Source organism: Neoarius graeffei, chromosome 18, assembly GCF_027579695.1.
Source record: "Neoarius graeffei isolate fNeoGra1 chromosome 18, fNeoGra1.pri, whole genome shotgun sequence".
In the NCBI taxonomy this organism is placed as follows: Eukaryota; Metazoa; Chordata; class Actinopteri; order Siluriformes; family Ariidae; genus Neoarius; species Neoarius graeffei.
Window position 1 is genome coordinate 55,587,815 of NC_083586.1, and position 118,914 is coordinate 55,706,728.

The 118,914-nt window shown below is 41.2% G+C and overlaps 2 protein-coding genes and 3 non-coding genes across 9 annotated transcripts in view; 1 reads left to right on the forward strand and 4 right to left on the reverse strand.

The window, feature by feature from the left end:
* Window positions 1-24,603, reverse strand: part of tpt1 (tumor protein, translationally-controlled 1) — a 25,223-nt gene extending 620 nt beyond the window's left edge. Inside the window, exons 1-5 of one of the 2 annotated variants that reach the window (XM_060899027.1) lie at window positions 24,493-24,603; window positions 23,695-23,768; window positions 14,744-14,931; window positions 8,544-8,649; window positions 8,240-8,356 (exon numbers count right to left, since the gene is read on the reverse strand). In XM_060899027.1, coding sequence (XP_060755010.1) covers window positions 8,240-8,356; window positions 8,544-8,649; window positions 14,744-14,931; window positions 23,695-23,768; window positions 24,493-24,520 — 513 coding nt within the window. In that variant the 5' untranslated portion in view covers window positions 24,521-24,603. Of the gene's footprint in view, window positions 1-8,239; window positions 8,357-8,543; window positions 8,650-14,743; window positions 14,932-23,677; window positions 23,769-24,492 lie in introns of those variants that run through there. The other variant, XM_060899028.1, reaches the window with a different exon arrangement.
* On the reverse strand, window positions 313-444 carry LOC132866887 (small nucleolar RNA SNORA31). The gene has a single exon (XR_009650651.1). It is a non-coding gene; the product is annotated as a small nucleolar RNA SNORA31 (small nucleolar RNA).
* LOC132866884 (small nucleolar RNA SNORD58) lies at window positions 8,429-8,499 on the reverse strand. The gene has a single exon (XR_009650648.1). It is a non-coding gene; the product is annotated as a small nucleolar RNA SNORD58 (small nucleolar RNA).
* On the reverse strand, window positions 8,737-8,869 carry LOC132866888 (small nucleolar RNA SNORA31). The gene has a single exon (XR_009650652.1). It is a non-coding gene; the product is annotated as a small nucleolar RNA SNORA31 (small nucleolar RNA).
* A 13,501-nt stretch (window positions 24,604-38,104) lies between the features above and the next one.
* zgc:172122 (uncharacterized protein LOC571844 homolog) lies at window positions 38,105-103,453 on the forward strand. 4 transcript variants are annotated; one of them, XM_060899030.1, is made up of 9 exons: window positions 38,105-38,292; window positions 38,722-38,790; window positions 60,576-60,712; window positions 62,567-62,633; window positions 64,609-64,929; window positions 66,804-67,133; window positions 73,874-74,155; window positions 78,110-78,215; window positions 102,725-103,453. In XM_060899030.1, the coding sequence occupies exons 3-8, from the start codon at window positions 60,668-60,670 to the stop codon at window positions 78,196-78,198; spliced, it is 1,134 nt and encodes a 377-aa protein (XP_060755013.1). In that variant the 5' UTR covers window positions 38,105-38,292; window positions 38,722-38,790; window positions 60,576-60,667; the 3' UTR covers window positions 78,199-78,215; window positions 102,725-103,453. The 4 variants fall into 4 exon arrangements, with proteins under 4 accessions (XP_060755013.1, XP_060755014.1, XP_060755012.1 ...); XM_060899031.1 differs by lacking the exon at window positions 38,722-38,790 and adding an exon at window positions 41,919-42,130; XM_060899029.1 differs by lacking the exon at window positions 38,722-38,790.
* The last annotated feature ends 15,461 nt before the right edge of the window (window positions 103,454-118,914 follow it).

The window sequence follows — 118,914 nt, forward strand, 5'->3', positions numbered from 1 at the left end:
CCACTCCCCTTTATGAATATTAATGCATGCATCAAGATCGGACCAAGGGTTCAACACCCTGCTCAAGGGCACTTCAGCCATTCCTGCTGGTTCAGGGAATCGAACCAGCGACCTTTTGGTCCCAAAGCTGCTTCTCTAACCACAACCCCGTCTAAAACTGCTAAGTCTGGCCTATATGCTTGACTTCGTACTAGCTTCCTTGGCGCATCTCTCTCTTACATTGTTTAATTTGCGCAAGCGTGACGCTCATCCCCGTCTCCACGACCTCAACGATTCAGATTAAACATCTGCACCACCAGACTAACACGGGCAGCCTGTTCTCCTCTCTTCAATCTGCTTCTGCCACTTCATAGGCAGCTAGAAAGCACGAGGAGGATTACTGTCGCATCTCAGTGCAAACCCAGATGCCACGGATAACGGCAACAGGTCTATCAGTAGATGCCAGTAATTAGGCTCCGCCCATTTTCTCTCTTCGAGAGAGAGAACCTTTTCACCCCAACTTCCTTCATTATCCAGTGCTATATAAAAGCCAGACCCCAAACAAAAACCTGGGCTTCCATTCATCATATATTTAAGACGTCACAGATAAGACGACAGAGTCCACTATATCAAGTTTCTAGATATTGTGGGTCACATTTATCAAGTTCTGCTGCAGGAAACCAACCCTGACTCTTTACACTGACCTCACCGGACCTTTGGCCCAGCTGAACTAAAAATCTCACATTTCTTAGTACCAAAAGGCACATACATACATTAAAAAACAACACGTACCAACTTTCAAGACCATACAGTGTTCTCCATGGGTGCTTTTAAAGTGGCGCACCACCACATTATAATGCGCCGTTTACACATACCCGGGTATTTTTAAAAACGCATATTTTCTAAACTCCGTTTTCCAAAATAACTTCGTGCACACAGCTGCGTTTTTTTTTTTAAATTACGTTTATATTGATCCGGTCACAGGTAGCTTGGATGTTTAGGCTGAACCTCCCTTTTCTATTAATGTAATCTGTGGAATTGACAGATGGCTGCTTTATCTCCACATGCGTGCCATCCACAGCCCCTAGGCATTGAGGGAGACCATGCATTTCCTTAAACTTGGCGACGAGGTGCTGTACAGATTCCTCCGATGTGGGCAACTTTATGTACATGGGGCCAATATGGATGGTAACTGCTCAACATACTTCTCTCACTATGATGGACACTGTTGAGCGAGCAAGGCCGAACGCATTAGCTGTCTTGCGCAGTCTACCCTCGTCAGCCAGGTAATAGAGTGTGCAGGCAACTTTTTTGACGACATCGACAGAAGCGCGCATGTGAGTACACTCACCCTGTATGTACGGACGTACCAACTCTGCGAGTGACGATCGCGACATTCTGAAATTTTCCTGCCATTCCTCCGGGACAACAACGCCATTCTCGAAATTCTCCCACCAGATAGCAGTCCGTCCAGGTCGAACCCAAAATCGCCGACGGTGGTACGGTCGGGCTCTTTTGGTCACCAGAAGCTCCGTAATTGCAGCCCTCCGAGCCCTAATGCGTCTCTGCTGGTCAATGAGCTTTATTCTCAAAAGCAAACAGGCGAATATAGCTCTTAATAACAGAAATGCTGCTACTCTGAGTGTTTCCATGCTTGTCATATGTACAATGGTCGCTCTTTTGTGGCGCGAAGATTGCCTAAAACTCCGTTTTGGTCTCTTTACACACAAACGCAAAACGGAGTTTTCAAAAAATCTCCACTTTTGCCGGGGTTTTTAGAAAGAATCGTTTTCAGAGGGAAAAAAAACTCCGTTTGTGTATAAACGAAAGGCACAAACGAAGGCAAAGGTCTGCGTTTTTAAAAATACCCAGGCATGTGTAAACGGTGCCTAATTCTGGCCCCTTCATCCTTTTGCCCCCCCACCACCACTACCACCGGGGCTCCGCCCCTGGACCCCATTGGGGGCCTAGGTGGCTCCCAAACCCAAACCACCTTTTATTTTTGAAAAGTGGAGAACCCTGCCATAGCACTCAGCTTTCAAGTTCTGCTCCGGAAACAAAACCTACCCCAAGACTAACCCGAGAGTCTGAAATTGTTTCCATGGAAACATGAAAACTTGGTTTCTCAAATTTCTTAGGATGAAAAGACACATCTACATCACCTTGTTAACATGTATACCAAGTTTCAAATCTGTATCATGAATAGTTTTGGATCTATGCTCCAGAAACGAACATTGCTCTTAGAAACTAAGCAAAAATCTATTTACAAACTGTAAATATTTGAAAAAATAAATAAAAATAAAAAAAACAGCCAGTTCACATGTTGCTTGATATGTATTCAAAGTTTCATGAAGATATCTTCAGTAGTTTTAAAGATATGGCCCGGAAACGAAAACGTGACTGGACGGACAGACCCCGTTTCGATATCCCTTGCTAAACTTCGTCTGGGCGAGGAATAAAAATAGGCTTGTAGTACTTGAGTCCGACTTGCGCCCTAATTTTAAAGACTCAAGGACTGATGACTCGGACTCGTGCGTTAAGTCGGACTCAAATTGGAGACGAGGACTCGGATTTTTCTTTATTTTTTGGAACACGCCAGAATATATCTTACGGCAAATTATTTACATCTACATTAGTTTTTATACCAGTTTCATGCAAGAGAACGCACAGTCACATGTTCATACGTCATGTTCAGGAACAAACGAACGTTAATGGCGCTAAAATGCCTGGAGGGAACGCCCCTAGGATTGTCCGCTTTGCTTATACAGACTTCTCACCAGCACATTTCCCCCCACTGCACGTGTTCCATATGCAGACGAACTATCGAGGAGACGACGGTGACGACCTCGAACTTCAATCGTCATTTGATAAGACTCCACCCAGAGAAGGAAGTGATGCTCTGTTGATAGCAGGGCTTGCTGACTGATGAACTAGCTAGTGTTAACCCTCACGTTATTTGCCCTGTCGATAGTGGGCGGGGCTTGTGTCAGACTCGACTCGAAATTTTCTTTAAAAAGACTTGGACTTGAACACTGGGGACTCGAGGTTTAGTGACCCGACTACAACACTGGATCAAAATAAAGGAGTTCATTTTGATTTATAGCTAGCTTACTACTAAACTCGAATAATAAAACTTCCACAGTGGTGTTTAACCATCTTCAGGCTCACAAAAACACTGAAGGCTTTAAGCTCCACCTACTCGTGTGCCATTTTTGGAAGAAGTTTCTTTAATAAACCACACTACTGAGGAAGGATAGACCCTTTCGCAGTAAACGTCATTCATACGTAAGAGGAAATTGCACGCGCAGCCTGGACCCAAAAAAGACTCAGCGACGGTAGAGACGAGAAGAAATATTTGGAAGAAATGCCTAGTTGTTGTGTTGTCGGGTGTCAGAATCGTAGCAGCGATGGGGTTAAAATGTACAGAATTCCGGCAGGATCTCACCCATTCCAAAAAAAAAAAAAAATCGCCGACATCTATGACTACAAGCCATCAAACGTGTAGACTGGGATGAAAGCGCCATCAAAAATGCGCGGGTTTGCAGCGCCCACTTCATCACAGGTAAGATCAGGCTATTTATTAAATCTTTCTTTTTTATTCTTTCTAGTCTTCGTTTACTGATGTAGCAAAATACTTTGGTAACGTTTGTCTGATTAGCTGGGTCATAGTTACACAATGTAATGAATATTGTTAGCATGTTAACTTAGCTTTGCATGTAATTTAGTTTGTAGGAGAGGTCTCGCTTGACTCAAGCAGTCCAGATTTTGTGCCATCATTATTTGTGTATGCCGAAAATCACAATTTTAAAGCAAGGATGGAAAGGTAAAATTGTGTGCCCTCACTCTAAATGCCAACTTACGTTGACTGCTCTAACCTAGCTCCCGCCCCGTTCAGTTTCATTTCTGCTCTCTGCCTCTCGCTTTTTACGCAGCTCTGATTTCTCTTAGCTGCACTCTTTACACTATCATTCCTTTCACGCCATTACCTCCTGCAAATTGCTGTTTAGTGTTGGTATTTGCTGTTGTAGCTAAAGCCACATTGCCATCACATCACTGGCATAATTTGATTAAAACAAAATGAATATGAATGTCCCATTGTTAATCAAGTTGTAGTCTCGCTGTAACCAGAATGTTGATGGCGGGCTACTTTTGTAAATAGTAGTGCTGTCAAGCGATTAAAATATTTAATCGCGATTAATGTCGCAACTGTCATAGTTAACTCGCGATTAATCGCAATTTAATCGCACATTTTTGTCACATGAAAAACCATTGTAATTCTCTTATCAGCATAAAAAAAGTGAATGGGCTTGCTTTGTGCCAATGTTTTTTTTTATTGCAAAGCATAACGTCTTGACACAGCCACTGCAAAGTGAAACCTAAGCCGAGCACCGGGGCTAGCAAAAGAACCAGGAGTGAAGTGATCTACTGCTTGAGTTAGTCTACAACTCTAATCAGAGAGACAGGTTACACAGTGACGGTAGGCTTGACATGCTTGATTATAATATAAAGTACACTATTATATTAAGTTTAAGTTGTTCGTTGATAAATATTGTATTGAATCTGATCTTTACTGTTTCAGCTCACTTAACACATTTTGTACTTTTACACTTTCTGCCTGTTGATGCGTCGCGCTGTCCAATCAGAGGCGGCCAAATTTGCATATTACAGGAAGGATTTCTGGGATAGCATTGAGTTTACAGTTCAGAGGGATCTGGCTTCTTTAGACGCTGTCTTCTTAAAACTGAATAAATATTTAAAAAGAGCCAAATGAGCCAGTCTTTTGAACGGCTCTTTTCAAAGAACGGATCACAAAGATGCGGATCTCATCAAAGAGCCATAAATCCCATCCCATCTCTACTAGCGCGCCCTGCCCGCGCTGGTTCTTTGGGGGGAGGGCAGAGGACTCTGGCTGTGCGGGGCGTGGCATTACAGTCTAGCTGCTATCGGTTTTCTAAGCAAAGTCTCTGTTCCAAGTTCCTGGCAGTTTCAAAAGCTTATGAAAACCTACATCATGTCACAGAGCGTTAATCTCGCGATAAAAAAATTATTGCCGTTAAAATTGAGTCAAGTTAACGCGTTAATAACGCGACATTTTTGACAGCACTAGTAAACAGGGTTTTTTTTTTAGTTTGACATTTTTTGTAAATAGCATGACTGCCTTCAGGTATCAGAGGAAAACTTACTAACATCGTCCGTCCACTCTTTAATTAAATACGGATCCGGTAGGCGATGTCCACTTGTTAGAGTTAACTTATTTATGTAGCATTCTCGATCTTATAACAATTGTTTTGCATAATCTGACAGCTCATAATGCCGGTCTATGGGCAGCGCCATTGTTTCTGAGTCCAGGCTTCGCGCGCATCCTAGCAACGGTCGGTTTGTTTACAAACATGCGAAGGGGTCTATTTGAAGTCCCATTTACTTTTCGACGAGGCTCTGAAAATCAGATTTCATTGTTCAGAACCAAAAAAAACCTCTCCAGGGTCTCTGCACATTTCTGACCAGCAAAAATAATACTTTTTAAGACCATTTTAAGACCACTGAGTATAAAAAAATAAGACCACTACCGCGGAACAAATACGTACAGTAAAAAAAAAAAAGCACACTCTAGGTTAAGTTCAAAGCATTTTTTTTTAAATAAATAAGTGCATCTTCTGCAGAACCCACAGTATTTCTGCCTTCAGCGTAGCGGTTGGGGCGAATGCCGCGAAAGCACTTGTGCTGGGACCCGGAGACGCTAAAGCTGGCGTTGCACTTTTTGTGACCGTAGAGGCGAACATTGGCATGGGGACTGTCGTTGCCCGACTAGCAGCATAGCGCATATGCTTTTCCCCTTTCGAGTGAGCGTCAAGGGCTTTACAGCCCATTGTTGTTAACTTGATGTCTTTCCGACATACCTTACATCTCGCTTCATATTCTGAAGTTGCTGTTGTTAGCCAACTTTTGTATTTTGGCTCCTCAAGCCACTTGTTACTAAACTTACACTTCCCCATCTCCGCTCATGTTCAAGTTCAACCACTTCTTCCTCGTCTGCTCTACTCTCAATGGTTCTACTACATGGATAAAAGAACACACTGCCCCCTGTGGCGTGGTTCCTGCGCTATTAGAACTAGTGCTAGACACACAACGGCTCTTGTGCTACTTGTTCAGCATCTTGATAACAAACGACGCTGGTTGAATAAATAACGTTAGCGCGGAAAAAAAATCCAGACATATGTTGTTGTTTTTTTCATTTACCGTAGGCTACCCGGATGAAATTTAATACCTCCCATGTGAAATTTAATACCATAGCTCAAAAAATAGCGAAATATAATGCTTTTTAAGACCTTAAAAAACACATATTAAAAATAAGACTTTTTAAGGATCCGCGGAGACCCTGCTCTCAAACGATCTGTACGTGAGCATTCGTACCCCAATTTAGATCCGGAACAATTTCTCAAAACGTCAATAATTTGAGAAGGTTTTGAAAAAAAAGGCATAACCATTCGCTTCAACTCTCTCACGAAGGCTAGATTTTCCTCAGTTCACCTTTAGTGTCTTCCCTTAAAGTGAATGTAATGCCTTATATTGTAAGACTTTAAAATGAATTAATAAAGCAGGGGGTTAAATAATAAGTTATTTATTTTATCAAACACAAAACTAATCAATAAATCGCGGCGGCCGGATCACGGAAAAAGGCAGCCTTGCCCCAGGGCTGATCTCGCATGATGTCGCGCGTGTTATCTGGGTCATTCCTGTTCATCTGACTCGGTGCTTGTTTACTCGCGGAAATTGAATATTGTTGATAGAATCTTACAAAAATAATGACGTACAAGCGCCGTGTTGTATATGGATTTGAACATCCAAACACAACAGGACATTCAGTTCACGAATTTCCGAGAAATGACACTAATCTAAAGCGACAGCGGGTGAGGTTTGTGCAAACAAAGCAGGCAGATCTCGATTTCCTACTACTAATAATAAATCTGATTCATCAAGCGTTCACCACCAGAACGACCACATGGGAATTACTGGAGCAAAAAGAAACCCATTTATTTAATAAATATTATTTGATCTGACATTTGGACAGTTTGTCGATTCCCCTATGATCGCCCACTTCGTATTTTCTTTCAATAATTACACTGAATAATAGGGCTGGGTTTAAAAAAAAATAAATCAATCAATTTAATCGATTTTGGATCGATTTCATTTAAATTTCGCACTATCGATTCACAGGGCATGAGATCGAGTTGTTTTTTTTTTTTCCACAACACAATCTCGTGTGTTGTGTGATTTTCCTCCCTCAGCCGTCTCGTGCGTGATGACGCAGCTGCGCAGTCGTACGTCGTGACGTTCAAGCACGCACACAAAATGGCTGAGGCCAGAGCCATGGCTGAGGCAGGGAAAACACTGCTCGGCGAGCCGTCTCAAATGAAATCTGACGTGTGGAATCATTTCAAATTTAAAACGACGAAGAGCTTGATAAAACCAAGGTAGTTTGCAAGATATGCCAAGCAGAGCTCAGTTACATGTGAACTGTCAAATTTACAAAATAAAGACGTGTATTTTGCAACATACTGTATGGAGATGTTTTCATTATTTAAGAGCAGATTGAATCGAATCGAGATCAATCAATTTAAAACCCTAAGAATCGAAATCGAATCGATCTAGGAAATTGACTGAAACCCAGCCCTACTGAATAAGTGTACGCTTTAAAGATATTTATGCATTTATTGAGGTACATGTAAATATTTTGCAGCAGCCAGCTTAGAATAAAAATCCACAAACTAATCCGCGTTTCCGATTCTCTCTGGCTGGTGGTGCGCTATCGGCGGTGAGCGGGACTGTCGTGAACTGGCATCCGTTTCTCGTCTTGGGGGCTCGAAAAGAATCATTTACTCGGGAATATCCTCGAGAATCATCTGCTCCTTCATCTGACATACAAGAACCCCAATCACTATCAGAATTCTCTCCAAAACGTGATTTCATATCGAGACTGATCTAACCACTGCTGCGCACGGGAACGAAATCGATACCCGGATTGTTACACGCGTGACGTCACGCACCCCTTCGGGATCTTCCGCTTCAGTATCGGCAGATTCCGTGAAAATCTGTTGATTTTTCCATTCGTTTATAGTCTTTTGGATCAGCTATGGCTCAAAAACACATGATCAATCGACAACTGCTTTGTACAAGAAGTGTGGTTTAAAAGCATTGCATCTGAGTGCTCCTAAAAAAGCGTGAACCCTAAACATGTTCTCTTTATCTGTTACACACTTACGCATTTCTCAATCTCGAGCCCGTCTTTGAAGAAGAGCATGTACGGCGTCAATCCGTCCTCGCGGAAGTCGAGCAGACCGACCATGCCGTCCACGTTCATGGATTCACCTGTGAAAAACTGCATCGAGGAAGAGTTCAGTTAGTCAGAGGGAGAATTATAAAAGCAGCACTGTGACTTTCAGCGTTTAACCGTACTCAGGATATGATGTATTTTCACTGGTCGTGACCTCCAAAGGTGTCCTAAGTTCATCATCACTGTACGTTCATCATTAGAACATGTGCGCGTGTTCACACGCGATATTTACCTGGAAGTTCTTGATGTTGCCTAGAATTTTCTTGACCTCAGCTTGAACGTTAACCATGAAAGGCTGTACCCGCTCAGGAGACCTTTCCTCCAGTTTGGCCCTCAGCCTGGAACAGACAACAAGCACAGACTCAACGTATGGCGATACACACCGCTTCAGCTACAAGGGATTATATTTAGTACTCGCAAGGAAGTCATGTTGTCCCCAATTCAATCTCCTAAGTCACAGTCAGGACATGAAGAAAGCGCAGGGACGGTTTATTTAGCATCTATAAATTAAAGCCCACTCACTCACAAGAGGAGCAACTGAGCCGTCAACAGATGCGTGCAAAATAAATAAAAAGATTTTATATATAATCAACAGCAAGGACTGGCTAATGTGGAAAAAGAAACCAAGACTAAAGCCAAGTTACAGCGTTTTGTTTTTCAGGATGAATCTGTTGACACGCAAATACAGTCCATGACTATAAACAAGACTCCTTTGCTCATGACTAAAAACTCAATTTAAAGTATATTTTCCACTTTGACCTCAAGCCGTGTACTCTGAACGGATGCAGAAAATCTGAAGTAGCTGACAAAAAGTGGTAGGTGGGTCTTAGGGTGCATCAGTTGCCCCCTAAAAATGAAAAGATCCTCCGATCATGATGCATTTTTGTTTTTATGTTCCTTTTGGTAAGAAAAAAAAAAAAAAAAAAAAACACACTGGGTGAAATATTTTTGACAAAATTCAAAAGTTTAATGGTGGCACCAGGAGCTCAAAGTTATAGAAAAAGCTACTATTTTATGACTTATGACAAAATTTCGATCACTTTTCACAAAACATTATGGCACCTTATAGACCCCTTTCACATGACGTCACCGCGCCGCGAGATTTTGTTAGGCGCCATATTGGAAGACCAAGTACATGCACTCACAATATAAAACAAAGTACGAGCGAGAGTAAAGTGACACGATGGATGATAATTCGGGTTATGTGAGTACATTACCAGCTGCAGAAAGGGCACGGTATGTGGAGAAACTGGCTGTGATTGATGGGTTTGACCCATATGATAAGACTCGGGGCAAGGGAGAATGGAAACATAAGGAGGACCGGACACCAATTCTGCCGTCTGTTTGCTACCCAGACATTGTAAACTATTTGTTGTTTACACCCAGTGCCTACACTCAGTGTTCAAACTATGCCGATATTTTCAGGGGGTCCCTTTTTTTCCCTTGGGGCGCTTGTGCTTGTCTCGGAGCGCGGATCTCCAAACACATGAGAAGCCTTGCGCTGGTCTCGGAGCGCGGATCTCCAAACACATGAGAAGCCTTGCGCTTGTCTCGGAGCGCGGATCTCCAAACACATGAGAAGCCTACCTTACGCACATATCACGCGGACTCCACACCTCCACACACGCATCGCGTCTGAAGTCATAACTCATCAGGGGAAATCGTGTCCGCATTGGCATGTTCAAAAAAAACAATCTCGCGTCAACAATGATACCACACGCAAGAAAAAAAAAAAGTCAGGCTACTCAACAACCAACCTGGCAGCCGCGAGCAAGCCCCAAACCATCCTAAATTATTATTATTAAAAATTGTAGAAGTCTGGGAGGCTTGCTCCTCATACAGTTATCAACTTGGGGCCAGTTTAGCATGTTTTAAATCTGAATTTCTTGCGTTTGCTTACCTCAAAGTGTCCGCAGATCATGCACAGACTTATCCATTATATCCACAGTTTTTTGCCAAGTCTCACACAGGTTTCTTTCAAGTCTACTGTTGGGCCAATAAATCATAAATAAAACAGCTCATCAGCTCAGAGACTATATAAATCTCTTGAACACTGAAAGGCAAGGGTTTTTTTTCCCCCCTGGGAACAAGTAGCCGGTGTAGGGGGGGGAAAAAAAAAAAAAAAAAAAAAAAGTCGATCGCTGGCGCTTCTGGACATCGGAGATAAGACGTCAGTTTTGAAATTCAATTCATGAATAAAATGCGCCTGCACAGGCACACAAACCTGTCAGGTCATCTTTAAATGATACACTTCCTGCTTTCACGGTTATTCAGAAACCAGCAAGAGTCAATAAAATCGTTTAGTATGAATACAGAGGCGATTATAGAAAATCGCACATGCTGATGGTCCGAATTTCTCGACCAATTTCTTGATAATCGCCGCAAGCATCTCAGCAAAATGGCAGCCAATTGCTGCGTCATCATAAGTGAGGAATAATTACAAATTACGAAGAAAAAAAAAAAAAACCCGCTGTTCCTAAAAGCACTAAAAATGCTACGAGGTTCAGTTGAAAATCATTCAAAGGTAAGGCAGGATTGCAATTTAGTTCAGATTTTAAAAACAGTATTTGTGACTCGGCGTAGATAAGTGACAAATCTGCACCATGCCTTTATCACATTTGCGTGCCACTTTTGAAGTATGAAAAATTGTTTTTTTTTTAAAAAACAATCACCTGTGTATTTATGCCAACAATTATCCACTTCAGATTCTGAATATCGGTAAATAATAACCTAGACTTCACTTCGGTCATTATTCACTTCACCTGCGGCGAATAAACACTTTGAAACCTCATTTCTTAATAAGCTGCCTTAAAAAAAGTTGCAGAAAAAAAAAAAATCGCCAAATGCCGTGTTCTGGTCTGTTCAATTCCTTTAAAGTGCACATCACGGGTAAATTCAGGAGCAAGATCAGTGTAATTCTCCTATTTTATATTAAACTTGTCAAATATCTGTAACATTCTGCATTCTCTGCAATTTTTTTACCTTGCGCAATACCAGAAAAATTCAGTTGAAATCGAGCCATTTGAGGCGAATTGGTCCGCCTCTGAAAAAACTTGGCGTTTGGATTTCCCGGCAAACGCTGATTTTCGTGACGTCGTGTGCGGGACGCCTCCCTCTGAATCCTACGCCAGCGCTGGTTTGTTTATGAGAAAACGACCTGGTGGTTTTCTGCAAATTTCTTCAACGTTATCGCGTAATTATTAAAATGGTTAACAGATGTATCGTAGGAGGGTGTAGCAACACCAATCTTGATGGGATTAGTACTCATCGTTTCCCAAAAGACCGGACAATGAGAGAGAAATGGGAGCGCTTGGTCTACACAGGCTGTGCACTGAAACCGTGCAAAGCTCTCGCAGCCTGCTGGCGCTTCCGCAGGTGACGTCACGAATCTGGCTCCAGACTCCCTTGGGATTTTTCCAGATGCGTTTTGTTATTTTTTTCTGCTGTAGACAGATGGCCTTGTGCAAAATCACCCTTCTGGATGAGTGTGTAAAGGGACATACTTTCATATAAAAAACAAAAAAAACAAAATTGGTCCAGAATACGCACTTTAACCCTCTGGGGTCGAGAGCTTCGCCAGTGAAGCTCAACAAGTTCAGAATGAGTAGGTCATACATTTAGATAAATACATTCGCGAGTTTTTAATCATACAAGCTTAATAAACATTAACAGAAACTTTATACTTTACACTTTCCTTTGCCAAATAACAGTTTTTAAATTACCCAAATTAGATGAAACAAAACTTGTCACCTTACTCAGGTCACACCAGAGTCGGAGCGCCCACTTACGCATTCATGAAAGACTATTCACAAGGCAACGGAATGGTAATCGCTTTCCGTTTCGATTGGTTTCTCTTTCGCGGTGGGAACGCCCACCGTAAACAGGATAAAATTCGTCAGCCGCAGTTTAGACTATTTGGAGGTAAAACTTGTTGCGAGATGGCACGCTGATTTTACGCGCTTCGGATGATTCGGGACAGTGATTCAATTCAATCTTGAATTGCAACACTGATGAGTGGTGCCTTTTTTTTAATTAACTTCTAGTTCTGATTAGCAGATCGGTCCATGTGTGCGCTGTAGTCCATACGCAGGAAAAATGACAGTAATTTTTCCAGAGTTAAAAGTATTTCTCAAAAATAGAAAATTTCGCTCTATTTTGAGTTTAGAGAGTAAAATTAGAGTAACCGTTACCCCTTTTCCACCAAATCAGTTCCAGTGCTGGTGCTGGTTCACAACTCGTTCAACTTGCGAGCCAGCTGAGAACCAGTTTGCTTTTCCATAGCTCGCGGTGCTAAGGGAAGCCACGTCATTACGTCGCTGTATGTGTCAGTTACGTCGCTACGTTTGCATAAACCTTGGCGCGAATATCGAAGCAAAACATGGAAGAAGCAGCAGCAGCAACAACAAATGACTTCGCGTTTGTACAGCTGCTGCTTCTCGTCGCTTAAAAATGGCGATCTTTCGCGGTCTTGTTATTGTTGTTGGTCTTAACAACTCCGCCCCCCCGCTGACGTAAGCGGTTCTTTCCTCTGGCCCAGCAGAGAGTTGGTGCTCGCCTGGAACCGGTTTTTCTGGCCCCAGACCCAGTTCTTTGTCAGTGGAAACAGAAAACCCAGTTCCAAACTAAGCACTGGCCCCGAACCAGCCCTGGAACTGCTTTGGTGGAAAAGGGGCATGTGTAACAGTCAGTTGTGGCTCTGAACTGAGAAATAGTACAAGAGTTCATTTCAAGACACACCGAATAGTCAAATACCAGACAAATGAAGCTGTTGTAGAAAGCAGTGTGTCAAAATCATTCGAGTGCCAGAATATACCCTCAAACCCCAGAGGGTTAAGCCTGAAGAAAGGGTGTGGTTGCGTCAGTTATCTGCTACAAAATTTATAAAGCCACAATGGAAAAACATTGTCACACCACTTCCAGATACAGGGTTTCTGCAGGCTTGAACAAGTTCAATTTAAGACTTTTTAAGACCTTTTTAAGACCATAACAGGTTAAAGACTTATCTCATCTCATCTCATTATCTCTAGCCGCTTTATCCTTCTACAGGGTCGCAGGCAAGCTGGAGCCTATCCCAGCTGACTACGGGCGAAAGGCGGGGTACACCCTGGACAAGTCGCCAGGTCATCACAGGGCTGACACATAGACAACCATTCACACTCACATTCACACCTACGGTCAATTTAGAGTCACCAGTTAACCTAACCTGCATGTCTTTGGACTGTGGGGGAAACCGGAGCACCCGGAGGAAACCCACGCGGACACGGGGAGAACATGCAAACTCCACACAGAAAGGCCCTCGCCGACCCCGGGGCTCGAACCCAGGACCTTCTTGCTGTGAGGCGACAGCGCTAACCACTACACCACCGTGCCGCCGTTAAAGACTTATGCCGCACAAAAAAATAAAGAAAATTGGGAGAGCCTGAATTACTTTCAAAATAACAATGTATTATCATTCACCAATGAATGCATTACATCCCTAGGGTGCGCTCTTGCATTAATGAGGAACTAAGTTGCAGTGGAGCCAAAGACATCCCGCAAATCACTTGAGGATGAGGCGTTCGATTCCGTACGGTTTGCGTGTTGTAACGTTACAGTTTGCACGGAGTTAGCTGATACACCGTCTCGAGATGTGCTTGGACCTGACAACGGTGAACAAAATTGAGTGATGGCATGCGATTGTTGCAGACTTTTATGGGCAGCCTGGTGCTTCTCCGCTTTCGCGTGCGATTCCGGTGCCTTTACACCCAGGGTGCCGAGTTTGAGTGTTCTTTTGCGCGATGTGCAGTACGCCTCAAACGGATTGTTTGGTACGCGTTTTAACCAGTCTACGAAATCATTGCGTTCAAGCCAGCAGTCGTTAAACTTGCATTTGCCCATTTTGCTACAAACCGTGACGATCTCCCTTGCTTCTTTTAGGCTCTACTGTCCAAATGCAGCCGTACCATGCCCTGTGCATCACCATGCCAACCGGACTAGATGCCGGATTCCACTGTGTCTCGTTTGTAGTTTGCAACGTAGCCTACTGACACCAAGTAGGCCGAGCCTATATGACTAATTATGAATATCACCAACGCACTTAACAAAAAAAAAGCGAATGGGGTAAATGGACGTAAGGATTTAAGACTTCACAAAATTACATTTAAGACCTACAATGCAAAATATGCTCGTATTTTAGACTTTTTAAGGCCTTAAATTAGGATTATCAAATTTTAGACTTTTTAAGACTCCGCGGAAACCCTGAGATAACACAGAACAATAATAAATTATACATGGTTAACTTTAGTGGAACAAATTCACAACTTCGGATTAAAATTTCCATTCTCGCTCCTTCCAAAGCATTTCTTCCGGTTTCGACTCTAATCACCGCGCTTGCTCTGAGCAAAGCATGCTGCTGTGTAAAACGCTGCTCATGGAGGTGTATAGAACACTCACGTCTTCATGTAGTCCTTGATGTAGACTGCATAAGACTTCTTGTCATAGCTGGTTTCCTGGAGCTTGTGGTTGAGGACGATGTCCACGCCGCTGACTGTTGTCGAGTCGCAGGTCTCGGCCTGGACCTCTGAGGACGCGTTGCCGCCGATCAGCGAATCCTCGATGTTGCCCTCTGATCTGGTGACCATCTACAGACACAAACATGATGCATCGGTGAAAACATTTCCGCTGTAAGGCTCAGGAATTAGTATTACTCCATGCCAAGCTGGTCCTAACAGGAAACGGAACGACAACGACGCGCCACCTCTTCCTCGGTTCGTTAAGACGCATGTCGGAGTGTGTCCATCAGCTAATTACTTCGTGTTGAAGTTTGTGTAGAGATCCAAAACAGATACGCACTGACCACTTTATCAGGAACACCCATAAACTACAAGCCGTTCCCTTGACAGCAGTACGATGTACTGTATAAAAATCATGCAGATACGAATCAAGAGCTTCAGTTAAATGTTCACACATCAGAATGGGAAAAACTGATCTCAAAGTGTGACTCTGCAGAAACTGCTGATCTCCTGGGGTTCTCTCACACACACAACAAATCGGCTCAAGTTTACACAGACAGAATGGTGCAAAAAACAAAAATTGAATGAGTGACGGACAGTTCTGTGGGTGGAAACAAACACCTTTGTTGAGAGGTCAGAAGAAAATGGACAGATTCGTGGTTCGAGCTGCCAGGAGGATACAGCAACTCATAACCACTCTTTACAACCATAGTGAGCAGAAAAGCATCTCAGAATGCAGCAGATTGGGTTCCATGAACCAGGGATGCAAACGGCGCGCCTTTTGGCGAATGCCGCCTTTTTCACGGCTGAATCATGCAGATCCGATTTTTTTTAGGGGGCGTTGGAGTATCTGAATAATTTCATCAAAGTAAATTCTGTATTAAAATTACTAAATAAGCAAATGCCATTAAAGTCCATGAAACACAGGAAGTATGAGAAGAACACAGTAAATCAGAAAGCTGCGCACGTTTGCGCGGAAGCTGTGCAGCTTTCTGATTTACTGTTTTCTTTTCATACTGTATTAAAAGTAATTTTAATACAGAATTTACTTTGATGAAATTATTCAGACGCTCCAACGCCCCCCTAAAAACAAACAAACAAACAAAAAAAACGGATCTGCACAATTCAGCCGTGAAAAAGGCGGCATCCGCCAAAAGGCGCGCTGTTTGCATCCCTGATGAACAGCCAAGAACAGGAATCTTATGCTGTGTTCACACTTATACCGGTACGATAGTGCTATAACTGTATCGATACAAAGTATACCGGTACAGTTTAGTGCATCTGTCCACACTAGCGAGAAATGTTTGCAGTTTTCTTTCACGGAAGTTGAAATGCACGTGCGCGAAATGTTTCCGTGGTTACCGAGTAACTTCCTTTCGAGAATATGGCGGATGAAACAATGCGTGTGTGCTTTTTGTTGTCAATGTACAGTCTGTATTTCTGGTGCTCATTTATTCAGTCGAATCGTATAAAACGTGCGAGGCAGTTGAGAAAGAAACAAAGAAAACGAATCTCCCTTTCTCCCCCCTCACTTTCTCCCTCTTCCCTTCCCCTCACTTTCTCCCCCTTTCCCTCCCTTTTCCCCCTCTTCCCCCCCCTCCCTTTCTCCATGTAGCTCCACGGTCGTTTCGTTTTCGCATGCGCATTACATTTGTCGATACAGAACCGCTTCATCTGTCCACACTACAGCGAAGCGCTACAGTACCGATACTGTACCGGTACGAAACCCATACATTTGTGGGTTTCGTACCGGTACAGTTATACCGCTACAGTACCGGTACAGTTGCTAGTGTGAACAGGTGTTGCGGTACGAAAGTAGTATCGTATCGGTACAAAATCCCTAGTGTGGACAGGGTATTAGAAACAAGAGCAAGTTCCTATTAAAGTGGCCGGCAAGTGTATACAAACAAGCAAAACACGACAACAACCTCAAGCATTAATACCGTTTAACACGCTTTGTTGCCTGGTTCGAGGCACATTTTTCAGAAAAACGTGTACCATTTACACTTAAAGCCAATTTGTCACCAAACTAAACAGACAATTCATAAACGATTTAACTGCTTTTATGTTTTACTTTGCGTAAAAACGCAAATCAATTATAATAAGAATATTATTTAACAATTTAAACTTCACACTGACACTTTCACTAGGCAAGGTTTACTCAGTCTTGCTGTGTGATGTATAATACGGGTAGCTAAATTAAGACTGTAATAATACCCTGCCTGAAGTGAAGGCAAGCGTGACAATGTTCCAACATGCCCTCTCGAGTCACGTCAGCAGAACTTGATACCAAAATGGGTTTTTTCCCTCCAAAAGCAAGACAAGTAAGAAGCGTACGAGCATCGCTGAACTTGTTTCTAATACAAAAACTTAATACAAGGACAACATTAGCAAAAAAAAAAAAAACACCAGACCCTGTGTCCGAAATCACTCACTCGTTCACTACTCCCCATATAGGGAATTACTATATACAGGACTACATAGTGAGCTCACTGATAAAATATTGGGGGCAGAACACACTTTCAGACACCAATCCATCACACCGTTATGTCATTACTGTCGCACAATTAAAACGTGCCAGATCAGTCGGCTGGTGGGTTTTCAAAGTAATAAATCCATGTGTGTATTTTTGGGATAGATCCATATTAAATGTGGGAAATGCGCTCAGTATAATCAGTACAGACTACTTTGTGTCTGCTGCATCTTTCAGTTCTTTTAAATCAAGGCTGAGTACTTTCTTCTTTGCCGCTGCCTTTTATTAAATCAAATTTGAGGCTTTTGATTTCTTTCAGCGTGACTGCAATGCATGATGGGAATTATTGCTTTGGTTAGTGACTATAGGTTGTACGCTATTTTTCATAAGTCTCAAATTTGATTTAATAAAAGGCTGCACCAAAGAAGAAAGTATTTAATTTTGATTTAAAAAAAACCTGAAAGATGCAGGTACTTTGTATTTATTAATGTGGGAAATACGCTCAATATAACATGGATTTATCACAAAAATACATGCACGTATTTATTTTGAAAACCCACCAGCTGACTATTTTATCAATAAGCTCATTACATAGTCCTCTATATAGCAATTCCCTATATAGGGAGTAGTGAATAAGTGAGCGATTTCGGACACAGGGTCTGTAATTCTCTCTGTCTGGGACTGTTCCTCTTTCTCAACCATCATATCTGATTTAAAAGACTTATTTATTTTCCATGAATACTTCTTTTCCTTGTCTATTTAGTTCAGATCTTGGCTCTGTGAAAGGCGCTATATAAATTAAACTTATTATTAATTTTGATGAACACATCACCACACCGAATTCTCACAGTATTCCCAAGCGGTCATTTTCTCTCAAACTCCTTTAAGCACAAACAAAATCAACATTCTGAAGGGTTTCGATTACTTAAATTATTTTAAATTACAAAAGGCAACCTTGATGAGGTGAAACCAGATTCAACGCGAAAGACTCCAGGCAGGATGGAGGTGGTTGACAAAAGAAGGATAGGTCACGGACTACGCCGGATTACGGGGGAAAAAAAAAAATAAAAAATACGGAGCAGTTACGGATTTTAATACGGATGCTGGTAATTCACGGATTGGTCTTGAACGTTTCAGGATGTTCCAGATTTCATCTGGATGATGCATCACAGATAAAACAAATTAACAAGTCTGAAACAATTAAACGTTTGGACTGTTAAAGTTCATTATAACACATAGGACCAAATTACTCAATTCTGATTGGTCAATCAAGGAGGGCTTTTTTTCCCCTTAACACGAGGCCGCATTTCTGAAATTCTATTGGCTAGTTAGATTAGATAGAACTTTATTGATCCCTTTGGGCGGGTTCCTTCAGGAAAATAAAAATTCCAATAGCATCATTACAGGATAAACAGAGAATAGAAATGGAGAAAAACTTCTAGATAAATTAAAATTAGGTATCTGCGTATACAAATATAAAAAAGAACAAGATATGGGGAAGAGGAAAAAAAAGTCGCTGCTTTGGTTATGGTTACAAAAATTAGCAAATGTCAACAAAATTGCTTTTGTAAAGAAGTTCCAATAAAATTTTGTAAACCACTTTCAGGGCAGTACAGTGGTGTAGTGGTTAGCGCTGTCGCCTCACAGCAAGAAGGTCCGGGTTCGAGCCCCGTGGCCAGCGAGGGTCTTTCTGTGCGGAGTTTGCATGTTGTCCGCGTGGGTTTCCTCCGGGTGCTCCGGTTTCCCCCACAGTCCAAAGACATGCAGGTTAGGTTAACTGGTGACTCTAAATTGACCGTAGGTGTGAATGTGAATGGTTGTCTGTGTCTATGTGTCAGCCCTGTGATGACCTGGCGACTTGTCCAGGGTGTACCCCGCCTTTCACCTGTAGTCAGCTGGGATAGGCTCCAGCTTGCCTGCGACCCTGTAGAACAGGATAAAGCGGCTACAGATAATGAGATGAGAAACCACTTTCAAAATCCTCGTGTCACGATGAAAGATGCTTTAGAAACTGATTCAAACGTGCAAGATAGTCTTGCGCCCTGATTGGTTCAGAAAACGTGCAAACTCGAACGGCTTCCGAAGTATGAATTCGGCCCTATATATTAAACAAGTAATCGTACAGTCGTTGTAAAATTAAGGATCAATTTCACTCTTGAAATTTTCAAAACTTTGAAATCACTCATGAAACTAATCCTAAAATTTTACTCGGCCCCATACAATTACCTATACTAATTAAAATCTCTTACCTGCATTTATAGGTTTAATTTGCTATTGATATTTCACAGAAAAATATCACACACACACGAATTAAAAAAAAAAAAGGTACTTTGTATTTTTTTCAGGGATGAGAGTGGGTGCTGATGGAAAAAGCAGAAATCTGTAATAAGGGGGGTCCGGGAGGAGACACCCCCAGGAAATTTTTCTTCAAAATGAGACCTTACACACCCTCTTTCCTGCAATCTGAGCTGTAGTTGACTAAAACACCTGATGCCTATTTTAATACTTATTGAAATAAGCACACTATTATATAGAACAATATGTATCAAAATCAATGTGTATTGCATTAATTCAAAATAGTATCTACGTTTAATGGGGACTGGTTATTACTCATTGTCAACATCACTTGTTTTTCTAAAAAATGTTAATTAAAATTCAGTTATTTACAGTTCCATTAACAATTCAAATTTTCATATATTGAATATATTGAATTAAATAAAAACATTCATATCTTATAGAAACTGACCTTTTCCCAATGTCCACATTACTTGTATATTTCTTCACAATGTCTATTTAAACTTTAAAGTTATACAGTTATCAACACTGTCAGCTATAATTCAAATCATCATATATTCAATGTACTGAATCAAACAAATGCATATTTTATGGGGACTGTCTTTATCTTATTGTCCACATCACTTGTATGTTTCCTTCAAAAGGAAAATGTCTGTCTACAGTTTCTACAGTTAAAAGTTATTTACAGTTCCGAGTTATTTTTAAAACAGATTTTCATTTAATCATTTAGACTTCAGCTTCTTGGCCAAAGCCAAAAGCTCATCAGTCCTCGCTTTTTTCCTTTTTCTTTCATTAGCCAGCTCCTCCTGTGTTTTTACATGCTCTAACCTGGCTCTCTTCTGCTCTCTCTCACACTCCTCTCTTGCTTTGCTAAACTTGTTTTTGTACCAGCATCAATTTCACGTACCTTCGCTTCATCTCGCTTGTCAATAGTATTCGTCATCTTGAGAAAACACGCTGATTAAAGGAAAGTATTTTTGATATGCAGCTCACGAACATGCGCAAGTTTTGATAAAAGAAAGCGGATGTGGGGGTCTTTGTAAAAACTGCTTTGATTGGCTATTATGGTCTCGACATCGATGTTTTGACCAATAACAATGTACACTACCGTTCAAAAGTTTGGGGTCACTTTGAAATGTCCTTATTTTTGAAAGAAAAGCACTGTTCTTTTCAATGAAGATCACTTTAAACTAATCAGAAATCCACTCTATACATTGCTAATGTGGTAAATGACTATTCTAGCTGCAAATGTCTGGTTTTTGGTGCAATATCTCCATAGGTGTATAGAGGCCCATTTCCAGCAACTCTCACTCCAGTGTTCTAATGGTACAATGTGTTTGCTCATTGCCTCAGAAGGCTAATGGAGGATTAGAAAACCCTTGTACAATCATGTTAGCACAGCTGAAAACAGTTGAGCTCTTTAGAGAAGCTATAAAACTGACCTTCCTTTGAGCAGATTGAGGTGGTGTTTACATTAGACCATATCCGCCTCGTTTTCGTCGCGGATGCACTGTCCGTGCACATTAAAACGCCGGGAAACGACTCCACAGGTGGAACAACTTGAATCCGCCAGGGCCCACGTATTCAACCCAGTTCGTATCTGATCCGGTGCTGTGTAAACATTGAGGAACGAGGAAACGCAGTGCTGAGCTCTAGCTGACGTTGTCATTGGACAACGTCACTGTGACATCCACCTTCCTGATTCGCTGGTGTTGGGATCTCACACACAGCGGCTCAGTCCCAAATCACTGCTCGTGCGCTTCAGTCGCGCGCTCTGTGAGCTGCGCAGGGCCGGAGTGCGCACTCGCTCACAGGCGCGCCAGAGGGCACTCGCTGTTCAGGGCGGAGTGATTTGGAGCGCAGGAGGAAGCGCTGAGCCGCACTGAGACACATTTCAACTTATTTACCTCCTTCAGGCGCTTAAACTCAGTGAGAACATGAACATCACAGCCAGGTGTGTTTATCTGCTGGAGAAGGTGTTCGCTTGCCATCCTTCCACTTGCAAGTGGTGAGTGACTTGCGCATGCCCGATATGCACTGGGATCATGTGACGTGCCATCTAATTACTCATGTGATTAGCGTATCCGTGTATTGGCGTTGCTGTGTGCATGCGAATCGTGTATTGGCGTTGCTGTGTGTACGCGAATCTTTTTAAAAACGTTAATCTGATGATCCGCTGATACGGTCTAATGTAAACACTAGGGATGTAACGATACACCCAACTCACGATTCGAATCGCGATTTTTGACCCACGATTCGATACGCCCACGATTTTTTAAAAGTGTTTTTTTTAAAGTAGTAAATTTGACTTATTAACATTTACTTACTTACATTAACTATTTAATAACAAATAATTCAGACCACTGCAGAGAATGAGTAATATGTATGCAAAAATGAACAAATGTATATCCAAAGATTGTTTTATTTCTCAAAATAATACTGTTGAGCCGGAAGCTCTGTTTTTTTTGGTTCTGAAAGTCATTTTTCCAAATCGTGTAAATCCGTTAAGATTTTTTTTTTGGGGGGGGGGGGGGGGCTCTCTCACTGTCTCACTCTCATAGGGCCAATGATTTTCTGTGATCGCGGAAAACAGATGGAAATTACGGAATTTTTATGGTGAAACATTGCTCGCGTGTCAAAATGTAACTGCCGCAGAAGGCTTCCGCCCAAGCAGACATGCCTTCAGTGTTGCCAGATATTCCTAACGTTTTCCACCCCAAAATGTGTTCAAAACCAGCCAAAAAGCACCTAAACCTGCCCAATCTGGCAACACTGCATGCCTTTCCGGTCAAGTGATTGTGATTGGCTTGTGGCACACCTAGCCAGCCAATGAGCTGCTTGTTTACAGATTCGCTCCCCACGTCGCAACCAGAACGGCGACCGCTTAAAAGAAATGAATGCTCTGCCAGTGGCGAGTGTGGACGTTGCGTGACTCGCAGAAGATTGTCGCAGGTCGGCGAAAAAACGACTTACTAATAGATGTAAAAAAAATAAAAGTAATTTAAGTAAGTTTAAAATGTAATTTCAATAAAAAGTAAAGTATTCATAAATTGAAGTTTGGAAGCGCCTCTGTTTTTGGGCTGAGGAGAAGTTTGAAAGGGTGTACCACGATTCTGCCTTCTTGTATCACGATACGGATCATGGCTCTGCGTATCGCGATTTCGATACGCATATTGTTACAGCCCTAGTAAACACCACCTGAGTTTCTGGAGCATCACATTTGTGGGGTCGATTAAATGCTCAAAATGGCCAGAAAAATGTCTTGACTATATTTTCTATTCATTTTACAACTTCATCTCATCTCATTATCTCTAGCCGCTTTATCCTGTTCTACAGGGTCACAGGCAAGCTGGAGCCTATCCCAGCTGACTACGGGCGAAAGGCGGGGTACACCCTGGACAAGTCGCCAGGTCATCACAGGGCTGACACATAGACACACAACCATTCACACTCACATTCACACCTACGCTCAATTTAGAGTCACCAGTTAACCTAACCTGCATGTCTTTGGACTGTGGGGGAAACCGGAGCACCTGGAGGAAATCCACGCGGACACGGGGAGAACATGCAAACTCCACACAGAAAGGCCCTCGCCGGCCCCAGGGCTCGAACCCAGGACCTTCTTGCTGTGAGGCGACAGCGCTAACCACTACACCACCGTGCCGCCCATTTTACAACTTATGGTGGTAAATGAAAGTGTTACTTTTCATGGAAAACACAAAATTGTCTGGGTGACCCCAAACTTTTGAACGGCGACTTACAAATAACGTGTAAACATCGTTGGAGTTAATAAAGTTTGAACAGCATGAAGGAACATACCCCAACCCCCCAAAATTAATAATAAAAAAAAATTTCTCAACGGATTTGGCATAATATAAAAAGGTCGCTTTTTACTCAGAAAAAGCGGAAAACTCTCATCCCTGTTTTTTTCCGTGAATGTCCGTGTTTCGTAGACGGTGCAGGACGAGCAGACACTTGGATCGAGAATCAGTTCCACATATGACTCACTGTGTGATGAGTCAAACCACCGAGTCACTCCTTTAAACCAGATATACAGAATTTCTAAATGGAGAGGGATTAATATTAAAAAATTAAATTTACACAAACCATTCAGGATTGGTTACCTTTCCCTCGACTTCGATCATTATTCCGTTTTCAGACTCTTTGATTTTGTAGATGTCCGAGAACATCTCATCTCCTGAAAGAGTAGAGAGAAGAAGGAAAAAAAAAAAAAGAAGTTACTACATAATCAAGAATAAATTAAAAAATAAAAATAAATCAAGTTTAAGCCCTAAATCCTGTCTCCTGTCCTGTTTTGCCAGATCCATTTCATTCCCCACCTCAGCTGATCCTCATCTGATCCTGGATGAAGTGAAATGGATCTGAGGCCTGAAGCCAAAACTCACCAACTACAATTAAAAAAAAAGACTAATAACTAAAATAAAAAACTCTGGACTTAAAAAGACGAAGCAGGTCACACTGGGTGAACTTTTCAGAGATAATTTACCTCAGAGCTTGGGGTTTATTTAAATTAAAGCGCGCCGGTGTGAAGAAAAAAAAAATCTGGCTAATCAGAATGCCGGCATTTTAGCATAACAGCTAGCATGCTAATCAGTTTATTAGCTTGTTGGTTAATTCGTTTATATCTTGGCAGCTTATTTAAATTTACTATAAATCCTTCTCTAAACGCTTAGAGTCAGCAGTGTGAGAAAATTAAAAAAAAAAAGTCATTAACAGAATGTGTGTAAACACTCGAGCTCCTGGGTGGACAAGCTAGCAAGGCTAACTATGCTAGTTATGCTAGCAAGGCCTCAGGCTCAACCGAGATAGACAGAGAATTAAAAAAAATGTCTTAAACACTGAAAATATCTGCAGAATCAGAGTGAAGGAGGCGCCCAGGCCGTGTTACGGAGCATTCTCACCGGAGATGATGTCCTTGTAGATGATCATTTTGTCAGATTGTGTCGGTGTTCGAGGAGGCGCTGGATGTCAGTGCAGCCGGACGGACACGCTCAGCTGAAAAGGCCGAACAGCGGAAACTCTCAGCCGAATACTACTGCAGAGAGCGCGGTGACGTCACCCACTCCGCCCCTCCCCGACACACACACGTGAACATGAGTCACCACCGCCCTCTGGCGGATAAACCGAACATCACCTGAGAATCCGAATCAGAAACCGAGTCAAAACCGAGTTCATTGCTAAGTACATTCTCACAGACAAAGAATTTGCTTTGGTGATTGGTGCTTCAACAGTCAGCAAGAACGTCCAGGTTCGAGCCCCGTGGCCGGCGAGGGCCTTTCTGTGCGGAGTTTGCATGTTCTCCCCATGTCCGCGTGGGTTTCCTCCGGGTGCTCTGGTTTCCCCCACCAGTGGTGTGCACAGATAGACACGAGGTGGTGCTCAAGCACCTGCCCCTCTGTCCAAAAAAGTGCCCTTTTGAATTTTTTTTTTTTTACAGTTTACTGAGGCGGGGCGGCACGGTGGTGTAGTGGTTAGCGCTGTCGCCTCACAGCAAGAAGGTCTGGGTTCGAGCCCCAGGGCCGGCGAGGGCCTTTCTGTGCGGAGTTTGCATGTTCTCCCCATGTCCGCGTGGGTGTGCTCCGGTTTCCCCCACCAGTGGCGTGCACAGATAGACACGAGGTGGTGCCCTCTGTCCAAAAAAGTGCCCTTTTGAATTTTTTTTTTACAGTTTACTGAGGCAGGGTAGCACGGTGGTGTAGTGGTTAGCGCTGTCGCCTCACAGCAAGAAGGTCCGGGTTCGAGCCCCGGGGCCGGCGAGGGCCTTTCTGTGTGGAGTTTGCATGTTCTCCCTGTGTCCGCGTGGGTTTCCTCCAGGTGCTCCGGTTTCCCCCACAGTCCAAAGACATGTAGGTTAGGTTAACTGGTGACTCTAAATTGAGCGTAGGTGTGAATGTGAGTGTGAATGGTTGTCTGTGTCTATGTGTCAGCCCTGTGATGACCTGGCGACTTGTCCAGGGTGTACCCCGCCTTTCGCCCGTAGTCAGCTGGGATAGGCTCCAGCTCGCCTGCGACCCTGTAGAAGGATAAAGCGGCTAGAGATAATGAGATGAGATGAGATGAGATGAGTTTACTGAGGCCAATATCGACATGATCTTTTAGAAAAGCCACGGCATTAAAAGCGTGTGTGAAAATAATGTCCCGCTGTGTGCCCCCTCCGCACACACACCGGACCTCTGTCTCTCTTGCTCTGTCACGTGAACAAGCGTGCAGTGCATTCAATGTGAAGTTGCAGCAGCATAGCGTCCTGGAAGCCACGGCCTTGTCGTAGCGCAGACAACACATCGGGCAGTCAGTCAGCTCTTCCCCTGCCCCACCAGCCAGGTAACACATGAATCGAGTGAAAATGTATTGTTTGCCCTCTAAGCCCAAGCTGTAATTATTTTGTCGTGAAGTAGCCCGTCGCATACAGAAACAACTGCACATAAGTATTATATTTTTTGCTAGACCATTTTCAGATTTAGGAAAACAAAAATTTCTTTTTCTATTTTGCTCAACTAGAGATTCCTGGCAAAGTCAAAAAGCCTTGATGTAATAAATTAACATTAAGTGGTTGTTTTACACCTTTAAAAACTAAAACGGGTCAGTGGCGACCCGAACACAAGAGGAGGGTTAAATCTCAGACTTTTATAATAAGGTGTTCCACATGCGCAAAAAAGTGCCCTTTTTCCCCCCAGAGCACTTGCCCCCCAAAATGTCTGTGCACGCCACTGTCCCCCACAGTCCAAAGACATGCAGGTTAGGTTAACTGGTGACTCTAAATTGACCATAGGTGTGAATGTGAGTGTGAATGGTTGTCTGTACCCCGCCTTTCGCCCGTAGTCAGCTGGGATAGGCTCCAGCTTGCCTGAGACCCTGTAGAACAGGATAAAGCGGCTAGAGATAATGAGATGAGATGATAGCTATATATACACTACCGTTCAAAAGTTTGGGGTCACCCAGACAATTTTGTGTTTTCCATGAAAAGTCACACTTTTATTTGCCACCATAAGTTGTAAAACGAATAGAAAATATAGTCGAGACATTTTTCGGGCCATTTTGAGCATTTAATCGACCCCACAAATGTGATGCTCCAGAAACTCAATCTGCTCAAAGGAAGGTCAGTTTTATAGCTTCTCTAAAGAGCTCAACTGTTTTCAGCTGTGCTAACATGATTGTACAAGGGTTTTCTAATCATCCATTAGCCTTCTGAGGCAATGAGCAAACACATTGTACCATTAGAACACTGGAGTGAGAGTTGCTGGAAATGGGCCTCTATACACCTATGGAGATATTGCACCAAAAACCAGACATTTGCAGCTAGAATAGTCATTTACCACATTAGCAATGTATAGAGTGGATTTCTGATTAGTTTAAAGTGATCTTCATTGAAAAGAACAGTGCTTTTCTTTCAAAAATAAGGACATTTCAAAGTGACCTCAAACTTTTGAACGGTACTGTAACTAAAAGACACTTCGTGTCTTAAAGTAATGACTGACTGTTATTTCTCTTTACTTAGTTGAGTGGTTCTTGACATAATATGGATTACTACAGTTATCGAACAGGGCTATTTATTGTATTTTTATTATTTACTCTTTATTGGTTGATGTTGTCAAATGCATTAAGAAGGCAAGAAATTCCATTTTTGACAAGACACTCCTGTTAATTGAGAAGCATTCCAGGTGACTACCTCATGAAGCTGGTTCAGATAATGCCAGTAGTGTGCAAAGCTGTTATCAAGGTAAATAGTGACGACTTTGAGGAATCTAAAAGATGAAACGTTGTTTTTTTAACACTTTTTTTGTTTACCATATAATTCCATATGTTCCAGATGTTATTTCATAGTTTTGATGAGTTCAGTATTGTTCTACAATGTAGGAAAAAAAAGTAAAAAAAAAAAACAAAAAACATCGCATTTGAAGGTGTTTCCAAACTTTTGACTGGTACTGTATATAGTGGTGCTTGAAAGTTTGTGCACCCTTTAGAATTTTCTCAATTTCTGCATAAAGAGAACCCAGTTAAACAAATGAGACAAAAAATATTATACTTGGTCATTTATTTACTGAGGAAAACGATCTAATATTACATATCTGTGAGTGGCAAAAGTATGTGAACCACTAGGATTAGCAGGTAATTTGAAGTCGGGTGTTTTCAATCAATGGGATGACAATCAGGTGTGAGTGGGCACCCTGTTTTATTTAAAGAACAGGGATCTATCAAAGTCTGATCTTCACAACACATGTTTGTGGAAGTGTATCGTGGCACGAACCAAGGAGATTTATGAGGACCTCAGAAAAAGCGTTGTTGATGCTCATCAGGCTGGAAAAGTTTACAAAACCATCTCTAAAGAGTTTGGACTCCATCAATTCACAGTCAGACAGATTGTGTACAAATGGAGGAAATTCAAGACCACTGTTACCCTCCCCAGGAGTGGTTGACCAACAAAGATCACTCCAAGAGCAAGGAGTGTGATAGTCGGCGAGGTCACAAAGGACCCCAGGGTAACTTCTAAGCAACTGAAGGCCTCTCTCACATTGGCTAATGTTAATGTTCATGAGTCCACCATCAGGAGAACACTGAACAACAATGGTGTGCATGGCAGGGTTGCAAGGAGAAAGCCACTGCTCTCCAAAAAGAACATTGCTGCTCATCTGCAGTTTGCTAAAGATCACGTGGACAAGCCAGAAGGCTGTTGGAAAAGTATTTTGTGGACAGATGAGACCAAAATAGAACTTTTTGGTTTAAATGAGAAGCATTATGTTTGGAGAAAGGAAAGCACTGCATTCCAGCATACGAACCTTATCCCATCTGTGAAACATAGTGGTGGTAGTATCATGGTTTGGGCCTGTTTTGCTGCATCTGGGCCAGGACGGCTTGCCATCAGTGATGGAATAATGAATTCTGAATTATACCAGCGAATTCTAAAGAAAAATGTCAGGACATCTGTCCATGAACTGAATCTCAAGAGAAGGTGGGTCATGCAGCAAGACGACGACCCTAAGCACACAAGTCGTTCTACCAAAGAATGGTTAAAGAAGAATAAAGTTAATGTTTTGGAATGGCCAAGTCAAAGTCCTGACCTTAATCCAATCGAAATGTTGTGGAAGGACGTGAAGCGAGCAGTTAATGTGAGGAAACCCACCAACATCCCAGAGTTGAAGCTGTTCTGTACGAAGGAACGGGCTAAAATTCCTCCAAGCCGGTGTGCAGGACTGATCAACAATTACCGGAAACGTTTAGTTGCAGTTATTGCTGCACAAGGGGGTCACACCAGATACTGAAAGCAATGGTTCACATACTTTTGCCACTCACAGATATGTAACATTAGATCATTTTCCTCAATAAATAAATGGCCAAGTATAATATTTTTGTCTCATTTGTTTAACTGGGTTCTCTTTATCTACTTTTAGGACTTGTGTGAAAATCTGATGATGTTTTAGGTCATATTTATGCAGAAATATCTATCTATCTATCTATCTATCTATCTATCTATCTATCTATCTATCTATCTATCTATCTATCTATCTATCTATCTATAGGGTGGCACGGTGGTGTAGTGGTTAGTCAAGTCAAGTTTATTTGTATAGCGCTTTTATCAATAGACATTGTCCCAAAGCAGCTTTACAGAATTTGGCATGAGCTAATTTTATCCCTAATCTATCCCCAATGAACAAGCCTGTGGCAACAGTGGCAAGGAAAAACTCCCTCAGACAACATGAGGAAGAAACCTCGAGAGGAACCAGACTCAAAAGAGAACCCATCCTCGTTTGGGCAACAAAAGACAACATGGCTATAACATTAACAGTTTTAACATGAAGTCAGTTTCGTTGATGTTATAAACTCTTCATTGATGGAAACTTGAGTGCAAAACTGTTCATGACAACTGCAGTCCTAAAGTTAGCAAGTCAACTGTAGTCCTCAGCCATAAAAGCATTACTGTACGCACTGTTGTCTCACAGCAAGAAGGTCCGGGTTTGAGCCCCATGGCCGGCGAGGGCCTTTCTGTGCGGAGTTTGCATGTTCTCCCCGTGTCTGCGTGGGTTTCCTCCGGGTGCTCCGGTTTCCCCCACAGTCCAAAGACATGCAGGTTAGGTTAACTGGTGACTCTAAATTGACCGTAGGTGTGAATGTGAGTGTGAATGGTTGTCTGTGTCTATGTGTCAGTCCTGCGATGACCTGGCGACTTGTCCAGGGTGTACCCCACCTTTCGCCCGTAGTCAGCTGGGATAGGCTCCAGCTTGCCTGCGACCCTGTAGAAGGATAAAGCGGCTACAGATAACGGATGAATGGATGCATGGGTTGTTTTGAAGTCCAAGCTGTACAGTATGAGCAGTAAAACTTCACAGAATAAAGATGTATGTATGACATAACATGACCATGAAATGTCCAAAATGGGTGTCTCCCATAACCCGGTATGGAAAGTATGAACCGGAACGGGATGGTACATTACAATAATGTTACGTTTTCTAAATATTCAGGGGTTTCATACTTAACATCTTGTACTCACACATATCACTGTCATGTATTCTTTGATTATCCAGTTTTATTATATCCCATCACACTATCTCATCTCATCTCATTATCTCTAGCCGCTTTATCCTTCTACAGGGTCGCAGGCAAGCTGGAGCCTATCCCAGCTGACTACGGGCGAAAGGCGGGGTACACCCTGGACAAGTCGCCAGGTAATCACAGGGCTGACACATAGACACAGACAACCATTCACACTCACATTCACACCTACGGTCAATTTAGAGTCACCAGTTAACTTAACCTGCATGTCTTTGGACTGTGGGGGAAACCGGAGCACCCGGAGGAAACCCACGCGGACACGGGGAGAACATGCAAACTCCACACAGAAAGGCCCTCGCCGGCCCCGGGGCTCGAACCCAGGACCTTCTTGCTGTGAGGCGACAGCGCTAACCACTACACCACCGTGCCGCCCCCCATCACACTATATTAATGTTATATTCACGATATTTTCAATCGAAATTGATCTAAAAGCCCGGAACTCCAATTACAGAATATACCTCGGCATGATGTCACAAAGAAATCCCGTGTGGCAGAACGAGCAGCATCTCGAGTAAAATGTGGTTTCACACTGATTGTCATTAAACAGAAGCACAGATCAAAAAAGATAAGAACTTGAAATGTATACAATGTCAGTTGAAGAAACGAAAAGGTAGCGGTCGGGGAAGAGGCAAGAAATTGTAAAATGGATGAATAAATAATAGTTAAGTTATATGTTTTGACAATCAAACAACTAAACAATATATTTTGTCTTTCTTCTAACTTTATTTATCATGTGTGACGGGACGGGCTCATCTATAAAGGCGGGATGACTAATGTGAGTACTGATTCATAAAATGGTGGCCGTGATGGATGTCTCTGTGAAACTGGAACAAAAAAGGTAAGATTATACATTATGTAAATAAATGTCACAAAAATAGTATTGCAGAACGGAACACTTGTTATACATAGGACGGAACAGCATCTAAAAATCCGGAAGGCAAATATAAGAAAATACGTGACACCACATTAAAATACGTGACGGTACTGTTCCATCCCGTTCTGTTCCGTACCGGGTTATGGGAGACGCGTCCAAAATGGTAGTTCAGAGACGACGTGCATTAATGTCACATCACTCTCACTTCACATTCATTTCAGTATCGTTTAGTATGATCCAAATTCAAAATGAGACCATGAATGACAGCGTAGCTCACTCAGGCCCCATCTAGTCCAGAAGGAACGATCTAAAGTGGGCCACCTTGCGCAGTTCTACGCTCAGCCAGTCCAGCATAAATATTTGAGAGTAGAAGTGCACAAAGTGGCCCACTTTAGATCATTCCTTCTGGACTAGACGGGGTCTGAGTGGGTAGAAGTTCTATGCACCCTAGGTACCCCTACCTTCATGCCAGAAAGAATCAAAATCAGTGAAGAATTGAGGGAGAAGAAATGATTTATGTGGAAACTGCTCATTAGGGATCGATTAATTACTCCATATCTTCATTATTAACTGCAATTATGCAAATTTGTATAGAAGCTACAGTATATGCACCCCAGGCAGACCTACCTTCCTGCCCAAAAGAATAAAAATCAGTGAAGAATTGAGAGATAAGAAGCGATTTTTGTGAAATGTGGACGACAGACAGCACATGATGGCATAAACTCATTACCTGTTGGCCGAATGAGCTAATAATAACAAATTCAGATTTTTCTATTCATATTTATATTTATCTCAGGCTTCCAAATGAGACAATATGATTTTCATTCTTAAGGCAAAAAGTCAATATTTGACAATAGCGCTGAAACTGCTCCGGTTCGATACGATTCATTAGGCAACAATTCAATATTCAATGATTCGATCTTGAAACCTTGAAATAAGGAAATGATTCGATATTTGACAATACCACTGAATCTGCTCCGGTTCAATATGATTCATATGGCAACGATTAGATATTTGACGATACCGCTGAATTTGCTATGATTCAATACATTTCATAAGCAACGATTCGACGATACCACCGAATCTGCAGTAGTTCGATACGATTCATAAGGCAATGATTCAATATTTGACGATACCACTGAATCTGCTACAGTTTGATATGATTCATAAGGCAACGATTCAATATTTGACGACACTGCTGAATCTGCTATAGTTCGATATGATTCATTAGGCAACAATTCAATCTTCAATGATTCAATCTTGAAACCTTGAAATAAGGAAATGATTTGATATTTGACAATACCGCTGAATCTGCTCTGGTTCAATATGATTCATATGGCAACGATTAGATATTTGACGATACCGCTGAATTTGCTATGATTCAATACGTTTCATAAGCAACGATTCGATATTTGACGATACCACTGAATCTGCTACGATTCGATATGATTCATAAGGCAACGATTCAATATTTGACAACACCGCTGAATCTGCTATGGTTCCATACAAATCATAAGGCAACGATTCCATATTTGACAATATCGCTGAATTTGCTATGATTCAATACGATTCATAAGACAATGATTTAATATTTGACAGTACCACCGAATCTGCAGTAGTTCGATATGATTCATAAGGCAATGATTCAATATTCGACGATACCACCGAATCTGCAGTAGTTCGATATGATTCATAAGGCAACGGTTCAATATTCGACGATACCGCTGAATCTGCTACAGTTCGATATGATTCATAAGGCAATGATTAGATATTTGACGATACTGCTGAATTTGCTATGATTCAATACGATTCATAAGGCAATGATTTGATATTTGACGATACCACCGAATCTGCAGTAGTTCGATATGATTCATAAGGCAACGGTTCAATACTCGACGATACCACTGAATCTGCTACAGTTCGATACGATTCATAAGGCAATGATTCAATATTCGACGATACCGCCGAATCTGTTACAGTTCCATATGATTCATAAGGCAACGATTTGATACTGCCGAATCCGCTACGATTTGAGAGAGTTTGGTTCAGCAGCCTGTGACCAAAATGTGACCAGCTTTATTCACAATCTCAATTCACAAATGATGAGGTAGAGAAAGACTATTATAAAAACAGAGTTATGGGCAAATCATTTCACGAGCCTCTTAAATAATTTTCACTTCCGTTTAAAAATATGGGTTGTTATTTACACACCAGTTATTTGTAGTGTTTTTTGTTATGGATAATAATCAATTTATAATCCATTTATGATCTTTGCTTGGGTTACTGTCTGTGCAGACTTTCATAAGGTTTCCTCTGGGTTCTCCGGTTTCCTCCCATTGTCCAAAAAAACCCATGAGTAGGTGGATTAGCTGTGTTTAATTCTCCCTAGCTGTGAATAAATGAGTGTGTGAGTGCATATGTGAACGCTGCTCTGGAATGGACTGGGGCCTCACTCGGGGAAACTTCTCCCTCTTTGTGCCCAGTGTTCCCACGATCGGTTCTGGATCCACCGTGACCCTGATTATGATACAGTGGTTCCTGAAGCTGAATGAAAGAGTGAATGAATGATTCTAACTGTGTATAAACTCTGTGAAGTCTCTAAGTCCTGAAGATTCTCCCCTGGTGGAAAATCAGAAAGCCCTGACACTTCCATGAATATGACTACAACAACATGTTTTGGTTTACTTCTGTTTACTCTGTTTATTATTAGATGCGCATTATTTTGGAAAATCCATCATATAAGTCACTAATGTGAATTCAGATATATTTATCATCGTTCCAACTTAAAGCGAGACGGCCTTTCGATTTCATAAAATCAGTGAAATTTAGTTCCCTCTGAAATTTGGTCGTTGTGATATATGCTTATTTCTGTAATATCTGACAAAATATCAGGCCATTCTGTTCTGTGTCTGGGAAGTTATTTAATTTGAGGGGATTAAAGCAAATAATGTGCATGAAATCGCTCACGTCCTCCATTTTTCTCTCCTGCTTCAAATTTGTATCCCACAATGCCTTGTGCAAATGGGGAAAGCCCACCATGTGATGCATGACGTAGTATCTTTTATTGCATAATGGTGAAGCAGGAAAAAATGGCGGAGAATTTAGGGCCACCTGGAGATAAATTCATTCATTGTTCTTTTTTAAAAAGCTTAATAAAATTGGAAGTCTGTGATTCAAATTCAGTAGCTTTCGGTCCACTAAACAAAAATAATTTGGTGTCAGGAAAATTCTTTTTATGACCTACATTTGAAAAATCTGAAAGGCAGTCTAGCTTTAATGACCAAGAAGACCTTAAATTCTAACAACCAGAAGTAGAGCTGAACTGAAGATTGAACTGGCAGAACAAGTCAAGTTTATTTTTATAGCACTTTTAACAATAGACATTGTCGCAAAGTCGATTTACAGAAATTTAAAGACTTTAAACATGAGCTAATTTTATCCCTAATCTATCCCCAATGAGCAAGCCTGTGGCGACGGTGGCAAGGAAAAACTCCCTCAGACGACATGAGGAAGAAACCTCGAGAGGAACCCATCCTCATTTGGGTGATAGCAGACAACATGATTATAAATAACTTGCTTCTATAACAGTGTCCTATAAAGTCACAGTGCAAAGTACAACTGTGTAACCAGGAAATTCATTATAGTTTTAACAAGAAGACAGTTTCGTTGATGTTATAAACTCTTCATTGATGGAAACTTGAGTGCAAAACTGTTCATGACAACTGCAGTCCTAAAGTTAGCAAGTCAACTGTAGTCCTCAGCCATAAAAGCATTACTGTAAGTGTCCAGAGCGTCCTCCAGGTGTGACTTTCAACTGTCCATATGGGGCCGTCCTCCACAGGAGCGATGCAATGAGACTCCAGCCAGATGTAGGGCATCAGGATGGATCAGGCAGGTCTGAGGAGCAGAAGAGGTCAGGATCTCAGTCTCAGGATCGACATGTAACTCAACATGCCTGCTTAACACACACACACACACACACACACACACACTTTATTACCTCGGCTGGGATGGAGTCCACCAGGGGGCGAGGTATTGTTTTCGGTGGGGTTTCTTAGTTTCTTTGTCTTTTTTGTAAATGATATTACGGGAAAACGGCTGGACCAATCTTCATGAAACTTTGAGGATAGATGGGCATTGGTCTCAAATAGAACCTCCAACATTTTGAGGGTCGCCCGGTCAAGATCAAGGTTTTTGTGGCTACTGCCTCATATACAGTGTCATTGTGCTTTAAGAATGTAAGAGTGTAACAATCGTGCAGTACGGTGAGTTCTGATTGGCTGACAGCAGTAAGCAGTACAGTGTGTTCTGATTGGCTGAGAGCAGCAGAGAATCAGAACCATGTTTATTGGTCAAGTATGTTCACACACAAGGTAAAAATCAAAGTCAAGGTCACCAGAAAGGTCAAAATCACTTTTTCGTGATATCTTCCTTCATATAAGTACTACTGGGCAAGGTTTGTTTTGCCTGACAACACTTGTTCACTTTATTTTGGTGCAGAAATCACTAATTGATTGATTGATTTGTTTGTTTGTTTATGGTCATATTTAGTTTCTAAACCAATGCTTTTTTTTTCAGTGTGATATCCCAATGTACCTGAATTCACCTTGGTAGAATTGATACATTGATATAAGTTTTCAATTTATTAGTTACTTAGTTAGTTCATCCGTCCATCAGTCAGTCAGTCAGTCAGTCAGTCAGTCAGTCAGTCAGTCCATCAGTCAGTCAGTCAGTCAGTCAGTCAGTCAGTCAGTCAGTCAGTCAGTTAGTTCGTCCGTCCGTCCATCAGTCAGTCAGTTAGTTAGTTAGTTCGTCCGTCCATCAGTCAGTCAGTCAGTCAGTCAGTCAGTTAGTCCATCAGTCAGTTAGTAGTCAGTTAGTTAGTTAGTTCATCCATCCATCCATCAGTCAGTTAGTAGTCAGTCAGTTAGTTAGTTAGTCCGTCCATCAGTCAGTCAGTCAGTCAGTTAGTTAGTCCGTCCATCAGTCAGTTAGTAGTCAGTTAGTTAGTTCATCCGTCCATCAGTCAGTTAGTAGTCAGTCAGTTAGTTAGTCCGTCCATCAGTCAGTTAGTAGTCAGTCAGTCAGTTAGTTAGTCCGTCCATCAGTCAGTTAGTAGTCAGTCAGATAGTTAGTCAGTCCATCAGTCAGTTAGTAGTCAGTCAGATAGCTAGTTAGTCAGTCAGTCAGTCAGTCTGTCCATCCGTCTGTCCATCAGTCAGTTAGTAGTCAGTCAGTCAGTCCGTCCATCCGTCTGTCCATCAGTCAGTTAGTTAGTTAGTTAGTCCGTCCATCAGTCAGTTAGTCAGTTAGTTAGTTTGTCCGTCCATCAGTCAGTTAGTAGTCAGTTAGTTAGTTCATCCGTCCATCAGTCAGTTAGTAGTCAGTCAGTCAGTTAGTTCATCCATCCATCAGTCAGTCAGTTAGTTAGATAGTTCGTCTGTCCATCAGTCAGTCAGTCAGTCAGTCAGTCAGTCAGTCAGTTAGTCCGTCCATCAGTCAGTCAGTCAGTCAGTCAGTTAGTCAATCAGTCAGTTAGTAGTCAGTTAGTTAGTTCATCCATTAGTCAGTTAGTAGTCAGTCAGATAGTTAGTCAGTTCATCAGTCAGTTAGTAGTCAGTCAGATAGCTAGTTAGTCAGTCAGTCAGTCTGTCCATCCGTCTGTCCATCAGTCAGTTAGTAGTCAGTCAGATAGTCAGTCAGTCAGTCAGTCAGTCAGTCAGTCAGTCAGTCCATCCATCCGTCTGTCCATCAGTCAGTTAGTCAGTTAGTTAGTCCGTCCATCAGTCAGTTAGTTAGTTAGTTTGTCCGTCCATCAGTCAGTTAGTAGTCAGTTAGTTAGTTAATTCATCCGTCCATCAGTCAGTTAGTCATCAGCCAGTCAGTTAGTTCGTCCATCCATCAGTCAGTTAGTAGTCAGTCAGATAGTTAGTCAGTCCATCAGTCAGTTAGTAGTCAGTCAGATAGCTAGTTAGTCAGTCAGTCAGTCTGTCCTTCCGTCTGTCCATCAGTCAGTTAGTAGTCAGTCAGATAGTTAGTTAGTCAGTCAGTCAGTCCGTCCATCTGTCTGTCCATCAGTCAGTTAGTTAGTTAGTCCGTCCATCAGTCAGTTAGTTTGTCCATCCATCAGTCAGTTAGTAGTCAGTTAGTTAGTTCATCCGTCCATCAGTCAGTTAGTAGTCAGTCAGTCAGTTAGTTCGTCCATCCATCAGTCAGTTAGTAGTCAGTCAGATAGTTAGTTAGTCAGTCCATCAGTCAGTTAGTAGTCAGTCAGATAGTTAGTTAGTCAGTCCATCAGTCAGTCAGTCAGTTAGTCCGTCCATCAGTCAGTTAGTAGTCAGTCAGTCAGTCAGTCAGTCAGTCAGTCAGTCAGTCAGTTAGTTAGTTCATCCGTCCATCAGTCAGTTAGTAGTCAGTCAGATAGTTAGTTAGTCAATCCATCAGTCAGTTAGTAGTCAGTGAGATAGTTAGTCAGTCCATCAGTCAGTCAGTCAGTCAGTCAGTCAGTTAGTCCGTCCATCAGTCAGTTAGTAGTCAGTCAGATAGTTAGTTAGTCAGTCAGTCCATCCATCTGTCTGTCCATCAGTCAGTTAGTTACTTAGTTAGTTAGTTCGTCCATCAGTCAGTTAGTAGTCAGTCAGATAGTTAGTTAGTCAGTCAGTCAGTCCATCCGTCTGTCCATCAGTCAGTTAGTTAGTTAGTTAGTCCATCCATCAGTCAGTTAGTTATGTGCATGTATTGAGACACTAGGTATAATGAGGATGAAAGACCTTTTCTGTCTGATCGGGAAACACTCACCTCCCTCAGAAGGACAACCAAAGAGTCATCTTGGTTTGTTTGTTTGTTTTCCTTTCACCCAAGCAGGTAAAACCAAATACAATACTATAATACATGATCTCAATGGTTTATTATAAGCTTCTTTGAATTTTTTTCCTCTTGGAGCCTCAGTTAATTACACACAGAGTTATTTTCTTAGGCAGCGTGTGCGCGCTTATACAGGGACGTGCGCGCGTGCAGAGAGGGTGTGTGCGCGTTCACGCAGGAGTTATGGGGCAGGAAGGAAGATAATGGGAGGTGGGGAGTTGGGCACAGCTCCGGCTCACAGAGGCAGTGTTGAGTGTTGAGTGTTTAGTAGTCCTGTCATGACTGAGGGCTCTGCACTTTTATTCCTGAAAGCAGCCATGTAGCTGTGTGTGTGTGTGTGTGTGTGTGTGTATGTGTGTGTGTGGTGGGTCTCTATTCACGACCTTTACGTCTTGCAAGATGAATCCTGCACTTAAAGGTGAGTAATATATATATATATATATATATATATATATATATATATATATATATATATATATATAATTTAAGAATCTTTACTAAATTCAGAAAACAATAAGAACACATTTATTTATTTATTTATTTATTTAGCATCACCATAAAATCAGGATATGGAAAACATCAGATTTTTTTTTCTACTTAAATTTTCCTTTTTTAAAAAAATATAAATACAGGACACACAGTATTGTCCATAATAATTGTGTACACTGTGTATTTGATCCAGCTTACACATTCATGCCATGAGAAAAGCTCTAACACTCAGTCCTGCTGTAAACAGTCGACCTGCTGAAGTGAAATAGTTCTGTGTATATTCATATTCATATCCATACTGTATCGCTGTTTTTATTGATTAATCATCTGACCTTGCATTTGTTTCTGGATTCAAAAGAAAGAAAAAACAGGTATCCTGTCATCCTGACTACTTCAGACTGAAGAAAGCGGTGATTCAAATGATGAAGTAATTCAAATTAAATGACCTGAAATTTAATGTAAAGCTTATGAAAGGAATATACTCGAGAAATCACATCATGCCACAGACAAGAACAGGCTTTAAAGCTTCTTTAAAGGTCTTATGTGACAGGAACTCTTTCTGATGGCAAACGAAGAGCCAATAAGAGCTTTGTTTGATATGACTGTGTATTATTTGGGGCCATTTAGATCTGAGGAAGTTTATTCCACCACATCAGCAAAGAACCAGGATACTGAATCAGCGTTTGTTTTTGGTTTAACATTATGAGCATGTTAAGACCTCAGAAGGACACTACAGTCACTAGATAAAGGTAGGAGTCGGTGTAATTTTAAATATCTGTTGCAGAGATCTTTGAACCCTGAAAACACAAGAACAAGTAGATTCTGGAGTCAGAAAGAGTCATATTCCTCAAATCTGCAGAATCAATAGTTGCTAATGTGATCAGAGGAGCTAGGATCATCTAGGATTACATCAAGGCTCTTAGTTGAGTGTGTATATGTTAGACTGTGAGCATAATCAGGGATAGAGTTAAGATTTTTCGTTCTGGATCCAGGAACCCACATGACTGGCCAAATTGGGGTCCCTGGCATCTTTATGGGTCCCAAATACTTTATATAGTTTTGTATATAACAGTCAGAGGAAATGTACACGGGTCCGTCTCAGAAACTGCTCTCTCATTTGGGACATTATGATCAAAAAATTAATTTTCTAATTTTACTATTTTTTTTGCATTTACCTAACACTCAATGTGCCTTTTGTCATGTTTAATAAGAATAAAGATAGCATCTTGCTTTATCTGGCCTCCACTGTGGAAATTTTTTTTGATTACAATCAGGGCTTTGAACCGGTTCAAGGAACGAAAACGAAAACCGGGAACTTTTTCTATTTCACATGGAACAGAAACGAAACCAGAAACTTCATTATTTTTTATGTTCCGGAACAGAAACGCTTATTAAAAATAATGGTAACCGGTTAATACCGGTTTTTATTTCGTTCCTCAAAGTTTCCGTAGCCTACAAGTAAAAAAGCCATTCTCCTCCTGCGCAAGTTTCTATGACCCGCTGGGGTTCACTTCCTGTGTGACGTTCGCTGACTGAATGGAGAGAGCGGGAAGGTGGACTACTATCACGTCTCCACGTGATAATAAGTGAGTAAGTGCATTACTGAGTGTCTGAGCAAAGAAGAGCCTGAACGTTGCAACTTTACTTTAATTCTTTGTTACTGTGATCCTCGTAGATTTTGTCTGCGGGATGATTTTTGGTGATCCTCGTAGATTTTGTCTGCGGGACGATTTTATTTGGTGATCCTCGTAGATTGTGTCTGCGGGACGATTTTTGGTGATCCTCGTGGAAGAGCCACGGGAAGAATGCGCTTTATGAGTTAAACCCATAATAATAATTAATCTCGAGGCTGATTAACTTTATTTCATTTTATTATTTTATTTCTACTGTTTAATTCTTATTATTTTTCTTCCCCAATTATTTTATGTAATTTTATTTTCTATTGTTTACTGTTCTGCTTTTACTTCTGTAAAGCACATTGAACTGCCACTGTGTATGAAATGTGCTATATAAATAAACTTGCCTTGCCTTGCCTCCCTATTGGCTGTTTGTAAAAATGTATCAGTTGTTGCCCTTCCCACGGGAATCATCGCGGACTCGAGAGACGAGACCTGACGAGTTAGTTCGTTGGTAGCAGAACAAAATGTCTGGACACAAATCGGGTTTTCAGAAAAGGAAAGAAAATAAACGGAGGGTTGAAAATACAAAAAAGGAGGCAGAAAATGCAAAACGAGTTTTAAGGTAGGACAAATGGTTACTTTTTAAGGCAGCCCGCCGTGGCTGCAGGCTTTCAGTTGTGTCATTGAATGGTTACTTTTCTGAGGCAGCCCGCCGTGGCTGCCTGCAGGCTTATTTATTATAGCCCATTTAGTTAAAATAGTTGATATAAAATGTTTATAGTTATAGTTATGTGATGGTTGTCCTGATTTAGACTGGTGTTTTTTTTTGGGGGGGGGGGTTGCGCGATGTTGCACCCGGGTCCAGATTAGGGCAGAACCGGCCCTGGCTACGTTTCAGGTGTAGTTTGTTTTATGTATGTATGTACTTGCATAGATGTGTACTTGGTCTTCCAATATGGCGCCTAACAAAATCTCGCGGCACGGTGACATCATGCGGTAGCCCTCTATAGGGCCTGACTAGCCTTTGGTAACACACTAAACGAATTCTCTTTCATTTTTGGCACTTTTTCTGTTTGTGTAGATGGGAAGACATACTGAGAATCCAAATCGCCAACATTTGAAATAATAATAATTGTTTTGAATTATTTCTTGTCTTATTTAATGAAGGTTGTAATAGAATTAGCCTACATTTGGCTTAAGCTGGATGAGACAGAGACATAACTTTATAGCCATTTGTTAAACAGCTGACAGGGAACGTAATTAACCGTTCCGGGAACGAAATTTTTTTGTTCTAACCGGTTCGGGAACGCCTATTTAATGGTGGAACCCAAAACCGGAAACGTTAAAATTCCGTTTCTGTTCGGAACGAACCAATAGGAAAAAAATTCTGGTTCAAAGCCCTGATTACAATTCAAATGCTTTTGTAAAATTGATTTCCATATAAAATAACTCCATCATGAAGAATTAAAGCCCCTCCTTCACAGATGAGTGAAAATATTGAATAAATTTCCTCTTTTTGATTGCTTGGCTTAAAAATGCCAAGTTATGATGACTGAATTGATTATTCACTTAAATATGAATAATATGATACAGTTTGGGTATTTGATATGGCGAAATAGGACACAATGGAAAAATCAAGAACACACCAGAAAGATGAGAATAACGGCGGTGATAAAAGAACAGCGACTGTACCGGCTGAAGGTTGCGCGGGTCTCTGCTGCGGCGCGCGAGCAACGGGACATCACTACCGCACCGGACGGAGCATGTGGCCGTAGATTCTATCAAAAGTTCGATCTAAATTGACCATGGTTGCAAAATATTGGCCAAAAATACACAAACACTACAAAATATGAAAGTAAGATGAAAAAAAAAACATTCTATTGCCTTATACTGCAAGATTAAAACAAAATAAAACTGTCAAAACTCACCTTTTCAGTGATGGAAAAGGAAATCTTTTGGTGGAGACGGTGGGGACCTCGACTGGCTATCGTAGCCTGCAGGGAATCGGCCGTCAGACGTTCTGTCGCATGTCCCAGACCCGGTGAAATGTAACTGAATTGTCTTGGCCAGGCCTAAGGGTCCCATCTGCATCTCATCATTGCTGAGGAGTGTGCTCCCATCACCCAATCAAGCATCCAGCCAGAGCAGGTCATGATATATTTTTTACCATATTAACATGCCATTGTGCGTCATGCCTGATGTAAAGACTCTCGTCTCTGCGAGCCTACCACACAGATCTAATACTTGTCATTTTTAGGGCATACCTAACAACGTGTTTTCTTTCTCTCCCCCCCCATCTGTCCCTCTGAGTTACATGTTGATCCTGGGATTGAGATGCTGGCCTTTTCTGCCCCTCGGACCTGCTTGATCCATCCTGGTGCCCTGTGTCTGGTCGGAGTTTTATCGCCCCACTCCTGTGAAGGACGGCCCCATGAGGACAGTTGAGGGTTATACCTGTTAAAACTGTTAATATTATAGTCAGGCTGTCTGTTGTTGCCCAAATGAGGATGGGTTCCCTTTTGAGTCTGGTTCCTCTCGAGGTTTCTTCCTCATGTCGTCTGAGGGAGTTTTTCCTTGCCACCGTCGCCACAGGCTTGCTCATTGGGGATAGATTAGGGATAAAATTAGCTCATGTTTTAAGTCGTTCAAATTCTGTAAAGCTGCTTTGCGACAATGTTTATTGTTAAAAGCGCTGTACAAATAAACTTGATTTGATTTGATTTGACTTGATAACGTCCGAACAGATCACCCGCGTAACAGAAAGACCGCAAATGGAAGCACGATCAACTTCTAACTGTTGGAGTGGAAAATTCCATTCTACACATGCAAATTGTTAATGTGTGTCCTTCCCCGCACACAAATAACACGCTACGGTAAAAAATAGACCACAACTCATTTTATAGCTCAGAAATTCATAGAAGACCAGCTACCATCGTAACATATTCTGTAAGAAATATATTCTATATCTAACTTTCAGCTTTCGTTTTAAAAAACAACATTGCAGATTTATAACTAAATTTTTATGTGGCGCAGTGATTTTAAGTTCCTACTTTTGGTGAGGTAGTGACCTCGACCCTGAGGCTTTCCGTTTAGATCAAAACACGATCGTATTGGTTTCGGGTCTGCGGAAAATGGAGTTATAACGGTGATCAAATATTTTGCATGATGTTTTATTACAGTTATGATTATTCTGTGAGCGCACCAATCCTTAGGTGTATAAAGTGACAGCTTAAAATACAATTAGTGATAACTGTAGACTTTTCAGTGGACTGCAACCTTTTTAAGGGAAAGCGATGCAGTCAACCATTTATCATGTCCCAGATCAAGCCGCCATTTTTCCACAAATTTGCAGAATTTTTGCCAAATTCTGAAGAGTATTCACATCAAATATTTAGTTTTATCTGTATTATTTCTTTCATTATTTTATTTCAAATTAAAACCAACATCACCATTCAAAACCGTATAGTTTATTGACTGTGAGTATATTTAGTGGGGGACCCCTACAGTACCCAGTTTCTGAGACAGACCCATATCAATACGGTCGCAGTGTTTCTTTTTTTTTTTTCTGACAATCTAGGGAGTTAAAGTGTTTTCGGTCATTCTTTGTGAATGGTTAACCTTTGGCGACCATGATGCTGTGACCTTTTCGCTTTTCCTTTGTTTGTTAAACAACATAATCTAACAGATTTGCCAAGGCAATCGGGAAAAATTCTTCAAGTCGGAGCATTGCATCCCAGGAAGCATTAAAATTCTGAACATGCATTTTTTTTGTGCATAAAAATACATGATTTCTGCGTTAACGTGATCCCTGATAGTTTGAGTAAAAAAATTAAAACACAGATATTTAAACACGGTAAATACATCTTTCTTTGTCAGGTAGCTCTGTGAGATAGAGTAGGAAAGTGGAAATTAATCTAATAATGCAATAAGTGCTAACATGATATGCAAACTGGGTTGATTTCTGATTTTTGTTCTAAATTGTTTTAACTGATGCCATGCCTTCAGTGTACGACTTCTGCATTTGACAGGTTTGCATCAGTTTCCATGTCTTATTACTAGAATAAATTAATTTCATACCATTTCATATCTTTACTATGTATTCCTTATTTCTAAGAATATAATGATAATAATAATGATTCTAAACTTCAAGAGAGAAAAATATCCAGCTAAGCTAATCACCATTAATGACAAAAAGATAGAAAATGTGAAGGATTTCACCTACAGTGGATATAAAACGTCTACACACCCCGTTAAAATGATAGGTTTTTCTGATGTATGAGACCACGATAAATAATTTCAAAAATTTCCCTGCCTTTAATGTGACCTATAACCTGTACAATTCAATTGAAAAACAAACAAATCTGTTCAGGGGAAAGACGTAAAAAATGTACAATAAGCTGGTTGCATAAGTGTGCACACCCTTAAACTAATACTTTGTTGAAGCACCTTTTGATTTCATTACAGCATTCAGTCTTTTTGGGTTCACACCTGCCATCAATTAAAATGACTCTGATTAACCCCAAATAAAGTTCAGACATTTACTCAGTTGCTCCTCCAGCAAAAGCCAGGGTTCACAGAGAGCTTACAAAGCACCAAAGGGATCTCATTGTTGAAAGGTATCAGTCAGGAGAAGGGGACAAAAACATTTCCATGGCATTAGATATACCATGGAGCACAGTGAAGACCGTCATCAAGAAGTGGAGAAAATATGGGACAACAGTGACATTACCGAGAACTGGACGTCCCTCCAAAATTGATGAAAAGACAAGACGAAAACTGGTCAGGGAGGCTGCCAAGAGGCCTACAGCAACACTGAAGGAGCTGCAGGAATTTCTGGCAAGTACTGGTTGTGTACTACATGTGACAACAATCTCCTGTATTCTCCATATGTCTGGACTATGAGGTAAGGTCAAAGAAAAGCATCCAGGCCTGGCTACATTTTGCAAAAAAATGCATCAACTCTCCCAAAGGCATGTGGGAAAATGTGTCATGGTCTGATGAAACCAAGGTTGAACTTTTTGGACACAATTCCAAAAGGTACGTTTGGCGCAAAAACAACACTGCGCATCACCAAAAGAACACCATACCCACGGTGAAGCATGGTGGTGGCAGCATCATGTTTTGGGGTTGTTTTTCTTCAGCTGGAACAGGGGCTTTAGTCAAGGTGGAGGGAATTATGAACAGTTCTAAATACCAGCCAATTTTGGCTCAAAACCTTCAGGTATCTGCTAGAAAGATGAAGATGAAGAGGAATTTCATCTTTCAGCACGACAATGACCCCAAAAAAGTTTTGGAACGGCCCAGCCAGAGCCCAGACCTAAAGCCAATTGAAAATCTGTGGGGTGACCTGAAGAGGGCTGTACACAAGAGACGCCCTCACAATCTGACAGATTTGGAGCACTTTTTCAAGGAAGAGTGGGCAAATATTGCCAAGTCTAGATGTGGCAGGCTGACGGACTCTGACCCAAAAAGACTGAATGCTGTAATTAAATCAAAAGGTGCCTCAACAAAGCATTAGTTTAAGGGTGTGCACATTTACGCAACCAGCTTATTGTACGTTTTTTTTTTTTAATTTTTTATGTTTTCCCCCTAACAGATTTGTTTGTTTTTCAATTAAATTGGACAGGTTGTATGTCACATTAAAGGTGGGAAAAGTTTTGAAATTATTTATCGTGGTCTCATTTTTTTACATCAGAAAAACCTATCATTTTAATGGGGTGTGTACACTTTTTATATCCACTGTACTTAGGTGGTGTTGTAACTTATTCTTAACCTGGAACATCAGATTAGGAGATTGAGAGAAGAATTGGGCTAGCGCACAGCAAATTTGCCAAAATGAAGAAGCTGCTCTGCGATTACCATCTTAAATGAAATATCAGGATGAAGTTCTTCTACACCTACGTCAGAAGCCGGCTATGTTACTGCTGTGAGTCATGGACTCTTACACAAAGACAGTATGAAGGACTTGAGTCAGTATACACTCAGTTTCTTAGATGTATGATCCGGGGTGGAATGTCGAGAAAGTCATCACGCAAAGAAACAGAGGAAGCAAGAAAGAGATGGAAAGCTAATAACGAGGAGAGTGGTGCTGGCATCAACTGGGCATGGAAGTTCAACACGGAGAAGATTTTGACAATATGTCAAGCAGAGAAAATATCTGAGTAGATCAAGAAAAGAAGCCCTGTGATGACCTGGCGACTTGTCCAGGGTGTACCCCACCTTTCGCCCGTAGTCAGCTGGGATAGGCTCCAGCTTGCCTGCGACCCTGTAGAACAGGATAAAGCGGCTAGAGATAATGAGATGAGATGAGATCAAGAAAAGAAATGTCAACTGGGTTGCTCATGTGCCGAGGGCATCCGATGAAATATGAACAAAACGTCTGATGTTTGTGGATGAAAGGTATACAAAGACCGGATACCATCACAAAACGGTTCTGGAAACTGTAATCAAAATCCAAGAAGATTTGGAGAAAAACGATAGAAACATATTTCAAAGAAAGCTTATCTAAAAGGAAGAGAGATGGTCAAACTAACTTAGGCTACATCCACACAACAACGGCAACGAGATTTTTTTTTTTAGCGGGTAAAAAAAATATCCCGTCCACATGGGCAACGGATCAGTAAAATATTAGGTACATATGGCAACGCAACGCTTGCTGAAAACGATGCAATACACATGCCACACCTCTACGTGCGCTGTAAGACGGTCCCATCGGAGACACCAGAACAATAGAAGAAGTAGGACGCATGCGCATAAACCCCTTCTTCTACCCGGCGTGATGACTTGTTCTAGTCATGTGGTTGTGACGTCATCGTAAACAAATCCGTTCTACTCATCCAGACGACTTCGCAACGGCGCCGTTGCCAGATTTTTCCACTCTGGAAACCGTTCTCAAAAAATATCGTTTTGGGGCACCCAAAACGCCGGTGCCGTGTGGACGCCAGGCCGAAATGATAAAAAATTTTATCGGATTCACCTGAATCCGTTGCCGTGTGGACAGGGCCTTAGAACAAGTTAGTGCCTTAAGTTCCGAAAGGAATAATAGGTTAAGAACTATGTATGGATAAATGTTATTTGAGCAAAAATGTGTTAAAAATATATATGTGAGTGAGAGGTGAGAAAGAAAACTACTTTATGGAGAGCAAGCTGGGAGCAGAACCTGAGACATTGGGCTTCAATACTACCACTACTTCTACAGTGTCTTGCAAAAGTATTCATCCCCCTTGGTGTTTGTTCTGTTTTGTCGCATTACAAGCTGCCATTAAAATGGATTTTTGGAGGGTTAGCACCATTTGATTTACACAACATGCCGACCACTTTAAAGGTACACATTGCTGTTTTATTGTGACACAAACAATAATTAAGAAGAAAAAACAGAAATCTGGAGTGTGCATAGGTATTCACCCCCCAAAGTCAATACTTTGTAGAGCCACCTTTTGCTCCAATTAAAGCTGCAAGTCTCTTGGGGTATGTCTCTATTAGCTTAGCACATCTAGCCACTGGGATTTTTGCCCATTCCTCAAGGCAAAACTGCTCCAACTCCTTCAAGTTAGATGGGTTGCGTTGGTGTCCAGCAATCTTCAAGTTATGCCACAGATTCTCAATTGGATTGAGGGCTGGGCTTTGACTAAGCCATTCCAAGACATTTAAATAATATTTCCCTTTAAATCACTCCAGTGTAGCTTTAGCAGTATGTTTAGGGTCATTGTCCTGTTGGAACGTGAACCTTCGTCCCAGTTTCAAACCTCTGGCCGACTCAAACAGGTTTTCCTCCAGAATTGCCCTGTATTTAGTGCCATCCATCTTTCCTTCAGTCCTGACCATCTTTCCTGTCCCTGCAGATGAAAAATATCCCCACAGCATGATGCTGCCACCACCATGCTTCACTGTAGGAATGGTGTTCTCAGGGTATTGGGTTTGCACCACACATGGCATTTCCCCTGATGGCCAAAAAGTTCAATTTTAGTCTCATTTGACCAGAGAATCTTCTTCCATGTGTTTGGGGAGTCTGCCACATGTTGTTGGGCAAACTCCAAACCTGTTTTCTTTAAGCAATTAATTTTTTCTGGCCACTTTTCCATAAAGCCCCACTCTGTGGAGTGTACAGCTTAAAGTGGTCCTATGGACAGATACTCCCATCTCCGCTGTGGATCTTTGCAGCTTCTTCAGTGTTATCTTTGTTGCATCTCTGATTAATGCCCTCCTTGCCCGATCTGTGAGTTTTGGTGGGCGGGGCCTTCTCTTGTCAGGTTTGTAGTGGTGCCATATTCTTTCCATTTTGCTATAATGGATTTAATGGCGCTCTGTGGGATATTCAAAGTTTGGGATATTTGTTTATAACCCAACCCTGATCTATACTTCTCCACAACTTTGTCTCTGACCTGTTTGGAGGCTCCTTGGTTTTCATGTTGCTTGCTTAGTCGTGTTGCAGAGTCAGGGTCCTTCCAGAACAGGTTGACCTCATGTGACAGATCATGTGACACTTTGATTGCACACAGGTGGATGAATACTTTTGCAAGACACTGTAGTTCTACTACTAATAATCATAATGTTACTAATTTTAGGTAAGATTTTTATGCTAACTGTCACTAGCATTTTGAAGTTTTTGCTGAAATCCTCGCTTCATGAAGGAAAACAGTAATCCAAAAGGCTGCTATGCTCTTAACTGTGACTTTAATAGCACAAAAAAAACCCAATTCCTGCCTTTATTGTTTGTCACAATTTGTTGGATTCTTATTTGGCTGTGGCAAAAAGAAACGAAGCCAGCTATTTCATTTCCAAACAGGCTGAACCTATAAACCACACAGTTCAGTTTCTCAAAGGATGCTTCCCGGTCAGTTCCCAAACCACATGGGCTACCACTGTACTAAACCGCAGGTCAGAACAGCATTCACACTGATTGCTGTGGTTACATTCAAGCTGGGTATTATTTTGACACGGGCCACTATTTTGTGCGATACTGTAGTACGCTGCCCTTTAGTTGAGGTGTGTAAAGGGAGTGGGGCTGCTATAACCACAACCTCGCCACTGTGAGTGAACTTCCTGGCAGCGTGGGTGCTTGAGGTTAAACACCAGACTCTTTTAATAGCACAGCAGGGGCAGGGCTCAGCATAAAATAGAGCAAAATGTATTTTAATCTCTAATGTTTACAGTGGCCTTGCAGGTAAGGTTGGTTTGTTACAGCTGCAGGAGTGAGGCATTCCATTCCCGAGCTAAATCAATATATGTACAATGGGGCAAAAAAGTATTTAGTCAGTCACCAATTGTGCAAGTTCTCCCACTTAAAAAGATGAGAGAGGCCTGTAATTTTCATCATAGGTACACTTCAACTATGAGAGACAAAATGAGAAAAAAAAATCCAGAAAATCACACTGTCTGATTTTTAAAGAATTTATTTGCAAATTATGGTGGAAAATAAGTATTTGGTCAATAACAAAAGTTCATCTCAATACTTTGTTATATACCCTTTGTTGGCAGTGACAGAGGTCAAATGTTTTCTGTAAGTCTTCACAAGGTTTTCACACACTGTTGCTGGTATTTTGGCCCATTCCTCCATGCAGATCTCCTCTAGAGCAGTGATGTTTTGGGGCTGTCGCTGGGCAACACGGACTTTCAACTCCCTCCAAAGATTTTCTATGGGGTTGAGATCTGGAGACTGGCTAGGCCACTCCAGGACCTTGAAATGCTTCTTACGAAGCCACTCCTTCGTGCCTGGGTGGTGTGTTTGGGACCATTGTCATGCTGAAAGACCCAGCCACGTTTCATCTTCAATGCCCTTGCTGATGGAAGGAGGTTTTCACTCAAAATCTCACGATACATGGCCCCATTCATTCTTTCCTTTACATGGATCAGTCGTCCTGGTCCCTTTGCAGAAAAACAGCCCCAAAGCATGATGTTTCCACCCCCATGCTTCACAGTAGGTATGGTGTTCTTTGGATGCAACTCAGCATTCTTTCTCCTCCAAACACGACAAGTTGAGTTTTTACCAAAAAGTTCTATTTTGGTTTCATCTGACCATATGACATTCTCCCAATCCTCTTCTGGATCATCCAAATGCTCTCTAGCAAACTTCAGATGGGCCTGGACATGTACTGGCTTAAGCAGGGGGACACGTCTGGCACTGCAGGATTTGAGTCCCTGGCGGCGTAGTGTGTTACTGATGGTAGCCTTTGTTACTTTGGTCCCAGCTCTCTGCAGGTCATTCACTAGGTCCCCCCATGTGGTTCTGGGATTTTTGCTCACCGTTCTTGTGATCATTTTGACCCCACGGGGTGAGATCTTGCGTGGAGCCCCAGATCGAGGGAGATTATCAGTGGTCTTGTATGTCTTCCATTTTCTAATAATTGCTCCCACATTTGATTTCTTCACACCAAGCTGCTTACCTATTGCAGATTCAGTCTTCCCAGCCTGGTGCAGGTCTACAATTTTGTTTCTGGTGTCCTTTGACAGCTCTTTGGTCTTGGCCATAGTGGAGTTTGGAGTGGGACTGTTTGAGGTTGTGGACAGGTGTCTTTTATACTGATAACAAGTTCAAGCAGGTGCCATTAATACAGGTAACGAGTGGAGGACAGAGGAGCCTCTTAAAGAAGAAGTTACAGGTCTGTGAGAGCCAGAAATCTTGCTTGTTTGTAGGTGACCAAATACTTATTTTACTGAGGAATTTACCAATTAATTCATTAAAAATCCTACAATGTGATTTCCTGGATTCTTTCCCCCATTCTGTCTCTCATAGTTGAAGTGTACCTATGATGAAAATTACAGGCCTCTCTCATCTTTTTAAGTGGGAGAACTTGCACAATTGGTGGCTGACTAAATACTTTTTTGCCCCACTGTATATTCTCAATTTAGCAGGCCCACTTAGCATTAAAAACAACCACTGACACAAAAGAAATTGTCCAGATATTCCCCCTTGATTGATTGATTGATTGATTGATTGATTGATTGATTGATTGATTGATTGATTTTATTTTGAATTGATAGACAATAAAATCCAAAGGATGACACGCTAAAGTGAAAAACACTTATTACCAACATGGTCGTTGATGTTAAGACATAAAACATAAAAACAATAAAACACAAAACTTAACACAGACAAGTCCAAGAACATTACTAAAACAAAATGGGACAAATCATATAAAATAATCAATTGCCCTACGCTACAAAGAGAAAAATCTCACCAAATTGATTATGAATCGGTTACTCTATTCTATAAAAAAGTCTTAACCTGATTTCTAAAAGGCCCTCTGATATTTAAGATTTTAATGGAAAGTGGTAAACTATTCCATAACATGATACCAGTGTAGAAAAAAGTGCGTGTGGCTGCATTATTGACTCAGGGCACTTTAGAAGAGCGGACACTGGCCCCAGTGTTATGATTATGCTGTGTATAATCCATTGTTATATGAGAGCATAAATATTTGGGAGCATACCCATTCGTGACATTATACATATGATTTAACTTAACTGCTCCACTCTGAGATACAACCCCGATTCCAAAAAAGTTGGGACAAAGTACAAATTGTAAATAACAACGGAATGCAATAATTTACAAATCTCAAAAACTGATATTGTATTCACAATAGAACATAGACAACATATCAAATGTCGAAAGTGAGACATTTTGAAATTTCATGCCAAATATTGGCTCATTTGAAATTTCATGACAGCAACACATCTCAAAAAAGTTGGGACAGGGGCAATAAGAGGCTGGAAAAGTTAAAGGTACAAAAAAGGAACAGCTGGAGGACCAAATTGCAACTCATTAGGTCAACTGGCAATAGGTCATTAACATGACTGGGTATAAAAAGAGCATCTTGGAGTGGCAGCGGCTCTCAGACGTAAAGATGGGAAGAGGATCACCAATCCACCTAATTCTGCGCCGACAAATAGTGAAGCAATATCAGAAAGGAGTTCGACAGTGTAAAATTTTAAAGGGTTTGAACATATCATCATCTACAGTGCATAATATCATCAAAAGATTCAGAGAATCTGGAAGAATCTCCGTGCGTAAGGGTCAAGGCCGGAAAACCATACTGGGTGCCCGTGATCTCCGGGCCCTTAGACGGCACTGTATCATATACAGGCATGCTTCTGTATTGGAAATCACAAAATGGGCTCAGGAATATTTCCAGAGAACATTATCTGTGAACACAATTCACCGTGCCATCCGCCGTTGCCAGCTAAAACTCTATAGTTCAAAGAAGAAGCCGCATCTAAACATGATCCAGAAGCACAGATGTCTTCTCTGGGCCAAGGCTCATTTAAATTGGACTGTGGCAAAGTGGAAAACTGTTCTGTGGTCAGACGAATCAAAATTTGAACTTCTTTATGGAAATCAGGGACGCCGTGTCATTCGGACTAAAGAAGAGAAGGACGACCCAAGTTATTAGCGCTCAGTTCAGAAGCCTGCATTTCTGATGGTATGGGGTTGCATTAGTGTGTGTGGCATGGGCAGCTTACACATCTGGAAAGACACCATCAATGCTGAAAGGTATATCCAGGTTCTAGAGCAACATACGCTCCCATCCAGACGACGTCTCTTTCAGGGAAGACCTTGCATTTTCCAACATGACAATGCCAAACCACATACTGCATCAATTACAGCATCATGGCTGCGTAGAAGAAGGGTCCGGGTACTGAACTGGCCAGCCTGCAGTCCAGATCTTTCACCCATAGAAAACATTTGGCGCATCATAAAACGGAAGATACGACAAAAAAGACCTAAGACAGTTGAACATCTAGAATCCTACATTAGACAAGAATGGGTTAACATTCCTATCCCTAAACTTGAGCAACTTGTCTCCTCAGTCCCCAGACGTTTACAGACTGTTGTAAAGAGAAAAGGGGATGTCTCACAGTGGTAAACATGGCCTTGTCCCAACTTTTTTGAGATGTGGTGTTGTCATGAAATTTAAAACCACCTAATTTTTCTCTTTAAATGATACATTTTCTCAGTTTAAACATTTATGTCATCTATGTTCTATTCTGAATAAAATATGGAATTTTGAAACTTCCACATCATTGCATTCCGTTTTTATTTACAATTTGTACTTTGTCCCAACTTTTTTGGAATCGGGGTTGTATACTGGCAGCAGTCCTACCTTTTTAAATACCTTTTAATACCGGATAACATTATTTTGCATCACTTGCAGTTTGTTTTTAAGTTTAGCTGACAATCCACAATACCAAGCAGAACATGCAAAACGAAGTATACTTCAAGTTCATTTTATTAAGTATCCTTAAGTAAAGTTAAAGTATATTTCCTTAAGTATACTTTTGTGTACCGAGTATACTGATATCAATGTACTTACAGTATACTTGTAAGTAAACTAATCTAATTTGACTAAATTGGCCCACTTTTAGTTTATAAAAAGTATACTTTAAGTCTAAGAGAAGTAAACTTTGAGTATACAACTAGTATTTTTTTTATTTTGTACTGCAAGTATACCACAAGTAAACTTATATACTAGTAGTTTACTAGTTCTATACTTGTAGTCTACTCTTTAGTTTACAAAACCATACTTCATAGTGTACTGGAAATATACTATGAGTTTTCTTGTTTTATATTTCTAGTCCACTTTTTAGTTTACTACAAGTATACTTTGTAGTATACTGGAAATATACTATTGGTTTACTCGTTACACACTTCTCGTCCACTTTCTGCCACTGGTATATGATTTTACTGATGAAATTTGACTTGTTTTTTGATGAAATTGTAAAAATTCAGATGAATTTTGGTGATGGTGTATAATGACAGCCAGTATGATTCAAGTCTGTCACAATGTTCTCACCTTTCTTTTCAAATTTGTTGGCAAATAAAATTAGAGAAATGTTTATCTGTCTCTTTGTGGGTTAATAACACTATGTACATAAAAGATAAGTTTAAGTTCCAACACTGTTTACTCTTAAGTTATTCCACTCCAGAGCCGACCGCAAACTTATGGTACATGTAGGTTTAAAAGATGGGATTTAAAACATCCCTTACAAAAAAGAAGTTTATTGAAGTGTGCTTCTAATATACTTCTTTTAAACTAAAAAGTAAGAGAGTATGCTTTCAGTTTACTTTTTGTTTACTTATCAGAGATATACTTAATAAAGTTATACATAAGTATACTTGGCTTATATTGAAAAGTATTTCGAAAAGTCTAAGTATATTAAGCTTATACTTAAACTTTTGATCAAGATATAAAGTATTAAAATATTTCTGCCTTATGTTTAAATGTACTCGCCCTGTAGTTGTGCTTATCCTTTTGATAGTAGCCTATAAAATACTTCTTTTTCACACATATTGGCTTCTTTGTGATATATGGCAGCATGTTTTAAATCCCATCTTTTAAACTTACATGTACCATAAGTTTGTGGTCGGCTCAAAACACTTAAGTTGTCTCCTGGTAGTGTGCATGAGGTAAGGGTTAGGGCTAGAAAACTAATAGTATACCTAGAAGGGTAATTGCAGTATACTTCAAAACTAAAACGTGGACTAGATGTATATAACCAGTAACTAATAGTATATTTCCAATATGCTATAAAATATACTTTTATAAACTAAAAAGTGGACTAGAAGTGTGTAACGAGTAAACTAATAGTAAATTTCCAGTACACTATGAAGTACGCTTTTGTAAACTAAAGAGTGGACTACAAGTATAGAACTAGTAAACTACTAGTATATAAGTTTACTTGTGGTATACTTGCAGTACAAAATAAAAAAATACTAGTTGTATACTCAGAGTTTACTTCTCTTAGACTTAAAGTATACTTTTTATCAACTAAAAGTGGGCCAATTTAGTCCCAAGAAGTATGCAAAAGTATACTTAAGGAAATATACTTTAACTTTACTTAAGTATATGTAATAAAATGAACTTGAAGTATACTTCTTTTTGATAAGGGTATGCATGTTCTGCTTGGTACTGTGGATTGTCAGCTTGTATATCTTGATCAAAAGTTTAAGTATAAGCTTAATATACTTTGACTTTTCTATATACTTTTCAGTATAAGCCAAGTATACTTATGTATAACTTTATTAAGTATATCTCTGATAAGTAAATAAAAAGTAACCTGAAAGCATACTCTCTTATTTTTAGTTCAGATGAAGTCTACTAGAAGCACACTTTAATAAACTTTTTTTTTTTGTAAGAGTAGTCGAAGTGGCATTGAATCAATGATAAGACAAGTAATTCCTTGATAGAAAATTCCAAATGCTTTGTCCTACAAAAAATAAATTTCAATTTACTGGCACACTTGGATAATATTTTGGCAGCAACAGATTCACAAGTTAGTGACTGTTCTAATGTTAACCCTGAATATGTAACGCTTGCTTGTGACACTATTTCAGTGCCATTACATGTAACCTTTTTCACAACTTCCTCTTAGTTCCAAATAAAATGGACTCAGTTTTACCCAGATGTCTTGAGAGCTTATTGTCAATAAGCCACTTGCTAACTCTCTCTAACTGTCTACCAAGAGTATTCTCAATCTCACTGACATCACTCCGAGGAACCAGTAATGCAGAGGCATTGACATATAAAAGAAGCTTAGATTTCACTGCAGATGGTGTATCACTGATATACACTACCGTTCAAAAGTTTGGGGTCACGCAGACAATTTTGTGTTTTCCATGAAAAGTCACACTTTTATTTACCACCATAAGTTGTAAAATGGGGTGGGACGGTGGTGTAGTGGTTAGCGCTGTCGCCTCACAGCAAGAAGGTCCAGGTTCGAGCCCCGTGGCTGGCGAGGGCCTTTCTGTGCGGAGTTTGCATGTTCTCCCCGTGTCCGTGTGGGTTTCCTCCGGGTGCTCCGGTTTCCCCCACAGTCCAAAGACATGCAGGTTAGGTTAACTGGTGACTCTAAATTGACTGTAGGTGTGAATGTGAGTGTGAATGGTTGTCTGTGTCTATGTGTCAGCCCTGTGATGACCTGGCGACTTGTCCAGGGTGTACCCCGCCTTTCACCCGTAGTCAGCTAGGATAGGCTCCAGCTTGCCTGCGACCCTGTAGAACAGGATAAAGCGGCTGCAGATAATGAGATGAGATGAGTTGTAAAATGAATAGAAAATATAGTCAAGACATTTTTCTGGCCATTTTGAGCATTTAATCGACCCCACAAATGTGATGCTCCAGAAACTCAATCTGCTCAAAGGAAGGTCAGTTTTATAGCTTCTCTAAAGAGCTCAACTGTTTTCAGCTGTGCTAACATGATTGTACAAGGGTTTTCTAATCATCCATTAGCCTTCTGAGGCAATGAGCAAACACATTGTACCATTAGAACACTGGAGTGAGAGTTGCTGGAAATGGGCCTCTATACACCTATGGAGATATTGCACCAAAAACCAGACATTTGCAGCTAGAATAGTCATTTACCACATTAGCAATGTATAGAGTGGATTTCTGATTAGTTTAAAGTGATCTTCATAGAAAAGAACAGTGCTTTTCTTTCAAAAATAAGGACATTTCAAAGTGACCCCAAACTTTTGAACAGTGGTGTAAACTGATAAAGTTTCCAGTAAAGTTTCCCGTTTCTCCAGCACTTTATCTCTAATTTTTCTACTGGAGCAGTCACGTGTGTGTGTGTGTGTGTGTGTGTGTGTGTGTGTGTGTGTGTGTGTGTGTGTGTGTGTTAACTGGAAAAACCTAATCTGTCTTCTCTTTAGTGTTGATGTTGTGCTGCTGTGCCAGGCTAGACATGAAAGCAGGGAAACAATTATGTTTTATAGTTTCCAGATGATGCTAACAGTAGTTGAAAGGTAACAACCTTGGCAGGGTGCAGGCTCTTTCCTGAAACTACACTTCAGACACACCGAATCAGCAGGCGTTTATTCAGAAAGTGGAAAAAAAAAAAGGTTCTTGAACTCACCTAGAGGATATCATGCTTATTATGCATTACAGCTCAAATCAGCTCAATTATGCATTACTGACTTCAAAAAGTCTTTGGATGGATCTAAATGACCGTCAGCATCCAACATCCAACATATATGTTGTCCATAATAGCTTTTTACATGTATGCTGCTTTAATTCCATTTCTCAGTTTAGTACAGTCCTGAGCAAAAGTCTTTTTAGACCCCCTAATTTCCATCCATTATCTGTAGCCACTTATCGCAGGCAAGCTGGAGCCTATCCCAGCTGACTACGGGCGAAAGGCGGGGTACACCCTGGACAAGTTGCCAAGTCATCGCAGGGCTGACACAGAGGCAAACAACCATTCACACTCACATTCACACCTACGGTCAATTTAGAGTCACCAGTTAACCTAACCTGCATGTCTTTGGACTGTGGGGGAAACCGGAGCACCCGGTGGAAACCCACGCGGACACGGGGAGAACATGCAAACTCCACACAGAAAGGCCCTCGCCGGCCGCTGGGCTCGAACCCAGGACCTTCATGCTGTGAGGCGACAGCGCTAACCACTACACCACCGTGCCGCCAACCCCCTATTTTATCTCATGCAAACTTTGTTATTGATTTCTATTTTATGACTTCTACATTATCGAGTCGGTACAAAAACATTTTAGAGTTCCAAACATTCGTGTTGTTTTTTTTTTCCAGCACAAAGTTAAATGTTACAGAAAAAAAAAATCTGTATCCGAGCAGCATATTACAAAAGAAGAGAGCACTTTTCGGGTTAAAAAAGAAAACATAATGAAGGCTACTGGGTTTTGGTGCAAAATTAAGAAGTGTGACAAAGTGTCCAGAAGAACTGTGGCTGGTTCTGTAAGATGCGCAGTAAAACCTACAGCTCATTTCCCGATAAAACTGCACTCACTGGACCTCATCTCATCTCATTATCTCTAGCCGCTTTATCCTGTTCTACAGGGTCGCAGGCAAGCTGGAGCCTATCCCAGCTGACTACGGGCGAAAGGCAGGGTACACCCTGGACAAGTCGCCAGGTCATCACAGGGCTGACACATAGACACAGACAACCATTCACACCTACGGTCAATTTAGAGTCACCAGTTAACCTAACCTGCATGTCTTTGGACTGTGGGGGAAACCGGAGCACCCGGAGGAAACCCACGCGGACACGGGGAGAACATGCAAACTCCACACAGAAAGGCCCTCGCCGGCCACAGGGCTCGAACCCAGGACCTTCTTGCTGTGAGGCGACAGCGCTAACCACTACACCACCGTGCCGCCCCACTCACTGGACCTGAAACTATATATTTTTTTAAAAGCAAAGTGTCGTCTCACACCAAATATTGACTTTGTTTCATTTATTATGGCTTACTGATTCCTGTTTATAGTTTTTTTTTAATGTTGAAACATTTCATTTCATTATTTTTAAGTCATTTTTGGTCCACAGCATTTCTTTACATGTGCGTAAGACTTTTGTATAGTACTGTAAATATGTGAAATCATTTTCATTGACTGACCAGAGCATAGCTTACTTAGGGCCATGATATTAACATAATCTTAAATATAAGATAGTATACAAAAGTGACATGCATATTTTTGAGTTGACTGCACCAAAATATATAAAATAATAAATGAAAAATGCCAAAAAAAATCTCCTAAAACTATAATAGCAATAACTTCTTAGTTGTTACTAAATAATTTTAGCATTTTACAGTTTCAATGCCATGCTGTAATAATTCAGCTGACCATTTAAAAATAACAGCTACAAAACAAAGTATAAATGAGATAATTAGTACTTTAAACTACTGAATTATTTACTGGGGGCCAGGCTTGTACTACTCAAGTCCAGGACTTGGACTCGAGTCCGACTTGTGCCCTAATTTTAAGGACCCGTGACTTGACTTGGACTTGAGCACTGATGACTCAGCAAGAAGGTCCGGGTTCAAGCCCTGTGGCCAGCGAGGGCCTTTCTGTGTGGAGTTTGCATGTTCTCCCCGTGTCTGCGTGGGTTTCCTCCGGGTGCTCTGGTTTCCTCCACAGTCCAAAGACATGCAGGTTAGGTTAACTGGTGACTCTAAATTGACCGTAGGTGTGAATGGTTGTCTTTGTCTATGTGTCAGCCCTGTGATGACCTGGCGACTTGTCCAGGGTGTACCCCGCCTTTCGCCCGTAGTCAGCTGGGATAGGCTCCAGCTTGCCTGCGACCCTGTAGAACAGGATAAAGCAGCTACAGATAATGAGATGAGATGCCATAATAATTTGGCATAAGATATTTATATCTACATTAAGTTTTATAATAATTTTGTGCAAGAGTGTCGCACCTGTACGCCTTGGTGCATGCATCAGATAGACTCTTGGGCCTGCTCCGGACAGCATGCACGCCAAGCGGACTCTCACATGCGCGCTGTAAATGACTTACACCTGCACAGGATTAAGGTGCAATCAGCGCACTGATATAAAAACTGTGTAAACACACTTACTTTGCGAAGTATTGAGTTGCATTGCTGACACGTTACCGAGCCTTATTTCCTTGTTTGGTTTCCTGATCCCTGATTTCCTGTTTCTCGTCTTTGATTCTGCCGAGTCTACGAGAGCCTGTTTGTGCCTCGCTTGACCTGTTGCCTGTTTCACCGTTTCACGATTTTGCCTGCCGTTCTGGATTGTTTACCATCTTCACTTGTATTAATAAACACACCTTCTGCACTTACATCTGTCTCCCAACCATCTCTGACAGAATACTTCACACTCCCTGATAAAGAGAAGCACATTCACCTGTTCATGGAACAAACTAATGTTAATGGCGCTAAAACAGTCACCGTGAAATGGTGCGCTTGGAGTCTTGGACTCGACTCGGATCAATAGTGGACTCGAATTTTTTTTTTAATGACTTGGACTTGACTCGGACTTGAATACTGTGGACTCGACACTGGACTCGGACTCAAAGTTTAGTGACTCGACTACAACACTGTTGAGGGGCTAATAACCATAATGTGATACATTATACTTATAGGCATTTAAAATAATTATTGAGATATTTTGATTAAACAGAGATTTTACAATAAGAGCTGATCTTTGTATCCTAAATGTAAAAAACAATTATCATGACTAACTGTTTCGTAACACTCAATTTTTACTGCTACAGTTACTAATTATTTTGTAACTACCATAACCTAACAGAATGGTAACATTATTTCTGGGTAAATATTTTTTGCTACCGAATAATTGATTTCATTATTTAGCTATTATTTAACCAGGAAACCGACATGTTGTTTGTTCACTGTTAAAGGTCTACCAGTTAAATGGAAACTGAAAACCACATTACTTCGGGCTACATGTTTTCATGATGGGTGAATAATGGCACCCTCACCGCAGTGATGAATAGCCTAATTAAACATGGACTGGTGATCCCTGTGGAGTAAAACACCACACCCTGATGATCACAAAGCCTTTGACATTTCTATAAGTCAAACATCTGGTTCTTTTATCCTATTAATCATGAAAGAATTTGTTATTGTGCTTTGCCCCTCATTATTTTGTTTTTGAATCACAGATTATGTTGGCTATGTTTTCAACAGACTTTCCTTACTTGTACATAATATATATATATATATATATATATATATATATATATATATATATATATATATATATATATATTGCATGGTATCTGGTCCTACTAAAAAAAGAATAGAATCAACTGAACAAGTATATTTGAGTAAACTTGATATGTATAATTTGTTCTGCAGGTTTTGATGTTTATTTCCCAAAGATTGATGACTAGCAATAAACGATGGGCATTGATTAAGATGATCTATGTGAGGAAGACAACTGACGCTGCATGAACAATTTACAAAGGAACAGTAAACCTCGGTTTCAGCATATGGTAAGTGTCTTTCAGATAATCCATGGAGGTCTATGGTGTTTACTTAATCTCTTTATATGCCTGCTGATTATGCTGTCTTGGTTGAGTCAACATCAGCAGTAGTCCATAGTAATTTTCAGGGTGGGGGTGCATGCATCTACCTGTGGTGTCTGAAGCATTGCTGTCAGTACAGCTTTAAAGCAAGCAGAGGTTTGTTAAAACCTAGGAAATTTTTTACCTCGCCCAGGATGGAGTCCATCGGGGGTGAGGTATTGTTTTTGGTGAGGTTTCGTGGCTTGTTTGTTTGTTTGATTGTTTGTTACCTCACCCGGGACGGAGTCCACCAGGGGGCAAGGTATTGTTTTCGGTGGGGTTTCTTTGTTTGTTTGTTACCTTGCCTGGGACGGAATCCACCAGGGAGCGAGGTATTGTTTTCAGTGGGATTTCTTTGTTTGTTTATTACCTCATCTGGGACAGAGTCCACCAGGGGGTGAGGTATTGTTTTTGGTGGGGTTTGTTTCTCATCTCATCTCATTATCTCTAGCCGCTTTATCCTTCTACAGGGTCGCAGGCAAGCTGGAGCCTATCCCAGCTGACTATGGGCGAAAGGCGGGGCACACCCTGGACAAGTCGCCAGGTCATCACAAGGCTGACACATAGACACAGACAACCATTCACACTCACATTCACACCTACGGTCAATTTAGAGTCACCAGTTAACCTAACCTGCATGTCTTTGGACTGTGGGGGAAACCAGAGCACCCGGAGGAAACCCACGCGGACACGGGGAGAACATGCAAACTCCGCACAGAAAGGCCCTCGCCGGCCCCGGGGCTCGAACCCAGGACCTTCTTGCTGTGAGGCGACAGCGCTAACCACTACACCACCGTGCCGCCGGGGTTTGTTTGTTTGTTTGTTATTTCACCTGGGATGGAGTCCACCAGGGGGCATGTTTTTGTTTTTGGTGGGGTTTGTTTGTTTGTTTGTTTGTTTGTTTGTTATCTCACCTGGGACGGAGTCCACCAGGGGGCGAGTTTTTGTTTTTGGTGGGGTTTGTTTGTTTGTTTGTTTGTCTGTCTGTTATCTCACCTGGGACGGAGTCCACCAGGGGGTGAGTTTTTGTTTTTGGTGGGGTTTGTTTGTTTGTTATCTCACCTGGGATGGAGTCCATCAGGGGCGAGTTTTTGTTTTTGGTGGGGTTTGTTTGTTTGTTTGTTTGTCTGTCTGTTATCTCACCTGGGACGGAGTCCACCAGGGGGTGAGTTTTTGTTTTTGGTGGGGTTTGTTTGTTTGTTATCTCACCTGGGATGGAGTCCATCAGGGGGCGAGGTATTGTTTTTGGTGGTGTTTGTTTTTGTTTGTTTGTTTTGTTTTTTTGTTAATGATATTACGGGAAAATGGCTGGACTAATCTTTATGAAACTTTCAGGATAGATGGGCATTAGTCTCAAATAGAACCTCCAACATTTTGGGGGCCATCCAGTCAAGATCAAGGTTTTTGTGGCTACTGTTTCATATGGCAGTGGTAGCCACTATGTCATCGTGCTGTAAGAATGTAAGAGTGTAACAGTCATGCAGTACGGTGTGTTCTGATTGGCTGAGAGCAGTACGGTGAGTTCTGATTGGCTGAGAGCAGTACGGTGAGTTCTGATTGGCTAAGAGCAATAAGCAGTACAGTGTGTTCTGATTGGCTGAGAGCAGCAGAGAATCAGAACCATGTTTATTGGCCAAGTATGTTCACACACAAGGTCAAAATCAAGATCAAGGTCACCAAAAAGGTCAATTTTTTTCATGATATCTTCCTTCATATTCATTATAAGTGCTACTGGGCAAGGTTTGTTTTGCCTGGCAACATTTGTTTTAATTTTTTTTTCAGGCTAAGATGTGTGGACGTGTCTCTACGTGCTTGTGGTTTGCCGTGGTACTGCTCCCTGCACTGCAAGGTACATAAACACCTACACTGGATATAATAAGCTGGTTGCATAAGTGTGCACACCCTTAAACTAATGCTTTGTTGAAGCACCTTTTGATTTAATTACAGCATTCAGTCTTTTTGGGTCGGAGTCTATCAGCCTGCCACATTTAGACTTGGCAATATTTGCCCACTCTTCCTTGCAAAAGCGCTCCAGATCTGTCAGATTGCGAGGGCATCTCTTGTGTACAGCCCTCTTCAGGTCACCCCACAGATTTTCAATCGGGTTTAGGTCTGGGCTCTGGCTGGGCCGTTCCAAAACTTTTTGGGGTCATTGTCATGCTGAAAGATGAAATTCATCTTCAGCTTTCTAGCAGACACCTGAAGGTTTTGAGCCAAAATTGGCTGGTATTTAGAACTGTTCATAATTCCCTCCACCTTGACTAAAGCCCCTGTTCCAGCTGAAGAAAAACAACCCCAAAACATGATGCTGCCACCACCATGCTTCACCGTGGGTATGGTGTTCTTTTGGTGATGCTCAGTTTTATTTTTACACCAAACATACCTTTTGGAATTGTGGCCAAAAAGTTCAACCTTGGTTTCATCAGACCATAACACATTTTCCCACATGCTTTTGTGAGAGTTGATGTATTTTTTTTGCAAAATGTTCCCTTTGATGCTTTGTAAGCTCTCTGTGAACCCTGGCTTTTGCTGGAGGATGCAACTGAGTAAATGTCTGAACTTTATTTGGGGTTAATCAGAGTCATTTTAATTGATGGCAGGTGTGAAGCCAAAAAGACTGAATGCTGTAATTAAATCAAAAGGTGCTTCAACAAAGTATTAGTTTAAGGGTGTGCACACTTATGCAACCAGCTTATTGCATGTTTTTTATTTTTTATGTTTTTCCCCCTAACAGATTTGTTTGTTTTTCAATTGAATTGTACAGGTTATAGGTCACATTAAAGGTGGGAAAAGTTTTTTAATTATTTATTGTTGTCTCATTTTTTATATCAGAAAAAACTATCATTTTAACGGGGTGTGTACACTTTTTATATCCACTGTAACTGTATGTTTGGCGTGCTTAGGTTTTCATCCCTCATTTTTTTGGATTCAATAAAAATCTTCCAGGCAGCACTTTAAGTATTTTATTTCTTTAGATCCATCAGTTCAACCTCACAAAAATTGGGAAAAATCCTTATGTTGGATTTCAAACAAATCAATTTGTGATAAAACTTGCTAATGTTGACCTCGTTTACTGTAACCTTAACCTTTCAAAACTTTTCCATACAAGTTAGCTTTTGAATTGAACAAATTCTTATAAATTTGCAATCCTAAAACAATGCTGATTCAAATGTAATGCCAAGGTAAAAAAAAAAAAAATTATTAGTATAATGTTATAGACTGTCATTTAAAGACATGAAACTTAAATGTCTAGTTTTGGACCATATTTATTATTTGCTGAAATTGATATTAAGGTTTATGTTTCTGGTATATTTTTATGTCCTGTACCTACTAGTATAATTATAATGCTTATTATGATCAACTCCACAATTATTGGCACCCTATAAGAGAATGGATAGAATTTTTTGGTGTGTGTTGAAATTAATATTACACATGATTCAGAACAATTAAAAATCTAATTATCTTATTCTAGGCAAAGTCATCTCTTCAAAAAAAAACTATTTAAAGGTATCTCCCCAAAAATGCAAAATATTGGTACCAATAAAGAATATTTAAAATAATTTTTGTTCATATAATTTACACTGCATTTTGTTTTTCACCACAAAACATCACTCACTGAATTTGCTATTCATTTTATATATTTAGTTTTGCTTAATTATATGACTATATGCGATTAAACAATTCTATTTTAACATCATTAGTATAGCCATAATAAGTAAAATGATGAGTTTCAGTAGAAATCACCAGTGGATAACTTCTCACTCAGTCTTCATTATACATGCACAAACCTGATTGTCTGATGTTTTTTTATTGCCATATTCTAGCTATAGTGACTGCCCCAGCTCAGCTGCAGGCAATGCTGGGCCAGCCTGTTACTCTAGGCTGTAACGTGAGCACAGAAGTTGGTGAAGTCCTCAAACAGGTTCGCTGGCTGGATTTTCACAACAAAAGCGTCCTCCATTACCAGCCCGATCAGCCTAGCAGCCTCAAGAGGCGAGATGGTGTGGAGCTTGTTGACCAGCAAATGTACACAAGTGCTATTGCCATTGAGAGGACCAAGCTGGGAGATGAAGGCTGCTACACATGTGTGTTTGACGTATACCCATCTGGACAGCAGCGGGGGAAGATCTGCCTCGATTTAAATGGTGAGGTGATTCTAATCTTGATTATTCAGCTGTATGAAACATGACGTGATTAATAAACATGAGCAAAGGCCTCTAACATACTCTGAATATCTTGAGTACTTTGAAAACAAGATATGCTAGCCAGGCTAAACCAACTTTAATGTTCTTTACATTAATCTCAGATGATTCTTCAAGAGTTCTTTGGACAGTTACAGTTTCTTAACCTTTTAAACCTTCTACTGTACTTTGAAGCTGCTTGGATGAGAAAGTACTCTGTTGAAGAATTACATATAAAGACTTTAAAGCTAGACGGCCTTTCGATTTCATAAAATCAGTACGAAATTTAGTTCCCTCTGAAATTTGGTCATTGTGAGAGATGTTTATTTCTGTAATATTTCATAAAATATCAGGCCATTCTGTGGCTGGGAAGTTATTTAATTTGAAGGGATTCCCAAGCAAATAATCGCTCGCTTCACGCAGTCAAGCAGACAGAGGAAGTCCTTGTGCTGCGCATGCGCAGGTTTAACTTTGATCGTGCACTACATCATTCTGTCGCTAAACTAACAGCTGATCACACTGAGGTGCTCGCTGACCGCCAATGTTTATTAGTTTGGTCCTGCATTTCCTTTCCTTCGTATATAACATAACGTCTTTTCTTCTCACTTTCTGTTACTGTAGTCGGTCTTTCACGTTTCATTCGCACACTCACGTCCTCCATTTTCTCTCCTGTTTCAAATTTATATCCCACAATGCTTTGCGCAAATGGGGAAAGCCCACCACGTGATGCATGACATAGTATCTTGAATTGGGTCATGGTGAAGCAGGAAAAAATAGCGGAGAATTTAGGGCCACGTGGAGATAAATTCATTAATTGTTCTATAAAAAAAACAATAGGGGGCATCGTAGCTCAGGTGCCATACCATAAATCCGGGGACCCGGGTTCGATTCCGACCCAAGGTCATTTCCTGATCCCTCCCCGTCTCTCTTTCCTTCTCATTTCCTGTCTCTACACTGTCCTATCTAATAAAGGTGAAAAAAGCCCCAAAAAATATCTTTAAAAAAAACAATAAAATTGAAAGTCTGTGATTTGAGTTCAGTAGCTTTAGGTCCACTAAACAAAAATAATTGGGTGTTGGGAAAATTCTTTTTATGACCTACACTTGAAAAATCTGAAAGGCAGTCTACCTTTAAGAAACATTCTGAAGAACCCTTTCCAACTTTTTTCTTAGGGAATATGACTGGTGATATAGAACAAACGCACAATGCTGGGGACAGTTACTATTGGTACTTGGCTACAAGTTTTAAGGTTTCCTGAAAACACATGGCAGGAGCTTTAATTGTCCCTTTGAGGTACCATGTGATAAACCACAACAGGAAATGGAAAGGATTCGGTGCTCTTCTCTTCAGGTCATGTAGATGAACTTAACTTCCTGTTTAGTTCACGACCAATTATCTAGAGAGGAAAAGAGAAAATAGTAGGTTATTTTAAAAAGTGAAAAAGTCCAGTATATTTCCATTATGTGAAAATATGACTAAAATGGATGAGTCACCATTGGTAGCAGTGGGAACAACGAAAACAAGAAGACATATGGTTACAAGCCAAAAACCATCAAAGTCCAGTGGTTAAAAACCCTCATCAGGCTCTGGCCTTCATGTAAAACTGTTCGATGAATATACATTCCTCATGTAAAGTATGGTTTCCCAAGACTAAAGGTTTGATCTAGCATGCAAAAGTATTTTTGTTTTGGCCCCTTGAGGGAACTCTTGAAGTTTCCAGGTAAAACCTATTTGGAAAGCTAGAGCCAATAAGCAGCCGATTAACCTTTGAGAAAACAGGTGTAGAAACAGTCTGTCAGTCCAACTCAACATGAAACAGTTCTTCCTTTTCCTCTCAGCAAAAGCCGAGTCAGTGGGCAACAGGACAGCAGTGCGTGGGAAGCATGTGATGCTCTCGTGTACCTACGCACTCGCCACCAGGGTCCGTCAGATCCTGTGGAAGAAAACGACGGAGCAGGGTGACACCACCACTGTGGCCTCCTACACCAAGAATGGAAAACTGAGTGTGGAGCTGCCATTCCAGGAGCGGGTGAAGCTGAGCCAGACGTTGGGATACAGCCAGTTAACCATAGATCCCGTCCATTTGCAGGATGAGGGATGTTATACCTGTGATTTCCACACATACCCAGGGGGCTTGAGGAGTGTCACGGCATGTCTGGGTGTCTATGGTACGTCTAAAGCATTATCACAAAGAACATGATGATGATGATGATGATGATGATGGAGTACTGTATATAAGGAATAAAACACAAAACTAGACATGCTGTTATAGGAAAATAATTAATGACAAGATGGAGAGAGTACCGCGAGTTGGCCTAGTAGTTAGCATGTCCACCTCTTGATCGGGAGATTGTGAGTTCTACTCGCGGTCGGGTCATACCAAAGACCATCATAAAAATGGTTCCTACTGCCGTCTGGCAAGGCACGCTGCAATACAGATGTGAGTGGGGAGTCAAACTCTCGTGGTTACCAGAGGACCAGCCCCCCGCTGTAACCCTAGCTATGTAATAGGTGAGAGACTGAGGGCTACAGAAAAGGAGATCGGCACCACCTAATGTACCATATGGTGCGGGAAGGACTTTAGACTTAGAAGATGGAGTGATGTAGCACATTAAACTTCTGTCCTGAAGAGTTTCCCATGACAGAAAATTTCAAGTTATAGCTATATCTCAGACTGATACAAAGCGCAAACACTGGAGACTCCTTCCGAAACTACTAAATAGAGAAACACTTTACTGTGTTTTCTCCTCAGAGAAACGCAATACCAGTTTTGTTCAATAAGGGCATGTTATTTGTTTATTCATTCATGAAAACTGAATATGCACATGATTATGTGAAAAGTCAGTGGGTTTCATTTTCCAGTCTTTAGAATCGCTAATAAGTAAACCACTGCTATTTAGAAATCTTTGGAGAAGTCAAGTTTATTTGTGGAGTGGCATGGTGGTGTAGTGGTTAGTACTGTCACCTCACAGCAAGAAGGTTCTGGGTTCGAGCCCAGTCGCCGACAAGGGCCTTTCTGTGTGGAGTTCGCATGTTTTCCCCGTGTCTGCGTGGGTTTCCTCTGGGTGCTCTGGTTTCCCCCACAGTCCAAAGACATGTAGGTTAGGTTAATAATTGGTGGCCCTAAATTGACCGTAAGTGTGAATGGTGGTTTGTTTCTATGTGTCAGCCCTGTGATGATCTGGCGACTTGTCCAGGGTGTACCCCGCCTCTCACCCATAATCAGCTGGGAAAGGCTCCAGCTTGCCCGTGACCCTGCACAGGATAAGCAGTAATGGATGGATGGAAGTTTACTTGTATAGCGTGTTTAACAACAGATATTGTCGCAAAGCAGCTTTACAGACAATTAAACATAGGAGCTAATTTTATCCCTAATACATTTATTTATTCCTGATGAGCAAGCCTGAGGCAACAGTGGCAAGGAAAAACTCCCTTAGACGACACGAGGAAGAAACCTTGAGAGGAACCAAATGCAAAAGGGAACCCATCCTCATCTGGGTGATAACGGATAACATGATTATAAATAACTTGATTCTATAACCATGTCCTATATAGTCATTATAGTTTAAGCATGAAGTCTGTTTTGTTGAACTGTTCATTGATAGAGACTCGAGTGCAAAATTGTTCATGACAACTGCAGTCCTCAAGTTATCATGGCAATTGTAGTCCTCAGCGGGGCGGCATGGTGGTTAGCACTGTCGCCTCACAGCAAGAAGGTCCTGAGTTCGAGCCCAGCAGCCAACGAGAGCCTTTCTGTGTAGAGTTTGCATGTTCTCCCCGTGTCTGTATGGGTTTCCTCCAGATGCTCCGGTTTCCCCTACAGTCCAAAGATATGCAGGTTAGGCTAATTGGTGGTTCTAAAATTGACCGTAGGTGTGAATGCGAGTGTGAATGGTTGTTTGTTTCTATGTGTAAGCCCTGTGATGACCTGGCAACCTGTCCAGGATGTACCCCACCTCTCACCCATAGTCAGCTGGGATAGGCTCCAGCTTGCCTGCGACCCTGAACAAGATAAGAGGCTACAGATAATGGATGGATGGATGTAGTCCTCAGCCATAAGAGCAAAACTGTAAGGGTCCAGAACCATCATCCAAGTGCGACTTTTGACTGTCCATATGGAGCCGTCCTCCGCAGTGCGATGTGATGAGACTCCAGCTCGAAGTAGGGCATCAGGATGGATCAGGCAGGTCTGAGGAGTAAAAGAGGTCAGCATTTTTGTTGTCTCAGGATTGACAGAGAGAGACAGACAGAGAGAAGAGATGGGGGGGACACAGGTTGTTAGATATGCCCAGTGTCACCTAATGGTTAAGAACAGTATAAATTTTGTGCTGAGTGCAAGCAGGGACTCCGGCAAGACTAACTATGACAGCATAACTAAAAGGGAGAGCCAGAAGGTAACACAGGCATGAGGGAGCCCTAAATAAAGCAGCAGCCACTACACCGTCAGCAAACCCAGAAAAATGATTTTAGCTTTTCTTTTTCTTTTCTTACAACAATGCATCCAGATTAGTCAGTCTTTCAAGTCAAAGAAAGTTCATGGCATTTCTTTTGTTGTCTTAAATGAAAGAATGCTCGCTTTTCAAGACATGCTTTACAAATTTGTATGTGTGTGTGTGTGGGTAGGTGTTTATACACACGTATGCGTGTTGGTGAAAAAAGAGACGGCGAGTCTGTGTGACTTACTATCTCTGCTGCAGCACTCAGGAAAAGGAAGTCATTATTTCACCAAGCCATAGTTTCTCGACAGTAAAAAGAGATAATGCAGCGGGTGAGCTACTGGACAAAAATCTTCTTACACTCTGTATTTAGCTTGGCAAGGTCTCGCTTACTAAATTTGTTGGCTTTGGGATTCTGTTCCCCCCCCCCCAACATCTAGTCTATTTCATGCTGCTTTATTTGTGCTTTGGATTATACATTTGAACCCGAACATATATAACATTATCTCATCTCATCTCATTATCTGTAGCCGCTTTATCCTGTTCTACAGGGTCACAGGCAAGCTGGAGCCTATCCCAGCTGACTACGGGCGAAAGGCGGGGTACACCCTGGACAAGTCGCCAGGTCATCACAGGGCTGACACATAGACACAGACAACCATTCACACTCACATTCACACCTACGGTCAATTTAGAGTCACCAGTTAACCTAACCTGCATGTCTTTGGACTGTGGGGGAAACCGGAGCACCCAGAGGAAACCCACGCGGACACGGGGAGAACATGCAAACTCTGCACAGAAAGGCCCTCGCTGGCCACGGGGCTCAAACCTGGACCTTCTTGCTGTGAGGCGACAGCGCTAACCACTACACCACCGTGCAGCCCTGAGTCAAGTCCAAGTCATTAAAAAAAATTCGAGTAGAGTCAGAGTCGAGTCCACTATTGAGCCGAGTCGAGTACAACACTCCAACCGCACCATTTGATGGTGGCTGTTTCAACACCATTAACATTAGTTTGTTCCTGAACATGACGTATGAACAGGTGAATGCGCTTCTCTTTATCAGGGAGTGTGAAGTATTCTAACAGAGATGGTTGGGAGACGGATGTAAGTGCAGAAGGTGCGTTTATTAATACAAGTGAAGACAGTAAACAATCCAGAACAGCAGGCAAAATTGTAAAACAGTGAAACAGGCAATAGGTCAAGCGAGGCGCAAACAGGCTCTCGTAGACTCTGCAGAATCAAAGACGAGAAACAGGAAATCAGGGATCGGGAAACCAAACCAGGAAATAAGGCTCGATAATGTGTCAGCAATGCAACTCAATACGTGTGTTTTCACAGTTTTTATATCAGCGCGCTGATTGCACCTTAATCCAATGCAGGTGCGAGTCATTTATGTCCGGAGCGCACCCAAGAATCTATGTGATGCATGCGCCAAGGTGCGCAGGTGTGACACTCTTGCACGAAATTAGTATAAAAATTAATGTAGATATAAATATCTTCTGCCAAATTATTATGGCATGTTACAAAAAAAAAAATCCGAGTCCTCGTCTCCAGTTTACGAGTCTGAATGCAGTTAATGCACAAGTCCGAGTCATCAGTGCTCAAGTCCAAGTCAAGTCATGAGTCCTTAAAATTAGGGCATGAGTCGGACTCGAGTCCGAGTCCTGGACTCGAGTACTACAAGCCTGGCTTTTATATATAGCTTGTATGTAGTGTATATATCTTGCAACATTTATTGTGCAAGGTGATCAACTTTTAGATCATTCCTTCTGGACGAGTGAGGTACGCCATCATTGACGGTCTCGTTAACAAAAATGAAACCTTAATGTAAAAGATTTTTCATTACGGTTTGCTGTGGATTTTCAGACACATTACACCCCGTTTCTGGTTTCGTGTAATTTAGTGAATATAGAATCCATATCGGACAGGACACTGGGGTCATATCTCAATCCTTGCTCTTGTATGTTTGGGCTGATTTTAGCCAATTCTTGGTCAGTTGGACAAAGTACACTTGTTGCATGCAAAGTTCCCGGAGAAGAGGAACAAACGCCTAAACCTGTCAGTTCTGCGATTCTGCTTCTTGGACCTGCAGTGAGGTGTCATTATTGCATCCATGTCATTTGATTCCATCCATCCATTTTGGCATATCACTACAGTGACATGGCTGCTCTGACGGCTTCAGCCATCAAAGTTTCTAGGGAACATTAAGAAGAAGAAGTAACCTTTATTTGTCACATGTACACTCTCGACCACAGTGAAATTCCTCCTTTGTATTTAATCCATCTGAAGCAGTGAACACACCCACCCACCCCAAGCAGTGGGGCACTATGCAGTTTGGGGTTCGGTGCCTTGCTCAAGGGCACTTCAGCCACGATACAGAGGGAGGAGAAAGTGTTTTTCATTCACTCAACTCCCCTCACATTTTTCCTGCCCATCCAAGGAATCGAACCAGTGACCCTTTGGGCCCAAGACTGCTTCTCTAACCTTCAGGCCATGGCTGCCCCATTACAGTAGTGGTTTCCCGTTGCCTTCTACTGGATTATTATAGAGGTTTTCTCCTCTCAACCATTCACATACAGATTCACAATTTACAGCCATTTATTATCTTTGGACTGTGGGGGACATACATGTCAACCCCTCACGACTCTCACTTGTACTCCCTGGTAAAGAAATCCATAGTTTCCATACCAAATCCATAGTAATATTTCATGCATAATAAAAATGTATCAGATCTTACCTAATGTCAGATACAACCTTTGTTGGCTTTTGCGTGAAGAAATTAATTGACGGCTGTCTCTTTTTCTGGTTTGCATTCTTCACATGCATTTGAGATTTCATGTGTTCCCTCACGTCGTAAATTCCAGAGGCAAACGCTTTCACGTCTCTACAACAAATTGTGCAGTTGACATACTCAGCACCCATTATGGAAGCAATAATTATTCCATCGAATGTTTCTGTCCATTCGGGAAGAAAGCCACCTCCAGTTTTAGATGTTTTGAGTTTTTTCTTCGGTGGTGCCGACATCTTGACCTCTTGACCTGTCTATCATTACATTACATGTGCTGTTATTTCCCACTCGGTGTGCAGGAAAATCACAATTGCGCATGCTCAGACATTCGGAATGGCTTGTTAGTACTAGTGGAAGTACCGGTTGAGTAATTCTAAATGTAGAAAATGGCGGCTCCCGTGCATTTTCGTATTTCATGATGATTTTTTTGATGGTAATAAATCAAAATAATTTTAAGGTGAAAATGTAGAAAAATCCGTAGTTGAATACCACTACGCCCATACCATTTTTAAAATGCCAAAATCCGTAGGGAATACGGGAAATCCGTAGGGGTTGACATGTATGGGGGCAAAATGGAGCAAACCCACACAGACATGGGGAGAACATGCAAACTCCACACAGAAAGGTCCTCGTCGGTTGCTGGGCTCGAACCCAGAACCTTCTTGCTGTGAGGCGACAGTGCTAACCACTACACCACCGTGCCACCTATCATTCGATTACAGAGCTGTTTTCTTTTTACCACTGAATATTTACACAGTAGATTCTGCTGTTTGGCTTGAACACTAGCTATTATCCTGATCTGGGCTAGAGTGTGACTTTGAAGGCTGATTTAAAGGCGTTTGCTTTGGACTGAGGCCGATTGGCGTTACTGTGTCACTTTTCTCTGGAAAACAGAGGTCCTCTATGCGTCTCCTCTGATAATGTTGGCCGAACAGCGAGGCTTTTGTCACTGGAGGATAATTGTGCCTCCAGACAGTGGGTTAGATCACATCCTCTCGCACTGTCTCATGTCTTTTCACAACCTGTGTTTTTCATTTCCAAAACATGCGTCACGGCTGTCCTTTGTAGACGGAGGCTGTAATAGATACGACTGATGTGTTAAGGTGTGTCTAATGAATGTTGTCTTGGATAAGAAAATGGAAAATGCCAATCTGTTCACGGCAAGAAACACTCACGGTTTATGATATATGGTGATAATAATTCAGGCGTGTGTTTACAATAGTATTAAGGTTATATCTACCTATCTATTAAATAGATACAGGATAAGAAGCCTTCTTATCCTGTATCTAGAATAATTATAACATCAACAAAACAGACTTCATGTTAAAACTGTTAATGTTATAGTCATGTTGTCTGTTGTTGCCCAAATGAGGATGGGTTCCCTTTTGAGTCTGGTTCCTCTCGAGGTTTCTTCCTCATGCCGTCTGAGGGAGTTTTTCCTTGCCACCATCGCCACAGGCTTGCTCATTGGGGATAGATTAGGGATAAAATTAGCTTATATTTAAAGTCATTCGAATTCTGTAAAGCTGCTTTGCGACAATGTCTATTGTTAAAAGTGCTATAGAAATAAACTTGACTTGACCTTCTCAATGCTACTAAAATAACTGTAGTTTAAAAAAAGAGGGTTTTTTAGCTCAAGGAGACTAAAAACTAAACCTCATGGCCAGTCATGTTGTTTTCACAGTCCTGCCCAGACCTGAAGTGAGCTACGCTACAACAGAGAAAGGAGTAATCCAGGCCAACTGCACAGCTGTGTCTCGTCCTCCTTCAAAACTCATCTGGAATGTGGAGGGTCATAACCGCACTCTGGCGCCCTCTGAGACCTCGGTGTATATGCAGGGAGACGGCACTTCACTGGTGGTCACCACCATACAGTTTCAGTCCAAGCTGATGGATGAGAAGCAAGTGATATGTACAGCGTTCCATCAGGGCCTGGAGAGGAGTGTTCCTGTAGCCCTGAAAAAGTGTGAGTTAGAAAGTGTTGATGAATTTTCTATAACCGCAGCTATGAAAGTTGTTATCATTTCCATCGCGACTACATTTACATTTCATTTTCTGCAAAGTTTTCTGTAAGGATCCGTTTATTTCAAGGTGCTGACTGCAAAGTAATCTGAAATTTTCAAATTTCTTTTATTGCGCATGGCATTTTCCGATGTCATGTGACCATTTTGATATCCTGAGGGTCACTTTTCTCCATTTTGGGACCGTTTTCCTACTGCTTGAGGTAAACAGTACGGCGCTACGGAAACAGCCGAATGTTTGAACTAATTAGCATAACTATGGAACTGCGTCATATCAAGATGGCGACACGCAGAAAACATCGTAACTCTGCATTGACCTTGGAGTTTTGAGTCGCAGTAATTTGTAATTTGTGGTTACCATTCGCGAATAGATCCATGAAACAAAAGACGAATATATCTTTTCTCTGTTCCTGCTTTTGTGTTATCATTTCTTTCTCTGTAAGATCAAAACATTAGGCATGTAACTCCATGCTCACTACCATGGATTCGAGCCCATGCATTCTAAGGCTAAGATAGCTATGCGGTAGCTAGAATGATTTAGTTATCTGTCCAGAAAAATGACGTCATCTAACCTTACTATATCTTGCAGTTGTACTCACTAGGCGGGCTTTCCTTTTCTTTTCCGTTGACGGGAGAGCCGAGTCCGCCATGTTTGCCCATGCCGACTTGTTTTGGTTAAAAGTAGTTTGGTTCAAACACGCCCCATGGTGGTCACGTGATATTGTTGCTCGGTTGCTTCGGCAATCTCCGGAATCATAAAATGCGGGATGCTTTTTATTTCAGCAAAACATTTACACACAGGATACACGGGGGGGGGGAACATCTCAAAACTCCAACAGCAATAGAAATAGAATATTTTACCCAGAATTCAACTTTGCACTCAGCACCTTTAACGTTGATGTTTATGGAAGGAGTCTCTAGTGTCAGCACTTTGTAACTTTAGATTTTCAAACGCAAGAATGTTTTCGGTCCAGAGGAGTTTGTGGATAAATGGAGAAAAAAAGTACAATGTGTCATTCTCGAATAAATACAAATCTTGAGTGTTGGCAGATTACTGTGGTATAAGAAGGATAAAACACTTCAGGTCATGCTGTGATAAGAAAATAATCAACTTTGGGTTGGTAATGGAAATTACGTCATGCCAAACCTTCAGTGATTACTTTCCTAAAACATCACATTCCTACATCTTTTATTTCTTATATACTGTATAATAGACAGATATACAGTATAAGGATTATATATTGATGATATGTATACTGTATATTATTGTAGGTGAACTAAATGACAGTAGGTCGAATTCAAAAGCATTGTAGTTTTAGCATTTTGCAACTCAGGGTTCGACATTAATGGTAGTCCGACTGTCTGGGACAACCAAATGTTTGTCAGATCCATGTCTGCCTGTCTGACAGGATGAGTTGAAGATTTGTTGAACATCACTATTTTTATAGTAATTATCCAGGAGTTACATCAATAAAGTTCCAACAAAACTAGTTAAATCCCCTCAGTGATCCGGCCGTGTTATTGTTTATGAAATTTCAGGGAAGCCGAGTACAGCAGGTGCGTGTGTAAAAATAACCACGTCGTAATATCTATAGATTACTAGACTTTGAATTCATCAAAATTGGAGAAATGGTGATCAAACACCTCAATAAAATATCTGTGGTGAAACTTCATTTCATTCAGACATTCAGTAATTTGCGCTAGCAGCGCTGGCACAGATTGTTATTCTCATTCAGGATCTTTCTTCTTCTACTGTATTTTTAGGATGCCATTTCTCTATCAGTTTTCAAACAATCATTACTAAATTTCACATGCAGAATACCGCTATAGGCTGAATTACATTCCTATGACTTTTGGTGCTGATCTGGATCACTGATCTAGAATGATCAATGAAAAACTGTTTTTTTTTTCAATCACTTGTAACTCTGTCGATTTTCATGATTTTTTCAATCAGTTTTTTATATTTTGTTCAGGGTGGCAGGGCGCAACTTTTCCTCACTAAGCGTCATTCTCTATCCCTTACCGTTCTGGATCTGTAAGGTATGGAGACCAGATGTCCTGGTTTGTAACAGCTAGCACAAATCATCTCATTCATCTCATCTCATTATCTCTAGCCGCTTTATCCTTCTACAGGGTCGCAGGCAAGCTGGAGCCTATCCTAGCTGACTACGGGCGAAAGGCGGGGTACACCCTGGACAAGTCGCCAGGTCATCACAGGGCTGACACATAGACACAGACAACCATTCACACTCACACCTACGGTCAATTTAGAGTCACCAGTTAACCTAACCTGCATGTCTTTGGACTGTGGGGGAAACTGGAGCACCCGGAGGAAACCCACGCGGACACGGGGAGAACATGCAAACTCCGCACAGAAAGGCCCTCGCCGGCCACGGGGCTCGAACCCAGGACCTTCTTGCTGTGAGGCGACAGTGCTAACCACTACACCACCGTGCCGCCACAGGCAGGAATATTTAAAAAAAAAAAAAGACTTGTTTTTTTGCCCTTTTCTTGAAGTAAATATATATGGGTCGAAATTGACCTGAAACATCATAGATGTTACTATAGTTGATAATAAATTAAAATCTTTTTTTTTCTGAACATTTAAGAGATGTGAACTAATACCCCTCAGTAATAGTCAGGTAACAGAACAACCTTTTATTTGTTTACATTATTCTCTTGAGGTTCATTTGACCACTTTTTTATATTGAAAACGAGGGGTATGCTGTTAAAAGAAAGGCCCAGGGGGCCACAACAAAAATATTAAAACCGATCTTTTCATGGATAAGGGAGCCTAACAAGGTAACTAAGAGGTAAGAAACAAATTGGATGATAAATAATTGTTTTTAGGGTATTTTATGGCTGATTTAAGACACGGGTCAAAACCGACCCATTAACATAAGAGATAGTAACAGAAAGCTAACACCAGAGCAAGGTTAAAGCATAATGATGATCATAACCCATCTCATCTCATTATCTCTAGCTGCTTTATCCTGTCCTACAGGGTCGCAGGCAAGCTGGAGCCTATCCCAGCTGACTACGGGCGAAAGGCGGGGTACACCCTGGACAAGTCGCCAGGTCATCACAGGGCTGACACATAGACACAGACAACCATTCACACTCACACCTACGGTCAATTTAGAGTCGCCAGTTAACCTAACCTGCATGTCTTTGGACTGTGGGGGAAACCGGAGCACCCGGAGGAAACCCACGCAGACACGGGGAGAACATGCAAACTCCATACAGAAAGGCCCTCGCCGGCCACGGGGCTCGAACCCGGACCTTCTTGCTGTGAGGCGACAGCGCTAACCACTACACCACCGTGCCTCCCCATGATCATAACTATACCTGCTTTTTGATTAACTTTGTTAAACACTTTCTTTTCATTGAACTCGTAAAGACACAGTAATATAAAGCTTATGGTCAGGACAAGTGAAAAATCTTGCTGCTTGTCCGACTGGACGAGTCGATTAAAGAGTTAATGTCGAGCCCTACAACTGGTTACATTTTCTTCCTGTGTGTATTGTGTGTACTGTGTGTCCACAGAGCTGTCAACAAGTATAAAATAATGATCTGTCTTCTAACATTGCACCATCACACCCAGTCACCAGTTAAACCTAAACTGCCTGGAAAATGAACAGCACGCCTCATGGTGGTTATACTGGTAAAGGCGTAATTATCCCACTTAAAAGTGCTGTAGAAAATAGTCCTAGTTCAGCGTGTACATCCAGAAAAGCTGTACAAACCCTCCATTTGGCAGTAAAACACACCACGATGAGAATAAGCAAGAAATAACGTTGTGATGTTGTTTACAGCCTGGTTTGTTGTGCTGTCTTACACTGAATTCATTTTATTTCTTTATGTGGTTTATTGACTCGCACTGTGCTTTTGTGTTGCAGCTGGATTTAAGAACATCATCATCATCTCAGTCGGGCTTGGAGTGCTCGCATTGCTCATATGCCTGTGTTTGTGCATGAAGAGGCGCTAATAACGTACTCCGAGATGGTCAGTAGACATTTTCAACTCACTCAAGAATTTTTGCATACAAATCCCAAACTACACTACCGTTCAAAAGTTTGGGGTCACCCAGACAATTTTGTGTTTTCCATGAAGAGTCGCACTTTTATTTACCACCATAAGTTGTAAAATGAATAGAAAATATAGTCAAGACATTTTTCCGGCCATTTTGAGCATTTAATCGACCCCACAAATGTGATGCTCCAGAAACTCAATCTGCTCAAAGGAAGGTCAGTTTTATAGCTTCTCTAAAGAGCTCAACTGTTTTCAGCTGTGCTAACATGATTGTACAAGGGTTTTCTAATCATCCATTAGCCTTCTGAGGCAATGAGCAAACACATTGTACCATTAGAACACTGGAGTGAGAGTTGCTGGAAATGGGCCTCTATACACCTATGGAGATATTGCACCAAAAACCAGACATTTGCAGCTAGAATAGTCATTTACCACATTAGCAATGTATAGAGTGGATTTCTGATTAGTTTAAAGTGATCTTCATTGAAAAGAACAGTGCTTTTCTTTCAAAAATAAGGACATTTCAAAGTGACCCCAAATTTTTGAACGGTAGTGTATATTTCTTCAGTCCAAGCCACAAAATTTCAGACCACTGCGAGTGACAACTGAGCAATAATTAAGTTATTCCACGAAATCGAGTCGTACATGAGCTGACAGCCGATGAGGCGCGTAGCACCGAGTTAACTATAATCCATGTACGACGAGATTGAGTGGAATAACTGTTTTATTCTATCCACATTCACAGGATTTTGAGAAACAGAGCATTTTTATTTCTATTTTTTGCAAATTCGATAAATAAAAACTTTATACAAAACGTCCGACAAAATCATTTCCGCTTAGAATGTAAACAAACTGGTGAAATCACAGTAGCAAGTTGTGAAAAATGTCTCATCTCATCTCATTCTCTCTAGCCGCTTTATCCTGTTCTACAGGGTTGCAGGCAAGCTGGAGCCTATCCCAGCTGACTACGGGCGAAAGGCGGGGTACACCCTGGACAAGTCGCCAGGTCATCACAGGGCTGACACATAGACACAGACAACCATTCACACTCACATTCACACCTACGGTCAATTTAGAGTCACCAGTTAACCTAACCTGCATGTCTTTGGACTGTGGGGGAAACCGGAGCACCCGGAGGAAACCCACGCGGACACGGGGAGAACGTGCAAACTCCACACAGAAAGGCCCTCGCCGGCCACGGGGCTCGAACCCAGACCTTCTTGCTGTGAGGCGACAGCGCTAACCACTACACCATCGTGCTGCCCTGTGAAAAACGTGATAATAATAATTCTTGAAAAATAAAATATATGTTCTTACTATCAAATACTTTCATTCTATATTTGTTGGGGTTTTTTTTTTGTATTTTTGGGGGCTTTGTTTTCGAATAGAGTATTTATTTTGTCCTCTGTTGGTTCAGCAACATGCCGCCATTTTGTTTTTCTTCTTCTTTAGGGTTTTTTGTGGTTGACAAACCAACTTAAAGGTGCATGACCGCCACCGACTGGGCTGGAGTGTGGAACAGGAGATATTGGGGGGAAAAAACAAAACTATTTTCTTTTAGCTATTTCTGTTTCTTTTAAATACTTGATAACAAAGTGATATATCTGACTTGATGCGTGCTGCCATTTTGTTCTTCTCTACTCATGGTATATGAGCTGATAACTTAGTAGTACAGTAGCCAATCAGAGCGCACAATTGCTCATATCCAGTGAATGTGGATAGAATAATTAATACACTGACTAATATACTGACATTTGATGTTGTGGAATATCTGCAAAACTAGTTCCTAGTTCCTGTTCACTTATGTTATAGCAGCTATAAACAGTAGTTCCCTCACCAGTCTTTCTTTTTCTCTCTCTCGAACGCTGTAAATCATTTCAAATTGGTTTAACTTGGAAATACAAGTTCACCTGCTGCCTTGAAAATGCAAGTTAACTCAGTTTGACGATTATCTTTGTTTCAACTCAGAAAAAGTCTCAATTAGTCAAGACAACTAAGTAATTCAAGTCTAACCTTTGAAAACTTGCACAGATTAGTTCAAATTAAAACACTTTTCAGAGCTCATGGAGTTAAAGAGAAAAAGTAAGTGGACATAACTAAACAAGGCTGAAATATTTTACAGTGAAGTTAAAAGGACAAAAATACACGGCTTGTCGTTCGTCGTTATCAAGAAAACTGCAAAGTTGTTGTTAGGGTAGTTCATTGGTAACGGAATTACATTTACAGCAAGATGTGGTAACTATTTTAGTTGCAGTATTCAAGATAGATAATGGTATTAAATAAAAATTTCACACTGTATGGGGTATCTTTTGACCCTAAAAAAGCGTAGAGAAATTGGCTATGTGATTGGCTGAAAAAGTCAGTCATGGAACTACGTCAGAAAAAGAAACTGAACTTTCATTTCTTAAAATTCAAACCAAGATTTCTCTGAAGCGACATTGCTATAATTGGGGTGATGATTTTTCAATACGTTTCAGTGTTGTAGTCGGGTCACTAAACCTCAAGTCTGAGTCCAGTCTCGAGTTCCCAGTGTTCAAGTCCGAGTCATTAAAGAAAGTCAAGTCGAGTCCAAGAACAAGACTCCATCCGCACCATTTGACGGTGGCTGTTGCTGCCTTTATGTGAAAGCGTCTCTGCTACTGTGTTGGACTAACGTTACTGCTCGACTGCCCAATTTTAGTTAACAGGCTACAGATAAAAAGCTTGTTCATCGCTCAGCAAGCCCCGCCCACTATCAACAGGGCAAATAACATGAGAGAGGGTTAACACTAGCTAGTTCATCACTCAGCAAGCAAGCCCCGCCCACTATCAACAGATCAATGAACATAGCATGTCACTTCCTTCTCTGGGTGGAGTCTTACCAAATGACGATTGAAGTTCGAGGTCGTCCCCTTCGTCTCCTCGATAGTTCTTCTACATATGGAACACATAGCAGTGCATTTTTTCCCACTGCACGAGAAGTCTCCATAAGCAAAGCAGACAATCCTAGGGGCGTTCTCTCCAGGCATTTTCATGCCATTAACGTTAGTTTGTTCCTGAACGTGACATATGAGCAGGTGAATGTGCATTCTCTTGCACGAAATTAGTATAAAAATTAACGTAGATAGAAATATAAAATATCTTATGCCAAATTATTATGGCATGTTACAAAAAATAAAGAAAAAAATCAGAGCCCTCGTCTCCAATTTACGAGTCCGAATGCAGTTAACGCGCAAGTCCGAGTCATCAGTGCTCAAGTCCAAGTCAAGTCACGAGTCCTTAAAATTAGGGCACGAGTCGGACAAGAGTACTACAAGCTTGGTACATTTTGCCTTGGATTCCATACTTTAGCAATATCACTGAGCTGACACGTTCATGCAGTCTCAATTTCATAATTTCATAATTTCAGCCTCTCTGCTGAAGAATTGCTCGTTAAAGTCATGCTGTTACCGAAAGCACTGACACTGGAGACTCCTTCCATGAAATTGAGAGAAACATGGACTCACAGTCCAGAAAACTGCACCAAGTCTCCGTGAATGAGCTGTTACTACAGAAACAATAATGTATTAAAGCAAACACATTTGCCAGAACTGCTGTTATTAAAAAAAAAAAATCAATCTACACTTTCTGACCAATCAGAATTCAGTAGCACTGTGATATAATAAGCTATAAATGCTGTACGGTGTCTCAAAGCAGCGAGGAATCTTCTTTATGACACAACCACACACACCTTCAGCTTTGGCCTCTCAGGTTTTTGTTTTTTTTAACGTGCCCTTTGTACAAAACCAACGTGTAGCCAGTAACCAATGTGTTATCCATGATGCGGTTAAACACTACAGGCTTCCTTTGGGCTTGTTTTCGAGAAACGGCTCGTGAGACTTTTGACCTGGAACAAGGCAGAGTTTGTCGTTGTTCTTTCATATGAGCCAGATACCTTTGAAAGACCGGTTCTGGAAATAAACTGGCACATTTTAAGCCTCTGAGACTTTTGTACCAGGATGATGGTTCTCGAAGTGACGACACTTCCTGCATAGTCCCCCACCCCTCAGGCCTCATTGTTATCTTTTGACACCTTAAATGGCCTCAAACATTTTTTGCGCCCCTTGAATTTCCTTTTGCCCTAAAATTTTGAGGTATTTAAGGCAATACTGATACGTTTTCTAGGGGTATGTAGACAAAAGTACAAAGAAAACCCATTTATTTTTAAAAACAACATTTATTTCTGCAACAGAAGAACAAGACAAGCCCTGAAAACATGAAACATAAATCAATATCATATATGTAAGACTTAAGTACGGTATGAGTACGTAATACGTCTTTTTATATAGAGTTTAGGACACAAAACACACTTTGTTTTGCCTGTAACCATGACTAGCAATATTGCAAAGATAAATGGGGTAAGATAGATTTATCTGTAGGATAATTCACTATGTAAATGATATACAGTGCCTTGCAAAAGTATTCATACCCCTTAAACTTTTTCACATTTTTCCACCTTACAACCACAAACTTAAAAGTTTTTTATTGAGATTTTATGTGATAGACCAACACAGAGTAGCACATAATTGTGAAGTGAAATGAAAATGATAAATGGTCTTCAAAATTTTCAACAAATAAAAATCTGAAAAATGTGATGTGCATTAGTATTCAGCCCCCCTGCGTCAATACTTTGTAGAGCCACCTTTTGCTGCAATTACAGCTGCAGGTCTTTTGTGGTATGTCTCTACCAGCTTTGCACATCTAGACACTGAAATTTTTGCCCATTCTTCTTTGCAAAATAGCTCAAGCTCAGCCAGATCGGATGGAGAGCGTCTGTGAACAGCAGTTTTCAAGTCTTGCCACAGATGCTCAATGGGATTTAGGTCTGGACTTTGACTGGGCCATTCTAACACATGAATATTCTTTGATCTAAACCATTCCATTGTAGCTCTGGCTGTATGTTTAGGCTCATTGTCTTGCTGGAAGGTGAATCTCCTTCCTGGTCTCAAGTCTTTTGCAGCCTCCAACAGGTTTTCTTCCAGGATTGCCCTGTATTTAGCTCCATCCATCTTCCCATCAACTCTGACCAGCTTCCCTGTCCCTGCTGAAGAACAGCATCCCCATAGCATGATGCTGCCACCACCATGTTTCACAGTGGGGATGGTGTGTGCAGGGTGATGAGCAGTGTTAGTTTTCCGCCACACATAGCGCTTTGCATTTAGGCCAAAAAGTTCAACTTTGGTCTCATCTGACCAAAGCACCTTCTTCCACATGTTTGCTGTGTCCCCTACATGGCTTCTGGCAAACTGCAAACGGGACTTCTTATGCCTGTCTTTCAACAATGGCTTTCTTCTTGCCACTCTTCCAAAAAGGCCAGATTTGTGGAGTGTACGACTTATAGTTGTCCTGTGCACAGATTCTCCCACCTGAGCTGTGGATTTCTGCAGCTCCTCCAGAGTGATCATGGGCCTCTCGGCTGCTTCTCTGACCAGTGCTCTCCTTGCTCACTCTGTCAGTTTAGGTGGACGGCCATGTCTTGGTAGGTTTGCAGTTGTGCCATACTTTTTCCATTTTTGAATGATGGATTGAACAGTGCTTCTTGAGATGTTCAGAGCTTGGGATATTTTTTTATAACCTACCCCTGCTTTAAACTTCTCCAGAACTTTATCCCTGACCTGTCTGGTGAGTTCTTTGGTCTTCATGATGCTGTTTGTTCTTCAGTGTTCTCTAACAAACCACTGAGGCCTTCACAGAACAAGTGTATTTATGCTGAGAGTAAATTACACACAGTAGGACTCTGTTAACTGATTAGATGACTTCTGAAAGCAATTGATTGCACTGGATTGTATTTAGTGGTATCAGCGTACAGGGGGCTGAATACTAATGCACACCACACTTTTAAGATTTTTATTTGTTTAAAATTTTGAAGATCATTTATCATTTTCATTTCACTTCACAATTATGTGCTACTCTGTGTTGGTCTATCACATAAAATCTCAATAAAAAAACTTAAGTTTGTGGTTGTAAGGTGGAAAAATGTGAAAAAGTTCAAGGGGTATGAATACTTTTGCAAGGCACTGTATATTTACTGTAGAGGGTGTGGTTTACTTTTGTTTGAGACACAAAAGCATGTCTTTCCATTCACTGAATGTACTTACCACTAGCTTTTTTACATATACATGTGGACATCCTGAAGTCAACCCGGGAAAATGTAGAGGGCACCAGCGACCACTCGGAGTGATGAAAAGCACAAATGCGCACATGTGCCTGAAGCAAGCCAATCAGAATCGCCGTTACAAATCAGGAAGAAAAAAACAAAATGGCGATCACAGGGGAGGCGAGGATGCTGGTTAATACGTCTTGTTTTTTGTAACGTACTCGCTCGAAAATCATTTTTGTGCTTAAAAAGCCGACCATAGGCGTGCTCAATGGGCCTAACTCGCTAAAATATTTCTGCCCGAGCATCTTGATCAGGCAACTCGGGCATTAGGGCAATGCCTGGTGTTGAGGCTTGCCCCCCCCCTTTAACACAGTGCCAAAATGATGATCCAGGACGCATCTTTAATAACAATACAGAATGTGTAGAGGTTGTTTTTTTTTTTTTTTAATTCTCTGTCGAGAACCGATTTTGGACTTTTCATGGTTTTGCAATAAGGGATGATAAGATTATTGAGGAGGTGACAAGAACTTAAAAAATCTTAACGTTTCACTTCATGAAATCGATTATTTATTTATTTATTTATTTATTTATTTATTTTTATCAGTTCCTACACCCTGGGCATCTCCTGTCGTCCACAGGTTAGTGATCTAGCAAGTCGGTCCTCTGTGTTAAATGTCAGCTTGTTTCTTGAAAACGAAAATATCTATAGTTTGACTTGGATCGTTACCAATCATTTACGGTTCCGGAACAATTACAACTTCAAATGATGTTGATCTTGAAGCAGGCAGCGAGACCACTGTATTATCTATTCCCTTATTAGCTCATCCGGCCGACAGGTGATGAGTTTATCCCATTATGTGTTGTCTGTTGTCCATCCAGCGTCATCCACATTTCACAAAAATCACTTCTCTCTCAATTCTTCACTGATTTTTGTTCTTTTTGGCAGGAAGGTCGGTCTGCCTGGGATGCATATATAGCTTCTACCCAAATTTGCATACTCACAATTAATAATGAAGATATGGAGTAATTAATCAATCCCTAACAAGCAGTTTCCACACAAACCACTTCTTCTCCCTCAGTTCTTCACCGATTTTGATTCTTTTTGGCATGAAGGTAGGGGTACCTAGGGTGCATAGAGCTTCTACCCAGATTTCCTTAATTGCAATTATTAATGAAGTTAATAGTGGACTAATTAAGCCTTAATGAGCAGTTCAACAAAAATTGCTTCTTCTCAGTCAATTCCTCGGCGTTTTGGATTCTTTCTGGCAAATAGGTCGGTATTCCTAGGTTGGATATCGTTTCTATATATAGCTTGTATATAGTGTATATGTATAACCTGCAACATTTATTGCACAAGGTGGCCCACTTTAGATCGTTCCTTCTGGACTACATGAGGCCGGAATGAGCTACACCATCACTGACGGTCTTGTTGTGTTTTTTAGGCTCTACTGTACACCATGTGTAGCCTTGGGAAAACATTTGAATTCCTAGACGTCACAGAGCTAAAAATGGCGTTGCCTCAAATTATACTGTTGACCAAAGAATAATTTTGGCCTGCAGTGGCGTCCGGGTGATATTTCACTGGAGAAATTATAGTAGTGATTCCTGGTATTCAGAATGAGGACATCTACATTGAACCCAAACCAAACTAAGCCATCTAGAATTATTGCATTTCTACTCTCTGAGCACTGGATGACCTAAAAGCCAGTTTTCACTGATTACTATCTAACCTGTTGGAGTCAGATTCAGTCGTTAGGGATTTGAATGTAAGAAACTGTCAGAAACAGAGTCCAGGTTGAACTCATTGGCACTATAGAACATTGATGTGGTTTCTGGATGGCTAACTTGTATGGAGAGGAGACTGGATACATGTACATACAGTAAGTACATTCAGTGAATACATGAATCGTAATCCAAGTCCCTTGTGGGGTTTAATAAAACACAGGCAAGCAAGGTTAAACAAGCAAAATCCAGTGTAAATCCAGTGCCATACAGTGCCTTCCCGCACCATATGGCACATTAGGTGGCGCCGAGCTCAGTTTCTGAACGAAATTTGTATAAAAATTAACGTAGATAGAAATATAAATATCTTATGCCAAATTATTATGGCATGTTACAAAAAATAAAGAAAAAAATCAGAGTCCTCGTCTCCAATTTACGAGTCCGAATGCAGTTAACGCGCAAGTCCGAGTCATCAGTGCTCAAGTCCAAGTCAAGTCACGAGTCCTTAAAATTAGGGCACGAGTCGGACAAGAGTACTACAAGCTTGGTACATTTTGCCTTGGATTCCATACTTTAGCAATATCACTGAGCTGACACGTTCATGCAGTCTCAATTTCATAATTTCATAATTTCATAATTTTGGCCTCTCTGCTGAAGAATTGCTCGTTAAAGTCATGCTGTTACCAAAAGCACTGACACTGGAGACTCCTTCCATGAAATTGAGAGAAACATGGACTCACCGTCCAGAAAACTGCACCGAGTCTCCGTGAATGAGCTGTTACTACAGAAACAATAATGTATTAAAGCAAACACATTTGCCAGAACTGCTGTTATTAAAAAAAAAAATCAATCTACACTTTCTGACCAATCAGAATTCAGTAGCACTGTGATATAATAAGCTATAAATGCTGTACGCTCTCAAAGCAGCGAGGAATCTTCTTTATGACACAACCACACACACCTTCAGCTTTGGCCTCTCAGGTTTTTGTTTTTTTTAACGTGCCCTTTGTACAAAACCAACGTGTAGCCAGTAACCAATGTGTTATCCATGATGCGGTTAAACACTACAGGCTTCCTTTGGGCTTGTTTTCGAGAAACGGCTCGTGAGACTTTTGACCTGGAACAAGGCAGAGTTTGTCGTTGTTCTTTCATATGAGCCAGATACCTTTGAAAGACCGGTTCTGGAAATAAACTGGCACATTTTAAGCCTCTGAGACTTTTGTACCAGGATGATGGTTCTCGAAGTGACGACACTTCCTGCATAGTCCCCCACCCCTCAGGCCTCATTGTTATCTTTTGACACCTTAAATGGCCTCAAACATTTTTTGCGCCCCTTGAATTTCCTTTTGCCCTAAAATTTTGAGGTATTTAAGGCAATACTGATACGTTTTCTAGGGGTATGTAGACAAAAGTACAAAGAAAACCCATTTATTTTTAAAAACAACATTTATTTCTGCAACAGAAGAACAAGACAAGCCCTGAAAACATGAAACATAAATCAATATCATATATGTAAGACTTAAGTACGGTATGAGTACGTAATACGTCTTTTTATATAGAGTTTAGGACACAAAACACACTTTGTTTTGCCTGTAACCATGACTAGCAATATTGCAAAGATAAATGGGGTAAGATAGATTTATCTGTAGGATAATTCACTATCTCATTTCATCTCATTATCTCTAGCCGCTTTATCCTGTTCTACAGGGTCGCAGGCAAGCTGGAGCCTATCCCAGCTGACTACGGGCGAAAGGCGGGGTACACCCTGGACAAGTCGCCAGGTCATCACAGGGCCGACACATAGACACAGACAACCATTCACACTCACATTCACACCTACGGTCAATTTAGAGTCACCAGTTAACCTAACCTGCATGTCTTTGGACTGTGGGGGAAACCGGAGCACCTGGAGGAAACCCACGTGGACACGGGGAGAACATGCAAACTCCACACAGAAAGGCCCTTGCTGGCCACGGGGCTCGAACCTGGACCTTCTTGCTGTGAGACGACAGCGCTAACCACTACACCACCGTACCGCCAGCTTGTTTCTTGAAAACGAAAATATCTATAGTTTGATTTGGATCGTTACCAATCATTTACGGTTCCGGAACAATTACAACTTCGAATGATGTTGATCTTGAAGCAGGCAGCGAGACCACTGTATTATCTATTCCCTTATTAGCTCATCCGGCCGACAGGTGATGAGTTTATCCCATTATGTGTTGTCTGTTGTCCATCCGGCGTCATCCACATTTCACAAAAATCACTTCTCTCTCAATTCTTCACTGATTTTTGTTCTTTTTGGCAGGAAGGTCGGTCTGCCTGGAGTGCATATATAGCTTCTACCCAAATTTGCATACTCACAATTAATAATGAAGATATGGAGTAATTAATCAATCCCTAACAAGCAGTTTCCACACAAACCACTTCTTCTCCCTCAGTTCTTCACCGATTTTGATTCTTTTTGGCATGAAGGTAGGGGTACCTAGGGTGCATAGAGCTTCTACCCAGATTTCCTTAATTGCAATTATTAATGAAGTTAATAGTGGACTAATTAAGCCTTAATGAGCAGTTCAACAAAAATTGCTTCTTCTCAGTCAATTCCTCGGCGTTTTGGATTCTTTCTGGCAAATAGGTCGGTATTCCTAGGGTGGATATTGTTTCTATACATAGCTTGTATATAGTGTATATAACCTGCAACATTTATTGCACAAGGTGGCCCACTTTAGATCGTTCCTTCTGGACTACATGAGGCCGGAATGAGCTACACCATCACTGACGGTCTTGTGTTTTTTAGGCTCTACTGTACACCATGTGTAGCCTTGGGAAAACATTTGAATTCCTAGACGTCACAGAGCTAAAAATGGCGTTGCCTCAAATTATACTGTTGACCAAAGAATAATTTTGGCCTGCAGTGGCGTCCGGGTGATATTTCACTGGAGAAATTATAGTAGCGATTCCTGGTATTCAGAATGAGGACATCTACATTGAACCCAAACCAAACTAAGCCATCTAGAATTATTGCATTTCTACTCTCTGAGCACTGGATGACCTAAAAGCCAGTTTTCACTGATTACTATCTAACCTGTTGGAGTCAGATTCAGTCGTTAGGGATTTGAATGTAAGAAACTGTCAGAAACAGAGTCCAGGTTGAACTCATTGGCACTATGGAACATTGATGTGGTTTCTGGATGGCTAACTTGTATGGAGAGGAGACTGGATACATGTACATACAGTAAGTACATTCAGTGAATACATGAATCGTAATCCAAGCCCCTTGTGGGGTTTAATAAAACACAGGCAAGCAACGTTAAACAAGCAAAATCCAGTGTAAATCCAGTGCCATACAGTGCCTTCCCGCACCGTATGGCACATTAGGTGGCGCCGAGCTCAGTTTCTGAACGAAATTTGTATAAAAATTAACGTAGATAGAAATATAAATATCTTATGCCAAATTATTATGGCATGTTACAAAAAATAAAGAAAAATTCAGAGTCCTCGTCTCCAATTTACGAGTCCGAATGCAGTTAACGCGCAAGTCCCAGTCATCAGTGCTCAAGTCCAAGTCAAGTCACGAGTCCTTAAAATTAGGGCACGAGTCGGACAAGAGTACTACAAGCTTGGTACATTTTGCCTTGGATTCCATACTTTAGCAATGTCACTGAGCTGACACGTTCATGCAGTCTCAATTTCATAATTTTGGCCTCTCTGCTGAAGAATTGCTTGTTAAAGTCATGCTGTTACCAAAAGCACTGACACTGGAGACTCCTTCCATGAAATTGAGAGAAACATGGACTCACCGTCCAGAAAACTGCACCAAGTCTCCGTGAATGAGCTGTTACTACAGAAACAATAATGTATTAAAGCAAACACATTTGCCAGAACTGCTGTTATTAAAAAAAAAATCAATCTACACTTTCTGACCAATCAGAATTCAGTAGCACTGTGATATAATAAGCTATAAATGCTGTACGCTCTCAAAGCAGCGAGGAATCTTCTTTATGACACAACCACACACACCTTCAGCTTTGGCCTCTCAGGTTTTTGTTTTTTTTAACGTGCCCTTTGTACAAAACCAACGTGTAGCCAGTAACCAATGTGTTATCCATGATGCGGTTAAACACTACAGGCTTCCTTTGGGCTTGTTTTCGAGAAACGGCTCGTGAGACTTTTGACCTGGAACAAGGCAGAGTTTGTCGTTGTTCTTTCATATGAGCCAGATACCTTTGAAAGACCGGTTCTGGAAATAAACTGGCACATTTTAAGCCTCTGAGACTTTTGTACCAGGATGATGGTTCTCGAAGTGACGACACTTCCTGCATAGTCCCCCACCCCCACCCCTCAGGCCTCAATGTTAACTTTTGACACCTTAAATGGCCTCAAACATTTTTTGCGCCCCTTGAATTTCCTTTTGCCCTAAAATTTTGAGGCATTTAAGGCAATACTGATACGTTTTCTAGGGGTATGTAGACAAAAGTACAAAGAAAACCCATTTATTTTTAAAAACAACATTTATTTCTGCAACAGAAGAACAAGACAAGCCCTGAAAACATGAAACATAAATCAATATCATATATGTAAGACTTAAGTACGGTATGAGTACGTAATACGTCTTTTTATATAGAGTTTAGGACACAAAACACACTTTGTTTTGCCTGTAACCATGACTAGCAATATTGCAAAGATAAATGGGGTAAGATAGATTTATCTGTAGGATAATTATCTCATTTCATCTCATTTCACTATCTCATTTCATCTCATTATCTCTAGCCGCTTTATCCTGTTCTACAGGGTCGCAGGCAAGCTGGAGCCTATCCCAGCTGACTACGGGTGAAAGGCGGGGTACACCCTGGACAAGTCGCCAGGTCATCACAGGGCCGACACATAGACACAGACAACCATTCACACTCACATTCACACCTACGGTCAATTTAGAGTCACCAGTTAACCTAACCTGCATGTCTTTGGACTGTGGGGGAAACCGGAGCACCTGGAGGAAACCCACGTGGACACGGGGAGAACATGCAAACTCCACACAGAAAGGCCCTTGCCGGCCACGGGGCTCGAACCCGGACCTTCTTGCTGTGAGACGACAGCGCTAACCACTACACCACCGTACCGCCAGCTTGTTTCTTGAAAACGAAAATATCTATAGTTTGATTTGGATCGTTACCAATCATTTACGGTTCCGGAACAATTACAACTTCGAATGATGTTGATCTTGAAGCAGGCAGCGAGACCACTGTATTATCTATTCCCTTATTAGCTCATCCGGCCGACAGGTGATGAGTTTATCCCATTATGTGTTGTCTGTTGTCCATCCGGCGTCATCCACATTTCACAAAAATCACTTCTCTCTCAATTCTTCACTGATTTTTGTTCTTTTTGGCAGGAAGGTCGGTCTGCCTGGGGTGCATATATAGCTTCTACCCAAATTTGCATACTCACAATTAATAATGAAGATATGGAGTAATTAATCAATCCCTAACAAGCAGTTTCCACACAAACCACTTCTTCTCCCTCAGTTCTTCACCGATTTTGATTCTTTTTGGCATGAAAGTAGGGGTACCTAGGGTGCATAGAGCGTCTACCCAGATTTCCTTAATTGCAATTATTAATGAAGTTAATAGTGGACTAATTAAGCCTTAATGAGCAGTTCAACAAAAATTGCTTCTTCTCAGTCAATTCCTCAGCGTTTTGGATTCTTTCTGGCAAATAGGTCGGTATTCCTAGGGTGGATATCGTTTCTATACATAGCTTGTATATAGTGTATATAACCTGCAACATTTATTGCACAAGGTGGCCCACTTTAGATCGTTCCTTCTGGACTATATGAGGCCGGAATGAGCTACACCATCGCTGACGGTCTTGTTGTGTTTTTTAGGCTCTACTGTACACCATGTGTAGCCTTGGGAAAACATTTGAATTCCTAGATGTCACAGAGCTAAAAATGGCGTTGCCTCAAATTATACTGTTGTCCAAAGAATAATTTTGGCCTGCAGTGGCGTCCGGGTGATATTTCACTGGAGAAATTATAGTAGTGATTCCTGGTATTCAGAATGAGGACATCTACATTGAACCCAAACCAAACTAAGCCATCTAGAATTATTGCATTTCTACTCTCTGAGCACTGGATGACCTAAAAGCCAGTTTTCACTGATTACTATCTAACCTGTTGGAGTCAGATTCAGTCGTTAGGGATTTGGATGTAAGAAACTGTCAGAAACAGAGTCCAGGTTGAACTCATTGGCACTATGGAACATTGATGTGGTTTCTGGATGGCTAACTTGTATGGAGAGGAGACTGGATACATGTACATACAGTAAGTACATTCAGTGAATACATGAATCGTAATCCAAGCCCCTTGTGGGGTTTAATAAAACACAGGCAAGCAACGTTAAACAAGCAAAATCCAGTGTAAATCCACTGCCATACAGTGCCTTCCTGCACCGTATGGCACATTAGGTGGCGCCGAGCTCAGTTTCTGTAGCCGTCAGCCTCTCACCTATTACATACCTAGGGTTACAGTGGTGGGCTGGTCCTCTGGTAACCACGAGAATTTGACTCCCCACTCACATCTGTATTGCAGCATGCCTTGCCAGATGGCAGTAGGTACCATTTTATGATGGTCTTTGGTATGACCTGACCACGAGTAGAACTCGCGATCTCCCGATTGAGAGGCAGACACACTAACCACTAGGCCATCTCGCGGTGTAAAATCCAGGATAATGTAAAAAAAAAGCAAGATTATACAGAAATTAATGCTCGAGACAAAAAACTGATAAGACTTTGTCATGGCAGATAAAGAAAATGGAAGTGTGTGAGTTTCAATGTTTGAGAAGTATGGTGAAAGGTGGATGTCATTTGGAAGCAGGAGAATACCCCCCTGCAGAATTTCATCTATGCACAACGTCTGAGGTATATTGGACATGCATCTGAAAACCGATCTGAAAACACCACATACATCAAAAAACTGATGTTTGTCAAACCTATACTGTTAGAAATAGGGGTGCAGTAGGAGTCCATTTCTGTCTTCCAAGATACAATCGACACTAATGTACCCCCTAGGGCTCATTATTGGACTTCAAGGTCGAAAGGAGTCAGCTGAGGTGGTTCGGGCATCTGATTAGGATGCCTCCTGAGCGCCTTTCTTTGGAGGTTTTCCAAGCACGTCCAACTGGGAGAAGACCTTGGGGTAGACCCAGAACATGCTGGAGAGATTATATATCTCATCTGGCCTAAGAGCGCCTTGGGATCCCCCAGGAGGAACTGGAAAGCGTTGCTCGGGAGAGGGATGGTTGGAATACCCTGCTGTCACCGTGACCCGACTTTGGATAAGCGGAAGAAAATGGATGGATGGCTCGAAGGTAACTATGTGTACCTTTTTAGGGTCAAAAAAGGTACATATATATAATCCCAATCAGTATATAAAGGGCACAATTAAGTACCTTAGAAGGTACTGCCCCAGTGACAAGCCATTGTATACCGAAAGGTACAATAATGTACTTTGTTTTCTGAGAGTGTACCAGAAAATATTATCATAACCCATAAATGAAGATCGCTGAAATACTACACTTACACAGCAAATTCCTCAGTGTTGAATTAACACTTTCAGAGTTAATTTCTGTCCAGTTGGACCTATATAAACACAGTTGGGTGTTAAATCAACACTCTGGGTGTTAATTCAACACTGGGGATTTTGCTGTGTACCGATTGAACAAGTGAAGAAGTTGACACAGTCAAAGTTGGAGTTCGCCAAGTTACTTCATCATCAAACTCACTTGCCTCACTCACTTCAATGAAGGTTATGAAGGAACCCACAGGACAGGATGAACAATGACACATACAGGAATCAAGAATCAACATGGAACAAGTGAACACAGTCAGACAACAAACCAATCACAGGACAGAATCCAAAACAAACACAAGCGCATGACATTCATCGTGATGGGAACCTCCGTGGGAAAGGAGAAAACCATAACCTCGTCATATAACTAGTCTTATACGAAACTACATGATATGGCTAAGGAGAAACATTCCAGTACCCAAAGTGTAACAAAGAGAACTTTCAAAGAGCCATCTTTAGCAGCTACAATTATAATTTCAAGCACAAAATGCACCAATGAACCATTCTGGCAGAGGAAAATGAGCAGAGCGATGATGATTTTCAATTATGCAAATATTATAATCTAAAGATTTACAGAAAATTCTTTCAACTGCAAAAGTCTGGAAATAAAACAATACAAAATGCTCATACAGGGGCGTAGCTACCTGTGATGATCTGGCAACTTGTCCAGGGTGTACCCCGCCTTTCGCCCATAGTCAGCTGGGATAGGCTCCAGCTTGCCTGCGACCCTGTAGAAGGATAAAGCCGCTAGAGATAATGAGATGAGATGAGGGGCGTAGCTAGGATTTTTCAAAGGGGGGGGTCACACACTGACTGGCAGCCTGAGTACATTATGTAACAAAAAATAATTACCATTGCTAGTTTTGGGTAGCTTAGAATCGGGCTCTTCCGTTGCTGTTTCTTCCACGTTTTCTTGATGATGTGTTCTAGAAACGGCACTAAAACTTAGCTTCGAAGCCACAAAATGCAACTTTGATGGAAAAAAATATATACCTCTCTTCACGTCGAAAGAAGGAGGAAAGTTTCGCTTGTTTTGACATGGCGAATTATTAACACAAGAGGAAATACTCGTAATTCGCAACTAAAAAGACTGCAGCTACACTGGCAGCTTGACCATGCTTTCTAGTGCGATCGTGTTGCGCTTGCGCAGAACTGTTTCAGTCCTGCGCGCCTTGGCTCGTGCACCTGAAGGCGCGCCTCGGGCTGCACGTACGCCTACCGAGCTCCGGCACGTGCACCGTTAACAAAGAACACCTGTCTTTAATCAATGAACTGTGTTTGGGTTATTTAAGGACTGCGCCCATGCAAGAACGATGCGAAGTATTACGCCACGTCTAGTGTGCCTTACTGAGCCTTGTTTCCTGGCCCTGTTCTTGTCGATCTCCTGGTTTTTCGACTCCTGTTTCTCGTCCCTTGATCTTGTATAGTTTTGCCTCTGATATTCTGTCCACGCCTCGTTGACCTCCTGCCTGTTTCCTCGATTATGACTTGGCCTGCTGTTTCGGACTGTTTGCCTGTTGCGTGCGTTTTACGCACTTTATGCTCATAACGCACTGTGCATTATTTAACATATCTGCACTTACATCCGCCTCTCCCGCACACACTCTGACAAACTGGGTTTTCGCGCCCAAACCACAGGAAGTCCATACGGTACAAGGTTATAAAAACCCTAATGAGGCTGAGGTGGCAATCTAGTTTAAAAATTTTTTTTTTTAGAAAAATTACAGTATGTGAATGGTTGTCTGTGTCTATGTGTCAGCCCTATGATGACCTGGCGACTTGTCCGGGGTGTACCCCACCTTTCGCCCGTAGTCGGCTGGGATAGGCTCCAGCTTGCCTGTGACCCTGTAGAACAGGATAAAGCGGCTACAGATAATGAGATGAGATGAGATGAGATGGCACGGTGGTGTAGTGGTTAGCGCTGTCGCCTCACAGCAAGAAGGTCCGGGTTCGTGGCTGGCGAGGGCCTTTTTGTGTGGAGTTTGCATGTTCTCCCCGTGTCCGCGTGGGTTTCCTCCGGGTGCTCCGGTTTCCCCCACAGTCCAAAGACATGCAGGTTAGGTTAACTGGTGACTCTAAATTGAGCGTAGGTGTGAATGTGAGTGTGAATGGTTGTCTGTGTCTATGTGTCAGCCCTGTGATGACCTGGCGACTTGTCCAGGGTGTACCCCGCCTTTCGCCCGTAGTCAGCTGGGATAGGCTCCAGCTTGCCTGCGACCCTGTAGAACAGGATAAAGCGGCTAGAGATAATGAGATGATGAGATGAGATAATGAGAAATTACAGTGGGCTCTTTTCTAATATTCTTATGCAGCTATTGAAAAAATGTATAGTCCGACAAGAGAGGGGGGTGTCACGGGCACCCCAGGATCACCCCCCCCCCCCCAGCTACGCCCCTGTCATAAATGTTCAGATGGAGTGATTTTGTAAGTTTTATTATTTTTTTTAAAGAATGCTCTTTCTTCCCTGACATATCAACCATAGTCAAAGGTGGGTTTTTTTGTATTTTTTAATTTAATTGAAATTTTTTGTGGGTTTTTTTTTAAAGCCAGACTTACATTTTTAAATTCACATAATAATAATAAGAAATTTCTTTTTAAGCCTAAAGTGAAAATGAATAAAAACACACAAACACGGTGTCATAAACTCAGAACTGGATTGGAGCAGAATAAAATTTTGTGCACGGAGGATATGCACGGAAGACTGGGTTGTTTTTGCAGTGCTTCATTTTTTTTTTTGTAGCACCACAGGAAATGGGGTGTTACCACTTCCTGTCTTTTACAAGAAGTCTTCCTATCCTCATGATTGGCTTTTTTGATTTGCCTTTGGTGAAAGGGAAATTCCTGTGCGAAGGGTACTGCTTTAGAAATTATTGTTTCAGGTGTGAATATGATGATAGATAATGGATAATAAAACATGAGCACTGTGACTTATTTACATCCTAACATTTATGGAATATTTTGTTGTAATAGTCAGACTCGTGTCTGAATTGTTACTTCAAGTGCGACTGGGTTCCACGGCGCCTCGCTGCAGTCTGTGGGAGTCTGATATGGATATTTTGTTTGATCAGAACTGATTGTTGCTATTACTTTTGGCTCTTAAAACAATGACTTTTAAAAAAAAAAAAGAAAGAAAAGAAGACGAAAACATGGCACAAGTGCTTAACAACCTAAATAAACCTCCAGATCAGGGTGTGTTTTAAAAAATTTATCTGAACTGGTCACATTTTTCCAGTGTTCTGGTGAAACTCAGCATGACGCAGGACCTGTTTTTTAATTTTTTAAAGGAGAGACAGGAAAAAGGTGAGACTGATAATGGCTTTTAATATGAATCAGATTCTGTTGGCGCACGCATCTTATTGACGTATGAGTGCTGATCCGGGAATAGGTTTGTCCTTCATATCTGGACTGATCCATTTACAGTGTCTTGCAAAAGTATTCATCCCCCTTGGTGTTTGTCCTGTTTTGTCGCATTACAAGCTGGAATTAAAATGGATTTTTGGAGGGTTAGCACCATTTGATTTACACAACATGCCGACCACTTTAAAGATGCAAATAGTTGTTTTATTGTGACAAAAACAATAATTAAGAAAATCTGGAGTGTGCATAGATATTCACCCCCTTTTATATGAAACCCCTGAATAAGAGCTGGTCACTGGCGATTCACTTCATAAGTCACATAATTAGTTGATTAAGATCCACCTGTGTGCAATCAAAGTGTCACATGATCTGTCACATGATGTCCGTATAAAATCAACCTGTTCTGGAAGGACCCTGACTCTGCAACATGACTAAGCAAGCAACATGAAAACCAAGGAGCCTCCAAACAGGTCAGAGACAAAGTTGTGAAGAAGTATAGATCAGGGTTGGGTTATAAACAAATATCCCAAACTTTGAATATCCCACGGAGTGCTATTAAATCCATTATAGCAAAATGGAAAGAATATGGCACCACTACAAACCTGACAAGAGAAGGCCGCCCACCAAAACTCACAGACCGGGCAAGGAGGGCATTAATCAGAGATGCAACAAAGACACCAAAGATAACACTGAAGGAGCTGCAAAGATCCACAGCGGAGATGGGAGTATCTGTCCATAGGACCACTTTAAGCCGTACACTCCACAGAGCAGGGCTTTATGGAAGAGTGGCCAGAAAAAAGCCATTGCTTAAAGAAAACACATTTGGAGTTTGCCCAACAGCATGTGGCAGACTCCCCAAACACATGGAAGAAGATTCTCTGGTCAAATGAGACTAAAATTTAACTTTTTGGCCATCATGGGAAACGCCATGTGTGGCACAAACCCAACACCCTGAGAACACCATTCCTACAGTGAAGCATGGTGGTGGCAGCATCATGCTGTGGGGATATTTTTCATTGGCAGGGACAGGAAAGCTGGTTAGGACTGAAGGAAAGATGGATGGCACTAAATACACGGCAATTCTGGAGGAAAATCTGTTTGAGTCGGCCAGAGGTTTGAGACTGGGATGAAGGTTCATGTTCCACCAGGACAATGACCCTAAACATACTGCTAAAGCTACACTGGGGTGGTTTAAAGGGAAACATTTAAATGTCTTGGAATGGCCTAATCAAAGCCCAGACCTCAATTCAGTTGAGAATCTGTGGCATAACTTGAAGATTGCTGTACACCAACACAACCCATCTAACTTGAAGGAGTTTTGCCTTGAGGAATGGGCAAAAATCCCAGTGGCTAGATGTGCTTAGCTACTAGAGACATACCCCAAGAGACTTGCAGCTGCAAAAGGTGGCTCTACAAAGTATTGACTCTGGGGGGTGAATACCTATGCACACTCCAGATTTGTTTTTTCATCTGAATTATTGTTTGTGTCACAATAAAACAACAATTTATGTCAATCAAATGGTGCTAACCCCCCAAAAAATCCATTTTAATTCCGGCTTGTAATGTGACAAAATAGGACAAACACCAAGGGGGATGAATACTTTTGCAAGACACTGTATATTACATTTGTATCAGTTTGTTAGACTATAAAGTGACACAGATGTGAGACAGGAAATGATTCAAGCATACAGCCAGGCGCTCGTTGGTAAAGAATCTTTTTATTTGGTTTAGATTTTTTTTTTTAAATTATTTGGTAGTTTTGAGATCTGAACTCACAACCTTCTGATCATCAGAACTACAGCTGCCTCTTAAATACTTTATTATCAGCAAAATAAATATACAGGGTGTGTGTATATATATATATATATATATATATATCATTCTCATTATCTCTAGCCGCTTTATCCTTCTACAGGGTCGCAGGCAAGCTGGAGCCTATCCCAGCTGACTACGGGCGAAAGGCGGGGTACACCCTGGACAAGTCGCCAGGTCATCACAGGGCTGACACATAGACACAGACAACCATTCACACTCACATTCACACCTACGCTCAATTTAGAGTCACCAGTTAACCTAACCTGCATGTCTTTGGACTGTGGGGGAAACCGGAGCACCCGGAGGAAACCCACGCGGACACGGGGAGAACATGCAAACTCCGCACAGAAAGGCCCTCGCCGGCCCCGGGGCTCGAACCCAGGACCTTCTTGCTGTGAGGCGGACAGCGCTAACCACTACACCACTGTGCCGCTGTGTGTATATATATATATATATATATACACACACACGCCATCCACCTGCTGTTTGATGCAGTTCTCGAATCAGCCGATCCCTTGACAGCAGCACAGCGCATCAAATCATGCAGATACAAATCGAGAGCTTCAGTTAATGTTTACAATGTTCAAACATCAGAACGGGAAAAATTGTGATCTCAAAGTGTGACTTTCTTTCACTGTGGTATGGGTGTTGGTTTGAGCCAGATGGACTGCTGGTTTGAGTATTTCAGAAACTGCTGATCTCCTGGGGTTTTCACACACAACAGTCTCTAGAGTTTACACAGACAGAATGGTGCGGAAAACAAAAAAACTTCGAGTGAGTGAGCGAGCGAGCGACAGTTCTGTGGGTGGAAACAAATGCCTTGTTGATAAGAGAGGTCAGAGGAAAACGGACAGGTTCGTGGTTTGAGCTTTTTTACCAGGAAGGATATAGTAACTCATTTAATCACTCTTTACAACCGTGGTGAGCAGAAAAGCATCTCAGCATGCAGCAGCAGAAGAACACATTGGGTTCCACTCCTGCAGCCAAGAACAATGGATCTTAGAATCAAGAACACGTTCCTATTAAAGTGGCCAGTGAGTGTATATTGTAACTTGTCTTTTAAATACATGTAATTATTTTCTTCTTAATTTGTGTTGCTAATAGATAGATAGATAGATAGATAGATAGATAGATAGATAGATAGATAGATACGTAGATGAATGAATGAATGAATGAATGAATGAATGACATTTTTCATGACATATTTGTACTCTGCATTAAGGAAACACCTGAACACTAATATTGATGATAACATCTAAAACGTTTTCCTCTTGCGGTGCTTCGCTTAAAATATACCACAAGGTTTTCAAAACCACAGTCACCTACCTTTTTTTTTTTTGGGAGAGGACAAATAATCTAGATTTACAGCAGAGAAAACAGTCATGTACGAAGAGTTCACATCAGGGTGATGGTAACATAAGCGCCGTCCTCACTTCCTGTGTGTCATATTTTTTTGTCACATTTCTCAGTGACAAAATGAACACTAGAGACCATCTCAAACGTGTGGTGTTCTGGGAAAAACCCTTCGCGTGGTCAAATTTGGATTATATACAGTAAGTCACGCGCGTAATGAAGTCTGTCTTGCGTAGAAGCAAGAAACTGAAGCAAGTGTGACAGCCAACGTGTCCAAGAAGCACAACGGCAGGTTCTGCAGCCAATTTCCTTATAAAACCATTTAGGTATACCTTGTAGGACATTTAACAGCAAATATTGACTTGCTTAATTTTTTTTAAACTGTTAATGTCCCCTTTATAGTCCATTTGTAGATGTAGAAATTTTCATTTACAACCCCAATTTCCAAAAAGTTGGGACGCTTAAATGAAAACACATTTAAAACATAAATGAAAACAGAATGCAATGTTTTGTAAATACCTTTCAACCTATATTCAGTTGAATACAATACAAAAACAAGATATTTAATGTTCAAACTGATCAACTTTATTGTTTCTTGTAAGCATACACTCATTCTGAATTGGATGCCTGCAACACATTCCAAAAAAGTTCTGACAGGAACATGTTTACCATTGTGTTACATCACCTTTACTTTTAACAACATTTTGTAAGTGTTTGGGAACTGACGACACTAATTATTGAAGTATTAGTAGTGAAATTGCTTCCCTATTGCTTCAGTTGCTCAACAGTCCGGGGTCTCCGTTGTCGTATTTTGCACTTCATAATGAGCCACACATTTTCACTGAGAGGCAGGCAGGTCAGTTTAGCACCTGCACTCTTTTACTACAAAGCCATGCTGTTGTAACACATGCAGAATACAGTTTGGCATTGTCTTGTTGAAATAAACAGGAATGTCCCAGGAAAAAAATGTCATCTGGAGGGCAGCATATGTTGCTCCAAAACCTTTATGTACCTTTCAGCATTAATGGAGCCTTCACAGATGTGCAAGTTACCCATACCATGGGCACTAACACTCCCCCATACCATCACAGATCTTGGCTTTAGAACTTTGTGCTGATAAGAATTTGGATGGTTTTTGGAAGGGTTTTTTTCCTCCCCAACATTCTGCTTTGATAAACGACTAAACTGAAAGTTGAAAGTGATCCCACAATTATGTTTAGCTCATCTGTCCATAAGCTGTTACCATGGCGTTGTGTCCATCGTCCATCCGTCGTCTAAAATTCAGTTCAATCGTATCTCCTCCGTCAGTTCTCCATGGATTTCCATTCCAATTGTTTTGCTTGAAAGAGCTCACAAAACTCCACACAAAACTTGGTCGTTGTTTTGTTAGCAAAAAAAAAAAAAAACAAAATTGACGAGTTTGTAATTAGGTCAAATTAACGAATTTTCCAGGCAGCTTACTAGAATTGTATCTCCTCTCTGATTTCTCACTCGATTCCAGTTCTGACTGATGTTTTGGATAGATCTTCCTTTGAGGAACAAAACTTGTTTGTTTGTTGATTTTCCTGTTGTGAACAATTTGTTTACAACTTTGTTTATTTTCAATTAAATCGTGTCTCCTCCCTGCCTCAGTTCTCAATCGATTTCAATTCTGATTGTTTAGTTTAAAAGAACTCAACCTTCTGCACAAACCTTGGTTGTTGTATTGTCAGTTTTTTGCTAACGACCTGCTAATTAGGTCACCTTAACGAGATTTCGGATTTTTCACTAGAACTGTATCTCCTCTCTGATTTCTCACCCGATTCCAGTTCTGATCGATGTTTTGGGTCGATCTTCCCTTGGGGAGCAAAACTTGGTCATTTTTTTGTTGATTTTCCTGTTGTAAATAATTTGTTTACAACTTTGTTTATTTCCCGTTAAATTGTGTCTCCTCCCTCCTTCAGTTCTCAACAGATTTCAGTTCTGATTGTTTTATTTGAAAGAACTCGACCTTCTGCACAATACCTGGTCGTTGTATTGTCAATTTTTTGCTAACAAATTAGTAATTAGGTCAACTTAATACATTTTCTTCTGACTAGAATTGTATCTCCTTTCTCATTTATCAGGCGAATTCAGTTCTGGTGGATGTTTTGGGTCAACCTTCTTCCCTCGAGGAACAAAATTTAGTCCTTTGCTGATTTTCCTGTTGTAAACAATTAGTCGTGGAGGTTGGTCGTGTCTCACATCGTCACATTTCAGTTCTGTTTGATGGTTTGGTTGTCAGGGTTGTTTTGATGGCAGGCCAGATGAGTGACTACGGCCTTGATGTTCTGATTTGATGACACGCACTGGTTTCCTTCACCGTATCATTTAACCTCGTTCTCAAAACACAGAATTATTGTGACACAGAAAAACTGCGGTTCTGCCTTCCACTGTTTTTCAAACGTTGACTTGTTCATGCTGTTCCACATCTAATCCCAACACTGTTGTCTTCTCTTTTTCTACATTTAGGCCGAGACAAATCCCCTGGAAAAATGCTGCTAGGTATGACTGAAGAAAGCCACAGTCTGTCTTCTATATATATATATATAGTGTGTTTTATGAATGTATTAGTGAGCGTATGATTCTTCTACAGCATTCCAATGGTAATTTAAACTAAAATGCTATCACTGGAAACACTAAACATCTTTTTTTATTGTGATGTATTTTCACTTTTATTATCAATTTCCTTGTACTAAGTAGTAATCTTGTTTAAAGTAATTAATGTTAATTTTAAAAATGAAAAACATTACGAGAAATTGACATTTTATGAGTGAAAAGGTTTTCAAAGACGAGCGTTACGCTCCCTGCTCGTGCATCTCCACTAGAGGGAAGTGTACTCATATCTGGAGGTTGATCTTCTACACTAAAGCTTCTACACTGATGGGATGCATCTGACTCAACCACTTTGGTTTTCTTCAGTTAAGAGGTTTAATGGATAAATACAAGAAAGTTTGATCAGATTTTCAAATAAATAATATTAATATTACTAAAAAAAAATAATAACATCGAGTCCCTACCATGGACTTGATACCGTACGTCTCTGGTAAAAGTGTTACTTGTGCATGTTTGTGGCATTTTAACAGCTTGGCATTTTAAAGAAGTAAGAAACCTGAATGTGAAAATGAAGAATGGCTGGTGTGAATTGTATCTCTTACAAAAAAAAAAAGGCAATAAATACTGATGACAATTTTAATTCAAGAGCTTCAGTGATTCTGTGCCATTCTTTTTTTGTTGTTGTTGCTTTAATTTGTGACATGTATGACACAATTATGCCTTAATAAAGTCAGTTATTATAATCTCTCATACACTTATAGTGGGGCAAAAAAGTATTTAGTCAGCCACCAATTGTGCAAGTTCTCCTACTTAAAAAGATGAGAGAGGCCTGACATTTTCATCATAGGTACACTTCAACTATGAGAGACAGAATGGGGGGAAAGAATCCAGGAAATCACATTGTAGGATTTTTAATGAATTGATTGGTAAATTCCTCGGTAAAATAAGTATTTGGTCACCTACAAACAAGCAAGATTTCTGGCTCTCACAGACCTGTAACTTCTTCTTTAAGAGGCTCCTCTGTCCTCCACTCGTTACCTGTATTAATGGCACCTGTTTGAACTCGTTATCAGTATAAAAGACACCTGTCCACAACCTCAAACAGTCACACTCCAAACTCCACTATGGCCAAGACCAAAGAGCTGTCAAAGGACACCAGAAACAAAATTGTAGACCTGCACCAGGCTGGGAAGACTGAATCTGCAATAGGTAAGCAGCTTGGTGTGAAGAAATCAACTGTGGGAGCAATTATTAGAAAATGGAAGACATACAAGACCACTGATAATCTCCCTCGATCTGGGGCTCCACGCAAGATCTCACCCCGTGGGGTCAAAATGATCACAAGAACGGTGAGCAAAAATCCCAGAACCACACGGGGGGACCTAGTGAATGACCTGCAGAGAGCTGGGACCAAAGTAACAAAGGCCACCGTCAGTAACACACTACGCCGCCAGGGACTCAAATCCTGCAGTGCCAGACGTGTCCCCCTGCTTAAGCCAGTACATGTCCAGGCCTGTCTGAAGTTTGCTAGAGAGCATTTGGATGATCCAGAAGAGGATTGGGAGAATGTCATATGGTCAGATGAAACCAAAATAGAACTTTTTGGTAAAAACTCAACTTGTCGTGTTTGGAGGAGAAAGAATGCTGAGTTGCATCCAAAGAACACCATACCTACTGTGAAGCATGGGGGTGGAAACATCATGCTTTGGGGCTGTTTTTCTGCAAAGGGACCAGGACGACTGATCCATGTAAAGGAAAGAATGAATGGGGCCATGTATCGTGAGATTTTGAGTGAAAACCTCCTTCCATCAGCAAGGGCATTGAAGATGAAATGTGGCTGGGTCTTTCAGCATGACAATGATCCCAAACACACCGCCCGGGCAATGAAGGAGTGGCTTCGTAAGAAGCATTTCAAGGTCCTGGAGTGGCCTAGCCAGTCTTCAGATCTCAACCCCATAGAAAATCTTTGGAGGGAGTTGAAAGTCCGTGTTGCCCAGCGACAGCCCCAAAACATCACTGCTCTAGAGGAGATCTGCATGGAGGAATGGGCCAAAATACCAGCAACAGTGTGTGAAAACCTTGTGAAGACTTAAAAAAAACATTTGACCTCTGTCATTGCCAACAAAGGGTATATAACAAAGTATTGAGATGAACTTTTGTTATTGACCAAATACTTATTTTCCACCATAATTTGCAAATAAATTCTTTAAAAATCAGATAATGTGATTTTCTGGATTTTTTTCCTCATTCTGTCTCTCATAGTTGAGGTATACCTATGATGAAAATTACAGGCCTCTCTCATCTTTTTAAGTGGGAGAACTTGCACAATTGGTGACTGACTAAATACTTTTTTGCCCCACTGTATTATTATTATTATTATTATTATTATTATCTCATCTGTCCGTAAGGCCGATGAGCTGTTGCCATGGCATTGCAGCCATCATCTGTCCGTCGTCCACAATTCAGTTAAATCGTATCTCCTCCGTCGCTTCTCCAAGGATTTCCGTTCCCATTGTTTTGTTTGAAAGAACTCATCACTCCGCACAAAACTTGGTCTTTTTTTTGTCAAATTTTTTGCTAACGAGTTACTAATTAGACCACATTAACAAATTTTCCAGGCCTCTCACTAGAATTGTATCTCCTATCTTATTTCTCACCCATTTTCAGTTCTGATTGATGTTTTGGGTCGATCTTCCCTCGAGAAACAAAACTTGGCCTTTGTTTTGTTGATTTTCCTGTTGTAAACAATTTGTTTACAACTTTGTTTATTTTCAGTTAAATCGTGTCTCCTCCCTCCTTCAGTTCTCGATGGATTTCAGTTCTGATTGTTTTATTTGAAAGAACTCGACCTTCTGTACAACCCCTGGTTGTTGTATTGTTAATTTTTTGCTAATGAACTGCTAATTAGGTCACCTTAACGAGATTTGGGGCTTCTCAAAAGAATTGTATCTCCTCTCACCTGATTTCAGTTCTGATCAACGTTTTGGGTCGATCTTCCCTTGGGGAACAAAACTTGGTCATTTGTTTGTTGATTTTCTTGTTGTAAACAATTTGTTTACAACTTTGTTTATTTTCAGTTAAAGTATGTCTCCTCCCTCCTTCAGTTCTCAGTGGATTTCAGTTTTGATTGTTTTATTTGAAAGAACTCAACCTTCTGCACAACACTTGATCATTGTATTGTCAATTTTTTGCTAACAACTTAGTAATCAGGTCAACTTAACACATTTTCTTCTGACTAGAATGTATCTCCTCTCTGACTTATCATGCGAATTCAGTTCTGATCGACGTTTTGGGTCGATCTTCTTCCCTTGAGGAACAAACTTTGTCCTTTGTTGACTTTCCTGTTGTAAACAATTTCTCGTGGAGGTTGGTCCTCTTGCACATCGTCACATTTCAGTTCTGTTTGATGTTTTGGTCATCTCATCTCATTATCTGTAGCCGCTTTATCCTGTTCTACAGGGTCGCAGGCAAGCTGGAGCCTATCCCAGCTGACTACGGGCGAAAGGCGGGGTACACCCTGGACAAGTCGCCAGGTCATCACAGGGCTGACACATAGACACAGACAACCATTCACACTCACATTCACACCTACGGTCAATTTAGAGTCACCAGTTAACCTAACCTGCATGTCTTTGGACTGTGGGGGAAACCGGAGCACCCGGAGGAAACCCACGGGGAGAACATGCAAACTCCACACAGAAAGGCCCTCGCCAGCCACGGGGCTCGAACCCGGACCTTCTTGCTGTGAGGCGACAGTGCTAACCACTACACCACCGTGCCGCCTGTTTTGGTCATCATGGGTGTTTTTATGGCAGGACAGATGGGCTACTAGGTCCTTGACATTCTGGTTATTATTATTAGTAGTAGTAGGAGTAGTGATTGAGGGGAAAACTGAAACGTTGCACCAAGATGGATAAATTGTTCCAACATGGCTGTTCCAACCTTCATGATATCTTCAGCGCTGTTTAATGTCATTTTATGAAATAAAATAAATATAGAAATACATTTTTTTCTTTCAGGGAGCGCTGTTATAGGAAAATAATCCACTTACTTCGAGTTGGTGTAATGTCAGCTTAGACAAAGCTGATTTACTGTTACCATGTCAAATTAAAATTTTTCCCCCAATAACATCACATTTCAGAGTGTTTTATTCCTTTTATACCACAGCGGCTTACCAGTAATGACAATTAAATTCATTCAGTAGTGAACCAAACTTCATATGTTTTAAACGTTTATCGTTTCAGCATCTTTTTTTCTCTCTTTTGTGAATTTAATAACACTAATAACAGCTGGTCATGTTACACAGAAACCACAAAATGCAGTCTTAAACACTTTCTTACCTCTGTTACAAAGCACTGACACAGGAGACTCTGTCTGTAAATGTTATATAAATGTTTCCAAGCTTCACCACATCAACGATACATTATGATTTGTTAAATAGCATCACTTTCTTGATCAGATGATGCGGAGCGTCCCTGTGGATGAGCTGTTACTATGTAAATGAGAACGTATTCAACCGACCTTCTGACCAACCATGAATTAGGAATTTGACAGCGCTGTGGTGTACAACATGATTATACTGTCATGAATGAGATACCCATGGAAAATCCATGGGCTCCACCAAAAATTAAGAAAGTAAAAAAAGGTTTTATTGCTGTTTAAAAAGTTTGATGGAAAAAATGGTCTTTATGGTACCAACAAGAGTTCCATTACATTACAGGCATTTAGCAGATGCTCTTATCCAGAGCAATGTACAGCATACCCAGAGCAGCCTGGAGAGCAGTTGGGGGGTTAGGTGCCTTGTTCAAGGGCACTTCAGCCATTCCTGTTGGTCCAGGGAATTGAACCAGCAATCTTTTGGTCCCAAAGCTGCTTGTTTAACCTTTAAGCCATGGCTCCACTGTTGTTTCATGTCATCAAACTTTTTTTTTTGGCTGCAGATACATGAAAATGATGTGAAAGACACTGGCAGAAATTAAAGGAATTGAAATACAGTAGTATGATTCTCTGATTTAGGGGTGGCACGGTGGCGTAGTGGTTACTACTGTTGCCTCACAGCAAGAAGGTTCTGGGCTCGAGCCCAGGGGCCTTTCTGTGTGCATGTTCTCCTGTGTCTGCGTGGGTTTCCCCCACAGTCCTAAGACATGTGGTTAGGTTAACATGGGGCAACCATGGCCTGAGGTTGGGCTGAAGTGCTCTTCAGCAAGGGCACCGAACCCCCAACTGCTCCCCGGGTGCTGTAGCATAGCTGCCCACTGTTCTGGTTATGCATGTGTGCTCACTACTCACTTGGATGTGTTCACTGCAGAGGTTAAATTTCACTGTGTGCTTGAGTGTACACGTGACAAATAAAGGCTCATGTCAATGAGGATTATGTGAACAGAACTGAATGCGTTTGAATGTTTGGGAACAGGAGGGAAAAAATGATCACAAAAACACTCTATTGGGTCACATCACCTGCTGATCAACAGAGCCATGGTACAGAAGTGAGCTTTATCTTGATCCACATGTAAGGAGGTCTGATAAAAGGTTACGCAAGACCATGAGCTCATGATGCTTTCAGAGAACGTGAACTTTGTATAAACCAGACACGTCAAACTCGTTTTCGGTAACTGGAGACATTACACTCCAGCTGGACTGAACATCACATCAAGAACTCGTATAAAATGTGTCTAATTTGGATAAATGCATGGATTGAACTTAGTGTAAGTGTAGTGGTTAGCGCTGTCGCCTCACAGCAAGAAGGTCCTGGGTTCGAGCCCCGGGGCCGGCGAGGGCCTTTCTGTGTGGAGTTTGCATGTTCTCCCCGTGTCCGCATGGGTTTCCTCCGGGTGCTCCGGTTTCCCCCACAGTCCAAAGACATGCAGGTTAGGTTAACTGGTGACTCTAAATTGACCGTAGGTATGAATGTGAATGGTTGTCTGTGTCTATGTGTCAGCCCTGTGATGACCTGGCGACTTGTCCAGGGTGTACCCCGCCTTTCACCCGTAGTCAGCTGGGATAGGCTCCAGCTTGCCTGCGACCCTGTAGAAGGATAAAGCGGCTAGAGATAATGAGATGAGATGAACTTATAGCACATATGAAACAGATGAACACACTGCAATACATGACAAACTGTCCAGATTATGGTTTTACCTCACAGTACCTTGCATAAGTATTCACTCCCTTGCAGGAGTTTCCCATGTTTCTGGTTGGAACAGGTTACAACTCGGAACGGAGTTTATGGTTTTGAGTTAATTGCTCTATTTTGCCCCCTAGTGGAGCTTCATCATCACAAGCGGAGCCAAAGTAGCAAAGAAAAAACCCTTCATCTCTACAAGCTTCAGTACAGCTAAATATCAGCAAAACAGGATGAGAGTAACAAGACTTAGCTAATGTTTTGCTAACTAGCTCCCGAGTGCCCCGCTAATTTAAATAGGTGACCCATATAGCTGGTGGTACCAGTGTTGTATTTAAATATAAATTATGGCCAAATTTCAAACATAAACTATGCTTGACGTGATGATAAGCTACAGCCTTCATCTACACTGTGGTGTACAAGAACATCTGCTAACTCGTGAGGTCACATTCAAGTAGCTAGGTACTGTCATAGCTAACCCCTTCTGACACAAAACAGAATACTATAGTTACAATGCCTTGCAAAAGTATTCATACCCCTTGAACTTTTTCACATTTTTCCACCTTACAACCACAAACTTAAAAGTTTTTTATTGAGATTTTATGTGATCAACCAACACAGAGTAGCACATAATTGTGAAGTGAAACGAAAATGATAAATGGTCTTCAAAATTTTAAACAAATAAAAATCTAAAAAATGTGATGTGCATTAGTATTCAACCCCCCTGCGTCAATACTTTGTAGAGCCACCTTTTGCTGCAATTACAGCTGCAAGTCTTTTGTGGTATGTCTCTACCAGCTTTGCACATATAGACACTGACATTTTTGCCCATTCTTCTTTGCAAAATAGCTCAAGCTCAGCCAGATTGGATGGAGAGCGTCTGTGAACAGCAATTTTCAAGTCTTGCCACAGATGCTCAATGGGATTTAGGTCTGGACTTTGACTGGGCCATTCTAACACATGAATATTCTTTGATCTAAACCATTCCATTGTAGCTCTGGCTGTATGTTTAGGGTCATTGTCTTGCTGGAAGGTGAATCTCCTTCCCAGTCTCAAGTCTTTTGCAGCCTCCAACAGGTTTTCTTCCAGGATTGTCCTGTATTTAACTCCATCCATCTTCCCATCAACTCTGACCAGCTTCCCTGTCCCTGCTGAAGAACAGCATCCCCATAGCATGATGCTGCCACCACCATGTTTCACAGTGGGGATGGTGTGTGCAGGGTGATGAGCAGTGTTAGTTTTCCACCACACATAGCGCTTTGCATTTAGGCCAAAAAGTTCAACTTTGGTCTTATCTGACCAAAGCACCTTCTTCCACATGTTTGCTGTGTCCCCTACATGGCTTCTTATGCCTTTCTTTCAACAATGGCTTTCTTCTTGCCACTCTTCCAAAAAGGCCATCCAAGACTTATACTTGTCCAGAGTCAGGAAATGGGCAGGTAACATCTCTGCGGACCCACCACACCCTGGTCACAATCTGTTTAATCTTTTCCCCTCAGGGAGGCGATATAGATCACTGTATGCAAAAACAACCAGACACAAGAACACTTTCTTCCCTCAGGCTGTCTCTGTGATGAACAGCTAAAATCCAGATTCATATATCAGTATTATCACTTGCAAAATATCTGCACACTCATACTGTCATTCTGTGCTCACTGTTACTTATATTATATTCATACTTATTTAAATTTACTATTCATCTTTGCACTATGCACCATATTGCACCAAAAGGGAAATCCTTTCTGTGATGAACAGCTAAAATCCAGATTCATATATCAGTAATACCACTTGTAAAATATCTGAACACTTATACCATCATTCTGTGCACACTGTATACTTTATATTTATTTAACTAGTCCATACTTGACTTACCTGGATTACTTTGCACTATGCACCTATTTTTTGTTGTTGTTGTTTGCTTGTTTATCTGTTTTGTACTGAGAGCTAAGTGAACCGGAGTCAAATTCCTCGTGTGTGTCCACATACCTGGCAATAAAAGTGTTTCTGATTCTGATTTGTGGAGTGTACGACTTATAGTTGTCCTGTGCACAGATTCTCCCACCTGAGCTGTGGATTTCTGCAGCTCCTCCAGAGTGATCATGGGCCTCTTGGCTGCTTCTCTGACCAGTGCTCTCCTTGCTCGCTCTGTCAGTTTAGGTGGACGGCCATGTCTTGGTAGGTTTGCAGTTGTGCCATACTTTTTCCATTTTTGAATGATGGATTGAACAGTGCTTCTTGAGATGTTCAGAGCTTAGGATATTTATTTATAACCTAACCCTGCTTTAAACTTCTCCAGAACTTTATCCCTGACCTGTCTGGTGAGTTCTTTGGTCTTCATGATGCTGTTTGTTCTTCAGTGTTCTCTAACAAACCACTGAGGCCTTCACAGAACAAGTGTATTTATGCTGAGAGTAAATTACACACAGTAGGACTCTATTAACTAATTAGATGACTTCTGAAGGCAATTGATTGCACTGGATTGTATTTAGAGGTATCAGAGGACAGGGGGCTGAATACTAATGCACACCACACTTTTCAGATTTTTATTTGTTGAAAATTTTGAAGACCATTTATCATTTTCGTTTCACTTCACAATTATGTGCTACTCTGTGTTGGTCTATCACATAAAATCTCAATAAAAAACTTTTAAGTTCGTGGTTGTAAGGTGGAAAATGTGAAAAAGTTCAAGGGGTATGAATACTTTTTCAAGGCACTGTAGCTAACAAAGTTAGCGAGGTAGATACTTGGAAATGCTCCTGAAATTAAATGACTGATTTCATGTGAGGGGTTTTCTTGAGGAATTTGATTTAAGATGTATAAAAGATAAAAATGGCAATATAACTGTAAAAATGCAATGAGGCTAATTACCAACATATCATGTAAAAATACAACTAAGTCAAGTCTATTTAATAAACCAAATTTTTGAAAAAGCTCAAGTAAGTAAGTTAAGCTAAAGTGCTATACAAGGCTGAAATAAGACTAGGAATGCAAGTAATAATGAACAATAAGTCAACAATGAAAAATGAATTAAAACAGGACGGCGGCGACTGTCCATCGCTAGCGATGATGACTGCTTCATTAGGATGCACAGAAATGCAGATGGGCTGCGAGGCCCGCACGGTGGTATGGTGTTGTAGTGGTTAGCACTGTCGCCTCACAGGAAGAAGGTCCTGGGTTCGAGCCCAGCGGCCGACAAGGGCCTTTCTGTGTGGAGTTTGCATGTTCTTCCCATATCCGGTTTTCCTCCGGGTACTTCAGTTTCCCCCACAGTTCAAAGACATGCAGTTAGGTTAACATGGGGTGGCCTTGGGCTGAAGTGCCCTTGAGCAAGGTACCAAACCCCTAACTGCTCCCCGGGCACTGTAGTATGGCTGCCCACTGCTCTGGGTGTGTGCGCGCATGTGTGTTCATTGCTTCAGATGGGTTAAATGCAGAGGATGAATCTCACTATGCTTGAAGTGTGCATGTGACAAATAAAGGTTTCTTCTTCAGTGGCGGCACGAACAGCCCGACCGAGCTGTCATGGAATGTCTGGCCTCATGAGCTCTCGCATACTATTCTCCTCTCTTAACGAAGTGCCTTGCACAGTAAGGTAAGACAAACAATGTTGTGCTCCCATCATGTTGTCTCTCTGGACCTCCAGACCTGATGCCAAGTGGTGCACAAAAGTGCCACAGACCTGACGGTGATGACAATTGACTTGCCGAGTGATGCCATCTGTTGGCCATTTGAGTGGCTCTTCCACTTGCTATCTGATGGTGCGCCATTGACCCTGTTGGGTTCATCCACCACACTGCACCAAAAAGCACCCTGCTGCCAGTGCCTTATTGGTAATGTACTAATTTAACCCATAGCTGGAACCCAGGCAGGTGCTACCATTTCGGGTCAGAGTGGACCTAGGAGAAATGGTGATTAAGGGGTAACTCCACTTTCCCCAATACTCAAGTCCTTCTGGACCTGAGACTCACCACTGGTTGCAGTTTAAAGTCATACCCAGAAATAAACAGGACATACTAAATCATCAAATAGACCAAATGCTATTTAGGAAGGAAAAAGAGTTTTAAGGTGTGATTTAACAGTGTTAATGTATACTAAGGCAAGAAATCAACAATGATTTAAACATCAAACCAACCCAAACGCTATACAGTAAAAATGGGTTTTAAGACGTGATTTAGTTGTAAAAGGGGTAATGAATGCAGGGAAACAGATGAACCCAGAATGGTAATGTATTCCACCTTTTGGGGCCAGCAACAAAACTTGCACCATCATCTTTGCTTTTGGTCCATGGGAACAGAAACAACTGATTTGAGGACTTAAGCACCTGAGCAGCGGAGTGAAAATGAAGGAGACAGGAAAGTTATGAAGGTGCTAGATGAGGTATGGCTTTAAATACAAATAGCAAACCCTTAAAATCTATCCTAAATTTAACAGGAAGCCAGAGTAGAAAGGCCAACACAGGAGTGATGTGGTCCCTCTTCTTTGTATTTCTTGGTATTATGGTATTACGAGATGTCTTGCAACAGCATTTTGCACAAGCTGGAGGTGAGACAGAGAGGTCTGAGGAACGCCTATATACAGAGGTAGTCGAGGTCAGGGGAAAATAGTGCATGAATGAGTGAGTGACTCTCTCCAGATCCTTGAATGAGAGAAGAGTCTGAGGTTTAGTGACAGTTCTAAGCTGGAAAAAGCTTCCCTTGACAATGGTACTAATTTGCTTGTTAACTCAGAGATGGGTCTATAATTATGTCGTGTTGTAGGGTAATCAAGACCTCCTAAACCGAGACCAAGTCATGACCAAGATCAAAGTGTATCAAGACAAGACCAAGATTCTGAGGGGTTGAGATCAAGTCAAGACCAGGGCAGGGCGAGACCGAGTTAAGACCAGAACTGGACCAGTGTGTGTGAAGAGGGTGGGGGAGGGGTGACCGCCATTAACAGGAAGAATAAATTAGCATTGAGTCACGTTATTGGTTGCATTCGAAGCAGGAAGTTTTACATCCAATCACAGTAACGATGTTCACAAATTAATCAGAGAATGCACAGGCAATTTAGTGAAATCGCCACAGGTGTAGTCTTGACTGGTCTTGAAATAAAATCTTGAGTCCTCTATGTCTGAGACTGAGACAAGACCTAGTAAAGGCCCGGTTCCACAATACCTATAATTACAATGATAACTATCAATAAAGGGGTCCCCTGTAGTTTATATGGTTGGTGCTCACACCAGACTGATAATGATCCCCATAGCCCAGGCATGGGTTTATCCGTATCGGTGAGATTGCTTCTGGAGCCATTTTCCAGGCCTGAACCAGGTCCAATAAAACATCTGACCAATCAGGTCATTGTTTACATGTGACGCTGTCTGAGCACATGCTATTTTTCCCCAGGCATCTTTGTACATCTTTATTGCATCATGAAGTCACGGAATACAGAGTCACGGAAAATAAAAAATATATATATATATAATACAAAGCATGGATCTTTTATTCACTGATATTTCATGGAAAATCACATATCCATCATAAATTAATAAAGTAAACTTATAAATGGAGGTAAGATATTTTAATTATGAGCTTTGGCAGTCCAAACATTTAACTGTTTTAGACTTCTTAATTTTTTATCCATGATGCATCATCCGTATGAAATCGGTAGCCAATCTGTAATATACAGATAAAGAGAACCCAGTTAAACAAATGACACAAAAAATATTATACTTGGTCATTTATTTATTGAGGAAAATGATCCAATATTACATATCTGTGAGTGGCAAAAGTATGTGAACCTCTAGGATTAGCAGTTAATTTGAAGGTGAAATTAGAGTCCGGTGTTTTCAATCAATGGGATGACAATCAGGTGTGAGTGGGCACCCTGTTTTATTTAAAGAACAGGGATCTATCAAAGCCTGATCTTCACAACACATGTTTGTGGAAGTGTATCATGGCACGAACAAAGGAGATTTCTGAGGACCTCAGAAAAAGCGTTGTTGATGCTCATCAGGCTGGAAAAGGTTACAAAACCATCTCTAAAGAGTTTGGACTCCACCAATCCACAGTCAGACAGATTGTGTACAAATGGAGGAAATTCAAGACCATTGTTACCCTCCCCAGGAGTGGTCCACCAACAAAGATCACTCCAAGAGCAAGGCGTGTAATAGTCAACGAGGTCACAAAGGACCCCAGGGTAACTTCTAAGCAACTGAAGGCCTCTCTGACATTGACTAATGTTAATGTTCATGAGTCTACCATCAGGAGAACACTGAACAACAATGGTGTGCATGGCAAGGTTGCAAGGAGAAAGCCACTGCTCTCCAAAAAGAACATTGCTGCTCGTCTGCAGTTTGCTAAAGATCACGTGGGCAAGCCAGAAGGCTATTGGAAAAATGTTTTGTGGATGGATGAGACCAAAATAGAACTTTTTGGTTTAAATGAGAAGCGTTATGTTTGGAGAAAGGAAAACACCGCTTTCCAGCATAAGAACCTTATCCCATCTGTGAAACATGGTGGTGATAGTATCATGATTTAGGCCTGTTTTGCTGCATCTGGGCCAGGACAGCTTGCCGTCATTGATGGAACAATGAATTCTGAATTATACCAGCGAATTCTAAAGGAAAATGTCAGGACATCTGTCCATGAACTGAATCTCAAGAGAAGGTGGGTCATGCAGCAAGACAATGACCCTAAGCACACAAGTCGTTCTACCAAAGAATGGTTAAAGAAGAATAAAGTTAATGTTTTGGAATGGCCAAGTCAAAGTCCTGACCTTAATCCAATCGAAATGTTGTGGAAGGACCTGAAGCGAGCAGTTCATGTGAGGAAACCCACCAACATCCCAGAGTTGAAGCTGTTCTGTACGGAGGAATGGGCTAAAATTCCTCCAAGCCGGTGTGCAGGACTGATCAACAGTTACCGGAAACATTTAGTTGCAGTTATAGCTTCGCAAAGGGGTCACACCGGATACTGAAAGCAAAGGTTCACATACTTTTGCCACTCACAGATATGTAATATTGGATCATTTTCCTCAATAAATAAATGACCAAGCATAATATTTTTGTCTCATTTGTTTAACTGGGTTCTCTTTATCTACTTTTAGGACTTGTGTGAAAATCTGATGATGTTTTAGGTCATATTTATGCAGAAATATAGAAAATTCTAAAGGGTTCACAACTTTCAAGCACCACTGTAGTCATAGTTGTAGGTATATAGTTATCAGTGCTGTGGGACCGGGCCCTAAAAATACACTCAATTCCGAGAAGAGACCTTCAAAAAGTGGTCTCAAGTACTACAATACTACTGTAGGGTCTAGGTTATGGTTTTTAGTAACGGTTGAACAACTGCATGCTTAAAGTAAGGAGGAAGTGAAACATCTGCAAGGCAGCAATTCATTCTGGCCGAGATCACCAGGCCGACAGTGAGTAATGTCTCTTTAAATATGTAAGTCAAAAGGAAATCAAAAGGACAGTTAATTGGCTTCATTTTACTAACAGTCTTTGACAGCTGGGAGAAGCTCAATTTGGTCAAAGGTTGGACAAAAAGCTAATGATTTCTGAAAAATATTTGACTCTGCGGCGGCACGGTGGTGTAGTGGTTAGCGCTGTCGCCTCACAGCAAGAAGGTCCGGGTTTGAGCCCCGGGGCCGGCGAGGGCCTTTCTGTGTGGAGTTTGCATGTTCTCCCCGTGTCCGCGTGGGTTTCCTCCGGGTGCTCCGGTTTCCCCCACAGTCCAAAGACATGCAGGTTAGGTTAACTGGTGACTCTAAATTGACCGTAGGTGTGAATGTGAGTGTGAATGGTTGTCTGTGTCTATGTGTCAGCCCTGTGATGACCTGGCGACTTGTCCAGGGTGTACCCCGCCTTTCGCCCGTAGTCAGCTGGGATAGGCTCCAGCTTGCCTGCGACCCTGTAAAAGGATGAGATTTGACTCTGCCAGCTTTGACTGAGTGTTGGTAAGCTTCAAGACAGTCCCTTAGGATTTAGTAAGACAACTGTAATTTATCAGTTTTCCTGCCTGTGTGTGTAAGTGGTGTTTAGGATAACAGCACAATTTACATTTTATTTTTAAAAAAAAAAAGGTTGACAAGAAGTTTAACAGTTCTCATAGTGCAAAGTGGCCGCTCTGCAATCACAGAGGATCACGTCCATTACATTTACTATAAACATCGGCGTATTTCCTGGAGCAAAGCCATGTGACGCAAATTCAGGTAATTAGTAAGCACCTCACGAATTCACGTCAGGTGTGTTAACGTTTGAGGTTAAATATGAAACTGGAATGTGGTAGACAATAAAGGACTCGTTCAGCAAGGATAGCATGTACAAGCTGCCAATCACCTCACTTGTGCATGCACTGCAGTTGTGCTGCTAAAACCCACAAATCATACATCCCCTGTTACAGCATCCTCTAACACATGGCTTAAAAGCAAAAGACGGATACAGTGTTGACGTGAGAGTCCCAGTTCCTTACAGAAACACAGAATCAACTTAAAGTAGATGTGAAAGGAGCATACTGAGATCACATGAACCAGTTCATTGAACTGAAAGTAAAAAAAAAAAAAAAAATTCATGTAATTCTTCTGTAATTCTTTGTTCATTGGAATTATTACTCAGTGGGATTCATACACTGTATTTTCAGATAGTGACAGATGGAGGCTCTTCAATTAAGATTTATCTTTGTCTTTAATTTGCCCAGAGCTTGAAATAGTGACTTCACGCTTCCTGGTGCTTAATATGTATAGTTTTATAAATATTTGAGAAATTAAATAAAGGTACAGTATATTTGCATAAGAATCCACCTCTGGTGCTGTGAAACCTGGTTACAGTTTTAGGTTTCTAATGAAGAACTACATATCCGCGTATTTAATCTTTTCTTACTTTTTCAGTTTTGGTGAACAAGCCAGTTTAGATTTTTATTTTAATTTCATTATTTACTGGGCTGGGTTTATTTAGAACCTTTACCGGGCCGGTCCAGGTCCACAGCATGTACATTTGACACCCTTTCTATGAACGCTGTTCGAGTTTCAAAACCCAGAAACGAAAGTGCAATTCCTAAAAATGTCTATTTAGCAGAAGAAAAATTCCCACAAACTTTTCAGACTCTCATGTGAAACTGTTTTTGTGTCAAACATACGCACGGTGATACAGCTGAGTGCCAAGATTTGCATCCCCATGGTTTCTGCATCTGTTCTACTTTAGTTGACCTACAAACAATTTTGTGAGAAGAACAATCCAGAGCTTGGGACAGAAAAACGGTTTGGAAAAGTTATCCAGGATGGATGTGCAAGTTATTACAGAATATTTAACTCACGTTCAGAAATAATACAGGTACATCTGAGGAATTTACACAGTCTTGTTTGTTTAAATAAAAATCTGCTTCACTTTGTATTGATTCAAAGGTACGGTATGTACAGTTTTTGCACTCAGCTGTACAGTATGGAAAAATTTGCTCCCCCATACACAAACACATTTGTGTAGTGTGTAATAGATTAAATATATCTTACTCATCTGCTGTAACTAAAGTTATAGGTTGAGGTCAGACCCCACAACACCTCATTTCATTCTGTTCCATTACTTTCTCAAACAGGAAGTGTGATCATTTGTTGTAGGTGCTTGTGGTGTCCCCACAATAGTTCTCTGCACAATGTTTCCCCACCTTGCACTCTTTAAGGTTTCTTTCAAAGTCAAATTACAATTTAAAAAAAAATATATCAGGTTAACTGTTCAAGCATATCCCCGGAGTGAAAGACGCTGATGGAGAATCGGTGTTCAGTATCCAAATAACACTGAATACAACTAATTGGAAACGTTTCTCAAAAATGGATGATAAATGCAGCACAGATCTTCCTGCAGTTCATTACATAATCACATACAGTGTGTACAATGACATACTTTGTCAACAGCAATGCAGGTTTATTTTTACATGGCGGATATACAGTATAAGTAGAGACTGTAGGAAGCACTGCTGTAAACTTAGCTTTCTGTAAGACACTGTCTTTACTTGTA

What these genes read in the sequence shown, in the direction of transcription:
- zgc:172122 (XM_060899030.1), top strand. Translation starts at nt 60,668, where the DNA reads ATGAACAATTTACAAAGGAACAGTAAACCTCGGTTTCAGCATATG. An exon ending in GATCTGCCTCGATTTAAATG is followed by an intron (nt 64,930 to 66,803) that starts GTGAGGTGATTC and finishes TTTTCCTCTCAG; the next exon opens with CAAAAGCCGAGTCAGTGGGC. An exon ending in TCCTGTAGCCCTGAAAAAGT is followed by an intron (nt 74,156 to 78,109) that starts GTGAGTTAGAAA and finishes TTTGTGTTGCAG; the next exon opens with CTGGATTTAAGAACATCATC.